The sequence below is a fragment of the Ranitomeya imitator genome, chromosome 2 (genome assembly GCF_032444005.1).
Source record: "Ranitomeya imitator isolate aRanImi1 chromosome 2, aRanImi1.pri, whole genome shotgun sequence".
In the NCBI taxonomy this organism is placed as follows: Eukaryota; Metazoa; Chordata; class Amphibia; order Anura; family Dendrobatidae; genus Ranitomeya; species Ranitomeya imitator.
Genome location: NC_091283.1, coordinates 710,010,156 through 710,154,334, shown reverse-complemented (window position 1 = coordinate 710,154,334; position 144,179 = coordinate 710,010,156).

Here is a 144,179-nt window from a genome sequence, read left to right as displayed (position 1 = left end):
GCCCGTGTACCCCTGGAACCAATTTAAAATTGCCTACAGCCAGCCCAATTTTTTTATTTTAGGCCTTCGATGCCTGTCTGCGGTCCATTCTTTCAACTACTACTACACTGACCAGGGCACTGCTGGCCGTGTACCCCTGGAACCAACATCAGAAAATATAAAAATAAGTATTTTGCTTATAAAAAAGAAAATACTGGTGAGATATCAAATGCAGAAATTTTAACATTAAAAACAAACACACAACTCTAATCTGGTACAGTACTAAAAATGGCCACCAGCTACAATTACTTTCTCCTGCAAGTAGTTAACTGAAAGTTTTTTTAAATTGAAAACACACATATGGCATCCACCGAGTGTTGTCCTGTCGCGTCTTCTTTATATTATTGCCGAGAAGATGCAAAATAATGAAAATAATAAAATCATTAATTACCAAAATAATAGAGAAAGTCAACACCACATTGCAAATAAACATTCATTCCAAATAAAGAAGCAGGGCGCGTCCGAGGGTGAGTATATACCTAATAAGAATATAATCACCCTCGGACGCGCAATGCTTATTTCCAACAGCCTTCCTTCCTAAGAATCAGCCCTTCCGTCGTGTAGAGAGACGTTGTGTTACACTCCAAGGTGTTCCCCAGGTTGCCTTTCCTGAGCTTCGATCTTCCGGCTCTCGTTTAGTAGTTCTTGGAAACTACTCTGCATTAGGCCTTCAAATTGGGTATGGGGTGTAGAGAGATGGTGTGTTCCACTCCAAGGTGTTCCCCAGGTTGCCTTTCCTGAGCTTCGATCTTCCGGCTCTCGTTTAGTAGTTGTTGGAAACTACGCTGCATTAGGCCTTCAAATTGGGTATGGGGTGTAGCGAGAGGGTGTGTTACACTCCAAGGTGTTCCCCAGGTTGCCTTTCCTGAGCTTCGATCTTCCGGCTCTCGTTTAGTAGTTCTTGGAAACTACACTGCATTAGGCCTTCAAATTGGGTATGGGGTGTAGAGAGAGGGTGTGTTACACTCCAAGGTGTTCCCCAGGTTGCCTTTCCTGAGCTTCGATCTTCCGGCTCTCGTTTAGTAGTTGTTGGAAACTACGCTGCATTAGGCCTTCAAATTGGGTATGGGGTGTAGCGAGAGGGTGTGTTACACTCCAAGGTGTTCCCCAGGTTGCCTTTCCTGAGCTTCGATCTTCCGGCTCTCGTTTAGTAGTTCTTGGAAACTACACTGCATTAGGCCTTCAAATTGGGTATGGGGTGTAGAGAGAGGGTGTGTTACACTCTAAGGTGTTCCCCAGGTTTCCTTGCCATTGCTTCGGTCTTCCGACTCTCGTTTAGTAGTTGTAGAAAAGTACACTGCATTAGGCCATACAAAATGGGTATGGGGTGGAGAGAGATGGTGTGTTACACTCCAAGGTGTTCCCCAGGTTGCCTTTCCTGAGCTTCTATCTTCAGTCTCGCATTAAATTGTGGTTAAATGGAACAACTGCATTTGGCGTACTAGTTGGTTTGGGGCCTACTATCGGTGTCTGCCACTCCTTGCTGTTCTCCTCCACTGAACAAAGCTGTGCCGCCTGTTTACTACGGTTGCCAATTTTGAACTGCATTTCGACTACTTACTGATTTGGCCCTACTCTCTGTGTCAGCCTCTCATTCCAGTTGTCCTCCACTGCAATGCCCCCTGGTTATTCCTGTGTTACCAATTTTGAACTGCATTTAGCCCACTTTCTTCTTTGGGCCTATATCTGTGTTTCCACTTCATCGTGCCCATTGCCCAGCCAGTGATAGATGAGTCTGCTGGTACATTGACCCATAACGCAACATTCCCCGTGCACGCTACACAACAACATTGTGACCCTGCTGAAAGTCAGGTTGCTCTTCCCGCATACCATACCACCTTACACGGGGACAAAGAGGAAGGTGCAGATGAAAGTGCAGGTTCCTTCATCAGGTGGGGGGAGGAATACTAGTTGGCGACGTCACTGGCACAGGGCCTCTCATAGTACGCAAAAGTGTTGCTGCCGGTGGGAGGCGCCCCCGCCGTGCAAACACACCGCTGTACTTTGAGGGGCCCTGTGCCAGTGCCAATGCCAACGAGTGGGCCCCCCCTGCTTGCTCAGGTTCACAGCACTTGCAAAGTTGAAATACTTACCTCTCCCTGCTCCACTGCCGTGACGTGGTCCAGATTTCCTGGGCCCACTAATTACTTGAACCAGCCCTACCCCCCACAACTTTAGCCAAATGACCCCCAATTTCAAATGCCTTCCAATTATTATAAGGTAAATTACGCTTGACAAGCTTCATTAAGAAGAATGGATGGTTTTGACATTAAAATGGCCACTCTAGGTGTTTTCCTGGCCCCCACTCACTGCCGACTATGCTGCCCCATTGACTTGCATTGGGTTTCGTGTTTCGGTCGATCCCGACTTTACGTCATAATCGGCCGATTTCACTCGACCCGACTTTGGACATAGTCGGGTTTCGCAAAACCCGGCTCGACTCTAAAAAGGTCAAGGTCGCTCAACTCTACTTACGATTTGTAATGCAGCTTGTTATATACCGGTATTTTATTGTGGGACTGAAACCATGTATTATAGTCTGACTATTCTATTAATAAGTATATAATATGGAGCAGCTTCTTTAATATCGTGCTGATTTAAAATTTGTACCTAGCTTATATTCTGCTGCTTTGTGCATTTGAACTGACCCTCATTTCCATCTGTTATTTATTCCTGTATGGGATGTGGCACTAATGGTGTCGCTCCTGTTTTTAATTGTCTCTTATTATATTTGTTGATTTATGGAATTAATATTGTATTAATAAAATTGGATATATAATTTTACTCAGCTCAGTTGTCCATTTTTGTTTGGTTTGGTATGGTAATGTATGTGGTGGAGCTTATTTGATATATGCCCTTTTTTGGTTTACAATTATATACAGCTGTGGCAATTACACTGAGAATGTTAATAGTTATGTGGACTCTGTATTGCAACCTCTTTTTTTGTCGCTTCACTCTAATACCAAGGACACCAGTGAGTACCTTAAGAAAGCAGATGGGTTACATATTGACTCTGATACCCTACTAGTTACATGTGACGTTGAATCACTGTACATTAATATCCATCATATGGAAGGTGTACAGGCAGCACAACTTTTTCTACAGAATTCCCCATTGTTACCACTGATGGGCAAATTCATCATGCAACTTCTACAGTTCACACTATTACACAATTTCCTCATGTTTAAGGGGTCCTTCTACCTGCAGCTCCAGGGGACAGCGATGGGGGCCTCCTGTATCCCAACATTTGCCAACCTTTGGCTGTGGGAGTGGGACCTCTTATCTGATCATCTGTCATAATGGACCACGTGCTCTTTTAGACGCTCTACATTGATGACATTTTCTTGCTCAGACAGGAGTCTATCAAGTCAATTTACACTTACATGTCTGCTTTAAATCAAAATAAATCTAATATACATATGACATGTCGATACTGTTAGGGCTAGCGGAACGCACCGAGTAAAAATAGATGTTTATTATAAATGGTGCGTTCGCAGCCCGGGGTACACCGTGCAGGAGGAACCTGCTGCTAGTGAATGGTGGCACTGTTTGGCGGTATAGACTAGCTCTGTTACCTCACAGAGCAGCGGTGAGAGGAAAGCACTGTGCCCTGTTAGCCTCAAAGGAGCACAAGCTTACTGCCGAACTGATAGCAGTCAGTGGTTATGCACCCACGCAATCTCCTCACCGGAGGTGCCGGTATTCTAGGGGCTTATTTCAGCCGGGTTCTGGAATACAATCACACAATCTCCTCACTGGAGGTGCCGGTATTCTAGGGGCTTATTTCAGCCGGGTCCCTGAACACATTCATGCATAACCATACTGGCGCAAAGCACATATTTGGATTGATACTAGCGCATGGCTGTGTGGCCATGCGAGCCTTATATAGCTGCAGCAAGTACAAGACCTTCCTTGAAGGACCAATGAGAGGCTGCCACAAAACCAGAGAACCTACAGGACCTTACTGAAAGGACAAATGGACTTAGCTGCAGTATCTGACCATGTAACCTTCGATCTCCACTGAGAGGTCTTACTCTGGGCATGCTCAGAATGAGAAAAGCAGGACTTAGTCCTAGAAGCGCCTGCTCGCCGCTGCCCAGCACTGGCTTCAATGGCAGAAGCAGGAAATGCAGCAGTAACTCTTTGTACAGAGTGGGACTGAGCAAGACGCTGGGACTGACATCTCCTCTGAGCAGGCTCCACTGCGGCAGAAGAGGAATGGGAGACCGCAGCGGAGATGGCCCGAGATTCCCCCTGTGTAGAGGCGGGAACTCGACCCCTAACAAATACCATAAGGACTCAATTGACTTCTGAATGTGAACATTAAAAGGACAATCAGAATTGCCTCCAAAGAGATCTACTGCTGTCAATGGTCTCCTGCATGCATCCACCTCAATTCCTCCGGCCAAGGTCCAATCAATCCCAATAGGCCAATTTCTGTGCCAACATTGCATTTGCTATGATGATTCAGATTTAGAGTGACAGGCGGAGGATCTGCGTTTCAGAATCCTCGATCGTGGTTATAGCCGACGCTCAATAAAAAGGGCCTATAATAAGGCAAAACACACCACAAGACACAATGCATTGTACACCACCATAAAATCCACATCAATCAAGTGTGTCTGTTTCATAACCCAATACCATGGACAAATCGACTTGATGCGACCTTATCTGAATAATAAATCTTGGCCGATTCTCCTTTCAGATTCGATTTTATCCAGCTATCATGGTTCAAGTCCAAATATCATGGTCAAGAGATCACTTAACCTAAAAGCTAGTCTAGTGAAGAGCCATTATCTTGGTGAACCTGCTACTACCACCTTCCTAAATCCAGACCACCTTGCAGGTGTAAACCATTTGGTAGATGTGTGGCGTGTCCCAACATTTCAAACCTTCAACAATTTGGACAACGTAAGAGTCCTTAACATCACACATCCAATCACGTACATGACTAAGGCTGTTATTTACTATGCCACCAGCCCATGCTCTCTTACTTATGTTGGTTTGACTACACACCAACTTGGAGTACGCAAAAATGTCCTAGGTATAACCGCTGCCAGGGAAATTCATGAACTGTCTACTCAAGACCATCCCCTGACATTTCAAAATGTACCATGACTGTGATGCCTCACTTTTGAAGGTCATTGGCATCGATGTGATTAATCCCACCATTAGAGGTTGCAACGTAGAAACACACACATACTGCATCAAACCACAGAACACTACTACATCTCTACTCCAACCACTTAACTTTTGCACACAGCACAGGAAGATGACTATTTCACTGATAGGGACAAGAAGGTTTGATCAGTTTTTATAGGATGAGGTAATGGCCAAATCAGAAGCAGCTGAAAAGGAGCTGCATGTTTGTGACCAGCTTAGTAATGCACCAGAAGAAGCAAAATACATTTAATAGGGGACACAATTCACACTATCTCTAAATAAGGAAACAGGAACACATGGGCTACTTGCACAGTGAACAAGTCTGTATGATCATGTTCACACACCACCAAGAAACCTGAAGACACAAAAGAGAATAGTAAAACCAAAAACACTCAGTTTGAAAAAATGTTGCAGTAATCCGCAAGTGCTAGTAAAAGATGTAAAAAACAGGGTATTTGGTTGATACGTTTTTTGCAAAAAATGTATACTAAGCTGCTCTACCAATCTTCACGGTATACCCTTATCAGAGCAGTCCTAACTAATGTATGCAATCCCTATCTGATGTATTTAAAAACCTGATCATCTGTATATAACCTGTGTGAACAGGGTTCAGAGAGGAAAAATCCATGTGTGCATACAGGGTAGAACAGCTTTTGTGCAGATAGCCCAAGAGGAGTGGTGGAACTCCCCAGTCTTGTAGACACAAGAGAACAATTATGGAAACAGGAACACATGGGCTACTTGCACAGTGAACAAGTCTGTATGATCATGTTCACACACCACCAAGAAACCTGAAGACACAAAAGAGAATAGTAAAACCAAAAACACTCAGTTTGAAAAAATATTGCAGTAATCCGCAAGTGCTAGTAAAAGATGTAAAAAACAGGGTATTTGGTTGATACGTTTTTTGCAAAAAATGTATACTAAGCTGCTCTACCAATCTTCACGGTATACCCTTATCAGAGCAGTCCTAACTAATGTATGCAATCCCTATCTGATGTATTTAAAAACCTGATCATCTGTATATAACCTGTGTGAACAGGGTTCAGAGAGGAAAAATCCATGTGTGCATACAGGGTAGCACAGCTTTTGTGCAGATAGCCCAAGAGGAGTGGTGGAACTCCCCAGTCTTGTAGACACAAGAGAACAATTATGGAAACAGGAACACATGGGCTACTTGCACAGTGAACAAGTCTGTATGATCATGTTCACACACCACCAAGAAACCTGAAGACACAAAAGAGAATAGTAAAACCAAAAACACTCAGTTTGAAAAAATGTTGCAGTAATCCGCAAGTGCTAATAAAAGATGTAAAAAACAGGGTATTTGGTTGATACGTTTTTTGCAAAAAATGTATACTAAGCTGCTCTACCAATCTTCACGGTATACCCTTATCAGAGCAGTCCTAACTAATGTATGCAATCCCTATCTGATGTATTTAAAAACCTGATCATCTGTATATAACCTGTGTGAACAGGGTTCAGAGAGGAAAAATCCATGTGTGCATACAGGGTAGAACAGCTTTTGTGCAGATAGCCCAAGAGGAGTGGTGGAACTCCCCAGTCTTGTAGACACAAGAGAACAATTATGGAAACAGGAACACATGGGCTACTTGCACAGTGAACAAGTCTGTATGATCATGTTCACACACCACCAAGAAACCTGAAGACACAAAAGAGAATAGTAAAACCAAAAACACTCAGTTTGAAAAAATATTGCAGTAATCCGCAAGTGCTAGTAAAAGATGTAAAAAACAGGGTATTTGGTTGATACGTTTTTTGCAAAAAATGTATACTAAGCTGCTCTACCAATCTTCACGGTATACCCTTATCAGAGCAGTCCTAACTAATGTATGCAATCCCTATCTGATGTATTTAAAAACCTGATCATCTGTATATAACCTGTGTGAACAGGGTTCAGAGAGGAAAAATCCATGTGTGCATACAGGGTAGCACAGCTTTTGTGCAGATAGCCCAAGAGGAGTGGTGGAACTCCCCAGTCTTGTAGACACAAGAGAACAATTATGGAAACAGGAACACATGGGCTACTTGCACAGTGAACAAGTCTGTATGATCATGTTCACACACCACCAAGAAACCTGAAGACACAAAAGAGAATAGTAAAACCAAAAACACTCAGTTTGAAAAAATGTTGCAGTAATCCGCAAGTGCTAATAAAAGATGTAAAAAACAGGGTATTTGGTTGATACGTTTTTTGCAAAAAATGTATACTAAGCTGCTCTACCAATCTTCACGGTATACCCTTATCAGAGCAGTCCTAACTAATGTATGCAATCCCTATCTGATGTATTTAAAAACCTGATCATCTGTATATAACCTGTGTGAACAGGGTTCAGAGAGGAAAAATCCATGTGTGCATACAGGGTAGAACAGCTTTTGTGCAGATAGCCCAAGAGGAGTGGTGGAACTCCCCAGTCTTGTAGACACAAGAGAACAATTATGGAAACAGGAACACATGGGCTACTTGCACAGTGAACAAGTCTGTATGATCATGTTCACACACCACCAAGAAACCTGAAGACACAAAAGAGAATAGTAAAACCAAAAACACTCAGTTTGAAAAAATGTTGCAGTAATCCGCAAGTGCTAGTAAAAGATGTAAAAAACAGGGTATTTGGTTGATACGTTTTTTGCAAAAAATGTATACTAAGCTGCTCTACCAATCTTCACGGTATACCCTTATCAGAGCAGTCCTAACTAATGTATGCAATCCCTATCTGATGTATTTAAAAACCTGATCATCTGTATATAACCTGTGTGAACAGGGTTCAGAGAGGAAAAATCCATGTGTGCATACAGGGTAGAACAGCTTTTGTGCAGATAGCCCAAGAGGAGTGGTGGAACTCCCCAGTCTTGTAGACACAAGAGAACAATTATGGAAACAGGAACACATGGGCTACTTGCACAGTGAACAAGTCTGTATGATCATGTTCACACACCACCAAGAAACCTGAAGACACAAAAGAGAATAGTAAAACCAAAAACACTCAGTTTGAAAAAATGTTGCAGTAATCCGCAAGTGCTAGTAAAAGATGTAAAAAACAGGGTATTTGCTTGATACGTTTTTTGCAAAAAATGTATACTAAGCTGCTCTACCAATCTTCACGGTATACCCTTATCAGAGCAGTCCTAACTAATGTATGCAATCCCTATCTGATGTATTTAAAAACCTGATCATCTGTAAATAACCTGTGTGAACAGGGTTCAGAGAGGAAAAATCCACGTGTGCATACAGGGTAGAACAGCTTTTGTGCAGATAGCCCAAGAGGAGTGGTGGAACTCCCCAGTCTTGTAGACACTAGAGAACAATTATGGAAACAGGAACACATGGGCTACTTGCACAGTGAACAAGTCTGTATGATCATGTTCACACACCACCAAGAAACCTGAAGACACAAAAGAGAATAGTAAAACCAAAAACACTCAGTTTGAAAAAATGTTGCAGTAATCCGCAAGTGCTAGTAAAAGATGTAAAAAACAGGGTATTTGGTTGATACGTTTTTTGCAAAAAATGTATACTAAGCTGCTCTACCAATCTTCACGGTATACCCTTATCAGAGCAGTCCTAACTAATGTATGCAATCCCTAGCTGATGTATTTAAAAACCTGATCATCTGTATATAACCTGTGTGAACAGGGTTCAGAGAGGAAAAATCCATGTGTGCATACAGGGTAGAACAGCTTTTGTGCAGATAGCCCAAGAGGAGTGGTGGAACTCCCCAGTCTTGTAGACACAAGAGAACAATTATGGAAACAGGAACACATGGGCTACTTGCACAGTGAACAAGTCTGTATGATCATGTTCACACACCACCAAGAAACCTGAAGACACAAAAGAGAATAGTAAAACCAAAAACACTCAGTTTGAAAAAATGTTGCAGTAATCCGCAAGTGCTAGTAAAAGATGTAAAAAACAGGGTATTTGGTTGATACGTTTTTTGCAAAAAATGTATACTAAGCTGCTCTACCAATCTTCACGGTATACCCTTATCAGAGCAGTCCTAACTAATGTATGCAATCCCTATCTGATGTATTTAAAAACCTGATCATCTGTAAATAACCTGTGTGAACAGGGTTCAGAGAGGAAAAATCCATGTGTGCATACAGGGTAGAACAGCTTTTGTGCAGATAGCCCAAGAGGAGTGGTGGAACTCCCCAGTCTTGTAGACACTAGAGAACAATTATGGAAACAGGAACACATGGGCTACTTGCACAGTGAACAAGTCTGTATGATCATGTTCACACACCACCAAGAAACCTGAAGACACAAAAGAGAATAGTAAAACCAAAAACACTCAGTTTGAAAAAATGTTGCAGTAATCCGCAAGTGCTAGTAAAAGATGTAAAAAACAGGGTATTTGGTTGATACGTTTTTTGCAAAAAATGTATACTAAGCTGCTCTACCAATCTTCACGGTATACCCTTATCAGAGCAGTCCTAACTAATGTATGCAATCCCTATCTGATGTATTTAAAAACCTGATCATCTGTAAATAACCTGTGTGAACAGGGTTCAGAGAGGAAAAATCCATGTGTGCATACAGGGTAGAACAGCTTTTGTGCAGATAGCCCAAGAGGAGTGGTGGAACTCCCCAGTCTTGTAGACACAAGAGAACAATTATGGAAACAGGAACACATGGGCTACTTGCACAGTGAACAAGTCTGTATGATCATGTTCACACACCACCAAGAAACCTGAAGACACAAAAGAGAATAGTAAAACCAAAAACACTCAGTTTGAAAAAATGTTGCAGTAATCCGCAAGTGCTAGTAAAAGATGTAAAAAACAGGGTATTTGGTTGATACGTTTTTTGCAAAAAATGTATACTAAGCTGCTCTACCAATCTTCACGGTATACCCTTATCAGAGCAGTCCTAACTAATGTATGCAATCCCTATCTGATGTATTTAAAAACCTGATCATCTGTATATAACCTGTGTGAACAGGGTTCAGAGAGGAAAAATCCATGTGTGCATACAGGGTAGAACAGCTTTTGTGCAGATAGCCCAAGAGGAGTGGTGGAACTCCCCAGTCTTGTAGACACAAGAGAACAATTATGGAAACAGGAACACATGGGCTACTTGCACAGTGAACAAGTCTGTATGATCATGTTCACACACCACCAAGAAACCTGAAGACACAAAAGAGAATAGTAAAACCAAAAACACTCAGTTTGAAAAAATGTTGCAGTAATCCGCAAGTGCTAGTAAAAGATGTAAAAAACAGGGTATTTGGTTGATACGTATTTTGCAAAAAATGTATACTAAGCTGCTCTACCAATCTTCACGGTATACCCTTATCAGAGCAGTCCTAACTAATGTATGCAATCCCTATCTGATGTATTTAAAAACCTGATCATCTGTATATAACCTGTGTGAACAGGGTTCAGAGAGGAAAAATCCATGTGTGCATACAGGGTAGAACAGCTTTTGTGCAGATAGCCCAAGAGGAGTGGTGGAGCTCCCCAGTCTTGTAGACACAAGAGAACAATTATGGAAACAGGAACACATGGGCTACTTGCACAGTGAACAAGTCTGTATGATCATGTTCACACACCACCAAGAAACCTGAAGACACAAAAGAGAATAGTAAAACCAAAAACACTCAGTTTGAAAAAATGTTGCAGTAATCCGCAAGTGCTAGTAAAAGATGTAAAAAACAGGGTATTTGGTTGATACGTTTTTTGCAAAAAATGTATACTAAGCTGCTCTACCAATCTTCACGGTATACCCTTATCAGAGCAGTCCTAACTAATGTATGCAATCCCTATCTGATGTATTTAAAAACCTGATCATCTGTATATAACCTGTGTGAACAGGGTTCAGAGAGGAAAAATCCATGTGTGCATACAGGGTAGAACAGCTTTTGTGCAGATAGCCCAAGAGGAGTGGTGGAACTCCCCAGTCTTGTAGACACAAGAGAACAATTATGGAAACAGGAACACATGGGCTACTTGCACAGTGAACAAGTCTGTATGATCATGTTCACACACCACCAAGAAACCTGAAGACACAAAAGAGAATAGTAAAACCAAAAACACTCAGTTTGAAAAAATGTTGCAGTAATCCGCAAGTGCTAGTAAAAGATGTAAAAAACAGGGTATTTGGTTGATACGTTTTTTGCAAAAAATGTATACTAAGCTGCTCTACCAATCTTCACGGTATACCCTTATCAGAGCAGTCCTAACTAATGTATGCAATCCCTAGCTGATGTATTTAAAAACCTGATCATCTGTATATAACCTGTGTGAACAGGGTTCAGAGAGGAAAAATCCATGTGTGCATACAGGGTAGAACAGCTTTTGTGCAGATAGCCCAAGAGGAGTGGTGGAGCTCCCCAGTCTTGTAGACACAAGAGAACAATTATGGAAACAGGAACACATGGGCTACTTGCACAGTGAACAAGTCTGTATGATCATGTTCACACACCACCAAGAAACCTGAAGACACAAAAGAGAATAGTAAAACCAAAAACACTCAGTTTGAAAAAATGTTGCAGTAATCCGCAAGTGCTAGTAAAAGATGTAAAAAACAGGGTATTTGGTTGATACGTTTTTTGCAAAAAATGTATACTAAGCTGCTCTACCAATCTTCACGGTATACCCTTATCAGAGCAGTCCTAACTAATGTATGCAATCCCTATCTGATGTATTTAAAAACCTGATCATCTGTATATAACCTGTGTGAACAGGGTTCAGAGAGGAAAAATCCATGTGTGCATACAGGGTAGAACAGCTTTTGTGCAGATAGCCCAAGAGGAGTGGTGGAACTCCCCAGTCTTGTAGACACAAGAGAACAATTATGGAAACAGGAACACATGGGCTACTTGCACAGTGAACAAGTCTGTATGATCATGTTCACACACCACCAAGAAACCTGAAGACACAAAAGAGAATAGTAAAACCAAAAACACTCAGTTTGAAAAAATGTTGCAGTAATCCGCAAGTGCTAGTAAAAGATGTAAAAAACAGGGTATTTGGTTGATACGTTTTTTGCAAAAAATGTATACTAAGCTGCTCTACCAATCTTCACGGTATACCCTTATCAGAGCAGTCCTAACTAATGTATGCAATCCCTATCTGATGTATTTAAAAACCTGATCATCTGTATATAACCTGTGTGAACAGGGTTCAGAGAGGAAAAATCCATGTGTGCATACAGGGTAGAACAGCTTTTGTGCAGATAGCCCAAGAGGAGTGGTGGAACTCCCCAGTCTTGTAGACACAAGAGAACAATTATGGAAACAGGAACACATGGGCTACTTGCACAGTGAACAAGTCTGTATGATCATGTTCACACACCACCAAGAAACCTGAAGACACAAAAGAGAATAGTAAAACCAAAAACACTCAGTTTGAAAAAATATTGCAGTAATCCGCAAGTGCTAGTAAAAGATGTAAAAAACAGGGTATTTGGTTGATACGTTTTTTGCAAAAAATGTATACTAAGCTGCTCTACCAATCTTCACGGTATACCCTTATCAGAGCAGTCCTAACTAATGTATGCAATCCCTATCTGATGTATTTAAAAACCTGATCATCTGTATATAACCTGTGTGAACAGGGTTCAGAGAGGAAAAATCCATGTGTGCATACAGGGTAGAACAGCTTTTGTGCAGATAGCCCAAGAGGAGTGGTGGAACTCCCCAGTCTTGTAGACACAAGAGAACAATTATGGAAACAGGAACACATGGGCTACTTGCACAGTGAACAAGTCTGTATGATCATGTTCACACACCACCAAGAAACCTGAAGACACAAAAGAGAATAGTAAAACCAAAAACACTCAGTTTGAAAAAATGTTGCAGTAATCCGCAAGTGCTAGTAAAAGATGTAAAAAACAGGGTATTTGGTTGATACGTTTTTTGCAAAAAATGTATACTAAGCTGCTCTACCAATCTTCACGGTATACCCTTATCAGAGCAGTCCTAACTAATGTATGCAATCCCTATCTGATGTATTTAAAAACCTGATCATCTGTATATAACCTGTGTGAACAGGGTTCAGAGAGGAAAAATCCATGTGTGCATACAGGGTAGAACAGCTTTTGTGCAGATAGCCCAAGAGGAGTGGTGGAACTCCCCAGTCTTGTAGACACAAGAGAACAATTATGGAAACAGGAACACATGGGCTACTTGCACAGTGAACAAGTCTGTATGATCATGTTCACACACCACCAAGAAACCTGAAGACACAAAAGAGAATAGTAAAACCAAAAACACTCAGTTTGAAAAAATGTTGCAGTAATCCGCAAGTGCTAGTAAAAGATGTAAAAAACAGGGTATTTGCTTGATACGTTTTTTGCAAAAAATGTATACTAAGCTGCTCTACCAATCTTCACGGTATACCCTTATCAGAGCAGTCCTAACTAATGTATGCAATCCCTATCTGATGTATTTAAAAACCTGATCATCTGTAAATAACCTGTGTGAACAGGGTTCAGAGAGGAAAAATCCACGTGTGCATACAGGGTAGAACAGCTTTTGTGCAGATAGCCCAAGAGGAGTGGTGGAACTCCCCAGTCTTGTAGACACTAGAGAACAATTATGGAAACAGGAACACATGGGCTACTTGCACAGTGAACAAGTCTGTATGATCATGTTCACACACCACCAAGAAACCTGAAGACACAAAAGAGAATAGTAAAACCAAAAACACTCAGTTTGAAAAAATGTTGCAGTAATCCGCAAGTGCTAGTAAAAGATGTAAAAAACAGGGTATTTGGTTGATACGTTTTTTGCAAAAAATGTATACTAAGCTGCTCTACCAATCTTCACGGTATACCCTTATCAGAGCAGTCCTAACTAATGTATGCAATCCCTATCTGATGTATTTAAAAACCTGATCATCTGTAAATAACCTGTGTGAACAGGGTTCAGAGAGGAAAAATCCATGTGTGCATACAGGGTAGAACAGCTTTTGTGCAGATAGCCCAAGAGGAGTGGTGGAACTCCCCAGTCTTGTAGACACTAGAGAACAATTATGGAAACAGGAACACATGGGCTACTTGCACAGTGAACAAGTCTGTATGATCATGTTCACACACCACCAAGAAACCTGAAGACACAAAAGAGAATAGTAAAACCAAAAACACTCAGTTTGAAAAAATGTTGCAGTAATCCGCAAGTGCTAGTAAAAGATGTAAAAAACAGGGTATTTGGTTGATACGTTTTTTGCAAAAAATGTATACTAAGCTGCTCTACCAATCTTCACGGTATACCCTTATCAGAGCAGTCCTAACTAATGTATGCAATCCCTATCTGATGTATTTAAAAACCTGATCATCTGTAAATAACCTGTGTGAACAGGGTTCAGAGAGGAAAAATCCATGTGTGCATACAGGGTAGAACAGCTTTTGTGCAGATAGCCCAAGAGGAGTGGTGGAACTCCCCAGTCTTGTAGACACTAGAGAACAATTATGGAAACAGGAACACATGGGCTACTTGCACAGTGAACAAGTCTGTATGATCATGTTCACACACCACCAAGAAACCTGAAGACACAAAAGAGAATAGTAAAACCAAAAACACTCAGTTTGAAAAAATGTTGCAGTAATCCGCAAGTGCTAGTAAAAGATGTAAAAAACAGGGTATTTGGTTGATACGTTTTTTGCAAAAAATGTATACTAAGCTGCTCTACCAATCTTCACGGTATACCCTTATCAGAGCAGTCCTAACTAATGTATGCAATCCCTATCTGATGTATTTAAAAACCTGATCATCTGTAAATAACCTGTGTGAACAGGGTTCAGAGAGGAAAAATCCATGTGTGCATACAGGGTAGAACAGCTTTTGTGCAGATAGCCCAAGAGGAGTGGTGGAACTCCCCAGTCTTGTAGACACAAGAGAACAATTATGGAAACAGGAACACATGGGCTACTTGCACAGTGAACAAGTCTGTATGATCATGTTCACACACCACCAAGAAACCTGAAGACACAAAAGAGAATAGTAAAACCAAAAACACTCAGTTTGAAAAAATGTTGCAGTAATCCGCAAGTGCTAGTAAAAGATGTAAAAAACAGGGTATTTGGTTGATACGTTTTTTGCAAAAAATGTATACTAAGCTGCTCTACCAATCTTCACGGTATACCCTTATCAGAGCAGTCCTAACTAATGTATGCAATCCCTATCTGATGTATTTAAAAACCTGATCATCTGTATATAACCTGTGTGAACAGGGTTCAGAGAGGAAAAATCCATGTGTGCATACAGGGTAGAACAGCTTTTGTGCAGATAGCCCAAGAGGAGTGGTGGAACTCCCCAGTCTTGTAGACACAAGAGAACAATTATGGAAACAGGAACACATGGGCTACTTGCACAGTGAACAAGTCTGTATGATCATGTTCACACACCACCAAGAAACCTGAAGACACAAAAGAGAATAGTAAAACCAAAAACACTCAGTTTGAAAAAATGTTGCAGTAATCCGCAAGTGCTAGTAAAAGATGTAAAAAACAGGGTATTTGGTTGATACGTATTTTGCAAAAAATGTATACTAAGCTGCTCTACCAATCTTCACGGTATACCCTTATCAGAGCAGTCCTAACTAATGTATGCAATCCCTATCTGATGTATTTAAAAACCTGATCATCTGTATATAACCTGTGTGAACAGGGTTCAGAGAGGAAAAATCCATGTGTGCATACAGGGTAGAACAGCTTTTGTGCAGATAGCCCAAGAGGAGTGGTGGAGCTCCCCAGTCTTGTAGACACAAGAGAACAATTATGGAAACAGGAACACATGGGCTACTTGCACAGTGAACAAGTCTGTATGATCATGTTCACACACCACCAAGAAACCTGAAGACACAAAAGAGAATAGTAAAACCAAAAACACTCAGTTTGAAAAAATGTTGCAGTAATCCGCAAGTGCTAGTAAAAGATGTAAAAAACAGGGTATTTGGTTGATACGTTTTTTGCAAAAAATGTATACTAAGCTGCTCTACCAATCTTCACGGTATACCCTTATCAGAGCAGTCCTAACTAATGTATGCAATCCCTATCTGATGTATTTAAAAACCTGATCATCTGTATATAACCTGTGTGAACAGGGTTCAGAGAGGAAAAATCCATGTGTGCATACAGGGTAGAACAGCTTTTGTGCAGATAGCCCAAGAGGAGTGGTGGAACTCCCCAGTCTTGTAGACACAAGAGAACAATTATGGAAACAGGAACACATGGGCTACTTGCACAGTGAACAAGTCTGTATGATCATGTTCACACACCACCAAGAAACCTGAAGACACAAAAGAGAATAGTAAAACCAAAAACACTCAGTTTGAAAAAATGTTGCAGTAATCCGCAAGTGCTAGTAAAAGATGTAAAAAACAGGGTATTTGGTTGATACGTATTTTGCAAAAAATGTATACTAAGCTGCTCTACCAATCTTCACGGTATACCCTTATCAGAGCAGTCCTAACTAATGTATGCAATCCCTAGCTGATGTATTTAAAAACCTGATCATCTGTATATAACCTGTGTGAACAGGGTTCAGAGAGGAAAAATCCATGTGTGCATACAGGGTAGAACAGCTTTTGTGCAGATAGCCCAAGAGGAGTGGTGGAGCTCCCCAGTCTTGTAGACACAAGAGAACAATTATGGAAACAGGAACACATGGGCTACTTGCACAGTGAACAAGTCTGTATGATCATGTTCACACACCACCAAGAAACCTGAAGACACAAAAGAGAATAGTAAAACCAAAAACACTCAGTTTGAAAAAATGTTGCAGTAATCCGCAAGTGCTAGTAAAAGATGTAAAAAACAGGGTATTTGGTTGATACGTTTTTTGCAAAAAATGTATACTAAGCTGCTCTACCAATCTTCACGGTATACCCTTATCAGAGCAGTCCTAACTAATGTATGCAATCCCTATCTGATGTATTTAAAAACCTGATCATCTGTATATAACCTGTGTGAACAGGGTTCAGAGAGGAAAAATCCATGTGTGCATACAGGGTAGAACAGCTTTTGTGCAGATAGCCCAAGAGGAGTGGTGGAACTCCCCAGTCTTGTAGACACAAGAGAACAATTATGGAAACAGGAACACATGGGCTACTTGCACAGTGAACAAGTCTGTATGATCATGTTCACACACCACCAAGAAACCTGAAGACACAAAAGAGAATAGTAAAACCAAAAACACTCAGTTTGAAAAAATGTTGCAGTAATCCGCAGGTGCTAGTAAAAGATGTAAAAAACAGGGTATTTGGTTGATACGTTTTTTGCAAAAAATGTATACTAAGCTGCTCTACCAATCTTCACGGTATACCCTTATCAGAGCAGTCCTAACTAATGTATGCAATCCCTATCTGATGTATTTAAAAACCTGATCATCTGTATATAACCTGTGTGAACAGGGTTCAGAGAGGAAAAATCCATGTGTGCATACAGGGTAGAACAGCTTTTGTGCAGATAGCCCAAGAGGAGTGGTGGAACTCCCCAGTCTTGTAGACACAAGAGAACAATTATGGAAACAGGAACACATGGGCTACTTGCACAGTGAACAAGTCTGTATGATCATGTTCACACACCACCAAGAAACCTGAAGACACAAAAGAGAATAGTAAAACCAAAAACACTCAGTTTGAAAAAATGTTGCAGTAATCCGCAAGTGCTAGTAAAAGATGTAAAAAACAGGGTATTTGGTTGATACGTTTTTTGCAAAAAATGTATACTAAGCTGCTCTACCAATCTTCACGGTATACCCTTATCAGAGCAGTCCTAACTAATGTATGCAATCCCTATCTGATGTATTTAAAAACCTGATCATCTGTATATAACCTGTGTGAACAGGGTTCAGAGAGGAAAAATCCATGTGTGCATACAGGGTAGAACAGCTTTTGTGCAGATAGCCCAAGAGGAGTGGTGGAACTCCCCAGTCTTGTAGACACAAGAGAACAATTATGGAAACAGGAACACATGGGCTACTTGCACAGTGAACAAGTCTGTATGATCATGTTCACACACCACCAAGAAACCTGAAGACACAAAAGAGAATAGTAAAACCAAAAACACTCAGTTTGAAAAAATGTTGCAGTAATCCGCAAGTGCTAGTAAAAGATGTAAAAAACAGGGTATTTGGTTGATACGTTTTTTGCAAAAAATGTATACTAAGCTGCTCTACCAATCTTCACGGTATACCCTTATCAGAGCAGTCCTAACTAATGTATGCAATCCCTATCTGATGTATTTAAAAACCTGATCATCTGTATATAACCTGTGTGAACAGGGTTCAGAGAGGAAAAATCCATGTGTGCATACAGGGTAGAACAGCTTTTGTGCAGATAGCCCAAGAGGAGTGGTGGAACTCCCCAGTCTTGTAGACACAAGAGAACAATTATGGAAACAGGAACACATGGGCTACTTGCACAGTGAACAAGTCTGTATGATCATGTTCACACACCACCAAGAAACCTGAAGACACAAAAGAGAATAGTAAAACCAAAAACACTCAGTTTGAAAAAATGTTGCAGTAATCCGCAAGTGCTAGTAAAAGATGTAAAAAACAGGGTATTTGGTTGATACGTTTTTTGCAAAAAATGTATACTAAGCTGCTCTACCAACCTTCACGGTATACCCTTATCAGAGCAGTCCTAACTAATGTATGCAATCCCTATCTGATGTATTTAAAAACCTGATCATCTGTATATAACCTGTGTGAACAGGGTTCAGAGAGGAAAAATCCATGTGTGCATACAGGGTAGAACAGCTTTTGTGCAGATAGCCCAAGAGGAGTGGTGGAACTCCCCAGTCTTGTAGACACAAGAGAACAATTATGGAAACAGGAACACATGGGCTACTTGCACAGTGAACAAGTCTGTATGATCATGTTCACACACCACCAAGAAACCTGAAGACACAAAAGAGAATAGTAAAACCAAAAACACTCAGTTTGAAAAAATGTTGCAGTAATCCGCAAGTGCTAGTAAAAGATGTAAAAAACAGGGTATTTGGTTGATACGTTTTTTGCAAAAAATGTATACTAAGCTGCTCTACCAATCTTCACGGTATACCCTTATCAGAGCAGTCCTAACTAATGTATGCAATCCCTATCTGATGTATTTAAAAACCTGATCATCTGTATATAACCTGTGTGAACAGGGTTCAGAGAGGAAAAATCCATGTGTGCATACAGGGTAGAACAGCTTTTGTGCAGATAGCCCAAGAGGAGTGGTGGAACTCCCCAGTCTTGTAGACACAAGAGAACAATTATGGAAACAGGAACACATGGGCTACTTGCACAGTGAACAAGTCTGTATGATCATGTTCACACACCACCAAGAAACCTGAAGACACAAAAGAGAATAGTAAAACCAAAAACACTCAGTTTGAAAAAATGTTGCAGTAATCCGCAAGTGCTAGTAAAAGATGTAAAAAACAGGGTATTTGGTTGATACGTTTTTTGCAAAAAATGTATACTAAGCTGCTCTACCAATCTTCACGGTATACCCTTATCAGAGCCAGTGGCGTAGGAAGGGGGGTGCGGGGGGGGCGGTCCGCCCCGGGCGGCACAATGCTGGGGGCGGCCGGCGCTGCAGGAGAAGAAGATGAAAAAAAAAAAAAAAAAGACGCCCCTTTAAATCTTCGGGCGGCGCCGTCCGCCGCCACGACCAGGGCCAGCTCCCCCCACCCCCGGGTCCCGCCCCCGCCCCCGCTCTATACTCACCTCTCCTGGTTCCTGCGGCGCCGGCAGCTGCAGCCTCCTCTGACTCTGCGACGTCTCAGAGCAGAGGGCGCGATGACGTCACTACTGTGCGCGCCGCTCTGCCTCTCTGTCCTGAGCGTCGCAGAGCCGGAGAGACGCTGACTGGCTGCACCGCACCGGACCTGCGCTGGGAACGGGAGAGGTGAGGATTTTACTTTTTTTTTTTTTTCTTTATTTCTGACTGTCTGGGGCTGGGGCAATGCTGGAGACCATGGGGCAGAATGCTGGACACACTGGGGCAATACAGGAGACCATGGGGCAGATTGCTGGACACACTGGGGCAATACAGGAGACCATGGGGCAGATTGCTGGACACACTGGGGCAATATAGGAGACCATGGGGCAGAATGCTGGACACACTGGGGCAATACTGGAGACCATGGGGCAGAATGCTGGACACACTGGGGCAATACTGGAGACCATGGGGCAGAATGCTGGACACACTGGGGCAATACTGGAGACCATGGGGCAGAATGCTGGACACACTGGGGCAATACAGGAGACCATGGAGCAGATTGCTGGACACACTGGGGCAATACAGGAGACCATGGGGCAGATTGCTGGACACACTGGGGCAATATAGGAGACCATGGGGCAGATTGCTGGACACACTGGGGCAATACAGGAGACTATGGGGCAGATTGCTGGACACACTGGGGCAATACTGGAGACCATGGGGCAGAATGCTGGACACACTGGGGCAATACTGGAGACCATGGGGCAGAATGCTGGACACACTGGGGCAATACTGGAGACCATGGGGCAGAATGCTGGACACACTGGGGCAATACTGGAGACCATGGGGCAGAATGCTGGACACACTGGGGCAGTACAGGAGACTATGGGGCAGAATGCTGGACACTCTGAATACTGGAGACCATGGGGCAGATCTCAGGACACATTGAGGCAATGCTGGAGACCCTGGGGCAGACTTCTGGACATACTGGGGCAATACTGGAGACCATGGGGCAGATTGCTGGACACACCGGGGCAATACTGGAGACCATGGGGCAGAATGCTGGACACACTGGGGCAATACAGGAGACCATGGGGCAGATTGCTGGACACACTGGGGCAATACTGGAGACCATGGGGCAGAATGCTGGACACACTGGGGCAGTACAGGAGACTATGGGGCAGAATGCTGGACACACTGGGGCAATACTGGAGACCCTGGGGCAGATTGCTGGACACACTGGGGCAATACTGGAGACCCTGGGGCAGATTTCTGGACACATTGAGGCAATGCTGGAGACCCTGGGGCAGACTTCTGGACACACTGGGGCAATGCTGGACACTGGGGCAGATTGCTGGACACACTGGGGGTAATATACTTGACACACTGGGGCAATGCTGGACACTGGGGGTAATATGCTGGACACACTGGGGCAGACTGCTGGACACACTGGGGAAAGGCTGGACACTGGGGCAGATTGCTGGACACACTGAGGGCAGATTGCTGGACACACTGGGGGTAATATGCTGGACACACTGGGGCAGACTGCTGGACACACTGGGGAAAGGCTGGACACTGGGGCAGATTGCTGGACACACTGAGGGCAGATTGCTGGACACACTGGGGGTAATATGCTGGACATACTGGGGCAGATTGCTGGACACACTGGGGGTAATATGCTGGACACACTGGGGCAGATTGCTGGACAACATGGGGGTAATATGCTGGACACACTGGGGCAGATTGCTGGACAACATGGGGGTAATATGCTGGACACACTGGGGGCAGGACTTGAGGCATGGGCAGAATGTAGATACGGGGCATGATTGGAGACACGGGGCAGGATTGGATCATGGGGCAGGACGGATACGATGGAGGCTGGTGGGGCAGGATGGGGAGATCATATGGGGTAGAATGGATACTCATGAGGGCAGGATACGACAACATATGGCTGGAGCCAGGAATGAGATAAACGGGGCCAGGGTGGGGAATATTATTACCATAGGGGATAATTAAGGGATATTGTTACTGCAGTGATGTATTTATTTTATTTTTTGAGTATACTGTTTTAAATGGGGGGGCGGTCCTGTTACTGTGCAGAGTGACACTATATCACCTTTTTTTCTTCATGTGGTGTAATGTAGAAGTTGTGAAAAATTAAGTAATGTGTTCTGCAAGCGGAGCTCGAGATAACTGTGTTATTTCCTGCAGAAACGAGTCCTGGCTGGAAGGAATGATGGCGGTCTGTGCTGGATGAAAGATGAAGGACTTCACCTAGAGACGTCACTGGTGAGTCAGTGTTACCTATACACTGACACTATACACTGTATACTATATAGAGGTCCTGTGTATAATGTCACCAGTGATCTCTGTATTACCTCTACACAGACACTGCATACTAAGTACAGATCTCCTGTGAATACTGGCACTTATGGTGATAGTATTGTGGTTTTTTTTTTATTACTGATCAGTATTGTAGTATTCAGTCACTATGTGGTGGTAATATGTGGTCTGGAAATGGTGCGGTGGTATTTGTCCCTTGTATGTAGTATTATTCGGTCACTATGTGGCCTGGTCATGGTGTGGTGGTATTAAGTCACAGGTGTGGCATGTGGGGGTGACACCATTAGGCCCAGTTTAAGTTCTACAAAACAGGAAAACCATTTTTGGTAACCTTTGTGTGTATTGAGCTGGGGGGGGGGATGGGGGGGGGGGCGCCAAACTCGGGAACAGCCCCGGGCGGCAAAAGCTCTAGCTACGCCTCTGATCAGAGCAGTCCTAACTAATGTATGCAATCCCTATCTGATGTATTTAAAAACCTGATCATCTGTATATAACCTGTGTGAACAGGGTTCAGAGAGGAAAAATCCATGTGTGCATACAGGGTAGAACAGCTTTTGTGCAGATAGCCCAAGAGGAGTGGTGGAACTCCCCAGTCTTGTAGACACAAGAGAACAATTATGGAAACAGGAACACATGGGCTACTTGCACAGTGAACAAGTCTGTATGATCATGTTCACACACCACCAAGAAACCTGAAGACACAAAAGAGAATAGTAAAACCAAAAACACTCAGTTTGAAAAAATGTTGCAGTAATCCGCAAGTGCTAGTAAAAGATGTAAAAAACAGGGTATTTGGTTGATACGTATTTTGCAAAAAATGTATACTAAGCTGCTCTACCAATCTTCACGGTATACCCTTATCAGAGCAGTCCTAACTAATGTATGCAATCCCTATCTGATGTATTTAAAAACCTGATCATCTGTATATAACCTGTGTGAACAGGGTTCAGATAGGAAAAATCCATGTGTGCATACAGGGTAGAACAGCTTTTGTGCAGATAGCCCAAGAGGAGTGGTGGAGCTCCCCAGTCTTGTAGACACAAGAGAACAATTATGGAAACAGGAACACATGGGCTACTTGCACAGTGAACAAGTCTGTATGATCATGTTCACACACCACCAAGAAACCTGAAGACACAAAAGAGAATAGTAAAACCAAAAACACTCAGCTTGAAAAAATGTTGCAGTAATCCGCAAGTGCTAGTAAAAGATGTAAAAAACAGGGTATTTGGTTGATATGTTTTTTGCAAAAAATGTATACTAAGCTGCTCTACCAATCTTCACGGTATACCCTTATCAGAGCAGTCCTAACTAATGTATGCAATCCCTATCTGATGTATTTAAAAACCTGATCATCTGTATATAACCTGTGTGAACAGGGTTCAGAGAGGAAAAATCCATGTGTGCATACAGGGTAGAACAGCTTTTGTGCAGATAGCCCAAGAGGAGTGGTGGAACTCCCCAGTCTTGTAGACACAAGAGAACAATTATGGAAACAGGAACACATGGGCTACTTGCACAGTGAACAAGTCTGTATGATCATGTTCACACACCACCAAGAAACCTGAAGACACAAAAGAGAATAGAAAAACCAAAAACACTCAGTTTGAAAAAATGTTGCAGTAATCCGCAAGTGCTAGTAAAAGATGTAAAAAACAGGGTATTTGGTTGATACGTTTTTTGCAAAAAATGTATACTAAGCTGCTCTACCAATCTTCACGGTATACCCTTATCAGAGCAGTCCTAACTAATGTATGCAATCCCTATCTGATGTATTTAAAAACCTGATCATCTGTATATAACCTGTGTGAACAGGGTTCAGAGAGGAAAAATCCATGTGTGCATACAGGGTAGAACAGCTTTTGTGCAGATAGCCCAAGAGGAGTGGTGGAACTCCCCAGTCTTGTAGACACAAGAGAACAATTATGGAAACAGGAACACATGGGCTACTTGCACAGTGAACAAGTCTGTATGATCATGTTCACACACCACCAAGAAACCTGAAGACACAAAAGAGAATAGTAAAACCAAAAACACTCAGTTTGAAAAAATGTTGCAGTAATCCGCAAGTGCTAGTAAAAGATGTAAAAAACAGGGTATTTGGTTGATACGTTTTTTGCAAAAAATGTATACTAAGCTGCTCTACCAATCTTCACGGTATACCCTTATCAGAGCAGTCCTAACTAATGTATGCAATCCCTATCTGATGTATTTAAAAACCTGATCATCTGTATATAACCTGTGTGAACAGGGTTCAGAGAGGAAAAATCCATGTGTGCATACAGGGTAGAACAGCTTTTGTGCAGATAGCCCAAGAGGAGTGGTGGAACTCCCCAGTCTTGTAGACACAAGAGAACAATTATGGAAACAGGAACACATGGGCTACTTGCACAGTGAACAAGTCTGTATGATCATGTTCACACACCACCAAGAAACCTGAAGACACAAAAGAGAATAGTAAAACCAAAAACACTCAGTTTGAAAAAATGTTGCAGTAATCCGCAAGTGCTAGTAAAAGATGTAAAAAACAGGGTATTTGGTTGATACGTTTTTTGCAAAAAATGTATACTAAGCTGCTCTACCAATCTTCACGGTATACCCTTATCAGAGCAGTCCTAACTAATGTATGCAATCCCTATCTGATGTATTTAAAAACCTGATCATCTGTATATAACCTGTGTGAACAGGGTTCAGAGAGGAAAAATCCATGTGTGCATACAGGGTAGAACAGCTTTTGTGCAGATAGCCCAAGAGGAGTGGTGGAACTCCCCAGTCTTGTAGACACAAGAGAACAATTATGGAAACAGGAACACATGGGCTACTTGCACAGTGAACAAGTCTGTATGATCATGTTCACACACCACCAAGAAACCTGAAGACACAAAAGAGAATAGTAAAACCAAAAACACTCAGTTTGAAAAAATGTTGCAGTAATCCGCAAGTGCTAGTAAAAGATGTAAAAAACAGGGTATTTGGTTGATACGTTTTTTGCAAAAAATGTATACTAAGCTGCTCTACCAATCTTCACGGTATACCCTTATCAGAGCAGTCCTAACTAATGTATGCAATCCCTATCTGATGTATTTAAAAACCTGATCATCTGTATATAACCTGTGTGAACAGGGTTCAGAGAGGAAAAATCCATGTGTGCATACAGGGTAGAACAGCTTTTGTGCAGATAGCCCAAGAGGAGTGGTGGAACTCCCCAGTCTTGTAGACACAAGAGAACAATTATGGAAACAGGAACACATGGGCTACTTGCACAGTGAACAAGTCTGTATGATCATGTTCACACACCACCAAGAAACCTGAAGACACAAAAGAGAATAGTAAAACCAAAAACACTCAGTTTGAAAAAATGTTGCAGTAATCCGCAGGTGCTAGTAAAAGATGTAAAAAACAGGGTATTTGGTTGATACGTTTTTTGCAAAAAATGTATACTAAGCTGCTCTACCAATCTTCACGGTATACCCTTATCAGAGCAGTCCTAACTAATGTATGCAATCCCTATCTGATGTATTTAGTGTGGTAGAGCAGCTTAGTATACATTTTTTGCAAAAAACGTATCAACCAAATACCCTGTTTTTTACATCTTTTACTAGCACTTGCGGATTACTGCAACATTTTTTCAAACTAAGTGTTTTTGGTTTTACTATTCTCTTTTGTGTCTTCAGGTTTCTTGGTGGTGTGTGAACATGATCATACAGACTTGTTCACTGTGCAAGTAGCCCATGTGTTCCTGTTTCCATAATTGTTCTCTTGTGTCTACAAGACTGGGGAGTTCCACCACTCCTCTTGGGCTATCTGCACAAAAGCTGTTCTACCCTGTATGCACACATGGATTTTTCCTCTCTGAACCCTGTTCACACAGGTTATATACAGATGATCAGGTTTTTAAATACATCAGATAGGGATTGCATACATTAGTTAGGACTGCTCTGATAAGGGTATACCGTGAAGATTGGTAGAGCAGCTTAGTATACATTTTTTGCAAAAAACGTATCAACCAAATACCCTGTTTTTTATATCTTTTACTAGCACTTGCGGATTACTGCAACATTTTTTCAAACTGAGTGTTTTTGGTTTTACTATTCTCTTTTGTGTCTTCAGGTTTCTTGGTGGTGTGTGAACATGATCATACAGACTTGTTCACTGTGCAAGTAGCCCATGTGTTCCTGTTTCCATAATTGTTCTCTTGTGTCTACAAGACTGGGGAGTTCCACCACTCCTCTTGGGCTATCTGCACAAAAGCTGTTCTACCCTGTATGCACACATGGATTTTTCCTCTCTGAACCCTGTTCACACAGGTTATATACAGATGATCAGGTTTTTAAATACATCAGATAGGGATTGCATACATTAGTTAGGACTGCTCTGATAAGGGTATACCGTGAAGATTGGTAGAGCAGCTTAGTATACATTTTTTGCAAAAAACGTATCAACCAAATACCCTGTTTTTTACATCTTTTACTAGCACTTGCGGATTACTGCAACATTTTTTCAAACTGAGTGTTTTTGGTTTTACTATTCTCTTTTGTGTCTTCAGGTTTCTTGGTGGTGTGTGAACATGATCATACAGACTTGTTCACTGTGCAAGTAGCCCATGTGTTCCTGTTTCCATAATTGTTCTCTTGTGTCTACAAGACTGGGGAGTTCCACCACTCCTCTTGGGCTATCTGCACAAAAGCTGTTCTACCCTGTATGCACACATGGATTTTTCCTCTCTGAACCCTGTTCACACAGGTTATATACAGATGATCAGGTTTTTAAATACATCAGATAGGGATTGCATACATTAGTTAGGACTGCTCTGATAAGGGTATACCGTGAAGATTGGTAGAGCAGCTTAGTATACATTTTTTGCAAAAAACGTATCAACCAAATACCCTGTTTTTTACATCTTTTACTAGCACTTGCGGATTACTGCAACATTTTTTCAAACTGAGTGTTTTTGGTTTTACCATTCTCTTTTGTGTCTTCAGGTTTCTTGGTGGTGTGTGAACATGATCATACAGACTTGTTCACTGTGCAAGTAGCCCATGTGTTCCTGTTTCCATAATTGTTCTCTTGTGTCTACAAGACTGGGGAGTTCCACCACTCCTCTTGGGCTATCTGCACAAATGCTGTTCTACCCTGTATGCACACATGGATTTTTCCTCTCTGAACCCTGTTCACACAGGTTATATACAGATGATCAGGTTTTTAAATACATCAGATAGGGATTGCATACATTAGTTAGGACTGCTCTGATAAGGGTATACCGTGAAGATTGGTAGAGCAGCTTAGTATACATTTTTTGCAAAAAACGTATCAACCAAATACCCTGTTTTTTACATCTTTTACTAGCACTTGCGGATTACTGCAACATTTTTTCAAACTGAGTGTTTTTGGTTTTACTATTCTCTTTTGTGTCTTCTATCTCTAAATAAGACCTGCAATTCATTTCTTGATGTGACCATCTAACTCCGATCTTCCAGTGAGCCGTAATACCCTTGCGACAGTAATTTATTGTATTGCAACAAAATTGTAACATTTGCTGCCTATGCGATGGAAGCTGTAGCTGAAAAGGAACCTGCAGATGTGTCAGTTATAGTCACACACACCTCTGCAGTGAAATCAGGAGAGCATAGAGCAGCCATTACATATCACACTGGAATGCCCATTTCATTTACTGGAGGCAGATTATCATGCAGATCTGTGTTTGGCTCATAGATCACAACAGCTCATTTGCATATTAAGAAAAAAACTAAACTTCTCTGGAATAAGTCAGTGAATAGCAGAATTCCCTTTATTCGGCTTTATATCACCTGCATGCCCACATACACTGCTTACAAGGATTGATAATACCGACAAATTCCCTTTAAAAATAAAACTTAGAAATCTTGCAATTTTAATACTGGTTACTGGAGCTGTTTTAGATTATAACTTCCTATAATTTTGGGAAACAACTCATGCACATAGCTGCAATGGCCACCTACTGATACCCTATCTTATGTATTAAAGCATCCAATGAGTCTTTGCATAGGTCATTGTGAAGGTAGAGGAGAGCAGGATTAGGTATGATATCACCTACTGTAACTGGATCCTTTCTTTTCAGCTGTGTGTACCTCTATCATTGTGAAAATAGCAATTATACTAATAAAAATTTTAAATAAAGATTGTGATAAAAAAGCAACACAATCAAAAATGTTGTAAAAGTACTTGTTATACAAAAATTTGAATTAAACAAAATATAATTTTCCGATAATAGCTTCTCTGTAATAATTGTGCTTTGTTTTATAGTTCCCATGTGAATATGACCTTATACAGTATGTCATACTTTATATATCACATACTGCTACGCATTATTATGAAATAACATTTCAACTATTCATTTGGCACATTTTAACAATCTGTTACATTTAAGAGTTTAATTTTTCATTTTACATTCCAAGTCAGTAATTGGACTGTTTACTTATTCAATTAATGTGGATGAACTAGTGTATGACTTTCATTGAGATGCATGTCACATATATACACTGTTTAAAAAAAAATGAACACTAAAATACCTCATCCTAGATATCACTGAATGAAGTATTCCAGTTGCAAATCTTTATTCATTACTTAGTGGAATGTGTTGAAAACAATAAAACATACAAATTATCAATGCAAATCAGAATTAATATCCCATGGAGGTCTGGATTTGGAATGATACTCAAAATCAAAGTGGAAAATCAAATTACAGGCTGATCGAACTTCAGTCGAAATGCCTCAAGAGAAGGAAGTGATGCTCAGCAGTATGTGTGGCCTCCACGTGCCTGTATGACCTTCCTACAATGCTTGGGCATGCTCCAGATGAGGAGGTGGATGTTCTCCAGCAGGATCTTTTCCTATACCTAGATTAAAGCATCTTTCAACTCTTGGACATACTGTGGTACAACGTGGCAGTGGTGGGTGGAATGAGACATGAAGCCCCAGATGTGCTTGATTGGATTCAGGTTTGGGGAACAGGCAAGCCAATTCATAGCCTCAATACCTTCATCATGCAGGAACTGCTGACACAATTCATCCACATGAGGCCTAATATTGCCATTCATTAGAATGAACCCAGGGACTACTGCGCTTGCATATGGTCTCACAATGTATCTGAGGAGCTCATCCTAGTACTTAAATGCAGTCAAGGTACCTATACATAGCATGTGGATGGCTATGTGGCCCTCCAAAGAAATGCCTCCTTACACCATTAATTACACACTGCCAAACAGGTCGTGCTGGAGGAAGTTGCAGGCAGTAAAACATTGTCCACAGCATCTTCAGACTCATGTCTGTCACATGTGCTCAATGTGAACCCTTTCTGATCTGCGAAAAGCACAAGGCACCAATGTTGATTTTGCCAAACTTGGTGTTCTTTGGCAAATGCCATTCGTCCTACATGGTGTTGGGCAGCAAACACAACACCCATTTGTGGCACTCATACCAACCTCATGGTGTCTCATTCTGACAGTATGAGCAGACACATGGATGTTAGTGGACTGTTGGGGGTCATTTTGCAAGACTCTGGCACTGCTGCACGAAGTAGGAGGTAGCAGTACTGCTGCTGGGTTATTGCCCTCCTACGGCCCCCTCCACATCTGATGGTGTACTGGCCTGTCTCCGGGTATCTGCTCTATGCTCTTGACATTGTGCTGATAGACACAACTACATTTCTTGCCACAGCTCACATTGATGTGCCAGCTGGGATGAGCTGCACTACCTTAGCAACTTCCATGGGTTCTAGACCCGAGCTCATGCTGCTGTAGTGATGAAACCAATGACAGAATTCAAAAGTGGCCATTACAGCAGCCAAAATGGATGAGAACAGAGAAGTAATCTGTGGTCACCACCTGCAGAACCACTTCTTTATTGGGGTTGTCTTGCTTATTAAGTAGTAAGAATAAGAATGGGTTGGTGCAAAGTGTTCCAATGCACAGGTATCTGCAGCAACACAGAGGACAATACCACCAGATTGTCAAGTTGAAATAGATAAGTACAAGGACGTAGTGTGCACAAAAATACCTAGTGAACAATTTTAATATAAATATCGCAGCTACAAACCACTAATAAATTAAACAAAATGATAAATCACATAAAATAAAATACGAAGTGGGTCCCAGGAAGGAGCTAAATGGCTCTGCAGTATATAAAATTAGAGCAACTAGTGTACTCTAAACAATCTTACGATAAAAGATCACATAAATAAATATAAAACAAGTCCCAAGAGTGGGCTGAGTGGCTCCACAGCGTATGCAATATAGAACGATTGATGTATTAAGTACCTCACAGGGGGTTACCTCTTAAGGCGTTGAAGTCAATATTTGCAAGTTCTTCTTTGTAGCAGCCAAAAAAAAGAGGAGGGAAAAAAATACCTTATAGGAGCGCGGTCGGTGACACACGCTTCCTGATCCTGCTAACCGCCAGCGTAGGAGCGTGGGTATGCTTGTACTTGTAGTCCGTAGGAGTAGGACCTTGCGTGACGTAGGCAGTCATGTGACTGGCGAAGTCCTCATCGCGCCTCGTACTTCGCCAGTACTTCATACTTCGCCATTCCAAAATGGTGTCACTTGTGGGGGATTTCTACTGTTTAGGCACATCAGGAGCTCTCCAAACGTGACATGGCGTCCGATCTCAATTCCAGCCAATTCTACATTGAAAAAGTAAAACAGCGCTCCTTCTCTTCCAAGCTCTGCGGTGCGCCCAAACAGAGGTTTACCCCCATATATGGGGTATGGTCGTACTCAGGAGAAATTGCACAACAACTTTTGTGGTCTAATTTCTCCTGTTACACTTGTGAAAATAAGAATTTGTGGGCGAAAAGTTCATTTTTGTGTAAACAAATGCGATTTTTTATTTTCACGGCTCTATGTTATAAATTTCTGTGAAGCACTTCGGGGCTCAAAGTGATCACCACACATCTAAATAGGTTGCTTAAGGGGTCTAGTTTCCAAAAGTATGTGGCCGGTGACACACGCTTCCTGATCCTGCTAACCGCCAGCGTAGGAGCGTGGGTATGCTTGTACTTGTAGTCTGTAGGAGTAGGACCTTGCGTTACGTAGGCAGTCATGTGACTGGCAAAGTCCTCATCACGCCTCGTACTTCGGCAGTACTTCATACTTCGCCATTCCAAAATGGGGTCACTTGTGGAGCGCTTCCACTGTTTAGGCACATCAGGGGCTCTCCAAACGCGACATGGCGTCCGATCTCAATTCCAGCCAATTCTGCATTGAAAAAGTCAAACGGCGCTCCTTCTTTTCCAAGCTCTGCTGTGCGCCCAAACAGTGGTTTACCCCCACATATGGGGTATCGACGTATTCAGGAGAAATTGCACAACAAAAATTATGGTTAAATTTCTGTTTTTACACTTGTGAAAATTAAAAAAAATGGTTCTGAAATAAAATGTTTGCAAACAATAGTTAAATGTTCATTTTTTCCTTCCACATTGTTTCAGTTACTGTGAAGCACATAAAGGGTTAATAAACATCTTGAATGTGGTTTTTAGCACCTTGAGGGGTGCAGTTTTAAGAATGGTGTCACATTTGGTTATTTTCTATCATATAAACCCCTCAAAATGACTTCAAATGTGATGTGGTCCCTAAAAAAAATGGTGTTGTAAAAATGAGAAATTGCTGGTCAACTTTTAACCCTTATAACTCCCTAACAAAAAAATTTTGTTTCCAAGATTGTGCTGATGTAAAGTAGACATGTGGTAAATGTTATTTATTAACTATTTTTTGTGACATATTTCTCTGATTTAAGGGCATAAAAATACAAAATTTGAAAATTGCAACATTTTAAATTTTTTTGCCATATTTCCGCTTTTTTCATAAATAATCGCAGGTAATATCGAAGAAATGTTACCACTAACATGAAGTACAATATGTCACAAAAAACTTTCTTAGAATCAGTGGGATTCGTAAAGTGTTCCAGAGTTATAACCTTATAAAGTGACAGTGGTCAGAATTGTAAAAATTGGCTCGGTCATTAAGTACCAAATTGGCTCTGTCACTAAGGGGTTAAAGAGATGTAAATCCCATTTTAGGTATGTAATTGTATTGATGTTTTTAGTTTTTTGAATTAAATAAAATAAAGCACTTATTAGACCTTTTTGACTCCAGCGAGGTTCCTTAGCCTTGTGACATCACACGTTGCAAGCGGCCGCTCCTCCTCGCTGTCTTTTTTCTCCGAGCATCCAGCGGCGCCGCCGGCCGGGGCATCTCTGGCAATGCACGGCTCTGTGCACTCATCGTACAGACTATGGAGTGAGGAATACGACCATCTGCGCACTACCTGCGCTTTATGAAGGTAACACAAGGACCGAATGCCTGACTGTACTTGCTGCCAAGTAGATAAAATAGTGGCTCTGCTGCAGACATTTTGCCTAGAAGTTTATGTGGCATTGGCAGTGAGATCAAGGGCACAGTCACTATACGCAGGCATTTGGGATAACCACGGTACTATCTAGTGCTAACACCTATGTACCTTTATATTTAGGGGCTATCTAAACATAGTCCATAGGTCATTTAGTGTTACTTATACGCAGCATAACAGTGGTGCTTTACAGCTGCATCCTTTATTAGATTGTCTATGAAGTTATGACCTAGCAGTCTTGATTGTGATATATTACCACGAGGGCCAGTTGTGAACAATATTGGTGTGGGTCATAATTTTAGCGCGGTACCTATTTTCCTTTTAAGACTTAGCAGCTACTGTGTGTCATCATCATCTTCCTCCAAATTAGTTACTTCCCACCATCATGTTCTTATGGCTGTGGCTGCTCTAAGGTCTGTGCATCACTAAACATCTTATCTTCCTGTCCCTCTTGGAGCATGCAGGTTGAGAATCCACATCCATGAAATTAGGTTGTAAAGAGTAGTGTTGAGCGATACCGTCCGATACTTGAAAGTATCGGTATCGGATAGTATCGGCCGATACCCGAAAAATATCGGATATCGCCGATACCGATATCCGATACCAATACAAGTCAATGGGACATCAAGTATCGGAAGGTATTCTCATGGTTCCCAGGGTCTGAAGGAGAGGAAACTCTCCTTCAGGCCCTGGGATCCATAGGGATGTGTAAAATAAAGAATTAAAATAAAAAATATTGATATATTTACCTCTCCGGCGGCCCCTGAACTCAGCGCGGGTAACCGGCAGGCTTCGTTGTTCAAAATCAGCGCTTTTAGGACCTGAGAATCACGTCCCGGCTTCTGATTGGTCGCGGGCCGCCCATGTGACCGCCACGCGACCAATCACAAGCCGCGACGTCACCGCAAGCTATTAATGCGCTCATTTTTAAAAATGACCGCGTTAATGGCTTTCAAAGACGTAGCGGCTTGTGATTGGTCGCGGCCACGCGACCAATCACAAGCCGCGACGTCACCGCAAGCTATTAACGCGCTCATTTTTAAAAATGAGCGCGTTAATGGCTTTCAAAGACGTAGCAGCTTGTGATTGGTCGCGGCCATAATAGCTTGCGGTGACGTCGCGGCTTGTGATTGGTCGCGTGGCCGCGACCAATCACAAGCCGCTACGTCTTTGAAAGTCATTACCGCGCTCATTTTTAAAAATGAGCGCGTTAATAGCTTGCGGTGACGTCGCGGCTTGTGATTGGTCGCGTGGCCGCGACCAATCACAAGCCGCTACGTCTTTGAAAGCCATTAACGCGCTCATTTTTAAAAATGAGCGCGTTAATAGCTTGCGGTGACGTCACGGCTTGTGATTGGTCGCGTGGCGGTCACATGGGCGGCCCGCGACCAATCAGAAGCCGGGACGTGATTCTCAGGTCCTAAAAGCGCTGAGTTTGAACAACGAAGCCTGCCGGTTACCTGCGCTGAGTCCAGGGGCCGCCGGAGAGGTAAATATATCAATATTTTTTATTTTAATTCTTTATTTTACACATCTCTATGTATCCGATACCGATACCCGATACCACAAAAGTATCGGATCTCGGTATCGGAATTCCGATACCCCAAGTATCGGCCGATACCCGATACTTGCGGTATCGGAATGCTCAACACTAGTAAAGAGGCCTTCAGCTTGTCCTAGTGTGAGATCACAAGTCTCCTGGGTCTCAATATGGTTGGAGGAAAGAGGATCAAGGTGAGGATTAAGTAATCCTGACTTTAGGCTGGTGAGACTGGACAGTGTGTAAGACTGTGTGGTGCTGCCATTTCTGCTGGAAGCATTATCTCTATCCAAATGATCACCTATTGACAGTGCTCTGGCATCAGAAGTGGTCTTCTCTGTCTCCCTTCAAAGCGGGACAGGAACCTATAAGTCATGGATGGGTGTATTTCCTGTGCTCCAGCAGCTGCAGCAGGCCAATTTTTGTTTTTATTTCAAACCAACAAAATTTTCACACAAACCAAGTTCTTTATATAACAATAGTCAAATTTGGAGCAAAATATTTTGTATACTGCACCAGACCAAGTGGTTTTTAACATTTTTAAAGCACTGTAATTTTACAAAAAATATGCTAAAGTGTATCGATGACGAATTGAATCCAGGAAAAAAAAAATAGGGAGTTTTATATACCACCATAATGTTACAATAACCACTTTAAACTGTATGGATGAGTAATTGAATCCAGAAAAAATATTACCCCTCCATTGTGAGAAGCGTGATCCAGCTGTCAGCTCTTGAAACCTTTGTAGGAAGTATTCCATTTCTACTGCCCGATGGTTGAACGAGATGTGATGAGGGGTCCCAAACTCTTTGATGGACACCTATCTCTGCTGCCGATCTTACCTAATGACTTCCCATCCATTGGTGAAGGTTGCGGTCTGGGTTCGGGCCTTGTTGGTTTTGGTAAACCTCAGGAATGTCGCAGTATTTGCCATTTTTATCACCCACTAAGCACATATTACTCTATGGATGACTTATTGAATGCAGAAAACACATTTCAATGCCTTTCTTGAGTGTTATACACCTCCAAAATGTAACAGAAAGCACATAATATTCTATCGTTGAGCAATTGAGTCAAGAAATATTTTTCAAAGCATTTCGGAGTGTTATATAAAACCGAAAAGTATCACAGAGCACGTAATACTCTAATTAATTGAATTCCAAAACATTTTTAATGCTTTTCTGTAGTGTTATATACCACTGAAATGTAATAGAAAGCACATAATGTTGTACAGATGAGTAACTAAATTCAGAAATATTTTTCAACACTTTTTTGGAGTGTTGTATTCACCTAATACTTTATGGGTAACTAATTGAATCCAGAAATATTTGTCAAAGCTTTTTTGGAGTGTTGTATACCACCACAATTTAACAGAAAGCACAAACTTCTTTATGAGTGAGTAAATGAATCTATAAACATTTTCAATGTTTTTTGTAGTGTTATATATTACCAAAATGTAACAAAAGAATGTAATACTCCATGAAAGTAAGTGAATTCTGAAATATTTTTCAATGCTTTTTTGGAATGTTATATACCACTGAAATGTAACAGAAAGCACCTAATAATCTACGGATTACTAATTGAGTCTAGAAATATTTTTCAATGCTTTTGTAGAGTGTTGCATACCACTAAAATGTAACAGAAAGCACGTAATGCTCTTTGGATAACTAATTAAATACAGAATTATTTTTAACGCTTTTTTGGAGTGTTATATATCATCGAAATGTAACAGAAAGCATATAACAGTTTATGGATGGACTAATTGAATCCAGAAATATTTTTCAATGCTTTTTTGAAGTGATATATAACACCAAAATGTAACGGAAAGCATTTGAAAGCAAGTAATACTCTATGGGTGAATTATTGAATCCAAAAATATTTTTCAACTTGTTTGTAGTGTTATATACCACCAAAACGTTTGGCAAAGGATGTCATAGTCTAGTAATTGAATCCAGAAAGATTTTTCAATGCTTCTTTGGAATATTATATAACACCGAATTGTACTGTGAAGTACTCTATGGGTGAGTAATTAAATCCAGAAAAAAATGTGAATGCTTTTTTTGAGTATTAAATAGCACAGAAAAACGTCACAGAGCACGTATGTTAGGGCTGGTGGAATGCACCAAATAAATGTAAAGATAGTAGTATGGTGCTTTCGCAGCCTGGGGTCCACCCTGCAGAGATGGAAACTGCTGCTCAGTAATGGCGGACACTAAGTGGCGGTACCGCACTGGACACACATGGGTTAACCATCACCCGGTGTGCATTTGTGACGAGCTCTGTTAAATCACAGAACCACAGTACACAGGGCACAGGAGTATTAGCGCAAGTGTACGGTCACAAGACTCAGCCCCAAGCACACAGGGTATGAGTCCTTCTAGACCCACTATGCACACAGCATCACACCAGCGATGCCTTAGCAAAACTAACGCAGGCAAACGCCACTAACCAACCCTGACTATGGGATTTAGCCCACTGAGTGCACACGGTTCCGCTTTGGTGTACGCCACTAATAGATGCTAAACTTGTAGTATGTGCAGACTGAATGCACAGTGGCATACAGGCAATGCCACTACTGGGCACTGTCTCTGACTCCAATCACCCAATTCACATACACAACCAAAGGGTAGGGGATCATTAGGAGCTTTCACTTGAGACATACACGCTTGCACACACACCACGATTATAGGATATACTAGGGCATGGCCGTGCAGCTGTATGATCCTTTCATAGCCGCAGCCTTCCGAGACCTTGCTAATGGCCCAATCCAAGCTGCTTGAGGACCTGATCATGTGACTTCCGACCACCAATGAGCAATCGTCTCACAGGTATACTCAGATTGAGAAAAGTAGGACTTTGTCCCAGGAGTGTCTGCTTCAGCTGACTAATGCTGGTTGCTATAGCTGACATGGGACAGCAGCAGCAACCAGAAGTACAACATTATCCCAAGAATGATGCTGGGACTGATGTCTTCACAGAGCAGGATTCTCTGCAGCTGAGGAAGAATGGGAGACCGCCGAGGACTTTTTAAAAGTGTTATATAACACCAAAATGTAATGCAAATCATGTAATAGTCTATGGATAACTAATTGAATAAAAAAAAATCAGGGCTTTGTTGGAATGTTATATATCAGTGCAATGCAATAGAAAGCACCTAATACTCTATGGGTGAGTAATTGAATCCAGAAACATTTTTCAACTTATTTTAGTGTCATATTTTGCCAAAATGTACCACAAAGCAGATAATGCTTTATGAGTGACAATATAGTAATTTTTCCCCATTAAAAAAAGAATGTAGTCAACTGCCGCAGCTTTGTGTTTTGCAATGGACTGCTAAGCCCTGCCTAGAGATTGTACACACTCAGCCACTGTCCCTATCCCTGCAACTGTCCCTCCCTAGGCTAAATGCAGAATGTGATATCCACTAAGAGATCTTACCCTGGGCATGCTCAGTGTGTGCAAAGCAGGACTTAGTCCCAGAAAAGCCTGCTTGCCGCAGACCAGTGCAGGGTACAATAGTAGAGCCTGGAGAGGCAGCAGTAACCCTTTGCACAGTATCAGATTCAGTGAGACGCTGGGACCGATTTCTCCGATGAGCAGGCTCCACTGCGGCCGATGCAGAATGGGAGACCGCAGCAGACATGGTTTGAGATTCCCCCTGTGCAGCGGCCGGAACTCGACTCCTAACACACTCATCCATAAAAGATATCACTCTAATTAGCTTTTGGAAAGAAATACAGGATTGTCCAGTAATTTATATTGATGATTTATCCTCAGTGTAGGTCATCAATATTACATCGGTGGGAGTTCGCACCTGGCTCAGTTAGGCTGGTTTCACATTTGCGTTTTTTTGGGTGCGTTTTTGCTGTAAAAAACGCAAAAAAACGCATGGTGAAAAAACGCATGTAAACGCGTGCAACCGCTGCGTTTTTTTGACGCATGGGTTTTTGCATGTGGTAAAAAAATGCGGCGTTTTGATGCGTTTACATGCGTTTTTTCATGCGTTTGCGTTTTTTAAACGCATGCTGAGAAATGTGTGACAGCTGCCAATCATCAAAATAAAGTAAAAAACCCACTATAAACAGAAATAGTTAGGGTTAGGGTTAGGGGTAGGGTTAGGGGTAGGGATCATAACCCTAACCCTAACCCTAAAGGGATCCTAACCCTACTGCTAACCCTAACCCTAAGGGATCCTAACCCTAACCCTACCCCTAACCCTAACCCTACCTCTAACCCTAAGGGATCCTAACCCTAACCCTACCCCTAACCCTACCCCTAACCCTAACCCTAATGGATCCTAACCCTAACCCTACCCCTACCCCTAACCCTAACCCTAAGGGATCCTAACCCTAACCCTACCCCTACCCCTAACCCTAACCCTAACCCTAAAGGGGTTAGGGTTAGGGTTAGGGGTAGGGGTAGGGTTAGGGTTAGGATCCCTTAGGGTTAGGGGTAGGGTTAGGGGTAGGGTTAGGGTTAGGGGTAGGGTTAGGGTTAGGGGTAGGGTTAGGGGTAGAGTTAGGGGTAATTTTTAGGGTTAGGATCCCTTAGGGTTAGAGGTAGGGTTAGGGTTAGGGTTAGGGGTAGGGTTAGGGTTAGGGGTAGTGTTAGGGTTAGGATCCCTTAGGGTTAGGGTTAGGGGTATGGTTAGGGTAGGGTTAGGGGTAGGGTTAGGGTTAGGGGTAGGGTTAGGTGTAGTGTTAGGATCCCTTAGGGTTAGGGTTAGGGGTAGGGTTAGGGGTAGGGTTAGGGTTAGGGGTAGGGTTAGGGGTAGGGTTAGGGGTAATTTTTAGGGTTAGGATCCCTTAGGGTTAGGGGTAGGGTTAGGGGTAGGGTTAGGGTTAGGTGTAGTGTTAGGATCCCTTAGGGTTAGGGTTAGGGGTAGGGTTAGGGGTAGGGTTAGGGTTAGGGGTAGGGTTAGGGGTAGGGTTAGGGGTAATTTTTAGGGTTAGGATTCCTTAGGGTTAGAGGTAGGGTTAGGGTTAGGGTTAGGGGTAGGGTTAGGGTTAGGGGTAGTGTTAGGGTTAGGATCCCTTAGGGTTAGGGTTAGGGGTATGGTTAGGGTAGGGTTAGGGGTAGGGTTAGGGTTAGGGGTAGGGTTATGGTTAGGATCTCTTAGGGTTAGGGGTAGAGTTAGGGGTAGGGTTAGGGGTAGGGTTATGGTTAGGATCCCTTAGGGTTAGGGTTAGGGGTAGGGTTAGGGGTAGGGTTAGGGTTAGGATCCCTTTATCACCTTTATGTTGGGGGGTGGCATATCAGTGTGTTTTCTGGTTTTTTAATAGAAAAACGCATGCGTTTTTAACGCAAAAAACGCATGCACAAAAAAACGCATGCGTCCCCATTGACTTCAATGTATTTTTTGACCCCCCAAGAAACGCATGAAAACGCATGCGGTTTTTTTTGGTCCAAAAATCGCCTCTCAAAAATACTACAAGTTGCATTTCTGAAAATGAACGCATGCAGTAAAAAAACGCGACCAAACGCGTACACACAAAAACGCATGTGTTTTCAATGTTAAATATAGGAAAAAAAACGCATGCCTTTTTTTGAAAAAAAAAAAACGCTGCAGACAAAAACGCAAGTGTGAAACCACCCTTACAGAGTGGAATTACATAGCTCTGCATAACTGCTAGGTGACCGCAGTGGGGTACTACAGATCCACAGTTATCCACATGAGGAGGCATGGAACTGTCGGACCTTGCTGCTGTTACTTTACAGTTGTCCAAGTTGTGTACTTCAGCTTTACAACTAAACACATTCCACTGCTGATGGCACAAAGAACAGGTGTACAAAAAGGTCATGGGGATCTTAGTCCAAGTATAGCAGAGTTCTCAGAAAAAAATAACAATATATAAGTAGACTAATCCGAGGACTCAAAAAGTAGTGAAAAACAAAGTTGATTTATTAAAGTCACAACCAGTCATACAGGATGCCAACGTTTTGGCCCCAAAAGCCTGTATCAAGGCACTTATCTACAAAATAATAAACCAAAATAAGTACAGAGTGACATCTTCCCCTGACGAAGCCGTCCTTGCAACGGCGACAAGCGTTGGGCTCCTCCCCACGCTGCTCTCTGCCTGACCTTACCTTCCCCCGGCTGCAGCACCTCTATTTCAGCTGTTATATGTTTGTTCCGCTGATTCTTATTTATTCAAGGCTGCGGTAGTGGATTTAGGCACAATTTTTCATCCAGAATCTCCTGTTTCTTGTGCCTTGTGGCCTCTGTTGCAATACTTACCTCTCTTTGCTGTCCTCTATGCTGCTGTCTTGTGACCACTGACAGTGTAATCTTGCATCTGCATACAGGTATTTCTAGTATATTTGCCTTAGGGAGTGTTGCTTTATGGTTGGTTTTATCGGTGGTTATTGTCCATCGGTTCTATACCTTTCCAGGATGTGTGTTTCTGGTATTTTCTATATTCTAGGTCGTTTTTTCATTATGACTATGCAGATTATCTTTGTCTCTTTACTATATATATCATGACCTTTTGTATTTTGGCAGTAGCACTGGGGATGTTGTTGTATATATGTATTTTTTAAGTGTTTTTATATTTTTGTATCAATAAAAGTTTTGCCTCTTTATATATAATTATATAGCGGTATGCTCTCTTTTGGAGTGGTTCTCTCTATCCATTTTTGTGCTAGCTACGCTACCACTCTTGTTGCACCCCTCCAACCGACAGTATACTATTAGTAGTGCGCCAGTGTTTCTTCTCTTATATCACCTTTACAACTAAACACATTCCACTGCTGATGGCACGAAGAACAGGTGTACAAAAAGGTCAGGGGGATCTTAGTCCAAGTATAGCAGAGTTCTCAGAAAAAAATCACAGTATATAAGTAGACTAATCCGAGGACTCAAAAAGTAGTGAAAAACAAAGTTGATTTATTAAAGTCACAACCAGTCATACAGGATGCCAACGTTTCGGCCCCAAAAGCCTTTATCAAGGCACTTATCTACAAAATAATAAACCAAAATAAGTACAGATCTTTACATATATATCAACATAAAGACAGGTTGGGTGTATAACAGAAAAAGAATCTATAGCCAAATGGACATATTGAATCACATAAGTCCTTTACAGCAGTGGAATAAGAACATGTCCTAAATAAAAAAGACAAAAACAAGATACAAACAACGCATAGAGCATACAACATATGTGGACATATCAGATAAAGTCACCCTACTGTAATATCGTAAATAAATGCTATGTAGATAGCTCAAAATATAATATACTATAATATAATGGTCCCAGGAGAAAAAAGAGAGCGGAAAAGCCAAGAAAGGTCCAACACCACTAATCATCACAATAGTGTCCTACATATATGGGGTCACATCCATCTGTGGAGGTGAAAGAGATAAATTACCTGTATGGTGGTAGAAGACAAAGCTAAAAGGGATACAATAAACAAGAAAAAACAATAAATATCACACCAGGAATACTGCAGGGGAGATAGGGACCCAAGGACTGTATATACATACCTAGTGAGGAGAGGCAAAAGGGATATAGGCGCTGCCGCTGAAGGGATAAGGTGAAAGGGAAGGAGGAAGACGCTCTATTTAAGTGAAAGCTGACCTATGGCCCAGAAATAGACAAGCCGTGCGGCAACTCTAAAATGATGAGAGCAGCATGCGTAATTGTATACAGCCGACGGAAGTGGGGCAGAGGCAGGTCCAGGAGACAGGAAGAAGATGGCGCCGTTGTGAGAAAAGTGCGGCCGCAGGCGCAGTGGTAATGTGCCAACGGAAGTGGGGCAAGGGGTAAGAGAGAGTGTGTGCGCAGGCGCCGATCGCACAAAAAGGGGAGGGAAGTGTTATGATCTGGTGACCTTGGAGCAGCATGAAAACTTTCACTGGAGTAGGTGGTAACTATACTGACCGCAAACCCTGATCTTAACACCGCAACTAGAAGTAGCCGTGGGGTGTGCCTAACAAATCCTAGACACCTCGACACAGCCGGAGGACTAAATACCCCTATAGATGGAAATAGGAATTCTACCTTGCCTCAGAGCAGAACCCCAAAGGATAGGCAGCCCCCCACAAATAATGACTGTGAGTAGTAGAGGAAAAGACACATGCAGGCAGGAAACAGGATTTAGCAAAAGAGGCCACACTAGTTAAAATAGGAAAGGATAGGACAGGATACTAAGCGGTCAGTATTAAAATCCTTCCAAAAATATCCACAGCAGAAAATACAAAAACTCCACCATCTAACTAAAGATGTGGAGCGTATATCTGAAACTCCAGAGAATCCAACAAGACTGAGAAAACACTGACACAGTCTAAGCTGGACAAGAGAAAACAATTGAATAGCACAGAATATAAGCACACAGCAAGTGTGCCACAGAAAAAGAAACAGACACTTATCTTTGCTGAATTGGCAGCTAAGCAGGAGAAGCCAGACCAAGATCCAACACTTCCCAAGAAACATTGACAACTGGCAAGGACTAATGAGTCCTGCAAACCTAAATACCCCAGTCAGAATTGTAATCAGCAGATACACCTGTCCAAGACTGCAGCCCAGGGACAACTGCATTACCACCTACAACCACCGGAGGGAGCCCAAAAGCAGAATTCACAACAGTACCCCCTCTTGAGGAGGGGTCACCAAACCCTCACCAGAGCCCCAAGGCCGATCAGGATGAGCCAGATGAAAGGTACGAACTAAATCAGCGGCATGGACATCAGAGGCTAAAACCCAAGAATTATCCTCCTGGCCATAACCCTTCCATTTGACAAGGTACTGAAGCTTCCGCCTCAAAAAACGGGAATCCAAAATCTTCTCAACAACATATTCCAACTCCCCATCAACCAACACAGGGGCCGGAGGATCAACAGAGGGAACAACGGGCTCCACATATTTCCGCAAAAAAGATCTATGGAAGACATTATGGATAGCAAAAGAGGCCGGAAGCGCCAGTCGAAAGGACACCGGATTAATAATCTCAGAAATCCTATAAGGACCAATAAACCGAGGCTTAAACTTAGGAGAAGAACCCTTCATAGGAACATGACGGGAAGACAACCAGACCAGATCCCCAACCCGAAGCCGGGAACCAACACACCGACGACGGTTAGCAAAACGTTGAGCCTCCTCCTGAGACAACACCAAATTGTCCACCACATGAGCCCAAATCTGCTGCAACCTGTCAACCACATAATCCACACCAGGACAGTCAGAAGGCTCAACCTGCCCAGAAGAAAAATGAGGATGAAAACCAAAATTACAAAAGAAAGGCAAAACCAGAGTAGCCGAACTAGCCCGATTATTAAGGGCAAACTCGGCCAATGGCAAGAAAGCCACCCAATCATCCTGATCAGCAGATACAAAGCATCTCAAATAAGTCTCCAAAGTCTGATTAGTTTGCTCGGTCTGGCCATTTGTCTGAGGATGAAATGCAGAAGAAAAAGACAAATCAATGCCCAGCCTAGCACAAAAGGCCCGCCAAAACCTAGAAACAAACTGGGAACCTCTGTCGGACACAATATTCTCCGGAATACCATGCAAATGGACCACATGCTGAAAAAACAATGGAACCAAATCCGAAGAGGAAGGCAATTTAGGCAAAGGCACCAAATGAACCATCTTAGAGAATCGGTCACAATCAACCCAGATAACCGACATCCTCTGGGAAACCGGAAGATCAGAAATAAAATCCATAGAAATATGCGTCCAGGGCCTCTCAGGGACCGGCAATGGCAAAAGCAACCCACTAGCACGGGAGCAACAAGGCTTGGCCCGCGCACAAGTCCCACAGGACTGCACAAAAGAATGAACATCACGCGACAAAGAAGGCCAGCAAAAGGACCTACCAACCAAGTCTCTGGTACCAAAAATAACAGGATGACCAGCCAACACAGAACAGTGAACCTCAGAAATCACTCTACTAGTCCATCTGTCAGGAACAAACATTTTCCCCACAGGACAGCGGTCAGGTTTGTCAGCCTGAAATTCCTGAAGAACCCATCGTAAATCAGGGAAAATGGCAGAAAGGACCACCCCTTCTTTCAGAATACCGACAGGTTCTAAGACCTCAGGAGAATCAGGCTAAAAACTCCTAGAGAGGGCATCAGCCTTAATATTCTTAGAACCCGGAAGGTACGAGACCACAAAATCAAAACGGAAAAAAAACAAGGACCATCAAGCCTGTCTAGGATTCAGCCGTTTGGCAGACTTGAGGTAAATCAATTTCTTATAATCGGTCAAGACTACAATACGGTGCTTAGCTCCCTCAAGCCAATGTCGCCACTCCTCAAACGCCCACTTCATAGCCAACAACTCCCGATTGCCGACATCATAATTGCGTTCAGCAGGCGAAAACTTACGGGAAAAGAAGGCACACGGTTTCATTAAGGAACCAACAGGATCCCTCTGAGACAAAACGGCCCCTGCCCCAATCTCAGAAGCGTCAACCTCAACCTGAAACGAAAGAGAAACATCCGGATGGCGCAACACCGGAGCAGAAGTAAATCGACGTTTAAGCTCCTGAAAGGCAGAGACAGCCGCAGAGGACCAATTCGCCACATCAGCGCCTTTCTTCGTCAAATCGGTCAAGGGTTTAACCACGCTGGATAAATTAGCAATGAAACGGCGATAAAAATTTGAAAAACCCAAAAATTTCTGAAGGCTCTTCACGGATGTGGGCTGAATCCAATCATGAATGGCCTGAACCTTAACCGGATCCATCTCTATAGACGAGGGAGAAAACATAAAGCCCAAAAAAGAAACCTTCTGCTCCCCAAAGAGACACTTAGACCCTTTCACAAACAAAGCATTGTCACGAAGGATCTGAAATACCATCCTGACCTGTTGCACATGAGACTCCCAATCATCGGAAAAAATCAAAATATCGTCCAAATATACAATCAAGAATTTATCAAGATAAGTCCGGAAGATATCATGCATGAAGGACTGAAAAACAGATGGAGCATTAGTGAGCCCGAATGGCATCACAAGGTATTCAAAATGGCCTTCGGATGTGTTAAACGCAGTTTTCCATTCATCACCCTGCTTAATACGGACAAGATAATATGCCCCCCGAAGGTCAATCTTCGTAATCTTCGTAAACCAACTAGCTCCCTTAATCCTAGCAAACAAATCGGAAAGCAAAGGTAAAGGGTATTGAAACTTGACCGTGATCTTATTCAAGAGGCGATAATCAATACAGGGTCTCAAGGAACCATCTTTTTTAGCAACAAAAAAGAACCCCGCTCCCAACGGTGAAGAAGATGGTCGAATATGCCCTTTCTCCAAAGACTCCTTAATATAGCTCCGCATGGCGGTATGTTCAGGCACAGACAGGTTGAAAAGTCGACCCTTAGGAAACTTACAGCCTGGAATCAAGTCAATAGCACAATCGCAGCCCCTGTGCGGTGGAAGGAAACTGGACTTGGGCTCATCGAATACATCCTGAAAATCAGACAAAAACTCTGGAATTTCAGAAGAGGAAGAAGAGGAGATTGACATCAAAGGAACATCATTATGAACCCCCTGACAACCCCAACTAGTCACAGACATGGACTTCCAATCCAACACAGGATTATGTACTGGCAACCACGGAAAACCCAGCACGATAGCATCATGCAAATTATGCAACACCAGAAATCGACAATCTTCCTGATGGGCTGGCGCCATGCGCATGGTCACCAGTGTCCAAAACTGGGGCTTATTCTTAGCCAAGGGTGTAGCATCAATGCCCCTTAAAGGAATAGGGTTCTGCAAAGGCTGCAAGGGAAAACCACAACGCCTGGCAAACTCAAAGGCCATTAAGTTCAAGGCGGCGCCTGAATCCACAAACGCCATGACAGAAAATGATGACAATGAGCAGATCAAGGACACAGATAACAGAAATTTAGGTTGTACAGTACTGATGGTAAATGAACTGGCGATCCTCTTTGTCCGCTTAGGGCAGACAGAAATGACATGAGAAGCGTCGCCACAATAATAACACAACCTATTATAACGTCTGAAACCTTGTCGTTCCGTTCTCGACAGAATCCTATCACACAGCATTGGCTCAGGAATTTGCTCTGAGGATAACGCCACAGCGCGCACAGTTCTGCGCTCCCGCAAGCGCCGGTCAATCTGAATGGCCAGAGACATAGAATCACTCAGACTGGAAGGCGTGGGAAACCCCACCATAACATCTTTAACGGATTCAGAAAGACCCTTTCTGAAAATTGCCGCCAAAGCATCATTATTCCTTTTAGTCAACACAGACCATTTTCTGAATTTCTGACAATACAATTCTGCCGCCTCTTGACCCTGAGACAGGGCCAACAAGGTCTTCTCAGCTTGATCCACAGAATTAGGTTCATCATATAATAATCCTAAAGCCTGAAAAAAGGAGTCTACATTAAGCAAAGCCGGATTCCCAGATTCCAGGGAAAATGCCCAATCCTGCGGGTCGCCACGCAGCAGGGAGATGACGATTTTAACCTGCTGAATGGAATCACCAGAGGATTGAGGTCTCAAAGCAAAAAACAGTTTACAGTTGTTTTTAAAACTCAAAAATTTGGACCTGTCACCAAAAAACAAATCAGGAGTAGGAATCTTCGGTTCTAAAACAGGAGTCTGAACAATATAATCAGAAATACCCTGTACCCTAGCAGCAAGCTGGTCTACACGAGAAGCTAATTCTTGAACATTCATGTTAGCACAAGGCTCCTCAGCCACTCAGAGATAAAGAGGGAGGAGAAGACAAAGCAGACTGAAGAAAAAAAATGGCTCAAGACCACTCTTCCCTTCTTCTGAGATGCATTTAACTCATTATTGGCCAGTTGTACTGTTATGATCTGGTGACCTTGGAGCAGCATGAAAACTTTCACTGGAGTAGGTGGTAACTATACTGACCGCAAACCCTGATCTTAACACCGCAACTAGAAGTAGCCGTGGGGTGTGCCTAACAAATCCTAGACACCTCGACACAGCCGGAGGACTAAATACCCCTATAGATGGAAATAGGAATTCTACCTTGCCTCAGAGCAGAACCCCAAAGGATAGGCAGCCCCCCACAAATAATGACTGTGAGTAGTAGAGGAAAAGACACATGCAGGCAGGAAACAGGATTTAGTAAAAGAGGCCACACTAGTTAAAATAGGAAAGGATAGGACAGGATACTAAGCGGTCAGTATTAAAATCCTTCCAAAAATATCCACAGCAGAAAATACAAAAACTCCACCATCTAACTAAAGATGTGGAGCGTATATCTGCAACTCCAGAGAATCCTATAAGACTGAGAAAACACTGACACAGTCTAAGCTGGACAAGAGAAAACAATTGAATAGCACAGAATATAAGCACACAGCAAGTGTGCCACAGAAAAAGAAACAGACACTTATCTTTGCTGAATTGGCAGCTAAGCAGGAGAAGCCAGACCAAGATCCAACACTTCCCAAGAAACATTGACAACTGGCAAGGACTAATGAGTCCTGCAAACCTAAATACCCCAGTCAGAATTGCAATCAGCAGATACACCTGTCCAAGACTGCAGCCCAGGGACAACTGCATCACCACCTACAACCACCGGAGGGAGCCCAAAAGCAGAATTCACAACAGGGAAGCTTGCGCAGCGTGCCCTGATGGGAGTACAAGGGTGCCAAGAATTAAAGGGCCAGGCACAACGAGAGACAGCGCTGCTAGAACGCTAATAAGAAAAAAGATACGCTAACAGGAGTGCAAAAGCCGTGGCTTCTACTGGTTCTTTGCATTCTCCTCTTGCTATGGTATTAAAAAGATCTTATCTCCGTTATTATGCCATATTCCCTCCTTTTTACGAGATACTTCACATTTTTTGTCCGCTATTCATGTTCTGAATATAGTACCTGTGGATTGTTATTTAGTAACGCTAGATGTTAATAGCCTGTACACTAACATTAACAATAGCAGTGGTATCCAGGCTGTTGAGGCTTTTTTCAATGACACTACTGAGTTTCATCCAGATTTGAAAGAATTTTTCGTTATTGACACTTATTTTGACAAAAAAACTTCTTCTTATTTGAAGATGAATTTTTTATTCAACTTAACGGCACTGCAATGGGCAGTATCATTGTGCCCCCATATGCCAATATCTTTATGGCTGATTTTGAATCTAAATTTGTCTATACACATGTACTCTTCCAGCAGTTCTGCCCACTCTGGAAGAGATACATTGACGACATTTTTTTGATATGGTGTGGGGACCTGGACTCACTTTTGTCCTTTTATCAGTCCATCAATACGTCTGTTGACAAATTGACCTTTTCGATACAACATGATCAAAAATACATTTCTTTTTTAGATACTCTGGTCACTATTAATGAAGATAGGACTTTATCCTCTGACCTTTTTGTCAAATCTACGGATAAAAACAGCTTGCTTTTTTCACTAGCTGCCATCCTCGCCACATTAAGCAATCTCTTCCGAGATCACAATACAGTAGGATTAATAGGATCGTGTCAGACCCTTCTCTACATGCTGTGAGACTGAACGAGATGGCGTCTAAGTTTCGGAACTGGGGGTATCCCGATTCATTTTTAGATTTTATATTGGGTAGTCCATATTCAACTATATCACATCCACGAGTCAATAGGATGGCCTTTGTCAATACCTACCACCCGTTCATGCCTATTTTTCATGGTCTGATACGTAAACACTGGCCCTTTTTAGGCTTATCTTATCCAAGCATTCCAGAGTTCCAGGTAGCCCCACTTATGTGTCATAAGAAACCACCCAATCTCCATAATCTTTTGGTTTCAGCCGATATTGGTAGTTCTAAGTTGGTCACAAGACAAACCTTTCTGGCTACAGCACGTAAGGGCACATTTCCATGCCTGCATTGCCTTCAATGTTCTAATATCACTAGGGGCGACATGTTCACCCATCCTAGATCAGGTAAGAGGTTTTCAATTCGCGGTTTCTTTAGCTGCGATTCCACATATGTTATCTATCTCATCAAGTGTTCATGCGGTTTCAGATATGTTGGTGAGACTACCCAACATATCCGAAACCGCATCTCACAACACAAGTCCACTATCCGGTGCAAAAAACTGCTTTTACCAATACCAGCTCACTTCATTTCGCATAATCATAGTATCGCACAGCTCCGATACCAAATTATTGACAGTATCCCCGTAGCCAGAAGAGGCGGTAATAGGATTCTAAAATTAAAACAGAGCAAGGCATATTGGATTCATGTGCTTCAAACCTTGGAACCACATGGTCTCAATAGAGAGTATGAGACGTTTTACTAAGATCACACCATTCTGTGTTACACTGTAGGTTTGCGAGATAAAACACGGGATTCCTTATTTCATCATTTGACTCTATTTCTTCTTTTTTTACTGTGGTTGTGCACTGTGGTTTATTACATGTCCTTGATATACTTGTTATTGTATTATATCAGATAAATGTATTATATCATATAATTTGTTTTCTTGTTTTTTTCTCTCTTTTTTTTTCTCTTTAGACTTAATCCAGTGGTCCATCACCCTTTGGTGTTATATCATTTTCTACAGGTTTGTGGTGTTATTACTTTCCTTTCTTTTTTCTTTTATTGCCCTTACTCCTGTCTTAATTGGCTCTGCCTCTGTAGAGTTACGAAGTAGCATTCCTATAATATACAGCGCATGCATATTTTAGTTTCCCATTTGCAGCGCTGCTCACTTACGTCCGGGTTGTCTACAACAGGCTTTTGCGCTCCTGTTAGCGTATCTTTTTTCTTATTAGCGTTTTAGCAGCGCTGTCTCTCGTTGTGCCTGGTCCTTTAATTCTTGGCACCCTTGTACTCCCCTCAGGGCACGCTGCGCAAACGCATACCACTTTCTTTTTCTTTTTCAGCAACAGCGCCGTTACCTGGTGCGCTTGCTTCCCTCCCCTTTTTGTACGATCGGCGCCTGCGCACACACTCTCTCCTACCCCTTGTCCCACTTCCGTTGGCACGTTACTACTGCGCCTACGGCCGCACTTTTCTCACAACGGCGCCATATTCTTCCTGTCTCTTGGACCTGCCTCTGCCCCACTTCCGTTGGCTGTATAGGAATCATATATTTACTCAAAAAAACAAAATTTTATTAGATATTAATCTTAAAAAGCCACCAACCTGTGGCTACACCAACAGACACCACTGAAACACTGTGAAAAAACTAGTGAGGGGAACTGGACATACCCTGCTCAGTTTCTATGTTACGGTCTGCCTATCAGCGGGGGTTGGCACCCTATGGGGTCAAGTATTGGCGCCCCTGCTAGCCCTAGGGTAACTGAAATGCCCTAACCATATGTTTGGGCCCCTCTGCCCACACAATCGTGTACTAAAGGTCCCCTAAAAGCTAAACATAGACCACACCTGAGTCTAGGGATTCCTTTACCCCACACCATGAATTTAAAAACAAAATGGAGAACATGACGGAATATGACGTATGACGTATGACGGAATATACCAGATTACTGAGCTCTTTTGCTCTAAATAATGATTACTTGAGCAGCACATTACACATATCTGTAATATGTATACACCGATAAAGGTATTTGTGAAATATAGCTGGCCAGCCTGTGGCTAATAACACAAAAGCACCTATACATAATTCAAAAGATCAATGGTTTCAACAGTCGCTCTCTGATAGCAGTATATACATTCAGGCTGTACCCCATACACCTTTATCGCATTCCATCAGAGATATACAACATTGATGGTAACAAACACTAGTGCTCATCATGAGATGACATGTCATCTATATTATAACTGTATAGCCTCTGCGTAGGTCTGCAACATTTTTCCTGAGGCATATATCCCATTGATAAAGACAAGATCAGTACTTATCATAGAATTTTGGTGCCGTCCGCCTCATAGCTATATAGCCTTAACGCGTTTCGCCCCTCTGGCTCATCAGCAGGCTCGATGCCGTATCATGTGTCTCGATGATTAATGATTTTTTCTCTTCCGTCGGCTGTATACAATTACGCATGCGGCTCTCATCATGTTAGAGTTGCCGCGCGGCTCGTCTATTTCTGGGCCATAGGTCAGCTTTAACTTAAATAGAGCGTCTTCCTCCTTCCCTTTCACCTTATCCCTTCAGCGGCAGCGCCCATATCCCTTTTGCCTCTCCTCACTAGGTATGTATATACAGTCCTTGGGTCCCTATCTCCCCTGCAGTACTCCTGGTGTGATATTTATTGTTTTTTCTTGTTTATTGTATCCCTTTTAGCTTTGTCTTCTACCACCATACAGGTAATGTTAGGGCTAGCGGAACGCACCAAATACAAAGACAGATAGAGTATGGTGCGTTCGCAGCCCGGGGTCCACCGTGCAGAGATGGAACCTGCTGCCAAGTAATGACGGACTATATGGCGGTACTCATAAGTATACACACGTGGGTTAAACTTCACCCAGCGTGAAGGAAGCGATCCTGTTGCGTCACAGGATCGCGGTACCGCACATAGAGCGCGAGCAAGTAGTCAGCGAACTCAACCCCAACTAGGATTGAAGTCCGATTAGACCCTTGCTGGCACAACACCGCAACTGGGTGTGTAAGGAAGCTGAATAACAATATTAGGGCACAAGAGTGCATGCGGTGCCGCACTGACGAACGCGACTAACCACCCAGGCTTGGGTAAGGAAAGCACAGAGGAAGTGCACGGCGCCGTACTGGCGGTCACAGCAACTGGACGCTGTAATGTGTGATTCGTGCTGTAGGATAAGTCGGGCGCTACATAGCAACCATACACCTTCCGCAAAAAGACATTCAATAGGGAAGGGGTATCCAAGGACGACTTGCACTCACAACAAACACACATATGCAAATGTACACTAGCGCATGGCCGTGCGGTCATGCGCAGTTTATATAGTTGCAGCACAGGAAGTGGCCACAGAAACTTTGCCCTTCCAAGACCTGCCAAGAGGACCAATGGAATGTGCTGCAGGGCCTGAGCACATGACCCTCGATCTCCAACGGGAGATCTTGCCCTGGGCATGCTCAGTGTGTGCAGACAAGGACTTAGTCCCAGAGAAGTCCGCTCGCTGCTGACCAGCACTGGCTTTAATGGCAGAAGCTGAAGAAGCAGCAGTAACTCTCTGTACAGAGTGAGACTGAGCAAGACGCTGGGACCGACGTCCCTGCTGAGCAGACTCCACTGCGGCTGGATAAGAATGGGAGACCGCAGCGGAGATGGTTCGAGATTCCCCCTGTGCAGAAGCGGGAACTCGAGACCTAACATTACCCCCCCTCCTAGGGCCCCCCCTTCCTTGGGCCTCGCTACGCTCGAAGGCAGCAATGAGCTGTGGGGCCCGAATGTTTTCAGCAGGCTCCCATGACCTGTCCTCTGGGCCATAACCCTTCCAATCCACCAGATAGAACTTTTTGCCGCGTACCACCTTGCACCCCAAAATAGCGTTCACCTCGTAATCGTCCGTAGACGAACCCGATGTCCCGGCAGATGACTCGGAAAACCGGGACATGTATACGGGTTTCAAGAGGGACACATGAAAGGTGTCGGTGATACCCAAGCGTGGAGGAAGAGCCAAACGGTAGACCCCAGGATTAACCTGTTCGAGAACCTTGAAGGGACCCAAGTAGCGAGGAGCAAACTTAGTGGACTCAACTCGCAGCCTGATGTTACGGGCGGAGACCACACCAAGTCGCCAGGAGCAAAGGTCGGAGCGGGGCTCCGATGAACATCGGCGGAGGACCTCATTCTCTCCTTGGAGGCCCGAATGGCATCCTGTGTGCGGTCCCAAATGTCCCGTGCCTCCACAGCCCAGTCTGCCACCCTGGAGTCAGCAGAAGACACAGGCATGGGCACAGGAACACGCGGATGCTGGCCGTAATTTAGGAGGAATGGAGTCTGACCGGTGGAGTCGGCTACGGCATTGTTAAGTGCAAACTCTGCCCACGGTAGCAAGGATGCCCAGTCATCCTGCCTGGCAGAAACAAAATGTCGTAAATATGTGACCAAGGTCTGGTTGGCCCTTTCTACCAACCCATTTGTCTCGGGATGATATGCCGAAGAGAGATTCAACTCAATACTGAGTAGACGACAAAGCTCTCTCCATAATCGAGACGCAAACTGGGGACCCCGGTCACTAACAATTTTGTCTGGCATACCGTGTAGGCGAAAGATATGCTTGATAAACAAGACAGCCAACGCCCGTGCAGATGGTAGCCGTGGAAGAGGCACCAAATGCACCATTTTGGAAAAATGGTCGGTGATCACCCAGATAATGGTGCAGTTACGAGACTTGGGCAAGCCCACCACACAGTCCATCCCGACCATCTCCCAGGGCCTGTCCGCCACCGGCAGAGGATAAAGCAAACCAGCTGGCCGTTGCCGAGGAGTCTTGTTCTTGGCGCAAGAGACACACGCCCGAACATACTCTGCAACATCACGAGCCATATGCGGCCACCAGTATGTCCTCGCCAGTAACTCAGATGTCCTTTTGGTACCAAAATGTCCACCCACCCTGGACGAGTGTGCCCAAGAGAGAACCTCCAGTCGCAAACTGGATGGTACAAAAGTCTTGCCCGAAGGCACAGACTCTAGCGAAACTGGGGCTACAGTTCTCAAGCTCTCGGTGGGGACAATAAGCCGAGGCTCCTCCTCCTCCTCCTCCGCAGATGACACAACGGAGCGAGAGAGAGCATCGGCCCGAATGTTCTTCTCCCCAGAAAGAAAATGGAGGGTGAAATGAAACCGGGAGAAGAATAAGGACCATCTGGCCTGGCGAGAATTCAACCGCTGGGCTGTCTGCAGGTACACCAAATTTTTATGGTCTGTGAAGACTTGGAAGGGAAAACGTGCTCCCTCCAAGAGATGTCTCCACTCCGAGAAAGCCAACTTCATGGCTAGCAACTCCCTGTCCCCGATGGAATAATTCCTCTCTGCTGGTGAGAAGGTCTTGGAGAAAAAGAAGCAAGGATGCTTCCGACCTTGAGCATCCTTTTGGAAGAGGACTGCTCCAGCACCAACAGAAGAGGCATCCACCTCCATGATAAATGGCTTATCAACATCGGGGCGATGTAGGATGGGAGCGCTAGTGAAGTGTGACTTTATAGAGTTAAAGGCCTTGGAGACCTCCTCAGACCACACTTTGGGATTCGCCCCCTTCTTGGTGAGGGCAACCAAGGGAGCTACCAAAGTTGAGAAGTGCTGAATGAACTGGCGATAATAATTAATGAACCCCATAAAGCGCTGCACCGCTTTAAGAGGATGGGGTTCCTGCCAGTCCATCACAGCCCGTAGTTTGGCAGGATTCATAGCCAATCCCTGGGCAGAGATGATGTAGCCTAGGAAAGGTAAGGACTCCTGCTCAAACATACACTTCTCCAACTTGGCATAGAGGGAGTTTGCCCGTAGGAGGTCGAAGACTTTGCAAACATCTCTCCGGTGGGAGTCAATATCTGGAGAGTAGATGAGAATATCATCCAGATAGACTACGACCGAGGTGGAAAGCATATCCCGGAAGATATCGTTCACAAAGTCTTGGAAAATGGCTGGGGCATTACAGAGCCCGAAGGGCATCACCAGATATTCATAGTGCCCATCCCTGGTGTTAAAAGCCGTCTTCCATTCGTCCCCCTCACGGATGCAAATCAGGTTGTAAGCACCCCGCAGATCTAGTTTAGTAAATACCCTTGCTCCCCGAAGCCTATCGAAGAGATCAGATATCAAGGGCAAAGGATACTTATTTTTAACGGTGATGGCATTAAGACCCCTGTAGTCTATGCATGGACGCAATTCCCCATTCTTCTTCTGCACGAAGAAGAACCCTGCCCCAGCAGGTGACACTGACTTCCTAATGAATCCTCTTGCCAGATTTTCCTGGATGTACTGTGACATTGCCTCCGTCTCCGGGAGAGATAACGGATAGACTCGACCCCGGGGAGGCTCAGCACCAGGCAAGAGATCAATAGGACAGTCATAGGGGCGATGGGGCGGAAGGATCTCCGCCGCCTTTTTGGAGAACACGTTTGCATAAGACCAATACTGCTTGGGGAGAGAGGAAAGATCTGTGGGTACCTCTGTAGTAGCAACCTGAACGCACTCCCTCTGACACCTACCCCCTCAATATGAGGAGAGTGGTACCGTAGCCAAGGTATTCCCAACAGGACCTCATCAATTCCCTCAGGAATGACGAGCAGAGATATAATCTCCTGATGAGATGGCGACATGGACAGAGTAAAAGGGATGGTCTGGTGTGTAATCTGTGAGGGCAGTGTCGACCCATTCACCACTCGTACTGTTACTGGTTGAGCTAGCATAACCAGGGGTATTGCGTGACGTTGGGCGAAGGCAGAAGACATAAAATTGCCCTCCGCCCCAGAATCCACGCAGAGCTCTACCGAGTGGGAGAATGAGCCTATAGTAATTGTCCCCTTAAAGGACAATTTAGAGGCAAACGTCGCCGTGTCTAGTGTACCTCCACCTACTACCACTAGACGCTGACGTTTCCTCGACCGCTGAGGACATCTGGTGGCTAGATGTCCTGACTGCTGGCAAACATGACAGACCTTAAGTGCACAAGCGGTCCGGGACTTAGATCCCGCTTGTGACACTTCCCTGGCCTCATATGACTCAGGACCCAGGACAGGAGATTCCAGAGGTTTGGCGAAGGTAGGAGCCAGCCGAAACCTCTGCCTACACTGGGCTCGCTCTAACCTCCGCTCGTTAAAACGGAGGTCAATTCGAGTGGAGACATTTATTAACTCCTCCAGTGTGGCAGGAATCTCCCTAGTGGCCAGAGCGTCCTTAACGTGGTCAGCCAGGCCCCTCCAAAATATGGGGATAAGAGCTTTATCCGACCAATCCAGCTCAGAAGCTAAAGTGCGGAATTGGACGGCAAACTGACTGACCAAGGACTCACCCTGAGTTAATGCCAGCAGTTGGAGCGCAGTATCATGGGTGACTTGAGGTCCTAAAAAGACCTGTTTCAGAGTGCTCAGGAACAGCGGAGCACTCTGCACCACATGATCGCCATGCTCCCACAGCGGCGTAGCCCATTCCAACGCCCTGTCCGACAAGAGAGACACTATAAATCCCACCTTAGCCCGCTCTGTGGGAAAACGTGCAGCCAGGAGCTCGAGGTGAATAGAGCACTGATTCACAAATCCCCTACAAAATTTGCTATCACCAGAATATTTTTCTGGCAGCGGGAGGCGAGAAAATGTCGGAGCAGGGGTGGCAATGGACAGGGTTGCTGCAGCCACGCTAGCAGCCTGTACAGCAACTGCGGTAACATCCACAGCTGAGGTTGCGCTCTCAAGAGCCGCCAACCTACCCTCCAGCTGCTGGATATACCGCAAGGATTCCTGTTTGTCCATCATTACTAGCCAGACCATGGCGCTAGTGTAATGTTAGGGCTAGCGGAACGCACCAAATACAAGGACAGATAGAGTATGGTGCGTTCGCAGCCCGGGGTCCACCGTGCAGAGATGGAACCTGCTGCCAAGTAATGACGGACTATATGGCGGTACTCATAAGTATACACACGTGGGTTAAACTTCACCCAGCGTGAAGGAAGCGATCCTGTAGCGTCACAGGATCGCGGTACCGCACATAGAGCGCGAGCAAGTAGTCAGCGAACTCAACCCCAACTAGGATTGAAGTCCGATTAGACCCTTGCTGGCACAACACCGCAACTGGGTGTGTAAGGAAGCTGAATAACAATATTAGGGCACAAGAGTGCATGCGGTGCCGCACTGACGAACGCGACTAACCACCCAGGCTTGGGTAAGGAAAGCACAGAGGAAGTGCACGGCGCCGTACTGGCGGTCACAGCAACTGGACGCTGTAATGTGTGATTCGTGCTGTAGGATAAGTCGGGCGCTAGATAGCAACCATACACCTTCCGCGAACAGACATTCAATAGGGAAGGGGTATCCAAGGACGACTTGCACTCACAACAAACACACATATGCAAATGTACACTAGCGCATGGCCGTGCGGTCATGCGCAGTTTATATAGTTGCAGCACAGGAAGTGGCCACAGAAACTTTGCCCTTCCAAGACCTGCCAAGAGGACCAATGGAATGTGCTGCAGGGCCTGAGCACATGACCCTCGATCTCCAACGGGAGATCTTGCCCTGGGCATGCTCAGTGTGTGCAGACAAGGACTTAGTCCCAGAGAAGTCCGCTCGCTGCTGACCAGCACTGGCTTTAATGGCAGAAGCTGAAGAAGCAGCAGTAACTCTCTGTACAGAGTGAGACTGAGCAAGACGCTGGGACCGACGTCCCTGCTGAGCAGACTCCACTGCGGCTGGATAAGAATGGGAGACTGCAGCGGAGATGGCTCGAGATTCCCCCTGTGCAGAAGCGGGAACTCGAGACCTAACAGGTAATCTATCTCTTTCACCTCCACAGATGGATGTGACCCCATATATGTAGGACACTATTGTGATGATTAGTGGTGTTGGACCTTTCTTGGCTTTTCCGCTCTCTTTTTTCTCCTGGGACCATTATATTATAGTATATTATATTTTGAGCTATCTACATAGCATTTATTTACGATATTACAGTAGGGTGACTTTATCTGATATGTCCACATATGCTCTATGCGTTGTTTGTATCTTGTTTTTGTCTTTTTTATTTAGGACATGTTCTTATTCCACTGCTCTAAAGGACTTATGTGATTCAATATGTCCATTTGGCTATAGATTCCTTTTCTGTTATGCACCCAACCTGTCTTTATGTTGATATATTTGTAAGGATCTGTACTTATTTTGGTTTATTATTTTGTAGATAAGTGCCTTGATAAAGGCTTTTGGGGCCGAAACGTTGGCATCCTGTATGACTGGTTGTGACTTTAATAAATCAACTTTGTTTTTCACTACTTTTTGAGTCCTCGGATTAGTCTACTTATATACGAAGAACAGGTGATCAGCAGGATATATAATTTTTTGCAACTCCAATGACATGATATTGATTACCTATCTAAAGGCCTCATTCAGACAAAGATACTTTTCACTTGCGCAAAAAAAAAGTATACAAATGTGTATAACAAATGTGTCATTGGTCTTTTGCATCAGTGTGTCACCAGAGTTTCATCACTGGTTTCCCTGATTGGATAAATTATAAAGCTTCCTCTACCCTTAGCAATGATAAGCATTGACAGCACGAGGACACCACGCTGATGCTGTTCTTCATGGACCCTTAGACTTTGATATGCTCTTTTCATCTGTGCTGCTGGAAAAAAGGGACATGTCTTTGTGAAGTCAAAGAGCCCCATTGATTATAATGGATATGTGTTTTAACTCTGAAAAACCTAGATAGAGCATGTGTGTGAAAAATCGACATCTAAATAAGGCCTAGAATAAAGTACTTGACACCTCCTTTAATATTGCAATTATAGAAGATTTACCAAGTAAAAAGTTTATGAAATTGCACACAAAACTCTGCTCATATCAGTGCAGAAGACCCTTTAAATATTACGGCCCATGAATATATCCAGTGCTCATTCAGATCTACTTAGCCCACATGGAACACATTTGACGAATGTACCATTCAATAAGATAAATAGGGTTATACTGCATGACATTACTATGAGACAGCAGAATATTAAACTCATGTTTGTTAAAAAAAAGGCATAAATCTTTATGTAAAACTAGCTGAAGAGCCCGGCGTTGCCTGGGCATAGTAAATATCTGTGGTTAGTTATAGCACCTCACTTCTCTTATTTTCCCATCGCACCTCTCATTTTCCCCCTCACATCTCTCATTTTCCCCCTCACATCTCTCATTTTCCCCCTCACTCCTCTTATTTCCCCCTCACTCCTCTTATTCTCCCCTAAAACTTGTCATTTCGACCTCACATCTGTCATTTTCCGATCACTCCACTATTTTCCCTCACTCCTCTCATTTTGCACTCACACCTTTTCATTTTCAGCTAACACCTCTCATTTTCCCCTCAGTATATACATGTTTGTCATCCCCCTTATATATAGTATACACCTGTATGTCATCTCCTGTATATAGTATATACCTGTATGTCATCTCCCCTGTAAATAGTATATACACCTGCTGTATATCATCTCCTCCAGTATATTGTATATACCTATATGTCATCTCCTCCTGTATATAGTATATACCTGTATTTCATCTCTTCTGTATATACTATATACCTGTATGTCATTTCCTCCTATATATAGTATATACCTGTATGTCATCTCCTGTATATAGTATATACCTGTATGTCATCTCCCCTGTATATAGTATATACCTGCTGTATGCCATCTCCTCCTCTATATAACTATGTGTCATCTCCTCTTTTATATAGTATATACCTGTATGTCATCTCCTCCTGTATATAGTATACACCTGTAAGTCATCTCCTCCTGTATATAATATATACCTGTGTGTCATCTGCTCCTGTATAAAGTATATACCTGTGTGTTATCTCCTCCTCTATATAGTATATACCTGTGTGTGTTCTCCCCTGTATATAGTATATACCTGTGTGTCATCTCCCCTTTATATAGTATATACCTGTGTGTCATCTCCCTTGTGTTTAGTATGTACCTGTATGTCATCTCCCCTGTATATAGTATATACCAGTGTGTCATCTCCTCTTGTATATAGTATATACCTGTGTGTCATCTCCCCTGTATATAGTATATACCTGTGTCATCTCCCCTGTATATATTATGTACCTGTATGTCATCTCCCCTGTATATAGTATATACCAGTGTGTCATATCCTGTATATAGTATATACCTGTGTGTCATATCCCCTGTATATAGTATATATGTGTGTGTCATCTCCCCTGTATATGGTATACACCTGTGTGTCATCTCCTCCTGTATATAGTATATATCTGTGTGTCATCTCCTCCTGTATTAGACCTCATTCACACATTTGCTCAGTATTTTTACCTCAGTATTTGTAAGCTAAATTGGCAGCCTGATAAATCTCCAGCCAACAGGAAGCCCTCCCCCCTGGCAGTATATATTAGCTCACACATACACATAACAGACAGGTCATGTGACTGACAGCTGCCGTATTTCCTATATGGTACAGTTGTTGCTCTTGTAGTTTGTCTGCCTATTAATCAGGTTTTTATTTTTGAAGGATAATACCAGACTTGTGTGTGTTTTAGGGTGAGTTTCATACGTCAAGTTTTGCGCATGGCGAGTTTTGCGCATGGCGATTTTTATGTGCGGTGCGTTTTGAGTATGTGCAAGTTTTGTGAGAGGCAACTTTTGCATGTGTTGCAACTTTTGTGCATGTGGCAAATTTTCCGCGTGTGGCGAGTTTTCCATGAGGTGAGTTTTGCACGTGTGGCGAGTTTTGCATGAGCCTAGTTTTGCACGTGGCGTGTTTTGCGCGTGGAAAGTTTTGAGCGGTGACTTTTGTTTTTCGACTTTTATGTGGTGTGGTTGGTGTATGTGTGGTGAAATGTGTGCTGAGGGTGGTATATGTGTTCAAGCACGTGCTAGTGTGTGGCGCATTTTGTGTGTGTGTGTTCATATCCCCATGTGTGGTGAGTATCCCATGTTGGGGCCCCACCGTAGCAACTGTACTATGTATACTGTATATACTCTTTGGCGGCATCACTCTCACTCTTTAAGTCCCTTTTGTTCACATTTGGTAGCTGTCAATTTGCCTCCAACACTTTTCCTTTCACTTTTTCCCCATTATGTAGATAGGGGCAAATTGTTTGGTGAATTGGAATGCGCGGGGTTAAAATTTTGCCTCACAACATAGCCTATGACGCTCTCGGGGTCCAGACGTGTGACTGTGCAACATTTTGTGGCTGTAGCTGCAGCCGTGCCGATGCCAATCCCGGACATACACACACACACATTGAGCTTTATATATTAGATATACCTGTATGTCATCTCCCCTGTATATATATATATATATATATATATATATATATATATATATACCTGTATGTCATCTCCCCTCTATATACAGTGGGGCAAAAAAGTATTTAGTCAGTCAGCAATAGTGCAAGTTCCACCACTTAAAAAGATGAGAGGCGTCTGTAATTTACATCATAGGTAGACCTCAACTATGGGAGACAAACTGAGAAAAAAAATCCAGAAAATCACATTGTCTGTTTTTTTAACATTTTATTTGCATATTATGGTGGAAAATAAGTATTTGGTCAGAAACAAAATTTCATCTCAATACTTTGTAATATATCCTTTGTTGGCAATGACAGAGGTCAAACGTTTTCTGTAAGTCTTCACAAGGTTGCCACACACTGTTGTTGGTATGTTGGCCCATTCCTCCATGCAGATCTCCTCTAGAGCAGTGATGTTTTTGGCTTTTCGCTTGGCAACACGGACTTTCAACTCCCTCCAAAGGTTTTCTATAGGGTTGAGATCTGGAGACTGGCTAGGCCACTCCAGGACCTTGAAATGCTTCTTACGAAGCCACTCCTTCGTTGCCCTGGCGGTGTGCTTTGGATCATTGTCATGTTGAAAGACCCAGCCACGTTTCATCTTCAATGCCCTTGCTGATGGAAGGAGGTTTGCACTCAAAATCTCACGATACATGGCCCCATTCATTCTTTCATGTACCCGGATCAGTTGTCCTGGCCCCTTTGCAGAGAAACAGCCCCAAAGCATGATGTTTCCACCACCATGCTTTACAGTAGGTATGGTGTTTGATGGATGCAACTCAGTATTCTTTTTCCTCCAAACACGACAAGTTGTGTTTCTACCAAACAGTTCCAGTTTGGTCTCATCAGACCATAGGACATTCTCCCAAAACTCCTCTGGATCATCCAAATGCTCTCTAGCAAACTTCAGACGGGCCCGGACATGTACTGGCTTAAGCAGTGGGACACGTCTGGCACTGCAGGATCTGAGTCCATGGTGGCGTAGTGTGTTACTTATGGTAGGCCTTGTTACATTGGTCCCAGCTCTCTGCAGTTCATTCACTAGGTCCCCCCGCGTGGTTCTGGGATTTTTGCTCACCGTTCTTGTGATCATTCTGACCCCACGGGGTGGGATTTTGCGTGGAGCCCCAGATCGAGGGAGATTATCAGTGGTCTTGTATGTCTTCCATTTTCTAATTATTGCTCCCACTGTTGATTTCTTCACTCCAAGCTGGTTGGCTATTGCAGATTCAGTCTTCCCAGCCTGGTGCAGGGCTACAATTTTGTTTCTGGTGTCCTTTGACAGCTCTTTGGTCTTCACCATAGTGGAGTTTGGAGTCAGACTGTTTGAGGGTGTGCACAGGTGTCTTTGTATACTGATAACAAGTTTAAACAGGTGCCATTACTACAGGTAATGAGTGGAGGAAAGAGGAGACTCTTAAAGAAGAAGTTACAGGTCTGTGAGAGCCAGAAATCTTGATTGTTTGTTTCTGACCAAATACTTATTTTCCACCATAATATGCAAAAAAAATGATAAAAAAACAGACAATGTGATTTTCTGGATTTTTTTTTCTCAGTTTGTCTCCCATAGTTGAGGTCTACCTATGATGTAAATTACAGACGCCTGTCATCTTTTTAAGTGGTGGAACTTGCACTATTGCTAACTGACTAAATACTTTTTTGCCCCACTGTATATATATATATATATATATATACCTGCATGTCATCTCTCCTGTATATAGTATATAACTGTATGTCATCTCCTCCTGTATATAATATGTAGCTGTATATCATCTCCTCCCGTATATAATATATACCTGTATGCCATCCCCTCCTGGCTGTCAATTTGCATCCAACACTTTTCCTTTCACTTTTTCCCCATTATGTAGATAGGGGCAAAATTGTTTGGTGAATTGGAACGCACGGGGTTAAAATTTCGCCTCACAACATAGCTTATGACGCTCTCGGGGTCCAGACGTGTGACTGTGCAAAATTTTGTGGCTGTAGCTGCGACGGTGCAGATGCCAATCAAGGACATACACACACACACACACATTCAGCTTTATATATTAGATAAAGAAAATGCAAAATGTATTTTGCTACACCTGTACATGATATTCTTATATGGGAGCCCCTTCATCTTTGTATATCATATCCATTTTTAAAAATGGTAATAATATGACATTTTATCTCTTCTATCTTCTGTATAGTGGAGACTAAAAAATTAGTCAAGCAGTGAAGGTAATAGAAAGCACAAGCATTTTAAGGGGAAATGTCCCTGAGAAGGCGTTTGAAAAATTACAACTATTAGTTACAGACATCTCCAAAATACCTCATGAAAAGACTGTCAAAGTGCCATAAATCATCAGCAAAGGATACAACAATGTTATCTTTAAAATACCATTGCATGGAAATGCAAGATGATCCAAATCCCAAAAGTCAATGTAATGATAAAAAATGACCAGCTATTCTTATGACTCTGCAATGACTCACGTGTAAGTGAGAAATAAATTCACAAGTCAATGGTATATATTTCACATTATTCTACACCAAAAATGTCACATGATTAGCATTGGTCAATTTACTAAAGTTATTGGGCCAGGATTCTGGTGAGCATTGCACCTTTATTAGGCACAAATCAAATTAGGCAAATTTATTACTGATTTTTGCCAAAAAAAAGTGCCGATGCATGCACCTCACTATAAACAGTTCACAATTAGATAGGCACCACAAGATAACGCGTCAAACCACCCAGAGCAAATGTACTAAGCAAAAATCTTATAAAAACAAGAAACAAATACTAATTATATGCATGCACTCGAGGAATTTTAACAAAGATAATGTTTATATTATTAAATGCAAATATAAGCCATAGATTAAAAAAAACTATTTAAACAGAAAAAAACAAATCGCCTTTTTCAGAATAAAAGTTGCCTCGTTTCAAGTTACCTGAGTCTGATATATGTAGTAAGAAGATACAGCAATTAAGAAAAATATAAACAAATGCAAGAACTTAACCCATTAATGTTCAATGACTGACATAGTCCGTCATTGGACACCTCCCACATTTGGTGCAGGATCCGACGATGAGCCCGCACCTTTTTCGGCACATGAGAACTGATCTGATCAGCTGACATGTGCCCATAACAGCCGTGGCTAAAATTGCAATTCAACCTTGCTGTTAACATATTAAATGACGCTGTCAAACTCTGACAGCGGCATTTCACTTGTACGCACAGGAAGCGTGTCATTACCTCCTCCCATCGGCACCTGTGTCACATGACCGGGGGTCGCCAATGGGTCGGCATGACAACCAGGTCTCCTGGAGATCTCTATGGTTGTCACTGCCGGACTGCTGTGAGCATTGCCTGGTGGTTGGTGCTCATAGCAAGTGTGTAATTCTACTGCATACAGGTGATCTGATCATCTCCTGTATGTAGCAGTGCTGATCGACTTATGGCAGCTTCTAGTCTCCTATGGAGACTATTGAAGCATGCCAAGTGTAAAAAAAATGTTTTTTAAAAAAATTGCATCTCCAATCCTTTATTTTAATAGACTCAATCGGAGAAGGCAATTTCCCATGCAGTGGATATAAAAAGCTTACACACCTCTGTTTAAAGGGAACCTGTCACCTGAATTTGGCGGGACCGGTTTTGGGTCATATGGGCGGAGTTTTCGGGTGTTTGATTCACCCTTTCCTTACCCGCTGGCTGCATGCTGGCCGAAATATTGGATTGAAGTTCATTCTCTGTCCTCCGTAGTGCACGCCTGCGCAAGGCAAGATTGCCTTGCGCAGGCGTGTACTACGGAGGACAGAGAATGAACTTCAATCCAATATTGTGGCCAGCATGCAGCCAGCGGGTAAGGAAAGGGTGAATCAAACACCCGAAAACTCCACCCATATGACCCAAAACCAGTCCCGCCAAATTCAGGTGACAGGTTCCCTTTAAAATGGTAGTTTTTTTAATGTTAAACAATCATACCAAGAAGAATCATTTCAGAACTTTCTCCACCTTTAAAAAAAAATGGTCAGTAGGATCAACCCTCCTAAGCCATCTATATGTGCATATAGGTCATATGAAGCTGAGTAAATTATACCTTGACTTCTGATCAGTCTTGAAAGCTTATTTTAACCCCTTTCTACCATTGGATGAAATATTCCGTCCATGTGACCTGGGCCCTAATTCCCATGGAGGGAATAGTGCGTCCAACGCGATCAGCCGCGCTCAAGGGGGGAGTGCAGCCAATCGCGGCCAGGTGTCAGCTGATTATTACAGCTGACATCCGGAACTATGTGATAGGAGTGGTCATGAACCATTCCCGGCACTTTAACTCCTGGAACACTGCAATCAAACAAGATCGCAGAGTTCCGGTGGCATAGGGAAGCATCGCGCAGGGAGGGAGCTCCCTGCGTGCTTCCCTAAGACCCTCTGAACAGAGCGAAGTGATTGCATTGTTCCAAGGGTCTCCTCCGTTCTCCTCCCTGCAGGTCCCCGGATCCAAGATGGCCACGGGGTCCTTCCGGGTCCTGCAGGGAGGTGGCTTTCTCAGTGCCTGCTTAGAGCAGGCGCCGGCAAGCCTCCTGCACTGCCTGTCAGATCGCTGATCTGACACAGTGCTCTGCAAAGTGTCTGATCAGCGATCTGACTTTTTACAGTGATGTCCCACCCTGGGACAAAGTAAAAAAGTTAAAAAAAGTAATATACTGTGTAAAAATATTTAAAAAACAAGACAAAAAAAATAAAAGTGCACATATTTAGTATCGCCGCGTCCGTAACGACTCGAGCTATAAAACTGTCCTACTAGTTAACCCCTTCAGTGAATACCATTAAAAAAATTAAAAAATGAGACAAAAAACAATTCTTTATCATCATACCGCCGAACAAAAAGTGAAATAACACACAAACAAAAAGATGGATATAAATAAACATGGTACCACTGAAAACGTCATCTTGTCCTGCAAAAAATGAGCTGCCATACACCATCATTAGTGAAAAAATAAAAAAGTTATAGCCCTCAGAATAAAGCGATGCAGAAATAATTTTAATATAAAATAGTTTTGATTGCATAAAAGTGCCAAAACATAAAAAAAAAAGATATAAATGAGGTATCGTTGTAATCGTACTGACCCGAAGAATAAAGCTGCCTCATCAGTTTCACCACACGCGGAACGGTATAAACGCGTCCCCTAAAATAAATTCAGGAATTGTTGGTTTTTGTTCATTTTGCCTCCCAAAAATCCTAATAAAAAGCGATCAAAAAATGTCATGTGCCCAAAAATGGTACCACTAAAAACTTCAACTCGTCCCACATAAAACAAGACCTGACATGACTCTGTGGACCAAAATATGGAAACATTTTAGCTTTCAAAATGTGGTGATGCAAAAACTATTTTTTGCAATAAAAAGCATCTTCTAGCGTGTGACAGCTGCCAAACATAAAAACCTGCTATAAATAGTCAATTAAACCCCCCTTTATCACCCCCTTAGGTAGGAAAAAATAATAAAATTAAAAAATGTATTTATTTTTATTTTCCCAATAGGGTTAGGGTTAGGGCCAAAGTTAGGGTTAGGGTTGGGGCTAATGTTAGGGTTAGGGTTGGAGCTAAAGTTAGGGTTATGGTTGGGGCTAGAGTTGGGGTTAGAGTTTGAAATACGTTTACGGTTGGGTTTAGGATTGGGATTAGGGTTGAAATTAGGGTTAGGGGTGTGTCAATGTTAGGGGTGTGATTAGAGTTATGGTTAGGGTTGGGATTAGGGTTAACACTTGGGAGTTCAAAGTTCTCACAGCACAACTAGATAAGTTCCTTGGGGGTCTAGTTTCCAATATGGGGTCACTTGTTGGGGGTTTCTACTGTTTAGGTACATCAGGGGCTCTGCAAATGCAACGTGACGCACGTAGACCATTCCATCAAAGTCTGCATTCCAAAATGGCACTCCTTCCCTTCCGAGCTCTGCCATCCGCCCAAACGGTGGTACCCCCCATATATGGGGTATCAGCGTACTCAGAACAAATTGCACAACAAATTTTGTGGTCCACTTTCTTTTGCTACCCTTGAGAAAATAAGAAATTGGGGGTGGAAAAATCATTTTTGTGAAAAAAACTATGATTTTTTTTATTTTTACGGCTCTACATTATAAACTTCTGTGAAGTACTTAGGGGTTCAAAGTGCTCACCATACATCTAGATAAGTTCCTTAGGAGGTCTACTTTCCAAAACGGTGTCAATTGTGGAACGTTTCCACTGTTTAGGCACATCAAGGGCTCTCCAAACGCAACATGGCGTCCTATCTCAATTCCAGCCAATTTTGCATTGAAAAGTCAAATGACGCTCCTTCCCTTTTGACCTTTGCCATGCGCCCAAACAGTGGCTTACCCCCACATATGGAATATCAGCGTATTCATAACAAATTGCCCAGCAACCTTTGGGGTCCAATTTCTCCTGTTACCCTTGGGAAAATAAAAAAAATTGGGGGCGAAAAAATGATTTTTGTGAAAAAAATGATTTTTTATTTTTACAGCTCTACATTATAAACTTCTGTGAAGCACTTGGGGGTTCAAAGTGCTCAACACACATCTAGAAAAGTTCCTAAAGGGGTCTACTTTCCAAAATGGTGTCAATTGTGGGGGGTTTCCATCGTTTAGGTACATCAGGGGCTCTGCAAACGTGACATGGCGTCCTATCTGAATTCCAGCAAATTTTGCATTGAAAAGTCAAATGGTTCTCCTTCCCTTCCGAACTCTGCCATGCTCCCAAACAGTGGTTTACCCCCACATATGGGGTATTAGCATACTCAGGACAAATTGTACAACAACTTTTGGGGTCCAATTTCTCCTGTTACCCTTGGTAAAATAAAACAAATTGGATCTGAAGCTATTTTTTTTCTGAAAAAAAGTTAAATGCTCATTTTTTTATCATTCCAAAAAATCCTGTGAAGCACCTGAAGGGTTAATAAACTTCGTAACCCCTTACTAACGGAGCCAAATTTTTGGAATCTGACCAGTGTCACTTTATGTAGTAATAACTCTGGAACGCTTCAACAAATCCCAGTGATTTTCAGCTTGTTTTATAGTGACACATTATACTTTATGCTAATAGTAAATATAGGTCGATATGTTTTGTGTTTGTTTATAAGAAAAAAAATGAAATTTGATAAAAATGTAAAAAAATTAGCAATTTTCAAACTGTGAATGATTATCTCTTTAATTCAGATAGTGATGCCATAGCAAAACGTTAATAAATAACATTTCCCACATGCCTGCTTTACATCAGCACCATTTATAAAATGTTATTTTATTTTGTTAGCATTTTAGGAGGTTTAAAAGTGTAGCAGTAATTTTTCATTTTTTCATTTAAATTTTCAAAATTATTTTTTTTAGGGATCTATCTGTTAGGTGTCGAGTTCCTGCCTCTGCACAGGGGGAATCTCAAGCCACCTCCGCTGTGGTCTCCCATTCTTCTCCAGCCACAGTGGAGCCTGCTCAGCGGAGACGTCAGTCCCAGCATCTAGCTCAGGCTGATACTGAGCAACTGGTTACTACTGTTCTTCCAGGCTCTGCCTTTGTAGCCAATACTGGTCAGCGGCGAGCAGACTTCTGGGACTAAGTCCTGCTTTTCCCCTTCTGAGCATGCCCAGGGTAAGACCTCTCATTGGAGGTCAGGGGTCACATGCTCAGATACTGCAGCAGCTCCCATTGGTCCTCTAGGAAGGTCCTGAAGTTGCTCAGGTACTGTAGCAGTTCCCATTGGTCCTCTAGGAAGGTCCTGAAGTTGTTGTAGCTATAAAAGGTTTGCATGGCCGCACGGCCATGCGCTAGTATCAAACCAATGTCTATGAGCTCAGCGCCAGTGCGGTCATGTCTGGATGCGGTTAGGGTTTGGCTGAAATAAGCCCCTAGAATACCGGCACCTCTGGTGGAGTTTGTATGAGTGTATTCAGGGCCTTTGCTGAAATAAACTGCTAGGATACCGGCACCTCCGGTGAGGAGTTGTTTGTCTGTTTTCTCTTACTGCATGACCACAGTTTGCTCTGTTTGGTAGCTGTGTACCTCTGTGAGGTTAACAGGGCACAGCATCTTGTTCCTAGTGACTCTGTGGAGTTAACAGAGTTTGCTTACACCGCCATATAGCGCCACCATTTGCCAGCAGCAGGTTTCTCTCCTGCACGGTGGACCCCGTGTTGCGAACCCACCTAATAATACATATATATATATACTTGTGAGTTCCGCCAACCCTAACACTATCCATGTTTGAAGTGACTTTAGGGGTCCCATATATTGGGAAACCCCCAAAAGTGATACCAATTTAAAAACAGCACCCCTCGACATATTAAAATTTGCCATCATATAGTTTATTAACCCTTCAGGTGATTTTCAGGAATTAATGCAAAGTGGCATGATAGGAATGAAAAAGTATATTTTTACCACCTAAATGTCGCTAACTTCTGAACAGGCCGCTATAGCCGTCAGACTCTAAGGCCGCTATTTGTTTGTGAATTGCCATGGCAAACATCAGGATCACACAATCATGATCTCAGGGTGCCAATGGGGATAAAGAGGGAGAAGGGCCACTGTTTTAAACATTTATGCTATATAGTCACTATTGATAGCAGCATCTAAGGGGTTTAACAGATATGGCCAGTGCCAACACTGATCATGGCTGATGCAGCAAGTTGTCAGGTATAGTGTACAACTGGTATCTGCTGGTTTGTCACTTGTATGGGGAGGCTATTCTCTTATATCTCAGGTCAATTAAAAGATGTATTGACGGTCATTAAGGGGTTAAATGTGTTTCTGAGCACCTTGCGGGGTGCAGTTTTTAGAATGGTGTCACATTTGAGTATTTTCTATCATATAGACCCCTCAAAGTGACTTCAATTGTGATGTGGTCCCTAAAAACAAATGGTATTGCAAAAATGAGAAATTGCTGGTCAACTTTTAACTTCCTCACCAAAAAAAGTTGGTTCCAAAATTGTGCTGATGTAAAATAGACATGTGGGAAATGTTACTTATTAAAAATTTTGTGTAACATATCACTGTGATTTAAGGGCATGAAAATTCAAAGTTGGAAAATTTTCACCAAATTTCCGTTTTTTTCACAAATAAATTAAAGTAATATCAAAGAAATGTTATCACTATCATGAAGTACAATATGTCATGAGAAAACATCAGAATCACCATGATCTGTTGAAGCGTTCCAGAGTTATAACCTCATTGAAATGCCAGTAGGTTTATACTTTGTTTCTTCGGCGTTACTCTGCATGTCTCTGCTTTAACCCTTGGCTACTTTCCCCCTAATTTGCAGGGTTACTGTAGTCTGTTACCTGTATGGATGCCGCTGCCTAGCTGTACATGTGCTTGGATGTCTTTGCCCTGCTGCATTACCACCCGCTTGTGCTGTCCCTGGCTGCCGCTGTGGAAGCTATCCGTGGGTTACAAGGTCCTTGTGCTTAGGGTGCGCACGGCCACGCCTACCCTGCTTTTATTTGGGTTTGTGTGTGCACTGTGTGTTACATTCCTCAGCCTTTTGCTGAGGGGCACCTCATATATAAACTCTCTCTTTCCTGTTGGGCGTGGCCAGAGCATTGCATTGTGTTTCTGAGTCTTGCCTTGTGTGTGAGGTATCCAGCTCCCGCTCTGTCTGCAGTATGTTCTGGGAGTGTCGATACCTGTTTTCCATCTGTTCTGGGGCAGAGTACCCATATCCATTAGTGTCTTGTTTTTCCTCCTGTTCTGGGGTAGAGTACCCAGATCCCACCTGCTCTGGGGCAGAGTACCCAGATCCATTTGTGTCAGTTTTTTCCACCTTTTCTAGGGGCAGAGTACCCAGATCCGCCTATCCTGGAGGCTGCATATCCAGTACCTGACCCTGTCTGAACTATGTCCTCTGTGTTATGTTTCTGAAGTCCTTTTGTGTCTGGCAACCCGTACCCAGGTGGGGACCCTAATGAAGAAAGAGGAGGCGGTGCCCGGCACGCAGAGGCCACAATGGACGGCTATGGTGCGTCTGGATTCGGGGGGGGAAAGACCTGCCCCTGTGGCGATTACATGATATGAGAAACAAATTTAAAAAACAATTCTTTCAGCAGTGCCAGGGACGCGAATTAAAAGAGCCACCTTGTCAGAATGCAGCATTACTGCTGCACAAGGTGGCTCTTTTAGTTACAAATGCCTGGGGGGGTGACAGGTTCTCTTTAACGGGCAAACCACCCTTGGGGGTAAAGGGATTACATAAAACAGGGTGTTGCCAGTGTGAGACAGGTAATGACTGACAATTTGCTCTTATAATAATGAATAGCAATATGGCTTCTGGATACTAGGAAAAATTTAGACGCTTACCACCTAATCTGGCCAATTCATGCATGCCCATCAAACAACGACAAGGTGATCTCAAAACTGATGGATCCCAATGTGTCTAATGTGAATACCCCTCTAAGACTGAAGTCTGAATTCCTGTGTAGCTGTGAACACCTCTCTTCCAAATCTGATTTTATGGATAGGTAGGACCTTGCTGCAATTAAAATCCACCACATGCTGATGGGCGGAGTGGTTGGTGAGAAAGCTATTATACAATTGCAAAAATCCTTACTGGCACTTCCAAGCTAATTTGAATCGCTTTTTGACTGAGGTATTCACATTAGACTTATCAGTTTTGAAACCACCTTATCGTTGGTTGATGGGCATGCACGTATTGGCCAAATTATGTGCTAAGTGTCTAATTTTTTCCTAGTATCCAGAAGCTGTATTGCTATTCATATTTCATATATTTCACATTGACATGCTTTAGCATTACAGAGTGCAACTTTTTTTTGTTTATTGTATATGGAGGTAGCTGCTCCTACTTGGCACCTGTTCACATTAGCTTGGAAGTGCCAGTCAGTATTTATATCATTGAACCTGCTCTTATAATCACACAAAATTTTGCAGTGAGATCAGAAATAACATAGTACAGCACAGCAAGCATTGCAGTACAGCAGAAGTGAACATTGTCTCATTACAAACAGTTACAGCAGCTCTTGTCTTCTCATAGTGGTGACAGTTCTACTGCACATCTGTACCTGATTATACCAACACAGTACAGCAGAGTTTAATTTTGTCTCTGTACAAACACAAGCACATCTGCAATCGTATTGATGCATCCAGGAGCTGTGCGCATGCGATTGCTGACGATTGTTCAGCAGGCATGACTGCTGACACTCTGTACTCACAGCCAATATATGTTTTTTCATCATATCATCGAACAAAAAACAGAATAAGAGGTGCTAAAAAAATGAATGTAAATAAAAATGGTATAGCTGAATAAGTAATCTTGTGCTAGAAAAAACAAGCTACCGTACAAATCTAAAAATAAAAAACATATAGCTCTTAGAATAAAGTGATGCAAAAATAATTATTTTTTTCTTTAAAATAGTTTTTATTGTTTAAAAGCACCAAAACGTGAAAAAATACAGCTCTGGCTAAAATTAAGAGACTACTGCAAAATGTCCAGTTTGTCTTATTTTTCTCTTTGTAGGTATATTTTTGAGTTAAATGTAAATTGTTCTTTTATTCTGTAAACTTCTGACAACATGTCTCAGGATTTCCAAGAATTAAATTTTGCATTTTTTTTCTGACAAAGAAAAATGGTCAAAATTAAAAACAAACAAACAGTGCTTTCAGACCTCAAGTAATGCACAGAAAACAAGTTCAATAATCATTTAGAAACAACATTATTCGGAAATCAATATTTTGTGGAATAACCATGATTTTTAATCACAGCTTTCATGCGTCTTGGTGTACTTTCCACCAGTATTTCACACTGCTTCTGGCACAAAAATGTAAGCAGTTGTTCTTTGTTTGATGGCTTGTGACTATCCAACATCCTCCTGATTACATTCCAGAGGTTTTCAATGGGGTTCAGGTCTGGAGATAGGGCTGCCCATGACAGGGTTTTGATGTGGTGGTCTCTTAATATGTGCCAGAGCTGTATATAATATGGTATCACTCTAATCATACTAACCTGAAGAATAAAGCTGCCTTATCAATTTTACCACATGTGGAATGGCATAAAAAGAAACCTCCAAAAACGATTCCTAAATTGCTGCTTTTTGATTATTTTGCCTCCCAAAAATCAGAATAGAAAGAGATAAAAAAAAATCATGTGCATGAAAATGATACCAATAAAAATGTCAAGTCATCTTGGAAAAAAACAAAACCTCACATGACTTTTTAGGCAGAAATATGGAAAAAATTAGCTCTCAAAATACGTTGATGCAAAAACTTGTTTTTGAAAAAAAAAGTGTCTTAGTGTGTGACAGCAGCCATCATAAGAAAATCTATATAAATTTGGCATCCCTGTAATCACTCCGACCTGAAGAATAAAGTTATCACCTGCAGTCCTATGTAACACCAAAGATAGCAGTGATAACTCTCTGAGCACAGATAATGTAGTAGATGTCACCTGCAGTCCCATGTAACACCACAGATAGCCATAGCATTTCAGAGTAAGACTATGTTCACATGCAGCATTTTTTTCAGTAGCCAAAACCTTTTCTATTGGCAGTAAAAATGTTGCGTTCAAACCCCCTGTTTTTCAGCTTGTTTTGTGGTGTTCTTCACACTTTTTTCAGCTTTTTTTGGAGTGAGGATGTTTGCTTTGTCTACAGTGTTTAAGGCCACTTTCACACGTTGAGTATTGGGTCAGTATTTCACATCAGTATGTGTAAGCCAAAACCAGGAGGATGAGAAATACAGAAGTGGTGACGTGTTTCTCATTGTTCCACTGCTGTTTCTGCATTACAAATACAGACCAAGTACTGAACATGTGAACGAAACCTAATAGTTTAATTCACCAAAACCTAAAAAATGACAGCGAAAAATGCTGTTGCAAAATCTACAGCTTTTTTATTCTTTCATTGCTTTCTACGGGTGAAAACACACTGAAAGAAGTGACACGCTGCAGATTTAAAAAGTGCTACAGTTCTGAAATTCAGTCAGAAAAAAACAAGCACGTGCAGGAGATTTCTGAATTCTCATGTTTTGCCGGCAGTTTAAAAAGCAGCTTTTCGCCATGTTCATAGGCAGAATTTTTGCCGCGTTTTCTTCTGCAAATAAGAAGTTTACAGCATTTTACAGCACAAGCAAAACCTGAGATTTTCAGAAATCTCCTGCACGCCCTTTTATTTTCTCCTTACTGAATTTCACAACTGCAGCGTTTTTTATATCAGCAGCGTGTCACTTATTTCAGCAATTTTTTTCACCCATAGAAAGCAATGAAAAATGGATGGATCTCTAAGTTAGGCTCTCGTCATCCTGGAGGGTTGAATATAGATTACAATTTACTGTTATGTGTGTCTTAAAAGAACCTGACATGATTCATGTGACGTGCTCTTTGTGTAGGTTTGTTTTTAATGGGTGTTTGGTTTTTAATATTTCACTTTGTTTATTTAAGGATCTTAATATGGTTAAGCCAATTTAATGCTCAGATTGGATCCCTTTTTTTTTTTGGAAAATCCTTTTGGATTTGTAGATGTTTTGCCAATTGACAATAAGATCCTTGTGAACATGACTTTTCCCATGGCTAAATGACTATTATATACAGTTTACATATGTATATATTAGAGTTTGAGTGATTATGAATATGTAATTTTATTAATAGGTTGCCAGGGATATGACACTATATGAGTCGCTGGAAATATACACTCCCTCCTTTGCTGAAAGTACTTGAACAGCCGGGTATATGACGATGGCGCATCTTGAGTACTGAGCGCCGCCCCTCTTGAGTGTGGGACAGTTTTGTGCGGTGAGTGGGCGTGTCCCCTGGGTCTCCATGACGGCACCGCGTGACTAGTCATGTGACGCTTGATGGAGGGGCAGGGGGGCAGGCGCATTGCGTGCTGGAGCTGTTTACATGCCGGTGTGTGGGCTTGTGCTCCACGCTATGGATGTGTCATCTGATATCCGATCATATGGTGGGGCTCGCGTGAGTGCGTGTCATGTTGTAAGTAATGAGAACCAGGATTGGTTCTTGAACATGAGGCAATATTCATGTGAGTACACCTGATTGGCTCTATAATATGATCTCCTATTGGCTCGTTAGGATGTGAGCCGACATATGATACGGGCTGTAACATTGGCTGATGACCCATATGGGTGCTATTACGGACCTAGCTATCGGTCCTGATATAACAGGAAGCGTTGGTTTGTTTACATTTTGAATCTGTCCATGTGCTATTTGCTATGTATATGGGTGGAATTATCTGGCATGTGAAATTTCTATGACAATGGGAATCATCTTCAGCTTTGTATGTTATGTAGGATGTATGTTTTGCATTATAAATTATTTGATTACCAAACACATATGTAAATTGTAGGGGCAGTTCCTGATTAGGTGATTGGTGGGTGATCAACCCTTTTCCTATTTAAGGCTGCCATTTTGATTGTTTTGTATGCTTGAAAAAGACAGTGCTCCTTCTCTTCCGAACCCTGCTATGCGCCCAAACAGTTGTTTTCCCCACTTATGGAGTATCAGCATACTCAGGAGAAATTGCACAATAAATTTTGGGGTCTATTTGCTCTTGTTACTCTTGTGAAAAAAATTGGGATCAAAATTTAAATTTTAACTTATTCCTGTGAAGCACCAGAATGGTTAATAAACGTCTTGTATGTGGCTTTGTGGATTTTGAGTTGTGCAGTTTTGGGTATTTTCTGTCAAACAGGCGACTCAAAAGCACTTCAAATATGATGTGGTGCCTAAAAAATGGTTTAGCAAATTTTGTTGAAAAAATGAGAACTCACTGGTCAACTTTTAACTCTTCTAACATCCTAACAAAAAAAAATTATGCCTAAAAAATTGTGCTGATGTAAAGTAGATATGTGGGGAATGTTATTTATTGACTATTTAGTGTGAAATAACTCTTTGTTAACAGGCATGGAAATGAAAAGTTTGAAAATTGCAAAATTTTCCAAATTTTTGCCAAATTTCTGATTTTTTTTTTTTTTTTACAAATAAACGCAAGTTATATTGAACAAATTTTACTACTATCATGACTTACAATATTTCCCTAAAAAAACAATATCAGAATCAGTTTAGCCCTTTAAATCTTTTTTCAGAGTTGTTACCACATACTCTGACACTGGTCAGAATTTTTAAAATTTGGCCTGGTCATGATGTTAAAAACAGGCTTGGGGGAGTAGTGAGGGGGACAATGTTGCTGTAGGTTTTTTTGCAACCTCTTTACCACTTTTTTTTACTTTTCATACATTTTTTAGGTACATTGAATTCTAGGTAATGTCATTGTTTTGACAACTTTAAGCCACTTCTTCTTGATGGCTGTCTTCACAGTGTTCCATTATATTTCTAATGCTTTGGTAACATTTTTAAAGCCTTTTCATGAACTATAACTTTTAACAATGAGATATCTTTCCTGTGCTGTAAGATATTGAGGATTCTACTGTAAAATGAAACTAAGAACATAACAGGAAAATTGTACTAAAGTAGTTAAACTTTATATGGATTTAATTCAGAATCACTGCAAATGAAGGCAGCAGTGTACTGACAGCTATTTAACATTAGTTCACATGTGATTTGCTAATACTGAACACAACCACATCCCCAATAACAGGGTGTTAACACTTACACAACCACATTTAGTTTTGGTATTTTGATTGATTAAAAATTATTTAAATTTGTTTCTCAATGGATTTGTACAGATTATAGGTGGAAAAAGTTTTGAAACTATTCTTCTATGATTTTGTTACATAACAAACCTTGCATTTTAGCAGGGATGTGTAGATTCTATATATCTATTGTACACCTGGTTCTAGCATACAGGATCTGTATGTGATAGTCTGCAGGTTTGTTGCCTCCTATTTAATTTAGTCAAAAGCAGAGACGCAAAACTTCTTTGGTCCGAGGGCCTCGTTTGTCCAATTGAACCATCCTCATGTGCACAATAAAACATAAACAAAACAAAGCAATATAAATATCTAATAGATGCTAATTGCCTTTATTGGATTACTCCCACATATTAAAAGTACAGAGGTCTTCTTTTATTCTATTCACAATCCAGAAAGGGAAAGACTATGGATTTGGCTTTCTCCATTTTAATTTATGCAAGATTTTGGCACAAGCAAATGCTTCCCTTTTGTCTTATTCTAAAATGATTAAGGCAGCACTCATACATGACCAGTTCTCTACTCCATATATTTCTTACCTAGGAGAGCGAGAGGGGGGAGTATCAATGCAGGAGTTCATATTGAAAGAGCTAGCATACATTGCGCTGGAGGGTGCCGATCCTGCTGGTGAACACAGCACTGATCTACAGGATGAAGAGTTTATAGATAGCACTACATCCAGGTAAAATTTAAACACGTTTTTTAGTCAACGATTTAAAAAAAGCATAAAACACTAAAGCTTTTCTGGTGCAGCGTGCACACTTAGTCATAGGATGTTAGAAACTGAATGAGTGAAAAAGTATATAGGGAGGGTAATTCAATCACAAAATTAGCACTGATAACATACAACAGGTGATTATATCATGACGGACAAAACAACACAGATGGCATACCATCAATAAATATAAAACAGATCGTTTTTAAAGTTCATCCCATTGAGGAACTTAGTGTCCAGCCACAAGATCCATAGGCGTAGCTAGGGTTTCAACTTAGGGGGGGGGGCGAAACATCTGAGTGGGCCCATAACCAGCTAACCCTGATTACAACTATGGTTGCGCACTCTAATTGTGAATATAGTGGAACCTCAGAATATGACTGCTCTGTTATTGAACATAAATCTATATGCAAAAACGAATATTGATTATACTGCCATATAGTGACCATATAATGGTAGATACCAGTTCTGCAGACCATATAAGAGATTACAGTACAATTATAGATGGTGACTTACAGCTGATGTTCTTTCTGATGGAGTCATTCACTTTCCCGTCTTTTCCATCTGGCCCAGACCGACATGATGACTTCTCCAGCAACGACTTGTCTGCAGAAATTACTACGACATATCTGACTCCTCACGTTTCCTGCAGTGTCCCCATCTTTCCCCAATCTGCACAAACGCCTCATCCTGCTGATACCCCAATACTGAGCCGCTGCTGTCATATGTGTCCCTATTACTGCACCTGCTGTGTGGTACAATAATGGCTCCTCTTACCGCCCCACATAATAATGCAATCACTGTTCACCTTAAATAGTACTAATGACTCCTTTGTACTCTCTAGATAGCAAAATTGTCCCCCTAGAAAATATTAATGCCCTTTGCTAGTGCCCTCCACATTTTCACTCTAGAAAGTAATAATACCCCATATGCAACCTTGATGGTCAAAATGCTTTGAGTGCCCTATAACAATAATGCTTAAGTGCTCACTTAACATTTAATAAGGTCCCCTAAATAGCCTCCATGTACTGCTCCATTATACACAGTATGGTGAGCTCAAAGCTTCCATATACACAGTATAAGGCCCCCACAACTCCCCTATAAACAGTATGGTGATCCTACTACTCCCCTATACATGTATGATGTTACCACTGCTCCCCTATAGACAGAATGAGCCCAATGCTCCACTTTACACAGTATAATGCTGACAGAGCTTCACTATTGAAAGTATAATGCCCCCCAGAGCCCCCTATATACAGTGAAATGGGCCAAAAGCTCCCAGATGCACAATTTAATGCCTTCACAGTTCCCTATACACAGTACGGTGGGTCCACAGCTCCCTTATACACAGTATGATTGGCCGGCAGCTCCCATCAAACAGTATGATGTCCCTCACAATTCCCCTGTACACAGCATGATGGGCACACAGCTTCCTTATACACAGTATGATGGACCCACAGCTCCCTTATACACAATATGATGGGCCAACAGCTCCCTTATACACAGTATGATGGACCTGCAGATCCCATATACACAGTATGATGGGCTTGCAGCTCCCTTATACACAGTATGATGGGCCCATAGCTTCCTTATACACAGTATGATGGGCCCACAGCTCCGCTCCCTTATGCACAGTATGATTGGCCCACAGCTCCCTTATACACTGTATGATGGGCCCATAGCTCTACTCCCTTATACACAGTATGATTGGCTTGCAGCTCCATTATACACAGTATGATGAGCCCACAGCTCCGTTCTCTTATACACAGTATGATTGGCCCTCAGGTCCCTTATACACAGTATGATGGGCCCACAACTCCGCTCCCTTATACACAGTATGATTGGCCCACAGCTCCCTTATACACAGTATAATAGGCCCACAGCTCCCTTATAGACAATATGATGGGCCCAGAACTCCCTGGCATGAATTAGCAGTCTACAGTCACATAAAGTGACTGTAGACGTTTATTCCAAGCCTTCATCAACTTTATAGTAATACATTGCTTATTATTAAATTATTAAAGCACCACTCTAGCAAGGTTTTCTTTCCCACCGATGGAGTGATGCTTTAAGAGCAAGTCCACTGCCCTGGTCATTTACTCATCCTCCGGCATATTCACTATTTTGGGGCACTGCTGCAGTGCCGCGGCTCAAACCTGTGAGTGCAGCTTCTGACTGGCCTGAAGTTAGAATCTATGTCACAAGCGCACGTTGTAAGACTATGAGAATGAGAAAAAGGCCAGAACGACGCTCTCATAGACTTACATTGATTAGTGACCTCTGCGCCGCTCCATGAAATACTGGAGCCGTGGACAGGTCACAAACTGCAGGAGCCGAGCGGAGACAAAAACATATGAAAACGCCAGAAGGTGTCAGACAAGGGGCAGGGAACTTAGATTTTCAGCACTGCTCCAGCAGTGAAATAAAAAAAAAGAAATACTGGAGTGGTGCTGTAAATGTGATGCAGCTCTTGGTTACTGCATGGGGGCTTCTTATACTAATACTCATAGAAGACCCAGGTGGTACATATCAAAAGCTCCCTACCACCCCCATCTCCAACCTCCCCAGACAGCAAATATTACATGTGATGTAGTACATATAATATCAGAACAAAACCCTGTCCCCCCCTCACCCAATTTCAGCCCCCACCATACCCCAGTGGTCTCACATTCACCTCACAGTGACATACCTGAATTTAGTAAACCTAATAAGTTCCATCCCCATTTACTGATGAAGTTTGCAGGCAGGACCAGGAAGTGTCTAAGTGAAATTCAAGGTGGGCACTAGGACCAAGCGTGCTTCAGCCAATCCCAGCGTGCACAGAATGAAGAAAAACTGCGGCCGGAAAAAAGCTTCATCATCAGGTCAGACAGGCAACACCATTCATTGCAGGAATGAGACTCTGCAGCCAGCTACTGTGCTAGCCAGCTTGCAGAGTCTCCGTCAGACGGGAGCAGACATTATACTGCTCTGCTCCTATGCTGTGTTCTGCATCATCACAGAAGTGGCCCTGCCCTGACTCCCGGTGGACCCCATCATGTGACAGGGCCCGGGGCAACGGCCCCCTCTGCCCCTTAGTAGCTACGCTACTGACAAGATCCAATATGCCTCTCATCATTAGAGTTCTTTTCCAATCCCCACCACTGGCCAGGGGATCAAGTTTTTCAAGTTCAAAATTGCAAAGTATGAAAGGTCACCTTTGTTGGTACAAACAAAGTGCTGCGTTGCTCTAGAGTAGGAGCTACTATTGCTAATAATGTTAGCTAAAAGTTCCAAAATTCTTTTTTTGAGTTTGCTGGTAGTACAGCCGATACAACACATTTGGCACTGCAAACATCTAATACAATATACCACATGATTGGTGTCACAATTAATAAAAGACGTGATAGTATGATTACTTATAGGTGAAATGGGAAAACATATATTTCTATTTAGGGCATAATGGCACACACTGTACCTGTTTGCTCCACATTTATGAAAATCCTTTTAAAGAAAGCCAGGAGGAAGAAGAACTATAGTTTTTTAATATGCTCGGAGATAACATATTGGCAAGGGTGAGTCCCTTCTTGGCAACGCATCTGCAGCCTTGTTTAATAATTGTATACAGTGCGTCATCCTGGCTAGTAACATGTAAACATTGCGGATGATGATACTGATTTGGTAAAACTGGGGACTGAAAGGGGTAGAAAATGTTAAATTGGATTGGGCATGGTTCAGACAAGATGAAGGTGTAATGGCACTTGAAAAGGATCTAGGTTTATTGGCAACAGTATTTTAAGCTAGTTTAATTTCTTGTGTATTGTAGCCTCTATCGATGAGGTGTTTGCGTATTATCGCACTTTCATTGTTGAAAGATGTAGGGGTAGAACAAATGCATTTGGCCCGGTTAAATTCACAGACAGGTATGGCTCGAATAGTATGGGAAGGGTGGGAGCTAGAATGATGCAAAACCATATTGCCAGAGAACTGTTTGCGAAACAGGATTGTGTCCACCTCATGTGTATCTGTATTGCCAGAGAGTTTACTATCCAGCAAATAAATTTCCTTATAAGGGCCATTAACAGTGAATTTTAGGTTGTGGTCATTGAAGTTAATATAGGCAGAATATTTACCAATACGGGACAGGTCACCTTGCCATACCACTAGCAGATTGTCCACATACTTCCGAAACCATAATATGTCTTTGAAGCAAGGAGTTTTGGTGGATAGAATGAATTCTTCCTCCCACCATGACATATAGGATTTCGAGAGATGGTGAGTGTCATGGTATAAGACATGGTTCATGTCCTGCTCTCTCAGGGTTAATATTGCTGGCCTCTCTTTGGATCTGGGAGGGGTATATATACACACTCCAGACTAGGATTCCCTGTCAGCTATACTTTTGCTTAATCTGTGTATCTGACCCCTTGAGTGTGGGCTCGGTTTGCATTGGGTTATTTTTGCTCTCCATGCCTTACTATGCTTGTTTGTTCTGTTGGCTTTCTGACCTTTGGCTTCCTTTCTGACTGCCCCTCCATCTCTCCCCTCGGTTACCGTGCTATCTCCTCGTTCTGATTTTGGCATGTTTAACTACTTTCCAGTGTATATCATCTCCCCTGTACCCTGGCGTCTGGCGCCGCCCTCGACCACTTTTTATCTTCTCATGTGGTGCAGGTCCTGTTTGCTACCAGTGAGTTCCCCACCGCTCTGCTCTCAACTCCCTTGCTGCGGTATGCAGCTCTCCCCGTAGCATCTAAGGATGTTAAAGTGAGAACAGCATTGTGTTCTGTCAGAGACAGAAGTGTCCTCCTCAAGAGGAAAAACACAAATATTTTCACTGTTGCTGGATGAATCATCTGTGAAAAAATGTCTTTTCACAATCAGGAGTCTAATGAACCTATTGAAATCTTTAAGTGTCTGGAATAAATCAAACCTTTTTTTGTAGGGACAAAGTTGAGACCTCTCTCCAGAACTTTGGTTTGAGCGGAAGATAAAATGGTGGGAGTCAGCAGTTTGATAGTGGACAAATTATCCTTTAATAGAAATGTATCTGTTTAATGTTCCTGTGTGGATACCATCTCCAGTCTTCTTCCGTTGGATCTCCTGCCACTAGTGATGAGCGAATAAATTCATTGCTCGGGTTTTCCCGAGCACACTCGGGTGATCTCCGAGTATTTGTTAGTGTTCAGAGATTTCATTTTTGTTGATTCAGCTGGATGATTTATAGCTGTTAGCCAGCCTGATTACATGTGGGGGTTGCCTGGTTGCTACGTAATCCCCACATGTAATCAAGCTGTCTAGTAGTCGCAAATCATCTAGCTGCGGCAAGGAAAGCAAAATCTCTGAACATTAACAAATACTCGGAGACCACCCGGGAAAACTCGAGCAACGAGTATATTGGCTCATCACTACCTGCCACCCCTCCTTCCCATCCTGTATTTTTTTACTGTGACTAAGTGCGACCATATCTAGCATCAGAACTGTGGTACGAAGTGTCGGTGTCATAATCAATACCATTCCAATTCGAGGAAGAAAAGGAGACAGACTTCATATCGTACCTGTATTTGTCCAATGCGTTTCCTTGGATTATTAGGATTGAGGATTAGTCTAGTAGAAGAATTATCATGAATTCTAGTGTTCCAGGAATATAGTAGAAATAAATGTTTTCCCATTTCACCTATAAGTAATCATACTATCACGTCTTTTATGAATTGTGACGCCAATCATGTGGTATATTGTAGTAGGTGTTTGCAGTAATAAATGTGCTATATCAGCAGTACTGCCCACAAACAAAAAAAATTGCTCAACGTTTATGTAAGCCTGGTTTCACACTTGCGTTTTCGAACGCATGCGTTTTTAAAAAAAAACGCATGGTACAAAAACGCGTGTAAACGCTGCGTTTTTTTGACGCACGCGTTAAATGCGTGCGTCAAAAAAACGCAGCGTTTACACGCATTTACATGCGTTTTTGTATGTGTTTGCATTTTTTTGAGCAATTTTCAGAAAAAAAAAAAAAAAAAAGGACACCAGTAACACAACCAATGGGAATAGAGAGGGCGTATATGATTTTCTCTCAATATATTGACCCTAGGGGTACCGAAATGTTCACAGCTTGCTACTGTTTCCGGTGTCATGATGGATCTTTCAAGGGAGAGCTTTTATTTCAAACTGGAGTTCAGCTTCAAAATTTTCCTTGCCTGTGTTTTTGCTTGGGAGCAAGACCGAAACCGCCAAAGATGGAGAAGGAGACAGCGTCGGCGGTTTTGGAGGCACCCCATCATTGAAGTGCGTGAAACCCGTGGAGCATATCACACGCTCTATGCGGAGCTGAATGCCAACCCGGAGAAATTCCAGGATTATACCAGAATGTCTCAAGATTCTTTCCGGGATTTACTGGCTCGTGTCGAAGTATCCATAAGGCGACAGGACACACGGCTCCGTAGAGCAATTCCACCTGAGGAACGTCTGTTAGTGACATTACGGTACGTTCCAAAACTAAACCAATGACCGTGCAATTTTTTGGTTATGACATGTTTTCTATGTGTTTTTTTTTTTTTTTTTTAAACACACCATTAAGAGCCGATTTTAAATTTTTTTTTTGTTTCTTTTTCTTCTAGATTTCTTGCCACAGGAGAGAGTTTATCTTCCCTGCATTTCCAATACCGCCTTGGAATCTCAACCCTCTCCGGAATTGTTGTGGACACCTGTCGTGCGTTATGGAATGTACTCCGTGAGGAGTTTATACCCGTACCCACCGTGGACATGTGGCGGGAAATATCAAAAACATTTTTGAACGTGTGTGATTTTCCAAACTGTTTAGGGGCGGTGGATGGGAAGCACATCCGCATTGTCAAACCTGCCAGAACCGGATCTGAGTTTTTTAATTATAAAAAATATTTTTTGGTAGTGCTCATGGCAATAGCGGATGCGGAGTGTCGCTTCATCACCGTGGACATTGGAGCTTTTGGCCGTGGCAATGATTCACAGACCTTCAAGAGCTCGGATATGGGCCGTCGGGTATATGGCAACAATTTTAATTTCCCCCCTCCACAGCCTCTCCCCAACACTCAAGGCCCACCGCTGCCATTTGTTATGGTTGGGGATGAGGCCTTCCAGATGTGTGAAAATCTCCTGAAGCCCTATTCTAGTAGGGACTTGGACCACACTTGAAGAATATTCAACTACAGACTGACCATGGCCAGAAGACCCGCAGAGTGCAGCTTTGGCATTCTGGTTGCTAAATGGCGCATTCTTGCAACAGCCATCAATCTAAAAGTGGAAACAGTGGACGAGGTGGTCAAAGCCTGTGTGGTTCTACACAATTATATAATGGCTAAGGAGCGACCCCACATTGAACTTGATGAACCAGTTTAACACCCATTGCCAGATTTTCAGCATCACCCGATGCGGTCAACTGCAGCCGTTGGTCTTATGCGGGACTAATTTGCGGCCTATTTTGTGTCCGATATTGGACGGGTTTCATGGCAGGACAATGTTGTTTAAATGTCCTGTTGTATGTTAATGTTTACCAATTATTAAATACTGATACAAATTTTTCTAATTAATAAAATTTTTTGTGTTCACCATGTCTCCTGTCTTTTTCCTCTCTAAATAAAGGTTGACCAAAGATGGGCAGTAGATATGTATATCATAATTTGTAATCCAAAACCAGGAGTGGGTGATAGTTGATGAGGTAATAATTTTTATTTTTCCATCATAATTGACCTCAGTTGCACTCCCTATTTTGGTTTACAAAGAATGATATAAACACGGGCCGCATACTTATAATAATGTAACCATATTTTAATTTATTTATTGGTAATCTTCTTGACGTCATTGCGTCAAGACTGGCACGCTCTCTATACCCGTCAAGTCAAGTGTAATAAATAATGAATTCATGATGAACATATACATGATCATGAATTCAAAATTTCTTACACCTGCCCAGGTGAGGATAGATAGTTAGCGTGTGCCAACCATTGTCCTATCAGTTTGACAAAAATTGTCACATAATGTGCTATATAGAATATGGTGAATATACAAGTCAGTAATCAACTAAATCGGTCAGGTGTCTATTTTGACATCTGACCGGTTCAGTTGAGTTCTGAACTTGATTTCCACCATTTTCTGTTTGTACAGTGAGACTACACTAGTTAAAAATAAGAGTATGGAAATAACTACTATTATTTTGGCCAAATCCTATCTGTATACTAAAGAAACACATATAGATGTTGTCTGGTATTTTATACTACTGGAGATATGTTTTGGCCAAAAGAATAAGCGTGTGACGAAGTTTATTGGTGTGTATTGAGAGCGGTGAAAGACACAATAAACCAAACATAATTGTTGCAAATAAACTTTTTTTTTATTGAGAAAACACAACCAAATTTATTTTTTTGTACCGCGGCGGGTTGTACCACGCCGGCTTGGGGTTGAGTGACGTAACTGGGGGGTATTCAGAACTGAAGCCTGGCTCACCGTGGAGGAGGCAGAGGTGGCAGGAGAATGGGCAAGAAAACTTGAAGGGTCTGGAAGTTCGGGGATGGGGCTTAAAACATGAGGGGCTTGAGACACACTGGAAGGTTGAGACACATCGGTAGGTGATGGGGGAGGAATAATCAAAGTTTTTTGTTTTTTATGCGTTTTGCCAGTTTTCCGCTGGGTTTTCCTGGTTGGGGGAAGTCTTCTTGGGCTAGGTTGTAAAGTGTTGGCGGGAGACACGTCAGGACCCGGCTCCACAATTACACAGTCCGTCTCCATTGTGCAGCGCTCGGCAATGTCTGCGTCCAATACCATTGTAGTTGGGGGGAAAGATAAAGTCCCGCCTGGGTCCTGGTGCCTTGTTTGGGGGGGGAAACAAAAACCCTCCCAGGATCCTGGTGCCTCGTTGGGGGGGGACATAAAACCCTCCCAGGGTCCTGGTGCATCGTTGGGGGGGGGAACAAAGCCCATACCAGTGTCCTGCTGCATTGCTGGTGGGGGGAACATAAAGCCATGGATGGGTCCTGCTGCATCGGGGTGGGTCCTGCCCGGAAAGGTATGGCTTGGTCGTGCTGCATCATGGGGGGCCCGGTGCGATACGCCATGCCTGGGTCCTGCTGCATGGGGGGGTGGGCCATCCTATATGCCTGGCCTGGGTCCTGCTGCATGGGGGGGTGTCCTGCCCGGAAAGCAACGCCTCGGTCCTGCTGCATCGGGGGTGGGCCGGTCCGATATGGCATGGATGGGTCCTGCTGCATCGGGAGGGGGCCGGGCCGATAAGCCACGCCAGGGTCCTGCGTCATCGTGGTGTCAGCGGAGGAGGTCCAAGCCGGAGCAGCGGTTGTCACGGTGGTGGCGGTGGGATGTCCAACAGCACTCATCATCGTCTTGGCGCTGTAGTGGAGTACACCTGTAGAGGGAATAGAGGTGGCCGTGCAGTGGTATGCAGCAGAGGTAGGAATGGTGTTTACTTGTGACAGTGATGGCACAGTTGGATATGCCGCCACATTACGACTCTGACTCTGCTGCATAGCCTGCACAAAAGCAACATTGCAGGCCTGCATCACACTCAGCTGGAGATCAGGGCTAAGGTGTTCCGACATGCTCTGTTGGATTTGATTAAAAAAATGATGAGCTGGCTTCTGGAGGTCGGCTTTCACTTGATCAACGCTTTTGGCGACATCCTGGATGCGGCACTCTAAGAGATTATGGGACACATGCATTCTGTCACCTAAAGCCTTGATAGCTTTGTGTAAAACCGAGCTCAAGTGCAAAAACTCGGGCATGAGGGACCTGTCCGAAGCCCTCTGTCACTGCCGGGATGAGCCAGCAAAAATGGGTGCAGCGAGAGAGGACTGCGAAAGGGGAAGACCTGATGGGCCAGCCCCCTGGTCTCCAGTGAGTGTGGAAGACCCACCTGGTGCTGCGCTGCTGGATGGCTGGGACGGGTCCGTGGCTGCCGGCTGAAGGACCGCTCCAGAACCTGTGGCGACAGTCGTGCAGTGTGTGCTGTGAAAAAAGAAAACAGAAAATTAATACCAAACTATAACAAGACGGTACATCATGTGGAAAAATGACAGATTATCTCAATGCAATACAACCGGAGGCATGTGAGAAATACTTACGTTCTCATGAGAAGGACCAGTCTCAGGAAGGCCAGAACACGGTGATATTTGTACAGCCGGTGCCTTGCTCTGGAACCACTAGCTGCACTCTTCTCTGCACGCAGGTCCTTGTTGAAGCGGTCCTTCATGGAATGCCAACGTGTTCTTACTTTGTCCACTGTGAAATAACAATAAAATATAATGGTCAGAAAAAGGACTTTTGGCCGTGCTCTCTTGACTGTGTGTGATGACAGAAACTACGAAAAGTTTCTTTCATCACACACAGTCAAGAGAGCATGGCCAAGGTCTGTTGCTTCACACTGCCGTGCAATACTTACCAAATGCATTACGGACCCGTGGCGGGAAATTCTCCCAGCCATCCCACAACGCTTGGGTCACCTCACTCCACAAACGATGGAGAACACTATTGACGGCGTGCTGTGGATCCCAGCTGTCCCACAACGGGACTCGCTCCTGGACGAGAGTGATCAGCAGGTCATTATCAATCCTGTCGTCGTCCCGTTGTGAAACCTAAAATTAAAAGAAAATCATTTAAGTTTGCTCAACCACATTGGGGAAAAAAAAAAAAGATGAGAAAGGGCAGGAATATGACAGACAACTTTCAGAAAAGGATGATACAAGAAAAATTAAAAGAAAAAAAGGGTACAGAAAGGAAGATTCAAGAATATTACAATAAGGACAGTCTGCCTGGTATACATACCCGCTGCCGTCTTCCCACCGGACCTTGACTCCGCTGCTCAGTACCTCTCTGTCCCTCAGTTGAAGTGCTCTATAAAATAAAAAAAATTAAATTGCCTCATGTGTCGATGTGACAGTCAATACTTACCAAGCTGACGGACAAAAAACTTACCTCGCTCACGTGATCCACTTTGGATTGACGTGGCTGGAACTCCTCATCAGACAAAGACTCCGGAGAAGACATTCTGATGCGTGTTGAAAAAAAAAATTGAAGAAATTAGGACATGTAGATCCAAAAAATTGAAAATGAATGCATTGGCTAGGATATACTCACATTGCTCTGTGTCTTGTCCAACAGTGCGTCCGGGCAGGGTCTTGTCTTCTTTGCAGTCTGATGAGAAGTGACCAGAAACTTCCCCCAACCTTCCTTTTATAACCCTGCTGCTATGGGGGAGGCTTATCAGTGTCTAGACAACCTTATCTACAGTTAATTCAATCTTTTTAAAAAAAACGCATGCGTCAAAAAAACGCATGCAAACGCATGTCCAAAAAAACACATGCGTCCCCATTGACTCCAATGCATTTTTTGTCCCCAAAAAACGCATGTAAACGCATGCGTTTTTTTGGGGGGAAAAAACGCCCCTCAAAAATACTACAAGTTGCATTTTAGAAAATGAACGCATGCAGTAAAAAAACGCATGCGTTCACAAACGCGTGCAAACGCGTAAGCCAAAAAAACGCATGCGTTTTCAATGTTAAATATAGGGGAAAAAAACGCATGCGTTTTTTTGGTAAAAAACGCTGCAGACAAAAACGCAAGTGTGAAACCAGCCTTACATTATTGAAAATAATAGCTTCAACTCCGGAGCAAGTAAGCACATTGTTTGCACCCATAAAGGTGACCTTTCACACTTTGCAGTTTTCAGACTTGAAAAAGTGGATCCCTCGGCAAGAGATGAAGATTGGAAAAGAACTCTGATGATGATGAGAGAGGCAAATTAAATCTTACAGCTGGACACTAAGTTCCCCAAAGGGATGAATTTTAAAAACAATGTTTAATATCTATTTATGGTATGCCATTTGTGTTGTTTTTTCTGTCATGTTATGATCACCTGTGCAATCTATATGTAATCAGTGCTAATTTTGTGATTGATTACCCTCCTTTTGAATGTTTTCACTAATTCACTTTCTGACATCCTATGACTAAGTGTGCACACTGCACGAGAAAAGCGTCAGGTTGCTTTTATGCGTTTTTTTAAAATCATGGACTAAACAAACTTGTTTGAATTTTACCTGGATGGAGTGCTATCTTCGAATCCTTCTTCCTGTTATTTCTTACTTAGATAATCAAATTGACACACACGGAATATTATTAGTTATCCATGCCTAAGGTACTACCTGAAACATCTCTACTCCGTAATATGGAAAATATATACAACACGATTAGCCACCAGACACTGTCGGGTATGTCTGTGACCAAATAGTTGAGAGTCACACAGAAAGGCAACAAGGGCCAATATTAAGGCATCAAGGGCCCATATTAATAAGACATATATGTCCCGGGGGGGGGGACAGATTCCGTTTAACCCAACATAACCCAAATAACCTAACACTGTCACATCTCCCGCTGGGAATAACAGCACCAACTTAAAAAGAATTGCCCACTGCTGCGCAAGGTGAGTATGGATTGTTTATATTTTTGAATAGGGCCCTGAAAGTGATTAATCAGGAATTGTCTGGTAGTGAACAACCTCTTTAATAGAACTATGCATATACTATATGTTCCATGCTAGAACATACATTTTTAACTGATCAGTATCAATTCCATTAAACTCACAGTATGTCCTATTTTAATTTATTTTTGTGGATCTGAATTGACCATTCTAGTCTGCAGCTGAAAAATGGTAATTGTTCATTCTCCATTTTTTCCATCTGTTTTAACTAATCACTTGCTAAGAGACAAATGTAAAAGTAAACTTTAGACAATTTTACTCTTTCAGATGGAAGAAGAAAGCAAATGCCACATAGGTGAAAAGTGGTTAGCTTATGACATTCTTGAAGAGGAAACAGAAGTAGGAATGAGACTTTACCCTTAATATGTCTCAGTTCATCCCTGAAAATATGTTCCTCAAAATCTAGAATTAACTGAAAAAAATACATCTTTTTTCAATAGACTCATAAAAGTCTGAAATATATTTCTTTTCAAAAATTCGATACCTTTAAAGCAATGATGTGGCCTAAAACTCTTATACTATACAGAGCAAAGAATAGCCCTTATTAACCTCACCTTTCCTGAGCTGCTGCTCTGCTCTGATAATACACCTTCCAAGATTTGCTTTACAGCAACCATATGGTGTCTGGGGAAACATGAGTAATTTCTATGGGGTATGCTCCAGGCATATGTGCAGAGGTCATTGTGTAATGAGGGGAATGAGGTGAGCTGTACTCCATTTTACCTCTAATTGTAAGACTGCCTGTGATAATAATGAGATGAATACAGTGAATTGATCTCTACAAAATAGAAAGCACCAGTGAATTGTGAGGCCCAGTTAACGGGAATAAAAATTACAGAATTATTTAAGAAGCAGATGATGAAATTAAAAGATAAAAAACACCATTTGTTTTAACTCTTCATTTTTTTGACCTGCCACTGTTTAAAAGATTTATAAAAATGGTACAATAAGAAGTTCAATAACACCCTTGCTGAGCCACCACAGCTCAGATTAAAATGCATATTATGCCTCTGCTTTCTGGTCTTGTCTTGAAATGACATGAAATGCCCTGCTCCTCGAGCAACAATACAGTGTGATCAGCCTTAGTAAATAATTAGCTAAAAGGGCATTTCCTGACTAGATGAGTGAATATTTCAATGTTCGGTTCGGATTACCATTGCCACATTTGCAATATTCGCCAATTAATTTGCGAAATATTCACCAAACATAACTGAACGCCATTCTGGTCAAAGGGAGGCAAAAACTAGCGCATGCACAACACCTTATAATGGCCCCAAATGCTGCCAAAACACATTAAATGTGGGACAGACATCAGGAAAGATGCTTCAATTCACCCACAGTACAAATTTTGTTGTAACACCCCAGAGTCCTGGTTGTTACAGTGGTGTTGTTTTCCTCATGGGGAGAATGATGCCATGCTTGGAAGTGAGGGAAGATCTTCTTTATCAGGTAAATATAAACATACAACATGTTCTCACTCCAAACCAGAAGGGGGAGATCTGATCCAGCTTATAGGTGGCTCCCCTATATATATATATATATGTATATATATATATATATATGTAGGGGAGCCACCTTTATATATATATATATATTCTGGTCAGGAGGGAAAGTCAGTCAGTGAGAGGATGGAGCGAATGCCAGACAGCAGACTGGAGCAGTCTGTGGCAGAGGGGAAAGCAGAAGGGCCGTGCAGTCAAGAGGGTGCTGCAGCTCCTGGACAGAGATAACACAGAAAGAAGAAAAGCTTATAATGAGCATGCAGGAGAGCGGAGCACAGGAGAGTGAGACTTTGGGAGAATAGCTGCAACTGAGCTACCCCCTGGCAGAGCAAAGACACCAGTAGCCGGAAGACCGGGGTTGTGTCAAACTCCAAGTGGCACGGAAGAAGCTGGCAGGACAGCTGGACTACACGTCACCTGTCCGCCTGGACACCTGGAGACACAGGGGCGCATAGAGCCTGGATCGTGATAGAGACCCTGTAAAAAGGCTCAAGCCACCTGTCATAAGGTTTAGTGTCCTACCCTTTAAGGAGGACAAAGGGAACAATGAGGACCTTGACAGAAGCCACAGGCAGCAAGGGACTACACCACTGCACTAGTAGGAAGGCTTCTAACTCCACTTGGTAAAGGGGACTCTGAACTTGCTTCCAAGCTGGCTGTACCCTGCCTGTACCTGTGATCTGGTGCCCTTGACTGTGGTTGCCTGAAGTCTTCAGTAAACCAGGTAAAGAGACTGCAATCCTGTGTTCTCCATTTCTTACCACACCACCCACCATCTTCATCTACACACCTGGAGCCCTGAGGACACAACTTCACCTGTGGGAAGTTATACTATCTTAGCTGCAATAACATGATGCCAGCAGACCCTTTTACGCAGCGTCAGTCATCCCAGACCGAATACCACAGGTGGCGTCACAAACACAAATCTTATTCAAAACCCCTATAAGGACTTTACCTTTTACTTGGGTGCCCAGAGCCACAGACCGGGTTGCTGCCACCATGACATCCTGTTTAACTACCGGACCCAGTACCGAGTACCCCTAGGCCCTAGTGGGTGTTCCAGTAGCATGGAACTGCAGCAATCAGCCACAATCAGTAGCAATCAAGGTCTGGGACAGCATTTACAGCTTTCAATTGAATGTAAGACGAAGTGGGTGAGGGATCAGTGTAGGCCTCCTTTGCCATTGCATGCCAATCCTAGCAGTGTGTAATATACTCACTGTAAGGCCGGCGTTGCACTAGAGAGTTTTACGGATGTATGAGAGGCGCAAAAACAACGCATTGCACACGGACCAATGATTTTCTATGGGGCATCTCCTATCTGGCGTATATTTCGCAGCCGTATTTTACGGGCGTAGAAAATCATAGCATGCTGCGTTTGTCAGCGTATTGCGCAAAAAAACTGCCAATGAAAGTCTATGGGGGTGAGAAAACTATGGATTACGCACAGACCATCAGTGTGACTTGCGAGAAATACGCAGCGGTGTTCTATAGTAAAGCCAGTAATTCAGTGCGGTGTACAGTAAAATCACACTGACAGGTTAGAAAAGAATAGATAGAATAAATGTCTACACATAGTATAGGTATATACTAGTTGTTGCAGTTTGCAGCTTGCACGTGTTTATATTGGGAGTGCTGATTTGGTTTTTTTTCTTCTATTTGTATAGATGTGGCAACATCCAGACTTGTCTTGCACTCCCCCCATTGACCTAGCAGGTGGCAGTGATTAACTCTACCTGCCCATAAATTGTAGGCTTAGCCCAGAGTGACATGTTTGTCCAGAGTCGCAGGCTGGTGGCCCAAGAGTGGCATATACAGTAGAGTAGGACCCATCAGGGGGAGATCACCTTGCCGCGGTTGATGGGCACACATGAATTGGCCAATTTATGCGCTAAGAATCTCCATTTTAACTGTAAGTTTTATGAAAAAAAATTTTTTGAGAAAATTTTTATGAAAAAAATATTTTGGAGAAATGTATATTTGTCTGTGTTTTCACATGGCTGATTCATGTACATGTGCTGCTGTGATATTTTTGTATCTATTTGTTGCAGTTTGCAGCTTGCACGTGTTTATATTGGGAGTGCTGATTTGGTTTTTTTTCTTCTATTTGTATGGATGTGGCAACATCCAGACTTGTCTTGCACTCCCCCCATTGACCTAGCAGGTGGCAGTGATTAACTCTACCTGCCCATAAATTGTAGGCTTAGCCCAGAGTGACATGTTTGTCCAGAGTCGTAGGCTGGTGGCCCAAGAGTGGCATATACAGTAGAGTAGGACCCATCAGGGGGAGATCACCTTGCCGCGGTTGATGGGCACACATGAATTGGCCAATTTATGCGCTAAGAATCTCCATTTTAACTGTAAGTTTTATGAAAAAAAAATTTTTTGAGAAAATTTTTATGAAAAAAATATTTTGGAGAAATGTATATTTGTCTGTGTTTTCACATGGCTGATTCATGTACATGTGCTGCTGTGATATTTTTGTATCTATATATATATATATATATATATACTGTATATATATATGTCAGTGAGACACACATATATATATATATATATACAGTATATATATATATATATATATATTTATATTTAATACAGAGCTAGATAGCATAAAAGTCGGTAATTCAATTGCCGGCTTTTGCTATCTCCTTATCAAACCCGACAGGATATGAGACATGGTTTACCATGTCTCATATAAACCATTTCATATCCCTTATTTTTTACATATTCCTCACTAATAATGTTAGAAATATCTGTGTGCAAAATTTTGTGGCTCTAGCTGTTAAAATAAAGGGTTAAATCACGGAAAAATCTGGAGTGGCCTCCCGTGCAATTTTCTCCACCAGAGTGGGAAAGGCTGTGACTGAGGGCAGATATTAATAGCCTAGAGAGGGACCATGGATATTGCCCCCCCCCCTGGCTAAAAACATCTGCCCACAGCCACCCCACAAAATCCACTCTGTAATATGCGACTATTCTGGCACTTAGCACCTCTCTTCCCACTCCCCTGTAGCAGTGGGTATGTAAGGTGACATTGAGCCAGGTTAATTATGGAGAGATGTCAATAAGACACCTACCCATTATTAATTTAATAGTAGTAAAGGGTTAATAATACACACAAACATTATGAATAAAGTATTTTAATGAAATAAATACACACATAGGGTTTTAAAATCTTTATTGTATGCTTGATCCACCTGAAGACCCTTGTTCTGTGAAAAAAATAAAATAAAAAAGCAACAATATCCCATACCTTTTCGGCGACCAGTCATGTCCCACACTGTAAATCCATCTGAAGGGGTTAAATAAATTTACAACCAGGAGCCTGCTAATGAAGCTGTTGCTCATGATTGTAAAAACTGGGGAATGAATGGAATGCAGGGGAATGTAGCATTGTAGACTTGCAGTGATGCGCCCCCTGCTGGCAAAAACTCATATGAACTCTAGTGTGGGAAAATATTCAGAAAAATATTCAGACACACCTTCTCATTAAAAGATTTTTCTGTATTTTCATGACTATGAAAATTGTGTGTTCACACTGAAGGCATCAAAACTATGAACTAACACATGTGGAATTATTTACTTAACAAAAAAGTGTGAAACAACTGAAATTATGTCTTATATTCTAGGTTCTTCAAAGTAGCCATCTTTTGCTTTGATGACTGATTTGCACACTCTTGGAATTCTCTTAATGAGCTTCAAGAGGTAGTCACTGGTTTTCACTTCACAGGTTCCTGTCAGGTTCAATAAGTGGGATTTCTTGCCTTATAAATGGGGTTGGGACTATCAGTTGTGTTGTGCAGAAGTCTGGTGGATACACAGCTGGAATTTGGTTTCCACCGTGGGTACCAGCACAAGTGCTTGATCCCCTGGGTTGAACTGTCTTACCCTGGCAGACCTGTTATACACACTGGACTGGGATTCCTAAGCCTTGAGGAGGTGCTCCTTCACAATGCGCAACACATTGGCAATCCTCTCTTGCATCTGGGTGACATGCTCTACCATGCATCTATAAGGGGTGGTTTCAGCCTCCCAGGATTCCTTTGCCACATCCAGAAGCAATTTAAAGTGTCATCCATAGAGCAATTTATATGGGGATAAGCTAGTGGAAGCTTTGGGAACTTCCCAGATACAGAACATCAGCTAAGGAAGCAGACAGTCCCAGAATCAACCGTCCATCTCCACTGCTTTCTTCAACATGGCCTTCAAGGTTTTATTGAAACTTTCTACCAAGTCAACTGTCTGGGGATGGTAGACTGAGGTCCGGAGTTGAATATTTGCAGGGTTTTGCACAACTCCTTTATCACCTTTGACATAAACGGTGTCCCTTGGTCAGTCACGATATGTTTAGGTAACCCTGTTCTAGAGAAGATCTGGACCAACTCTCAGGCGATACACTTGGCGGAGGAGTTACATTGTGGGATGGCCTCTGGATATCATGTAACATAGTCCAGTATCACCAAGATATACTAATGTCCTCTGGCAAACTTGACCAGAGGCCCTACTAGATCCATGGCTGTGCGATCAAACGGTACCTCAATTATGAGCAACGGCACCAAGGGCTGTGAAAATGGGCCACTGCGGATGTCAGCTGACAGGTGGGACAAGACCTACAGAAATTTACAATATCGTGGTGATAACTGGGCCAGTAAAACCTCTGATAGATCCGTTCCTGTGTTTTTTCTATGCCCAGGTGACCACCTAACATAAAGTACAGACCAAAAGTTTGGACACACCTTCTCATTTAAAGATTTATCTGTATTTTCATGACTATAAAAATTGTAAATTCACACTGAAGGCATCAAAACTATGAATTAACACATGTGGAATTATATACTTAACAAAAAAGTGTGAAACAACTGAAAATATGTCTTATATATATGGTGAGCTGGTGAGCTGGACCGCAGAGTGAAGGCAAAAGGGCCAACAAGTGCTAAGCATCTCTGGGAACTCCTTCAAGATTGTTGGAAGACCATTTCCGGTGACTACCTTTTGAAACTCATCAAGAGAATACCAAGAGTGTGCAAAGCAGTCATCAAAGCAAAAGATGGCTACTTTGAAGAACCTAGAATATAAGACATATTTTCAGTTGTTTCACACTTTTTTGTTAAGTATATAATTCCACATGTGTTAATTCATAGTTTTGATGCCTTCAGTGTGAATTTACAATTTTCATAGTCATGAAAATACAGAAAAATCTTTAAATGAGAAGGTGTGTCCAAACTTTTGGTCTGTACTGTATGTGTATGGGTCATGTCTAATACTGTTCGTCGATATGGCCATGGCACCAGTAATTGCTCAATTACCTCCCCCTTCATGGTAAAATGTGGTTATCGAGTGTCAGCCCCCGGCTCTTGAGCAACATCATTAAGTACTGTTACATTTTCAAAAGCCCCTTTGAGTTAAGTTCCTGAGTTGGGTGGTCCCAAAGTTTCCCCGAACTCCTCCTGCTCAGGAACGTTGGCCTCAGTGGAAACTGCTTCAACCTCTTCGCCAACAAGCACAAACAATGGAGACCTGTCATCTGCCACTTGAAACAAGGTTTCTTTAGGAGCAATCTGGTTGTTGTCCGGACAACCCAGCATCCTCCCTTTTCCCCACAAGTCCCAAAACAACACAAGTCCCGCTCTATTATAATAGAGTGCAATAGGTTCTTCACCACGCCAACCTCATGGGACTCAATGCCAAAGCTTGTGTTTATGACCACCTGGGCCATAGGATAGTCATTTGCGTCACCATGGATACGGTGGACGCCCATCCTCCTTCCAGGAATCAACTGATGTGGAATTGTGGCTCTCAGTAGGGTTACCAAACTTCCCAAGTCCAGCACACCAGTACCTTGTACCCTGTTTACTGTCACGGACATGACTGCAGCCCCTCTCCTGTTTGGGGAACAGCACTGCAGACCGGATTGGCAAAATATGAGTAGCGCCATCCTGTGTTGCAGTCCATTGGCTCAGTGGTCATGGGACAATGGGCAAATATTTGTCCTTGCCCTTGGCACCTCCAGCAAATAACATCACCTGTAGGGACCTTGGGCACTACCTCCCCAGTCCCTTTTGATCTTGGATGCCCCACCCCTTTTTGGGACTCCACAACCTGCTGGAACCTTCAGTATGGAGTGCACTGCTTTCCCAAAGAGACTTCCATCCCCTGGTATCTCTAGACTAGTCAGACCAGTTCATCGGCATTCCGGGGATTACCCTGGGCAAACCAAGTCTGTATGGGCCTTGGTAGAGAGTGCATAAACCGGTCCATCACCACCCGCTCTACCATCTGCAAAGCCATAGAGGACTCTGGCTGTGGCCACTTTAGGACCAGAAGTAGCAGGTCAAATATATGGGAGCTAGGCGGTTTGTCCCAGTGATACACCCAGCGGTGAACCTGCTGCACCTTGATAGCCCATGTCACCCTCGTGTGTGCGAGAATCTCAGCTTTAATCTTGTGATACTCTTTGGAGCCCTGCAAATTCAAGTTATATCTCACACAAAACTCAAAAAAGCTAAAATATGTGTGTGGCCAGGAGTACACTTGTGCACCTCCCCCAATATCAAACTCCCAATCCTTAGGGTAGTTCGGGAAGCTCCAAAACATATACAAACCAAGACAGCGGAGCAACAAAATCCCACAAAACATGGTCATAAAAATGTACAAATTTTATTAAACAAATATCAACACATTTTATCAACACATACACATGTATATTTAGGCATATAGCCAGAGGAGCATGAAAAAATAGAGGAAACTGATAGGAAGCCTGGGGAACAAGAGGGAGTAAGATCAATTACACCCAGGGCATAGCCAAAAAATCGATCACCAAATCAAATCACTATACATTATATGTAAGATTGGAGGACCACAGTGCAACCATCCGTAGCACCATCTACTGTTGTGTACCGCCTCCCTATCCATAAGCACAGTCATAGGTGTAAATCAAACAGGCTTACCCATTGCATCAGGATGCCTCCCTCCGGTTCCTCAGGCAGACCCCCCTGACGCGCGTTTCGCCGTCTGCTTTCTCAAAAGGGGCGTACTAATCAGTGGTTCTTCAGGGTTTAAATGGGGAAAGACTGGAAATATCACCGGCATATCGGCGCATGCGCGCCCGGGACACAATCCTCCCAACCCAGCAGGCCGTCATTACTACGAGCGCATAAAGCAGAAATCCGCTGTGACGTCACAAAGGTATGCGCGCGCAGCTCTCCAAGACGGCCTGGCATGGGAAGGGGGAACAGGGTCCAGGGTGCACGCGCGCTCCGCCGGCGACCATGATGCCGAAGACCAAGGAGATGGCCATTTTAAAGAAAAATGCCAGGAATATCGCATGTAAAAATAAGGTGCTACAATACGTGCAGACTGAGTGAACAGTGCAATGGCAGCATACCTAATAGATGCCGCTATAATAGTGACTATACTAATGAAAGGAATATCCCACAATATAGCTGACCCGCGGCCATATTATTAGGGACAACATAAGTTGTCATTATTAAGGGGGTAAAAAGCCTAGTGTGCATGAAAGTGTACACATTGCATAATGTAAAAATATAACAAACAACCAAAACATAGAGAATATACAATTAACCCTGCTGTTCTGTTCGGTCTGGGGAGACCTATTTTGAACTTTGGTATTTTTTGGGGTGTTCAAGATGCGGTTCTGAAACTTGTGGTTGATTGACTTAAATGAGGATGGGTCGGTCGGCCACGGGTTTCAGAGCCGCATCTTGAATATTTTAAAGAATATTGAAGTTCAAAGTCGGTCATTTTTGACCAACAGAACAGCAGGGTTTTAAAGAAACAGATACACTACAGACACAATATGAAGTGATGCAAATATTATAGACCACCAAATAAATAAATAAATAAAAACACACAAACAAAAATCAAAAATCAATAATCAAGGCATCTTCATCCAAGGAAAATCGGCAAGATGTGAAGTGTAGATTCCGGCATACGAAGACACAGTTAGTGGGCGAACCAGCGCGTAATACCCATTATATGAATAACTAAAACAAAGAACAACACAAATTAATAAAACAAAAAAAAGTCAAGTTATAGTGCGGCTTCTGGGATTCCCCCGTCAAGTATGGCGCCAGGACCTCTGCTCTAAAAACAGTCTTTCCGAAAGGGAATTGGAAAATAGGAAGGGAACGAAATTCATCAGGGACACAGAAGACTACCAACAAAACAGGGTGTACCAATGGAAAGACTCAAATCGCTATTCCAGAAGACGAGCCTCCCAAAGCTCCTCCAATTCTGCAAACAGCAGGCGAGGCCCTGCAAACACCTCAACTACTGCTTTTTTTAGGACCAAAATTAGGTCGACAAACAGGAAGATGCGGTGGGGTGCCCAATGTCACCAGGAACACAAGAACCAATGTAACGACTAAATCACAGGTAGGCAGCTCCCTTTGGTGATTAATATCTCATCCAAGAACATGGATCCAAATCAAATGGCCCTTCTACAAAAAACCCTATTATTTTGCCCCTCATATAAATTAAACACATTTAAGCTAAACATGGACCTCCAGAGATTCTTTCGTAACTTACGCCTTCGGGCCCAATTCCCAAAACATTTGCCGAATCCAGAACCCTCAGTAATGGCTGATTCTACGCTACTCACTTTGAACCAACTTGGTGTTAGGTCTCGAGTTCCCGCTTCTGCACAGGGGGAATCTCGAGCCATCTCCGCTGCGGTCTCCCATTCTAATCCAGCCGCAGTGGAGTCTGCTCAGCAGGGACGTCGGTCCCAGCGTCTTGCTCAGTCTCACGCTGTACAGAGAGTTACTGCTGCTTCTTCATCTTCTGCCATTAAACCCAGTGCTGGTCAGCAGCGAGCGGACTTCTCTGGGACTAAGTCCTTGTCTGCACACACTGAGCATGCCCAGGGCAAGATCTCCCGTTGGAGATCGAGGGTCATGTGCTCAGGCTCTGCAGCGCATTCCATTGGTCCTCTTGGCAGGTCTTGGAAGGGCAAAGTTTCTGTGGCCACTTCCTGTCCTGCAACTATATAAACTGCGCATGACCGCACGGCCATGCGCTAGTGTACATATATTGTGTGTGTGTGTAGATGGATGTATGTCGATGGATGAAAGCTCCTAAGTATCCCTCCCTAGAGTTGTTGATTGCTAGCGGATGATGGTAGCTCTCTAGCGCCCGACTATCCATCTGTATGTTACACACATCACAGCGTCCTATAGCTGTGCCTGCCAGTACGGCGCCGTGCGCTTGCATTGCGCTTTCCATACCCAAGCCTGGGTGGTTAGTGGCGTCCGTCAGTGCGGCATCGCACGCACTCTTGTGCTCATTTATTACTAATAAGGTTCATTACACACCCAGTTGCGGTGTTGTGCCAGCAAGGGTCTAATCGGACTTCAATCCCTTTCGGGGTTAAGTTCGCTGACTACTTGCTCGCGCTCTATGTGCGGTACCGCGGTCCTGTGACTTAACAGGATCGCTTTCTTCACGTTGGGTGAGGTTTAACCCACGTGTTTATACTTTTAGTACCGCCATATAGTCTGTCGTTCACTAGCAGCGGGTTTCGCCTGCACGGTGGACCCCGGACTGCGAAGGCATCTATATCATCTTACTTGGTGCGTTCCGCCTGTCCTAACATTACACTAGCGCCAGGGTCTGGCTAGTGATGACAGACAAACAGCAATCCTTCCGGTATATCCAGCAGCTGGAGGGTAGGTTGGCGGCTCTCGAGAGCGCAACCTCAGCTGTGGATGTGACCGCAGTTGCTGTACAGGCTGCCAGCATGGCTGCAGCAACTTTGTCCGTTGCCACCCCTATTCCGACATTTTCTCGCCCCCCGCTGCCAGAGAAATTTTCTGGTGATAGCAAATTTTGTAGGGGATTTGTGAGTCAGTGCTCTATTCATCTTGAGCTCCTGGCTGCACGCTTCCCCACAGAGCGGGCTAAGGTGGGATTTATTGTATCTCTATTGTCGGAGAGGGCGTTGGAATGGGCTACGCCGCTGTGGGAGCGTGGCGATCATGTGGTGCAGAGTGCTCCGCTGTTTTTTAGGACCTCAAGTCACCCATGATACTGCGCTCCAACTGCTGGCATTAACTCAGGGTGAGTCCTTGGTCAGTCATTTTGCCGTCCAATTCCGCACTTTAGCATCTGAGCTGGAATGGTCGGATAAAGCTCTTATCCCCATATTTTGGAGGGGCTTGGCTGACCACGTAAAGGACGCTCTGGCCACTAGGGAGATTCCTACCACACTGGAGGAGTTAATAACAGTCTCCACTCGAATTGATCTCCGTTTAAACGAGCGGAGGTTAGAGCGAGCCCAGTGTAGGCAGAGGTTTTGGCTGGCTCCTACTTTCGCCAAACCTCTGGAATCTCCGGTCCTGGTTCCTGAGTCACATGAGGCCAGAGAAGTGTCACAAGCGGGATCTAAGTCCCGGACCGCTTGTGCACTCAGGGTCTGTCATGTTTGCCAGCAGTCAGGACATCTAGCCACCAGATGTCCTCAGCGGTCCAGGAAACGTCAGTGTCTAGTGGTCGTAGGTGGAGGTACACTAGACACGGCGACGTTTGCCTCTAAATTGTCCTTTAAGGGGACAATTACTATAGGCTCATTCTCCCACTCAGTAGAGTTCTGCGTGGATTCTGGGGCGGAGGGCAATTTTATGTCTTCTGCCTTCGCCCAACGTCACGCAATACCCCTGGTTATGCTAGCTCAACCTGTAACGGTACGAGTGGTGAATGGGTCGACACTGCCCTCACAGATAACACACCAGACCATCCCTTTTACTCTGTCCATGTCGCCATCTCATCAGGAGATTATTTCTCTGCTCGTCATTCCAGAGGGAATTGATGAGATCCTGTTGGGAATACCTTGGCTACGGTACCACTCTCCTCATATCGAGTGGTCCTCAGGCAGAATTCTGGGATGGGGTGAATCTTGTGGGGGTAGGTGTCAGAGGGAGTACGTTCAGGTTGCCACTACAGAGGTACCCACAGATCTTTCCTCTCTCCCCAAGCAGTATTGGTCTTATGCAGACGTGTTCTCCAAAAAGGCGGCGGAGACCCTTTCGCCCGATCACCCCTATGACTGTCCTATTGACCTCTTGCCTGGTGCTGAGCCTCCCCGGGGTAGAGTCTATCCGCTATCTCTCCCGGAGACGGAGGCAATGTCACAGTACATCCAGGAAAATCTGGCAAGAGGGTTCATCAGGAAGTCAGTGTCACCTGCTGGGGCAGGATTCTTCTTCGTGCAGAAGAAGAATGGGGAATTGCGTCCATGCATAGACTACAGGGGTCTTAACGCCATCACCGTTAAGAATAAGTACCCTTTGCCTCTGATATCCGAGCTATTCGATAGGCTTCGGGGAGCAAGGGTATTTACTAAATTAGATCTGCAGGGTGCTTACAACCTGATTCGCATCCGTGAGGGAGACGAATGGAAGACGGCGTTTAACACCAGGGATGGTCACTATGAATATCTGGTGATGCCCTTCGGGCTCTGTAATGCCCCAGCTGTTTTCCAAGACTTTGTGAATGATATCTTCCGGGATATGCTTTCCAACTCGGTCGTAGTCTATCTGGATGATATTCTCATCTACTCTCCAGATATTGACTCCCACCGGAGAGATGTTAACAAAGTCTTCGACCTCCTACGGGCAAACTCTCTCTATGCCAAGTTGGAGAAGTGTATGTTTGAGCAGGAATCCTTACCTTTCCTAGGCTACATCATCTCAGCCCAGGGATTGGCTATGGATCCTGCCAAACTACAGGCTGTGATGGACTGGCAGGAACCCCATTCTCTTAAAGCGGTGCAGCGCTTTATGGGATTCATCAATTATTATCGCCAGTTCATCCCGCACTTCTCAACTTTGGTAGCTCCCTTGGTTGCCCTCACCAAAAAGGGGGCGAATCCCAAATTGTGGTCTGAGGAGGTCTCCTCCAAGGCCTTTATCTCTATAAAGTCACACTTCGCTAGCGCTCCCATTCTACATCGCCCCGATGTTGATAAGCCATTTATCATGGAGGTGGATGCCTCTTCTGTTGGTGCTGGAGCAGTCCTCTTCCAAAAGGATGCTCAAGGTCGGAAGCATCCATGCTTCTTTTTCTCCAAGACCTTCGCACCAGCAGAGAGGAATTATTCCATCGGGGACAGGGAGTTGCTAGCCATGAAGTTGGCTTTCTCGGAGTGGAGACATCTCTTGGAGGGAGCACGTTTTCCCTTCCAAGTCTTCACAGACCATAAAAATTTGATGCACCTGCAGACAGCTCAGCGGTTGAATTCTCGCCAGGCCAGATGGTCCTTGTTCTTCTCCCGGTTTCATTTCACCCTCCATTTCCTTTCTGGGGAGAAGAACATTCGGGCCGACGCTCTCTCTCGCTCCGTTGTGTCATTTGCGGAGGAGGAGGAGGAGCCTCGGCTTATTGTCCCCTCCGAGAGCTTGAGAACTGTGGCTCCGGTTTCGCTGGAGTCTGTGCCCCCGGGCACGACTTTTGTTCCATCCAGTTTGCGACCGGAGGTTCTTTCTTGGGCGCACTCGTCCAGGGTGGGTGGACATTTTGGTACTAAAAGGACATCTGAGCTACTGGCGAGGACATACTGGTGGCCGCATATGGCCCGTGATGTCGCGGAGTATGTTCGGGCGTGTGTCTCTTGCGCCAGGAACAAGACTCCTTGGCAACGGCCAGCTGGTTTGCTTTATCCTCTGCCCGTGGCAGACAGGCCCTGGGAGATGGTCGGGATGGACTTTGTGGTGGGCTTGCCCAAGTCTCGTAACTGCACCATTATCTGGGTGATCACCGACCATTTTTCCAAAATGGTGCATTTGGTGCCTCTTCCACGGCTACCATCTGCACGGGCGTTGGCTGTCTTGTTTATCAAGCATATCTTTCGCCTACACGGTATGCCAGACAAAATTGTTAGTGACCGGGGTCCCCAGTTTGCGTCTCGATTCTGGAGAGAGCTTTGTCGTCTACTCAGTATTGAGTTAAATCTCTCTTCGGCATATCATCCAGAGACGAATGGGTTGGTTGAAAGAGCCAACCAGACCTTGGTCACATATCTGCGACATTTTGTTTCTGCCAGGCAGGATGACTGGGCATCCTTGCTACCGTGGGCAGAGTTTGCACTTAACAATGCCGTAGCCGACTCCACCGGTCAGACTCCATTCCTCTTAAATTACGGCCAGCATCCGCGTGTTCCTGTGCCCATGCCTGTGTCTTCCGCTGACTCCAGGGTGGCAGACTGGGCTGTGGAGGCACGGGACATTTGGGATCGCACGCAGGATGCCATTCGGGCCTCCAAGGAGAGAATGAGGTCCTCCGCCGATATTCATCGGCGCCCCGCTCCGACCTTTGCCCCTGGCGACTTGGTGTGGCTCTCCGCCCGTAACATCAGGCTGCGAGTTGAGTCCACTAAGTTTGCTCCTTGCTACTTGGGTCCCTTCAAGGTTCTCGAACAGGTTAATCCCGTGGTCTACCGTCTGGCTCTTCCTCCACGCTTGGGTATCACCGACACCTTTCACGTATCCCTCTTGAAACCCGTATACATGTCCCGGTTTTCCGAGTCATCTGCCGGGACATCGGGTTCGTCTACGGACGATTATGAGGTGAACGCTATTTTGGGGTGCAAGGTGGTACGCGGCAAAAAGTTCTATTTGGTGGATTGGAAGGGTTATAACCCAGAGGACAGATCATGGGAACCTGCTGAAAACATTCGGGCCCCACAGCTCATTGCTGCCTTCGAGCGTAGCGAGGCCCAAGGAGGGGGGGGGCCCTAGGAGGGGGGGTAATGTTAGGTCTCGAGTTCCCGCTTCTGCACAGGGGGAATCTCGAGCCATCTCCGCTGTGGTCTCCCATTCTTATCCAGCCGCAGTGGAGTCTGCTCAGCAGGGACGTCGGTCCCAGCGTCTTGCTCAGTCTCACGCCTGTACAGAGAGTTACTGCTGCTTCTTCAGCTTCTGCCATTAAACCCAGTGCTGGTCAGCAGCGAGCGGACTTCTCTGGGACTAAGTCCTTGTCTGCACACACTGAGCATGCCCAGGGCAAGATCTCCCGTTGGAGATCGAGGGCCATGTGCTCAGGCTCTGCAGCGCATTCCATTGGTCCTCTTGGCAGGTCTTGGAAGGGCAAAGTTTCTGTGGCCACTTCCTGTCCTGCAACTATATAAACTGCGCATGACCGCACGGCCATGCGCTAGTGTACAATTATTGTGTGTGTGTGTGTAGATGGATGTATGTCGATGGATGAAAGCTCCCAAGTATCCCTCCCTAGAGTTGTTGATTGCTCGCGGATGATGGTAGCTCTCTAGCGCCCGACTATCCATCTGTATGTTACACACATCACAGCGTCCTATAGCTGTGCCTGCCAGTACGGCGCTGTGCGCTTGCATTGCGCTTTCCATACCCAAGCCTGGGTGGTTAGTGGCGTCCGTCAGTGCGGCATCGCACGCACTCTTGTGCTCATTTATTACTAATAAGGTTCATTACACACCCAGTTGCGGTGTTGTGCCAGCAAGGGTCTAATCGGACTTCAATCCCTTTCGGGGTTAAGTTCGCTGACTACTTGCTCGCGCTCTATGTGCGGTACCGCGGTCCTGTGACTTAACAGGATCGCTTTCTTCACGTTGGGTGAGGTTTAACCCACGTGTTTATACTTTAAGTACCGCCATATAGTCTGTCGTTCACTAGCAGCGGGTTTCGCCTGCACGGTGGACCCCGGACTGCGAAGGCATCTATATCATCTTACTTGGTGCGTTCCGCCAGTCCTAACACTTGGACTACGTAACCCAAGCTCGTTTATGCCCCCAAAGGACAACCCCCTAATGAAACCATTGTCTCCTTAGTAGAAAAGGATTTCAGTATCTTGAATAGGAAGATATATCAGTTCAAATTACACTTTCTTTTTTCTTTTCAATGTTCTTTTTATTAAATTTAACCAGTTTGAATATACAATAACAAATCGCAACAAGTTATAACACAGGAAAGATGTTGAGTCATAACATGCAGATAGAAACCAGTCATAGAACAAACATTTAGAGTTCTGAGAATGGATATATATTAATAACGCTGGGGCTCTGCCCTTTGATCAGTAACTCCATGGTGTCTAGCAATAGAGTAGTGCAAAAGTCTCAACAGAGAACTGTTAAACTTTAGATTAAGACACAGATCACAACTTGTCTTAGTTACAAACTAAAAGTAATTCTAAAAGAACACTTAACAATATAAGAGTAGGGAAGGATAGAAAAGAGGAGGTAAGTGGGTGAGAGAGAAGAGAGGGTGAAATAGGTTGGGGAGTAAGGGGAGCAACCTCGGACGACCATCAAATTAAGTCTTCGGATTCTATAGAACAGTGAGCTGTATAAAGGGCCCATGGGCACCACATCTCTGTAAATTTTGCTTGTGAGTGGTGTAATGAAGCAACTAATTCAGCCATACGATATAGTTGATCTATTTTCGCTAATAGCTGAGAGTGTGAGGGCATGTTTGTAGACTTCTAGTATTGCGGGATCAGAAGTTTAGCTGCTGCTATGATATTGCCGATAAGAGTAGATGAACAAGCATGCTTGGGGCCAATAGGGAAATTTAAGAGTGTAATTTTGGGTGTCAGTTTCAGTGTTCTCCTCGTGATTTCTTGTATGGTCTTCTCCACTGATGACCAGAAGATTTTTATAATCGGGCATGACCACCATAGATGCATGTAGTCTCCAATCCCTTTCTCACATCTCCAGCACGTGGTTGGGGTATTTGTCTTCCAGGCCCGAATTTGCGTATGTGATATATACCACCTTGATACTATTTTGTAAGAGTTTTCTTGAGTTTTCACACATCTTGTAGAACCGTGTGAATGTTTATAGATATGTTGCACTTGCGCCTTGGAAAACAAATAGCCCAGATCTTTTCCCATTTTGTTATGTAGGCTATTTTCAAACAAAGGTTTTCGGTTAAGAGTGAATGGTATATTGTTGAGAGTATTTTTGAAGGTCTAGATGTTTTAGCGCATAGTGTTTCAAAGGGAGTAAGATTTTGGATAGTGTCTGGGTTATAATGCAGTTGTTTCAGCGAGTTTTTGCGAGAGGAGGATTGTATAAAATTGAGATTTGCGAGGCCCGGAAGTTTTACAGCTTCTGCTAAAGGGAGGAGTACACCGTCCACCATCAGCCGATCTATAGGTATACCGAACCCTTGTCGTCTATTTGTTGCTGTTGTGAGCGTGTGTGGCAAGATATCCGCAAGTGTAAATAGTGGAGACGAGGGAGGAAGAAGGATGTTGTAAGTTTTGGCCCAGATTCTAAAAAGCGAACGGGTAAGCGGATTGCGGGACTTAGGGGGCGGCTGCGCCTTAGCATAAGTCAATAGAAGTGGTCTGATGGGTAGGGGAGAGAGTCCCTCCTTCACCGCCTGCCACTGCTTGTTCCGAGTGCCTCGGATTAAGTCAACTGCTCGTGACAATACTGCGGCATAATAATATTTCTTTATGTCAGGAGCACCCATGCCACCATACGGTCTAGATAGTGTTAACATTCGGTAACCAATTCGCGGCTTAATATTTTTCCACATACATACTTCCCCTTGATAAAGCGAGGCGAAACGCGTGTCGGGGCCTGTATAGAGGTCTACCTGCATTGAGGTGAGGCATGCTCCCCTTTACCCTCTTTCACCTTTATGGTGCCTGACGTGAGGCACTTCTTGTGGGTGAGATTTCCCGTTCATTTATACCATACTGATGGTGTATCCCTTATGGGACCTAGACTGCCGGGATACCCTATTGGGGATACTTTCTTGCTTGCACCTTCCAATTCAATATTGTGTGTTGTTGTTATGTACATTATTTATATGCGATAGACCCATGTTTCTGGTGTCTTACACAAGTTGTATCTGTATTTGCACTGTCAGCATATGACGGTTGCGTGTATTTTATGTGTGGTATTGTTGGTAATAAAGTTCATGTTTATACCTTTTTAACAAACTTCCATTTGTCCTCTTGATTCACATCCGATTGCTATATGGAGATATCTGTGATTGTTTGTGACTGATGTCGGTCACTAAAATGAAGCTGGAAATTTTGATACATATATTGAAGAAACCGGGAATTTATTTTTGCGAGATAGGAGTCTGGGATGTGTATAGGGAGCATTTGAAATAAATAAATAAATTTGGGTTGTATTAAACTTTTGAGGAGGTTTTTCCTCCCCGTCCATGATAGGTATTGGTCCCTCCAAGATTTAATAGTAGATTTCAATTTATCGAGCATAGGGTAGAAGTTAAGAGCAAATAATTTTTTATGGTTCCTGCATATTTTAATTCCAAGGTACATAATGGATTCTTTAGGCCATGAGGAGGGGTAAAGTTTCTTTAGTTTAGTAAGAGTATGTGGGGGGATATTGAGGTCTAGTGCCTCCGATTTTGATAGGTTTACTTTGAAATTAGTAAGGGAACTATATTCCTCTAAGACCCTCGTCAGGGCAGGGAGGCTCTTGAGCGGTCTTGTAATCAGTATAAGAAGGTCATCGGCAAAGGCCGCTGTTTTGTAATGGCTTTTGTCTATTTTGATACCTCCAATTTCTGTGTTCTGTTGTATAGCTCTTAACAGAGGTTCCATCAAAAGCAAAAAAAGGATCGGCGACAGGGGACAACCCTGGCGTGTGCCATTTTTAATTGTAAATGCGTCGGTTAACGAACCATTAATTCTAATTCGGGCCCTGGGGTTTCTATACATACCCATTATTGAGGTACTTAGTTGCTGTGGAAAACCAAAACTGACCAGGGTCTCTTATAAATAGGTCCAGTCCATCCTGTCGAAGGCCTTCTCCGCATCAGTCCCGAGTAAAACTAGAGGCAATTTTCTTTCTTTTGCATGATGCATCAGATGTAGTATTTTATAAGCATTGTCCTTTCCCTCTCTGCTGGCAACAAAGCCTGTCTGATTCGTCGTAATCAGTTCTGGCAAGAGCACTGCTACTCTTCGTGCTATCATACTAGCAAATAATTTTAAATCTACATTCAACAACGAGATTGGTCTGTAGCTGCTGCATTGTTCCTGGTCTTTGCCCTCTTTGTATATTAATGATATTTTAGCTTCTAGTGTTTGAATTGGGAAATGATTGCCGTTTAATACTGAATTGCACATATTTAAGAGGCGTGGGAGGAGCACAAGAGGAAAGGACTAATATATATAATAATAATAATATATAATATATTGTTGGCAGTCCATCAGGACGAGGGGCTTTCCCTGATGGGGTCCACGAGAGGGTGGACTGGAGCTCCTCCATTTGGAATGGTTTGATTAAAAGGTGTTTTTGAGGGGCTGTTAGTTGAGGTAAATTCAGACGCGTTAAGAAGGTTTTAATAGTACATTTCCGTTTGGATTTATCGGGGCTAGACTCATTTGGGCGTAGGTTATAGAGTTGTTTATAATAGTTTAGGAATTCTGTCTCTATTTGCTTATAATTTTGAGTACTTTGGCCATTTGAGGACTTGATGGAATGTATATAAGTACGTGCTTGCCGTTGTCTAATCCTTGATAGCATGAATTTTGTTGCTTTGTCACCGTGCACGAACATTTGGGTTTGCCACGCAGTGAACCATTTCCTCGCTTTTAAGTTTAAGATTTCTTTTAGGTGTTGCCTTTTTTTGGTTAATTCATCTAATAATTGTTGGTCTAGCTGTTTTTTATGTCGGGTTTCTAGATCATATATCTCTTCATATAGGGTGTTTAGTTCTTGTTGTCTCTGTTTATTGAGATGCGAGGAAATTGAAATGAGCTCTCCTCTAATTACAGATTTATTGGCTTCCCATAGAATCGGAGCAGAGATCTCTCCAGTATCATTTTGTTAAAAATATTGATTAAGTTTTTTTTCAATGCGGGTTATGCTTTCCGGAGAGTTCAAATTGGATTCATTGAGTTGCCATGATCTATTGATAGAAAAGGGTTTGGTTAATGTTGTTTGAAACAGCACTATGGAGTGGTCTGAATGGATATTAGGGATTATGTTGGCTTTTAATGCGTTGGGTAGTAGCTGTCTGTGTGTGAAGATATAATCAAGCCGATGGTATGATTTGTGGGGGTGAGAATAGTAGGTGAAATCAAGGTCTGATGGGTGCAAATACCTCCAGGCATCTATTATCTGCATTGACCCAAGTTTAGCTTTAATTCTGATTAAATCTTTTGTGGAAAGAGTGCTCTTTCTTGTTGTTGTATCTATTGGAGGTTCTAATGCAATATTCAGATCTCCGCCTATGATAAGAGATCCTTCTCGGAAATCCTCAATCTTCCTTAACAGTGACAGGAACCATTTTAGGTTTTTTTTATTGGGACCGTATAAGCTACAGATAGTGACTAAGTTCCCAGCCAGGAGACCTTTGAGCAACACATCTGCCATTGGGGTCTGTTATCAAATTACGGGGTTGAAAAAGTATTCCTTTTGCTATCGCTATCGATGTACCTCTTGAAACGGTTTGTGTCGTAGTAGCATGGAACCATGTATCATACTGAGAGTGTTCAAAGTTGGGGAGTTTGTCGGGTTTAAAGTGTGTTTCTTGGATTAGCAAGACGTCTGCTTTTTGCTTTTTAAGTTGATTTAGTGTGTGTCGCCTGGTGTTCAGTGAGTTTAAGCTATTTGCATTTAGGGAAGCGAAGGTAAATACCTTATCCTGAGTTGCCAGGCCCATGAAGTTCGAGGAAGTCGGGTATTTGTAGGTTAGTCGTCATCCGATGATGTGGGTGCCCAGGGGTGCTAGGATAGTGGTTGGGAAGGACAGAGGGGAAGAAGAATCAAAGGAGGAAGAAGGGAGAAATAGAAGAAAACCAGAACCTGAAAGAATTTATAAACAACACATTAGTTATAAACGCAAACACAAGAAAAATCTTGATTAACATATTTGGACAGTTGACATGACTGTCTCACAGGCTTCTTTTGAGGGAGAGTAAAAACTTTATTCCGAAGCCTAGTAACTGAGAGTCTAACATCCGTACCAGGGTATAGGGGTAGGTTAGGGTGGGGGTAGGGTTGGAGTGGGGAGGGTAGGATGAAAAGTTGCGGAGGGGGGGGTGCATTAAGGTAAGGACAAAGATGGAGAGTGAGGAAAAAAGAAGAGGGGGGGTTGGTGGGGGAGGGTGGGAAGAGAAGATCCAAGGTCTCTAGTTAAATCTACTATACGTTACTATCCATTCCAGGGTGTAGGGGTAGGTTAGGGTGGAAGTGGGTATGGAAGGGGGAAGGTAGGATGGAAAGCTTGGGGGGTTGGGGAAAAAAATGGGACTGTGATGGGAGGGATAAAGGGAAGACAGGTTGGGTAGGTTCAGGGACAATGGTTAAGCATCAAAGTACGGTGGAGAGATTAACTCAAATTAGAGTGAATGACATCTTATTACAAATTAGAACTGTCTTTAGCAGATCAGGTTACTTCAGGGTCTCCTTTTGGAAGTGGTGTTTTAGTTGATTTCCTTTTCAACCTTTGGGATTTAGGAGTCCCTGCGAGGTGCCATGGGGCAGGAGTTGGGAACGGTTGATACTGTGAAGCTGAGTGGAATGACTCCAGGTCTGGGTATGCATCTAGAGTGATATTTAGAACCTTGCAAAGTTCCTTGATCTCCGTAGATGTTTTGGCTTAAAGTTTTTTATCTCCTGCTGGGATGAAGATTCCAAAGGGAAATAACCAGCGGAAGCGAAGTCCTTTTAATGTCAGGGCCTCCGTGAATGGTTTCAGGATCCTTCGTTTTTTCAACGTTATAGCCGAAAGGTCTTGGAATAGTCTTATTTGTGAGCCTTCATATGTGATATCCTCTGATTCACACGCTCGGCGAAGAATGAGATCTTTAATTCGATATTCGAGAAAACGGGTTATTACGTCCCGGGGGGGTTCTCCCTGTTTGGGTTTTGGGTGGAGTAACCTATGAACCCTGACAAGTTCAATTTCTTTGGGGTCTTCAGTCGTTAGGAGTTTACTATAAATCTCTGTTGCAACCTTGGATAAAGCTTCAAATGCTACTGATTCTGGGAGCCCCTTAATGTGGATATTATTTCTACGTTCACGATTTTCGTCATCTTCTAACGTAGTTTGAATCGTTTGGATCTGTGATTCGTGATCTTTGAGGCAGTTTAGTAGGATATTGGTATGTTGTGACATAGATGTCTGAGTGTTCTCAACTATTTCAAACCTTTGACCTTGTTGTGATAGTTGCTGTTTTATTTCGGCAAGTTCTTTTCCTATTGATTCTAATCCCTTGGAAAGTATTCTCTTTATAAATGAGTGAGTCACCAGATTGTCTTTAGTATTTCCTCCTAAGTCAGAATCACTCTCAATATCTGAGTCTGAATCTTCTTCTATCTGAGAGTCTTTATGCCTTGGGAATTTAGTAGACTCAGAAATATCAGATTGCTTTTTTAGGAATTTGTCCACGTCAGCTTGTGTTATAGATTTAGAGGGTTTAGCAGTTCCCCGTGAGGATTTAACCCCTGATTTCCCCATGGTTAATTGAGTAGGCTTCGGAATGTCTCTTATGTAGTAGGTACAACAGTCTCCCCCAGCCCGCGAGTTAAGAGGGGGTTAGTTATTCATGTCGGATTTTTAGATTGTCTGATATTATTAGAAAAGAAAATATTGTGTTGTTGTGGCAATAGGGGGTTAGTGGTCACAGACCGAATGCTAGTTGGCAGCCCAGTATATACATAGAATCTGGGAGCGATCCCGCCAGTCTATCAGAAAGGATTGTTTTATGCCTGCTTTGTGGTTATGTGGCAGCCTGACCTGTCCTGATAGTGTGGTGAGCACATGGTTAATGATGCCTATGTAGTGTTGAGTTGTAAGTTTATGGTCACTTAGGCATTCTCACACGGATCGTCTTCTTATTTAGAGGGTATTGGGATGACTCCCTGCGCAAGGGGATACCAGATTGGCGTCATAATTGGAGGGGAGACCTACCAGGATTATCGCTCGGCCCCCAGAGATGTGCAAGGGCAATCACCAGGTTAATAGGGGCACAGAGCGCCGTTACAGACGATGTGCCCACCTAGAGTTTTGCTGGCAGGTGTGCCCTCTCCTCCTTCTGTCACCGCAATCAGGGGGCAGTAGTCTTAATAATGTGGCAGCTGCACAGCGTGAGTACCACAGGGAGTACCTGGTTCCAGGGATGTTAGGGCGCCGAAAACCAGGCCTCTCTCAGCTACTGCAGCGCCGGTGCAGAACTATTGCCGAGTGCTGCTCCCGGGTCAGCTTACCTCCGGACGCCGCCGCAGGAAATCACCGGATGGTCCCTCAGCTCTGCTCGGGCCCTGGATTCCACGTCGGCTTGAGCGTCCTCTGGCGGGCCCTCTGGTCCTCTTGCCCTCAGCCACCAGAGGGAGCCTCCAGAGGGAGCATCTTCACCACCGACCGCGGGCAGCCAGCCTCCCAGCAGACTCCCGGTCTCCTGCAGACAGTGACGTCCCGCAGCAGGCCCCCAGACTCGCAGGTCAGTGGGTCCGGCAGAGCAATTACAGGCTGCACCAGCATCACTCAGCTCGCGATGCTCCGGGGCACAGCCTCAGTGCGGGCGGATCTAGGTACAGGATCACCGGGTCGCCCCCAGACCAGCTGCCTCTATGATGGTGTCTCCAGGACCTCGCTGGTGCAAACACCAGGTGAAGGGAAAATCAGAGGCGCGGGGCCTAGGAAAGGGCGGGCTGGGGATCCCTCAGGCTCAGTTCAGCTGTTAGGCCCCAGGTGAGCGCCGGGCACAGGGTTCAAATAATCGCCCAATATACCCCGAAAATGTCTCTTGGGATGTAGAGCAGGCGGATGCTGCTAGTTTAGGGTCTAAATGGGGCTTTGGAGTGAGTAGATTACCTAGGTTTTATCTGGTGCTTGTGGAGCACAAGGAGAGTGCGTCCTGTTCCTCCAATTGCTAGACACGCCCCCCAAAATTAAACTTTCAACCAAATCTCTCTGTATTTGAGAGAGCAGCTCTTGACCAGCTGTCATCTGATAATTCACTGGTTATTAAGCCAGCAGACAAGGGGGTGCCATGGTCATCATGGATAAAAAAGAATATATGGAGGAGATTCTTATGCAACTCAGTGACACCCAAATCTATTAGACTGTTTACCGTAACCCTATGAATCCCACAGTTTCCAAAATCAGTGCTGTTCTTGAGGATCATATACAAAAAGGTACCATTGATAAGAAACTTAAGGAATTTCTCTCCAAATCAGATCCTGTCATCTCGGTTTTTTTATATCCTACCTAAAATTCATAAAAGGTTACACAAACTCCCACAGTTTCATCTTCAGATTCTATCCTCTCTCCATTAGGTATGGTTCTAGAGAAAATCATGACACCACTGGTCAAGAAATGCAAGTTCTTTCTTCTGGATGCAGCTGAATTCATAGGGCTGATTAAGTCAATGGACCCCCTGTCTCCTTCATCCTTTTTGGCCATTTTTGATGTCACCAGCCTTTATACATCAGTCATTTCCAACAAAGGTCTTGGAGCCACAGACAGGTTACTGACCGAGGCTAACATAGACCCCCAAATTAGGTCCTTCTGCTCAGTTCTGTTAAATCTGGTTCTTAAACTAAATTACTTCATCTTTCAGGACACTTTTTACATCCAGTCACAGGGCACACCAATGGGGTCACATGTAGCAACCCCTTATGCAGTTGCCTATATGGCGGCATTCAAAGATGATTATGCCTATACATGTCCCTTATTTCAACATCACACCATTTTATGGCAGAGATATATAGATGATATTTTCTGTATTTAGGATGAACCTGTGGAAACATTTCTTTTCTTTGCTGAGCATATTAACAACGTTTGGCCGGAACTTAAATTTACATTGACATACAGTACAGACATCATCAATTTTTTGGACACCCTGGTCAGTAAGAATGGGGAAGGTCACCCCTCCATCGACCTTTACTCCAAGGAAACATTCAGAAACAATCTACTGCATTACACCAGTTTCCATCCCCCCGCGATAAAAAAATCTATTCCAAAATCACAATTTCAAAGAGTAGAAAGGATAATGACCAACGAACAACTAAAACAACAGAGACTGGGTCAAATGGAACACAAATTTATCGTTTGGGGTTACCCAACTAATGTACTGCAGTCGGCCAGAAAGGGCGCATCTACCACAACTAGAAGGAAATTGAATAAACGCATTCCCTTCATTCATACGTACCATCCTTATTCCAATAGGGTCCACGCCATCATCAGGAGACATTGGGATATCTTTAGCTGAAGCTATACAAACATATTTGAATTACAACAACCTTTTATGCCATGCTAGTGAAGGCAGATATAGGATCCAATATACTTCTACCTAAACAGACTTTCCTACAGACCCAGAAACGGGGTACTTTCCCCTGCTTAAATTGCCTACAGTTACAATATACAGAAAGGCTATCTCATCTTTCACGCCCAAATGGGCCAGGGCATTTTTACTTGTGAATCCACATATGAAATGCCCCTGTGGCCTTATGTAGGTGGAGGAAACAACGCAAACCATTAGGGATAGGATATCACAGCACAAATCGAAAATTAGGTGCAACAGAAATCATCTTCCCCTGCCCTTTCATCTCCATAAAATGGGGCACAACATTGCACAATTGAAGCTTCAAGTGATTGAGCAGATAGCCCCTTGTAGAAGGGGCCAGATCAGAGTCAAAATCCTAAAGAGAAGGGAAGCCTATTGGAGCTATACGCTACAAACTTTCGAATCCAGAAGACTTAATAGGGAATATGACACTCAAGCTTTGTGTGATGAATCTTCAAGGAATGTGTCATCATGATGATTTGACCTTGGAACTAGTATAACATTGAAATTTTCCTTGCAGCAGGAATGTGACATGTTACAACTGGATGTGCATTGATTTGGACATTTAAGATACCACAATGTAAAAAGAACTTATGACTTCCTTTTTCCAGTTATTGCCAATATAATAATTTTGTCTTTGTCTTTTTCTCACTTCTAGAATCTTTGACTCCTTCCTTTATCTACCACAGAGCACGCTTCTATTGTTTATGGTATAGTATAAATGCAGCACCCCTTTGAATAAACTATAGCATGGTTTTGTATTATGTCATGTACTGTAGAATGCGAACACCTGTAATGACAATTTTATACCAGGGACACTCATTCCCATAGGCACAACTTTAATATATGCTGCAGCACTCTTGGTTGCCATACAAGACTAGCAAAGGGTTAATCTCTCCCCTTTACCTAATGAGCATGCTCTGTACACCTGATCTCCAATGCATCAGCGTTTCTTCCTCACACAGGGAGACGCGATTCTAACATGTGACCATGATCGCATGGTAGTAAATATGGTTGAGCGACTTTTACTTTTTTAGGGTCGAGTCGGGTTTCGCAAAACCCGACTATCTCTAAAGTCGAGTCGAGTGAAATCGGCCGATTATGGCGAAAAGTCGGGGATCGACCGAAACACGAAACCCAATGCAAAGTCAATGGGAATTTTTTTTTTTTTTAAATTTTGATTTATTTTTTTATATTTTTTCTCTCTCTCTCTCCCCCTCCCCCTCCCTCTCCCTCTCCCTCTCTCTCTCTCTCTCCCCTCCATCCCTGAACAGAAAAGCTGGTGTTACACAATGCAAATCGCTACTGCGCACAATCGACAAGATGACGATAGGCGTCCACGCCCCTAAGACCTATGTCATCACTCTGCCCACACTCCTTCATTGGCTGAAAAAATGGCGCCAAGCGCGTCATACGAAACGCGACTTTGGCGCGAAAGTCTCGTACCGCATGGCCGACCCCACACAGGGATCGGGTCGGGTTTCATGAAACCCGACCTTACCAAAAGTCGGCGACTTTTGAAAATGAACGATCTGTTTCGCTCAACCCTAGTAGTAAATCTTCCGACGTCTAGCTCTTCATAAACCGGAAGAGCACGCCAGATCCACAGCGCTTTCCTCCAGTGACCTCGGTCGCATACCGTTCTGCGCTGGCACACACAGGACATTCCTGAGCCTCCAGGTAACTTGCCTGAGACCTGTCTCTAGCATTCCTTTTACACCCTCATGCTATTTAACTCCTTCATCCCCATGTCCCCACACGGTAGCATGGTAGCATGGAACAGTATCCCTAATAATGTTTAATGAGGCCCTAAGCCACACTGCAGCATTTACTACAAGTAATACTATGCATTCTGGGACCTTAGTACTTTCTAATGAACCTTGTTATTGACCATGTTTAACTCTGGGGAATTCATACTTTGTGGTTGTTGCTGCTATTTCAGATCTTTTTTGCCAAGTTAATTAGCAATTTATTCCGTCTTTCCAGGCAACCTAAAAACCATTGGATCTGTAAACGGCAGGACATTGATAAATTATGACTATACCAGGTCTTTTTGAACTCTTTTTCTGTGGCACTTGTATATTGAAGTACCTGTATCCTTTTACCATAGTATGTCTCTTACATAGTCACCCCCTTTTTTCCCATTTTTTCCATTTTTCCTTTCAATCGTTTATTTTCCTTTTTAAATTGTTTTCTTATCTGCTATTTGCCATTAGCATTGGATATACTCCGCTTGACAAGTTTTGCCTCATCTCTGAAACACAATCGGCACGGTTAGCCCAGTTTACTTTGGTCCTCTCTTCACTGACACGTTATGTTTTTCGTTTCTTTGTTATATCTATGCAGATTTTAACTGAGATGTGCAACATATGTATATCTGTTTCAATTCTAACATATATACAGTACAGACCAAAGTTTGGACACACCTTCTCATTTAAAGATTTTTCTGTATTTTCATGACTATGAAAATTGTACATTCACACTGAAGGCATCAAAACTATGAATTAACACATGTGGAATGATACAGTGGGGCAAAAAAGTATTTAGTCAGTCAGCAATAGTGCAAGTTACACCATTTAAAAAGATGAGAGGTGTCTGTAATTTACATCATAGGTAGACCTCAACTATGGGAGACAAACTGAGAAAAAAATCCAGAAAATCACATTGTCTGTTTTTTTAACATTTTTTTTGCATATTATGGTGGAAAATAAGTATTTGGTCAGAAACAAACAATCAAGATTTCTGGCTCTCACAGACCTGTAACTTCTTCTTTAAGAGTCTCCTCTTTCCTCCACTCATTACCTGTAGTAATGGCACCTGTTTAAACTTGTTATCAGTATAAAAAGACACCTGTGCACACCCTCAAACAGTCTGACTCCAAACTCAACTATGGTGAAGACCAAAGAGCTGTCAAAGGACACCAGAAACAAAATTGTAGCCCTGCACCAGGCTGGGAAGACTGAATCTGCAATAGCCAACCAGCTTGGAGTGAAGAAATCAACAGTGGGAGCAATAATTAGAAAATGGAAGACATACAAGACCACTGATAATCTCCCTCGATCTGGGGCTCCACGCTAAATCCCACCCCGTGGGGTCAGAATGATCACAAGAACGGTGAGCAAAAATCCCAGAACCACGCGATGGGACCTAGTGAATGAACTGCAGAGAGCTGGGACCAATGTAACAAGGCCTACCATAAGTAACACACTACGCCACCATGGACTCAGATCCTGCAGTGCCAGACGTGTCCCACTGCTTAAGCCAGTACATGTCCGGGCCCGTCTGAAGTTTGCTAGAGAGCATTTGGATGATCCAGAGGAGTTTTGGGAGAATGTCCTATGGTCTGATGAAACCAAACTGGAACTGTTTGGTAGAAACACAACTTGTCGTGTTTGGAGGACAAAGAATACTGAGTTGCATCCATCAAACACCATACCTACTGTAAAGCATGGTGGTGGAAACATCAGGCTTTGGGGCTGTTTCTCTGCAAAGGGGCCAGGACGACTGATCTGGGTACATGAAAGAATGAATGGGGCCATGTATTGTGAGATTTTGAGTGCAAACCTCCTTCCATCAGCAAGGGCATTGAAGATGAAACGTGGCAGGGTCTTTCAACATGACAATGATCCAAAGCACACCGCCAGGGCATCGAAGGAGTGGCTTCGTAAGAAGCATTTCAAGGTCCTGGAGTGGCCTAGCCAGTCTCCAGATCTCAACCCTATAGAAAACCTTTGGAGGGAGTTGAAAGTCCGTGTTGCCAAGCGAAAAGCCAAAACATCACTGCTCTAGAGGAGATCTGCATGGAGGAATGGGCCAACATAACAACAACAGTGTGTGGCAACCTTGTGAAGACTTACAGAAAACGTTTGACCTCTGTCATTGCCAACAAAGGATATATTACAAAGTATTGAGATGAAATTTTGTTTCTGACCAAATACTTATTTTCCACCATATTATGCAAATAAATTGTTAAAAAAACAGACAATGTGATTTTCTGGATTTTTTTTTCTCAGTTTGTCTCCCATAGTTGAGGTCTACCTATGATGTAAATTACAGACGCCTCTCATTTTTTTAAGTGGTGGAACTTGCACTATTGCTGACTGACTAAATACTTTTTTGCCCCACTGTATACTTAACAAAAAAGTGTGAAACAACTGAAATTATGTCTTACATTCTAGGTTCTTCAAAGTAGCCACCTTTTGCTTTGATGACTGCTTTGCACACTCTTGGCATTGCCTTGATAAGCTTCAAAAGGTAGTCACCGGGAATGGTCTTTCAACAATCTTGAAGGAGTTCCCAGAGATGCTTAGCACTTGTTGGCCCTTTTGCCTTCACTCTGCGGTCCAGCTCACCCCAAACCATCTCGATTGGGTTCAGGTCTGGTGACCGTGGAGGCCAGGCCACCTGGGGTAGCACCCCATCACTCTCCATCTTGGTCAAATAGCCCTTACACAGCCTGGATGGGTGTTTAGGGTCATTGTCCTGTTGAAGAATATTTATGGTCCAACTAAATGCAAACCAGATGGAATAGCATGCTGCTGCAAGATGCTGTGGTAGCCATGCTGGTTCAGTATGCCTTCAATTTTGAATAAATCCCCAACAGTGTCACCAGCAAAGCACCCTCACACCATCACAACTCCTCCATGCTTCACGGTGGGAATCAGGCATGTAGAGTCCATCCATTCACCCTTTCTGCGTCGCACAAAGACACGGTGGTTGGAACCAAAGATCTCAAATTTGGACTCATCAGACCAAAGCACAGATTTCCACTGGTCTAATGTCCATTCCTTGTGTTTTTTAGCCGACACAAATCTCTTCTGCTTGTTGCCTGTCCTTAGCAGTAGTTTCCTAGCAGCTATATTACCATAAAGGCCTGCTGCACAAAGTCTCCTCTTAACAGTTGGTGTAGAGATGTGTCTGCTTCTAGAACTCTGTGTGGCATTGACCTGGTCTCTAATCTGAGCTGCTGTTAGCCTGCGATTTCTGAGGCTGGTGACTCGGATAAACTCCTCAGAAGCAGAGGTGACTCTAGGTCTTCCTTTCCTGGGGCGGTCCTCATGTGAGTCAGTTTCTTTGTATCGCTTGATGGTTTTTGCCACTGCACTTGGGGACACTTTCAAAGTTTTCCCAATTTTTCGGACTGACTGACCTTCACTGCTGAAAGTAATAATGGCCACTCGTTTTTCTTTACTTAGCTGCTTTTTCCTTGCCATAACACAAACTCTAACAGTCTATTCAGTAGGACTGTCAGCTGTGTATCCACCAGACTTCTGCAATAAACAACTGATGGTCCCAACCCCATTTATAAGGCAAGAAATCCCACTTATTAAACCTGACAGGGCACACCTGTGAATTGAAAGCCATTCCCGGTGACTACCTCTTGAAGCTCATTAAGAGAATGCCAAGAGTGTGCAAAGCTGTCATCAAAGCAAAATGTGGCTACTTTGAAGAACCTAGAATATAAGACATAATTTCAGTTGTTTTACACTTTTTTGTTAAGTATATAATTCCACATGTGTTAATTCATAGTTTTGATGCCTTCAGTGTAAATGTACAATTTTCATTGTCATGAAAATACAGAAAAATCTTTAAATGAGAAGGTGTGTCCAAACTTTTGGTCTGTACTGTATGCGTTTTCTGTATTTTTTTGTCTTATTAGTAAAATTGTTCTGATGAAGGTCCGGATGTGGTCCGAAAATGTTCAACATTTTTGTTTTATGGATGCACAATAAACATATTGTCTTTTCAAGCCACAATACCATTTCAGTGCCAAGTTCTTTTCTATATTTGGACTTTTTCGGGCTGAACGCCCTACTTGAGCATCTCCCATCCTTTTTTGTAAGAGTGTCATGTTTTTACTACCTCATGTAGTACCTCTCTCTTTCTGCGATCCTCTCAAACACGGTCAAGAAGGCCTCAACGTCATCCCCGAAGGTCATTTTCTGCAATGCACGTCTTACCGCCTTCTGAACATGGGCGACATCAGCTGGACTTAAAGTTGGTGCGCTCGTCCTGCCCTGGATGGTGATTGCCAGAAGCTGCATCTGCTGCCGTTGCTCCTGCTGGCTCTGCTGGATCTGCTGTAACAACATTCTGTTGGTCTCTCGCTGCTGCTGCTGTGACTGGTCCAAGTGTTTCAGCAGGTCCTCCATTTTGCCTGGCACTGCTTGCTGGCTTGCAACAGATTTAACCCAGGACATGCGATATCAGAAGTCACACTGTCTCTTGGGATTCATGCCCATGCTTCTAGCACCAATTGTAGGGATCTGTACTCACTCAGGTGTTGTTGAGGTACAGTGGGTATGGAAAATTTTCAGACCCCTTTAAATTTTTCACTCTTTGCTTCACTGCAGCCATTTGGTAAATTCAAAAAAGGTCATTTTTTTCTCATTAATGTATTCTCAGCACCCCATCTTGACTGAAAAAAACAGAAATGTAAAAATTTTGCACATTTATTAAAAAAGAAAAACTGAAATATCACATGATCATAAGTATTCAGACCCTTTGCTCAGACGCTCATATTTAAGTCACATGCTGTTCATTTCCCTGTGATCCTCCTTGAGATGGTTCTACTCCTTCATTGGAGTCCAGCTGTGTTTAATTAAACTGATAGGACTTGATTTGGAAAGGCCACAACTGTCTATATAAGACCTCACAGCTCATAGTGCATGTCAGACCAAATGAGGTCAAAGTAACTGGCCAATGAGCTTAGAGACAGAATTGTGGCACAGCACAGATCTGGCCTAGGTTATAAAAGAATTTCTGCAGCACTCGAGGTTCTTAAGAGCACAGTGGCCTCCATAATCCTTAAATGGAAATAGTTTGGGACACGAGAAGTCTTCCTACACCTATCTGTCCAGCCAAACTGAGCAATCGTTGGAGAAAAGCCATGGTGAGAGAGGTAAATAAAAACCCCAAGATCACTCTGGCTGAGCTCCAGAGATGCAGTAGGGAGATGAAAGAAAGTTCTACAAAGTGAACTATCACTGCAGCCCTCCACCAGTCGAGCATTTATGGCAGAGTGGCCCGACGGAAGCCTCTCCTCAAGAAAAAGGAAAGACCACATAGAGTTTGCTAAAAAAAAAACACATGAAGGACTCCCAGACTATGAGAAATAAGATTCTCTGGTCTGATGAGATGAAAATAGACCTTTTTGGTGATAATTCTAAGCAGTATGTGTGGAGAAAACCAGGCACTGCTCATCACCTGCCCAATGCAATCCCAACAGTGAAAAATAGTGATGGAAGCATCATGCTATGGGGGTGTTTTTCAGCTGCAGGACAGGATGACTGTTTGCCATTGAAGGAAACATGAATGCGGCCAAGTACAGAGATATCAAGGATGAAACCTCTTCCAGAGTGCTCTCGACCTCAGACTTGGCCGAAGGTTCACCTTCCAACAAAACAATGACCCTAAGCACACAGCTAAAATAACAAAGTAGTGGCTTCAGAGTAAGTCTGTGACCATTCCTGACTTGCCCTGACATAAACCCAATTGAGCATCTCTGAAGAGACCTGAACATGGCTGTCCACCAAAGTTCACCATCCAACCTGATGGAACTGGAGAGGATATGCAAGGAAGAAGGCAGAATATCCCCAAATCTAAGTGTTTAAAACTTGTAGCATCATTCCCAATTAGACTCATGGCTGTACTAGCTCAAAAGAGTGTTTCTACTCAATACTGAGCAAAGGGTCTGAATACTTATGACCATGTGATACTTCAGTTTTTCTTTTTTAATAAATTTGCAAAAAATTTTACTTTTCTTTTTTTTTCAGTCAAGATGGGGTGCAGAGTGTACATTAATGAGAAAAAAAATAACTTTTTTGAATTTATCAAATGGGTGCAATGAAACAAAGAGAGAAAAATTCAAAGGGGTCTGAATACTTTCCATACACACTGTATCTATTCTTTTCCAGCCTGTCACTCCATGATTTTACTGCATGCGGCAGATGCAGTGCTGGCTTTTTAAAGGACAACAGTGTGTAAAAATCGGACAGCATTCAAACGGTCTGAGTGCTGTGCAATTTTTTTCTCGCACCCATAGGCGAGTCTTGGCCGAGTCTTGGTGACAATCGCAGCATGCTGTAATTTTACACGCACACCGAATATGGCTGAGAAAAAAAAATGCTGATGTGAGCTGCTTGATATATTAACATTGAGCCTAGTGCTATGGGATGTTTTCTCGCATAGCACTCAGCCGTATTCTACGGTATTATGATACCGGCCTCAAGATTCAACTCTGCTTGCAGGTTCCAGCATCCATCACATCCAACTTCACTCATATGTGATTTTCATACATATGTTCACATGACAATGAGCTTTTCTTCCTGCTTATTTCAGTTTTTCACTGAACATTGAATTAGGGCAAACAGCTCATCGGCACGTGACTAAGTGTGCAAATTGCATATGTGCTTGGTGGGTGCCCCAAAGTGAACTGAATCTGTCCCAGGTGCCAGAAAACCTAGATTCACCTCTGGGTAAAGGAGATAAGGAAGGACTGATGACATACAGTATAGATTACGTACATCTAAGTCATTAATGTTCATTTACTTCTATTTATCTGGCCTTGTGTGTAGGATTCTATCAACTGTCAGATACTTTTTTTTATGTTATTCCATAAGCTGTTTTGATACTACATTATTATTATTATTATTATTATTATTATTATTATTATCACAGCACATAATCTATAGGTAAATCCAAAAAATATATTCAATCAGGACATTGCATCGTGTCTATGTGTATATAGATGATAGACAGACTATAATATATTTGTATATAAAAAAGTGTTTGAAGGAAAAAAGCTACAGAAAATGAAATGCAAAATATTACCGATTCTGACGTTCGGCCTGAACAGTTACATGCAGTGCACAGAGACAACAGACAGCCGAGTAGAGCTGGATTTTAGCCTTGAACTGCTGTGAAGGAGAAAACCAAAGTGTTTTTGACTGAATATCTTGAATACTGTAAGCTGAGGAAGCTGTTTTTACTTGCCATTAGTGATCAATTTGCTGCATGTCCTATTACCATGGAAATGATAGCGTAGTATTCTGAGTAGCTTTAAGTAGCAGCTACATTTCCCACATAAATTCTGTGTATGTGATATCATATGTATTTAATTATAATTGAAATGAGGAGAAAAAATCCATGTCTAAATTCCTGGTACTTATTGTAATTACTGTACATGCTGGGCTATTTACAACCAGACTGTACAGAATATTCAGCACAATCATATTTCTATTTTTGCTTCATTGTAAATTGGATTGATTCTAATTTATGGAAAATCATGTTCTACTCTTTTGCTCTCCAATTGTTGTCATCAGAGCTTTTACACTAATACTCAGCGTGAAGGTTGCATGGACAAACATTCCCGTGTTCTCCAGGGAGAGCAGAGGAAACGTCTGCCATAGTCCCCTGGTGTTGGCTTATATTCAGGGAGAGTATTGGTTGTCTGACCTTAAGCTTATTCCCCAACGTCATGTGACAGGATAGAGTCTAGGTTCCATCATACATTTTAGGTGGTCTGCTGAAATACTGCAACCATTAGGTTGGCCGCATCTTAAAGAAGTGTTCTCAGGTTCTTTAATAGCTTTAGATAGATAGCATGAAAATAAGCAATTAGAAAAAGAAAGTCATTTGTAAATCTGCTGTCAATTTTTGAGAGCTTTTATAGCGTACAGCTGGTTTCCATGGAGCTTGGCCTCCAGACCCATGCCAAGAATTCACAGCAGTTACATTCCAGGTGAGTGGTCAACTCCTACCATACCAGTCACCTCTCCGCTCCCTTAATATAATAAGTCTTACGAAATCAAGGCTATTGTATGATGAAGAAACCCATGCCTTTACAAATTCCATATATATAAATATATATATATATATATATATATATATCATCACATGCATGAACAACATTCAGATTTGCATTTACTTCCTCATAGAAACCCAACATGTTCAGTGGATAAGATCAGTAACTTGGTCTGATGTAGGTTACATGATTTTTCCCATACCAAATATTGGAAAAAAGAGAGGAAGGGGCAGAAAATGCAAAAATGGAGCGCTTCCGAAGAGAGGGATAAGGGAATAAAGGGAAAACAATGGAGGAGCAACATTTACACCAGATAGATATTGTGAATAACAATAATATGTAAAGTCAACTAAAATCTCAGCCAGCCTGCTGCTACCAGATCCGGATGTCCTATAGCAAGGTGATATAGAAGGGTTAATAGTTTGCCTTTAAGTGCCTTTTGCCTTTAATTGTTAGAATTACTAGAATCTGTTGACGCAGTAGTCTGATGGCCTCCTTTCAAGGAGACCATACTTCTTATCAATGTATGTTCTCAATAGTCAGTCACAACATGCTCCGGGTACGTGAGAGAATAAAGGTCAGTATGACCCTGGGTGATGGTGGGGGCTACATGAATTGCATTAATGTTGTAAATGGTATAAAATATTGCCTCTTGCTCTATTACTTCAGATAAAAGTGACTTGCTCACAGGATATGTGTGAGGTGTCTTTTTGTCTCCAAGCGCGCTTGTAAAATGACGGGCGTAACTCCACAATTTGGTCTCACTGGTGATCTGACAGCTGACATTTGGGTCAGAACGAATACAGCTACAACAGTTTTGGTGCCCGACCGGGGCTGTGTATCCAGCCTATTCGGAATCCGTATGTGGGAGCTTTCTGAGAAATTGGACATGCAAAACACCAGCTGCAACAAGGTGAGAAATATTATTCTTACAATCTGTTTTGCACTTGCAATCTCTCATCTGGATCTCTCCATACCTCTGGGTAAAAGGCTGCGAACATGGTTCAAAGAATCCACATCACCAGTGAGTTTTGTGTTTTGTCTATTTATGTCCGTATGAGAGTTGAATAATAGAGTTATAAGATGATAATTGTTATCTGTATTACTTGTCAATATTCTAAATGGTTGTGTATTTGTTTAGTGTGTCTGTAATACAGAGCTGGGATAGACTCTGTGCAGTGTTGCAGTGTTGTTATTTTGGTCATTTTGGATTGGCAGTACATTATATGAAGCTGTATTTTGTATAAGGCCGTGGTTTTTGTTGTTTGGCTTTAAAGTGCTTTCAGAGTGTCAGTGGACACTGCTGCAGTTTTTGTTATATAGAGTTGTGTTAATTCCAAAGTGCAAAATAGGCAGACTGTGTGAACCTTGTATGCAACCTTGTATGTATGTATGTGTATGAGAACTCTGAATGAGATGAGAGGTGAGTAAATGAGTATAAGGAATAAACATAAATCCCTGATTGATTAGGGGTTCCGTTAGGTGTGGTCCTCTGTATGTGACAGAAGACATTATTCAATGCAGTTTGAGCTGAATTAGGTGGAGTGATTGAGATAAGGGATTTTCTTCTTGTAAAAATCAACTGAAAAGTGAAAGGAAAAGAAACAACAATCCCTGAATGAGCATGTATGTATGAGTGATCACATAAGTATCATTACTTATCCAACTGTTGTTGATTGTCCAGGATGAATGAGTTGTGGATATTGTTAATGTACATTTAATTTACATCTGGGATTCAGTGAAACCCGTGTTCTATATATGGTTTGACATTGGATAGGTTTCTATATGTGTTTTGGCCGGACGCGGTCAGAATCAGCTTATTCAAGTTGTGCAGTGATCTGCCTGTATAGAGAAACTGTTTTTAATTCCGAGAGGATGAATTGTTTGTAGAGATTAAGTCTGAAAACTGCTGCATTCTGTTTCTGTGTGTGAGACAAGCTCTTATCTGTGTTTATACCTGATGGGAGGGGCGAACCCCTGTGCGAATTGTTTTTGATTTCTCCTCTTTGTGCTGCGGGCCAGAGAAAGGGGGGCCATGCAGCTGCGCTGAAGAATATGGAGCTGTGCATATTCTGTCCTTGATTCAGTACGCGCTGAGAGATTTGTGTTTAAAGCAATAGTACTGTATGTATTGAAGTAGAAAGAAATATCGTAAGTTCAAGTTGGAATTTGAAAGTGAAAGAATTGTGCCTATTTTAGAGGAAACTTGTAAGTGATTGAAAGATTGGTAAAAGATTCACCTGCTTCAAGTTGAGTGATTGATATGTAGCAAATTGAGGATCAACTGAGGAGGTAGCCAACTGCACGGCTAATGTAATAGGTGGTGTAACCTGCTACAGTCAGCCTACGGCACATAGGTGGTGTAACCTTGCCGTTCCATGGAGCTGTGCTAGCCAGCTGATCTACCGGGTGGTAGGTGGTGTAACCTGCCCGCTAGAATCCTTTAGGTCTACCGGGTGGTAGGTGGTGTAACCTGCCCGCTAAACCTTGACACTCACTCTGACTTGTCACGTGTTGCAACCCTGGTTTAAGGCAAGGCACACTAAAAAGGGCATTTTTAGAGGTGAGTGTCTGAGCGGATAAGTTGAAGCCATGGGCAACTTATTCTGTGTGCAGTCAGGGCCCCCAATGGGATCCAAAAACCGCTGTACAGATTGGAAAAAGGAAGCAGTGAAAGATGTGAGACCAATATTGAAACAGGCAAAAATGCCAGTGAGTGGATGGATGTTTGGATGTTCAAAAAGGCACAGACAAAGGAGGAAAATAGCATGTGAATAAATGGCATCTGAGAGAGTGCAGCAGGACGGAAGTAAGGTGTATTATGAATGTTTTGATGCTCAAAAGTCCGACTATGACCGACACATTACTGCTACGGTCATACCTTTGTATAACCAGAGACCAAGACAAGACAGATGGACTTGTAAACATTGCGGTCAGACAAACCCAGACTGGAGAAATACTTGTATGATCTGTGCTGAAACCCAACCTAAGTTAACTACACTGAATCCTGTCCAGACAAGATCACATGTAGTGACATAAGAAGCTGACACAGGATTGTGGTTAGTGGGTAGTGGGGACATTAACTTTTGGGAGTAAGCTGAGAGTAATCCTTTTGGGAAGGAGTTGTAGACCAGCATGTCATGTCACCCCCAACCGGTCATCTAGTCACCCCCACCACCAGAGAACCAACCACATCAGGTAGTGTAAGACAGATACAGGAGTATTATCCCTGGAAGTCCTCTGACTAGCTAGCTACGCTAAAATAATTGGCTGACCCTGAGAACAAACCTTTCCCATTTTACAGACAAAGACAATATGATGGACGTATAACTGCACCTGAGCAGACCTAGAGAGTTGGTGAGCACAAAAGCAGGTGACGTACTAGGATGCAAATTAAGACTTTTACAGATGTGGCAAAAGGAGAGAGTGTAGAGATGTACTCTGGAGGGTTACAGCTGAAATGGGCAGACATGGGGTACAGTCCAGTAAACCCACTCGATGTTAAAATATTTGTAAATACATTCATTGACGGTATGACAAAAGGCTTACGAGACGCAGTACAGACAGCCAGACCTAAATGGAGAAATGTAGATCCAAAGACCTCCTGAAGATTGCTCAGGAGTTGAAGAAACTAGGACAATAAGACGACGTGTCATGTATGCTGGAGCACAAGGAAAACAGTAGAGACGTAGTAAGGGATCTAAGGACTTAGAAACAGTGAATTGCTGGAATTGTGGAGAAAATGGACACTCAGACCAATCTTCCACCTCCTTCACCTTCAGACTAGGAAACTGACAACCCAGTGACAAATGTGTGCCCTGTTCTTGTCCCCTCCGGACCTGGTCCTGCCTTGATGACCACCATACCAATGCTGGGAGGGAAATAGACAGAATTCTTGACCGACACTGGGGCAGCTGGGACTAGTACACAAAGACTTGATACTGCCAGACATGATTACTGACGAGACTGTGGAATACGTGAGGGTAGGGGGACAAGCGACTGAAGCCCCTATGACTAAACAAGAAAAGACTAGAGTCACGAGACAGCCAAGAGGTGCTTACAAACTTATTTTTAGTGACAATACCCCTATGAATTTGCTGGGAGCATAGTTGAGTGCTGTCTAGGCACTATACAGTACTCTCCTGAGGGTATTACAGTCACAAGTCCCCTTTTCATATAAACACTTGTGGCAGAGGGACGCCAGGGTCTTCCACATGCACATTATACCACAGGTAAATCATGCCCTATTATAGTTACACTTAATTCCATTAATTTACCAGTTTAGTAGTTTCCTTACACAAGATGGTATAGTTACAGTGTATTTCTAGGTTGTCTTCATATGATATATAGTTTTTTAGCCATTCATTATATTGGCTCAAACCATAGTCACTGTTTATTCGTCTTTTCCACTTCTTATACCTTATCACAGGCAACTGGCATTGATATTTGGTATTTTTCAAATCCCTTCTTTTTGTATTTGGAACTGTTAGTTATGGATTTATATAGGGCTGTTACTTTCTTAGAATAAGCTTGTGCTTTGCTGTGGCCTATGGCATTGTGCTCCCCCGTTTTTTTGACTCAGTATCTTTCATAATCATATATATAATTTTCTTTTGGTAACATTTTGTGAATCAAATTTAGTTTTTTTAAGGGATACTCTACCCAATCAAATACGGGTATAAATATTTGGACATTAATGTGTGACTTATATAAACACTTGTGTAATATTGCAGAAATGGTGTATATGGCAAGAGTAGTGAAAGTAACACCTGACACCAGAATGTCTGAGGACAGGGAAAACAGGTACCAGACACCATTTGGGCAAGGGGAAAATCTGATATGGGTCGGCTGCCCATTCCCCCTGTCATGATAAATCAAGAGAAGTAATCACTCCTCTTTGGTTAAGGCAATACCCCTTAAGTCTAGTCAAATCAATGGCCCTGAGCAGGGATATTAAAGAGTATGTTAAGGCAGGGGTTCTAGTGCAGAGATATTCCCCCTGCAACACCCCTTTGTATCCCATTAAAAAAAAAAGGATCCAAGGGTTCCCCTGACACTTACGGAATAGTTCATGACTAACGAGCTATTAATGATGTTACAGTGAGTGTGACCTCAACTGTCCCTAATACACACACCGTACGGTCACAGATCCCAGCGACATCAAAATGTTTCACAGTTATTGATTTGGCAAATGCATTCTTCTCTGTACCACTGCACTCTGACTGTCAGTATCTTTTTTTCTTTGACTCACGAAGGTAAACAATACTGTTGGACAGTCCTCCCACAAAGGGGGAAAGAACTCCCCAACCATCTATTCAAGAGCGATGGCAGGGATTCTTGAGCAGTGGCAACCACCTCATCCACATATTGTACTACTACAGTACGTGGATGACCTCTTGCTCTGCTGCCCGGACCAGACGTCCTGCAAGGAAGCTACAGTTTCCTTGCTGTGTTTTTTGGCAGAAAAGGGTTGCAGAGTCTCACGTGATTGCAAACAAAAGGTTACATTTTTAGGACATTGTATTGCTGAAGGTACAAGACACCTGACTGAAGACAGAAAACAGGCAATACAAATCTCCCTTTACCCAGGTCACACCAGCATCTACACACTTTTCTAGGTTTGGTGACCTACTGTAGGCCTTGGATAAGGTTTGCTTCACAAATGATGCAACCACTCTATGACTGTTTGCCATCAGACCCCTACAATCTCACTCAAGAAGCAATTGAATCCTTCCAATCTCTCAAGCTGCTCATTGTGTCAGACATTCCAAACTATCAGCCATTTTTCTTATTTTTCACAGAGCAGGGTGGGAATGCTACCGCAGTACTGACACTACAACATGGAAAGAAACAGAGACCGATAGCTTACTACTTAGCACAATTAGACCCAGTGATTAGAGGGTCTCCTACATGAGTCTGTGCTGTAGGAGCTGCTGTATTACTGAAAGGCATGTGAGATCACACTGACTTTTTCTTTTTGACAATTTGTTCCCCACGTGACATTAATGCCATACTCGTACAAGTTCAACCAAAACACCTGACTAAGGAGAGACAGATCAGACTTGAATGTGTTCTAATACTAATTCCTGAATATGTCACCCTCAAAAGACATAATGTTCTGAATCCAGCCACTCATTTGCCTGTCGATTCAGAAAAGGGGGAATTGGTGACAGCATTGGCAGGTGGGAAAGAGAACATGACATGACGTTGACATGACGCACAAACATGACTGCATAGGAACTGATGAGTCAGGAGACAGTGGGTTTTACATATGTTCGTGGGAAGAAAAAAAAACCTGCTCCTAATGCATATTTTGAGGTTTTTTATTTTTGTAGATGGCTCCAGATACCACCAGAATGGGCGACTCTACATTGGATATGCAGTAGTATCCTCACATGAGGTAATCCTAGCTGAACCACTTCCTCCTCACATGTCGGTGCAGGAGGCAGAGTTGAAGGCACTCACTGAGGCGTGTTGAGCTGCTGCAGGTAAAGTCGCTAACAGTTACACAGATTCAAATTGTGCATGGTGGATATCCCATGATTATTGCCCTATCTGGAGAAGCAGAGCGTTTCTTACATCATCCGGTAAGCCCATTAAAAATGCAGAGCTGGTGAAACAATTAGTGGAGGCATTGACGTTATCAGTCCAGGTTGGCAAGGTAAAAGCACACACGGACGGTGACTCTGTGGAGGTAGAGGGCAACAAAAGGGCGGACAAGGCTGCTAAAGTAGCAGCAAGGCGGCCTAGGGAGCAGTGGACAGTGGTGGGGAGTCAGAGTATTCCAGCCACACTGAGCCTAGATGTCCTGAAATCCCTCCAGCTGCCCAAACAGAGAAGGAACACTGGGAGAATGGGAGCTGAGCTGAACTCAGAAAGAGTATGGGAGAATAAGGATAAATCGTATATACCAAGATCCCTGCTCCCAATCATGGCGCAAGCAACACAAGATGCCTTCTGGATCGCTCCTGGTTTCAGTTACGCAGCCGCAAAGCTCGTACAGTCATGCCTCATCTGTGCACAGCACAACCCAGGTAAAACAGTAAAAATCCCTAAGAAAGCGACACCCAGGCCTCTCTACCCGTTTCAGAGACTGCAAACTGGCTACATACAGCTACCCAAGGTAGGAGAGTGTGAAAAATATCCTAGTATGTGTAGATCTCTTCTCTGGTTGGCTGAAAGCCTATTTGGTAAAATGTGCAAATACTAAAGCGACTGCAGACAAACTGATGAAAGAACTGATCTGCAGGTATGGTGTCCTAGAAACCATAGAGAGCAATAGGGGTATACACTTCACGGGAGAAATAATGAGGGAAGTCATGCAGGTCCTGGGAGCACAGCAAGCATATCATGCACCATATAGACCACAAAGTAGTGTGAAAGTGGAGAGACTAAACGGGACACTTAAACTGGAAAATCAAAGGCCACGGCAGACACAGGAAAGAGCGGGGTAGAGTGCTTGCCTCTTGCACTCTTGTCAGTCAGACACACTCCAAATAGAAAGACAGGCTTGTGTCCTTTTGAAGTCCTGTTTAGTAGTTTGCCAGAGGCTGGTCTGTACTTCCCACAGGTGCTACAAAAGTAACACGGTGCTATGACAGCCCATGTCCAGGCCTTACAGAAAAGACTTAATGTGGTGCATAAACATGTGTTTTCATCCATTCCAGATCCTAATGCCAGTGCAGACGTACATCAGCTGAATCCAGGTGATTGGGTGGTCATACACAGACGTACATCAGCTGAATCCAGGTGATTGGTGGTCATACACAGACACGTGAGAAGGAGCCTAGATCCACGGTTTGACGGCCCATTCTAAAGTCCAGCTGACCACATTCACCTCAGGAAAACTTGAGGGAAAGCCCACCTGGATCCATGCCAGTCACTGCAAAAAGATCTTTTCACCAGCAGAATGACTGTTGTCCTAATCACCTTGCTGGCAGTGGTAGAATGTTTGCACCTTACTGGATAAACAAACTTATTCAACATCTTGCTTTTCTTATAAAAGATGCGGAAGGACAAAAACTGCTGGACTGTTGGATCTGCATACACAGCCCAGTATCTGCAAGGACTATGCTGTACTTAGACTTACCCCTGGAGCCAAGGAAGGTATTAACACCACACCACATATACAATGAGACTTGGACTCAGATTTTCCTGGTTCCTTAAGGCTCTTAATGAGACTAATACAATATAGAGACTCCTTTTTAAATCCAGCCAATTGGCTTAGCGGCCTAGCGGGATGGATTATTTTTGGTATTTTACAGACTTGTATGCAAATTTTGTTGCTTTGCTTACTGTTTTATGTAGCCGTAAAAGCGCTAATATATATATTACCTAAGCTATGGAATAATGTAGGTGTAGAAAAAAAATCTAAGGCTGAACCTTCTGTAGTGTATCATAGGCCCCGTGTAGCCACTGCTGACGGGGGAGGTGAGTGTCCACACTGAGGGTGGATGGGCGAAGCAGGTAGGAAGTCCCCTTGTGGGTACTAGACCCATGAGACAGTAGCTCCTTTGTGGACATCAGCTGACCCCGTAGCAGAGGTTATACCATTTACAAAAGGGGGAAATTGATATAGAAGGGTTAATAGTTTGCCTTTAAGTGCCTTTTGCCTTTAATTGTTAGAATTACTAGAATCTGTTGACGCAGTAGTCTGATGGCCTCCTTTCAAGGAGACCATACTTCTTATCAATGTATGTTCTCAATAGTCAGTCACAACATGCTCCGGGCACGTGAGAGAATAAAGGTCAGTATGACCCTGGGTGATGGTGGGGGCTACATGAATTGCATTAATGTTGTAAATGGTATAAAATATTGCCTCTTGCTCTATTACTTCTGATAAAAGTGACTTGCTCACAGGATATGTGTGAGGTGTCTTTATGTCTCCAAGCGCGCTTGTAAAATGACGGGCGTAACTCCACAATTTGGTCTCACTGGTGATCTGACAGCTGACATTTGGGTCAGAACGAAAACAGCTACGACAAGGTGCTATATAGTGAAAGAACTAAAAAGCAAAAAGAACAGAACACAGGCCATAGAGTAATGATAAATCCACAGTGAAAGGTAGAAAGTTAGTGCAACACTTTCTCCATAGGAGGGAGGAAGGTCCCTACCCACCCTTCAATCAAGGTCAGCCTTGTCTTCTCTGTGGTCAGTGGTCGATGCAGTGAATGTTAGGCAATGGATGGGGTTAAATCCACAACCCACACAAGACAAGCAAGGGTTATTAAACAAAAAGTACTTTACAATTACAATTAAAGGCTACTAAAATAGAGCCAAATCTGCGTGTCCTAGATTTCCCCTTCATCAGGAGAGACAAGTACCTTGCAATCTACTTTTTATAACACAATATGTAGCTTCCTGAATTGTAATTTATAAGAAATGACATATCGTCATTCTATCTACATTACACTCTCCTCATAAAAAAAACATATATATATTTTTTTTTCCAAATAAGAATGCAAATAAAAAAGTAAAACAATAAAAGTAAATACAAATAATAAAATGGAACACTATACACTTTCTCTGCTAAGATATTTAACACTTTAGGTTTCAAACAATCCGTGCAAAAAAACAGAACATCTCCTTAATGCAAAAATTTTAAGAGTAGGGGGGATGCATGGGAGAAATCTTGTATGCGATTGTGTGAAGAAGAGATAAGAGGGGAGTCGAGAAGGAGATGTTGTGAGGATCGGAGGTTGCATGCTGGTAGGTAAGTACCGGGAGACGAGGTCACAGATGTATGGAGGAGACAGGTTGCAGATGGCTTTGTATGCCCTGGTTAGGGTTTTGAACTGGAGTCTCTGCCAATCCCTTCACTGACTCCCCATGGCCCAGAGTGGAGAGGCTAGGGAATAGTGGGGGGACAGGTGGATTACTCAGGCAGCGGATTTTAGAATAGATTGGAGGGGCGCGAGAGAGTTAGAGGGGAGTGTACATTACTTTTCCTTCCCACATTTGTATACCCCTTTCATATTTAACCAATTGCATTTAGTACCATTATTTTAGCTTTCCTGTGGTGCAAATTACTTAACAACATGATTCACCAGGTCAGAACAACAACAGCATTACCAGTTTTGTGGCACCTTGTTTTTGTACCCTAAGCTGACATTTTTATTGATAGCATTTTAGGATGTCTGTTATGAGCTGGTGGTTTGGAGCACCCGACCTGATAGTTAAACTCATACAGGACGAGCTCTGGGATGTGGGAGCTCTGCTGACCACAAGCCCTAATCCTATCACACACACTAAAAATAGCCGTGGAGCGCTCCTGACGCTCCCTAGGCGCCTCGTCACAGCCTCAGCGCTAGCTAGCCCTAGAGATAGAAAATAAAGCCTACCTTGCCTCAGAGAAATTCCCCAAAGGAATAGGCAGCCCCCCACATATAATGACTGTGAGAAAAGATGAAAGTCACAAACGCAGAAATGAAATAGGTTTCAGCAAAGGGAGGCCAGACTTACTAAATAGACAGAGGATAGGAAAGGAATCTTTGCGGTCAGCACAAAAACCTACAAAAGACCACGCAGAGTGTCCAAAAAAGACCTCCGCACCGACTCACGGTGCGGGGGGGGGAGGGGCACTCTGCATCCCAGAGCTTCCAGCTAGCAAGACAAAATCAGGATAACCAGCTGGAGAAAGAAACAATGAGCAAAAATAACAATAAAGAACTTAGCTTCTGCAGGAGAAGACAGGTCACCAGGCAGATCCAGGAGCGAACTGAACCAATGCTAAACATTGACAGCTGGCATGGAGTAACGATCTGAGTGGAGTTAAATAGAGAAGTCAACCAAAGGATAAACCACGTCATCTGTGTAAGGAACCTCAGAAGCAGCAGCTTCACTCATAGCCACCAGAAGGAGCCCATAGACAGAACTCGCCGAAGTACCATTCACGACCACAGGAGGGAGTTCGACAACAGAATTCACAACAGTACACCCCCTTGAGGAGGGGTCACCGAACCCTCACCAGAGCCTCCAGGCCGATCAGGATGAGCCAAATGAAAGGCACGAACAAGATCGGCAGCATGAACATCAGAGGCAAAAACCCAGGAATTATCTTCTTGACCATAACCCTTCCACTTGACCAGGTACTGGAGTTTCCGTCTCGAAACACGAGAATCAAAAATCTTCTCCACCACATACTCCAACTTCCCCTCGACCAACACCGGGGCAGGAGGATCAACGGAGGGAACCATAGGCGCCACGTATCTCCACAACAACGACCTATGGAACACATTATGGATGGCAAAAGAAGCTGGAAGGTCCAAATGAAATGACACAGGATTTAGAACCTCAGAAATCTTATATGGTCCAATGAAACGAGGCTTAAACTTAGGAGAGGAAACCTTCATAGGAACGTGACGAGATGACAACCAAACCAAATCCCCAAAACGAAGTCGGGAACCAACACAACGCCGGCGGTTAGCGAAAAGTTGAGCCTTCTCCTGGGACAATGTCAAATTGTCCACCACATGAGTCCAAATCTGCTGCAACCTGTCCACCACCGCATCCACACCAGGACAGTCCGAAGGCTCAACCTGCCCTGAAGAGAAACGAGGATGGAAACCAGAATTGCAGAAAAAAGGAGAAACTAAAGTAGCCGAGCTGGCCCGATTATTAAGGGCGAACTCAGCCAAAGGCAAGAAGGACACCCAATCATCCTGATCAGCAGAAACAAAGCATCTCAGATATGTCTCCAAAGTCTGATTAGTTCGTTCGGTTTGGCCATTAGTCTGGGGATGGAAAGCCGAAGAAAAAGACAAATCAATGCCCATCTTAGCGCAAAAGGACCGCCAAAACCTCGAAACAAACTGGGAACCTCTGTCCGAGACGATGTTCTCCGAAATGCCATGCAAACGAACCACATGCTGGAAAAACAATGGCACCAAATCAGAGGAGGAAGGCAGTTTAGATAAGGGTACCAAATGGACCATCTTAGAGAAGCGATCACAAACCACCCAAATGACCGACATCCTTTGAGAAACAGGGAGATCAGAAATAAAATCCATGGATATATGCGTCCAGGGCCTCTTCGGAATCGGCAAGGGCAAAAGCAACCCACTGGCACGAGAACAGCAGGGCTTAGCCCGAGCACAAATCCCACAGCACTGCACAAAAGAACGCACATCCCGTGACAAAGAAGGCCACCAAAAAGATCTAGCCACCAAATCTCTGGTACCAAAGATTCCAGGATGACCAGCCAATACTGAACAATGAATCTCCGAGATAACTCTACCAGTCCATCTATCAGGGACAAACAGTTTCTCCGTAGGAAGAAACTGAAACTTTTGCAGCACACGCCGCAAATCAGGGGAAATGGCAGACAAAATTACCCATTCTTTAAAAATACCCGCCGGCTCCGGAACACCCGGAGAGTCAGGCACAAAACTCCTTGACAGGGCATCAGCCTACACATTCTTAGATCCCGGAAGGTATGAAACCACAAAATCAAAACGGGAGAAAAAGAGCGACCATCGAGCCTGTCTAGGATTCAACCGTTTGGCAGACTCAAGAGAAGTCAAATTCTTGTGATCCGTCAAGACCACCACGCGATGTTTAGCTCCTTCAAGCCAATGTCGCCACTCCTTGAATGCCCACTTCATGGCCAACAACTCCCGATTGCCCACATCATAATTGCGCTCAGCAGGCGAGAATTTTCTAGAAAAGAAGGCACAGGGTTTCATCACCGAGCCATCAGAACTTCTTTGCGACAAAACAGCCCCTGCTCCAATTTCAGAAGCATCAACCTCCACCTGAAAAGGGAGCGAAACATCTGGCTGGCACAACACAGGGGCAGAAGCAAAACGACGCTTCAACTCCTGAAAAGCCTCTACAGCCGCAGAGGACCAATTGACCACATCAGCACCTTTCTTGGTCAAATCAGTCAACGGTTTAGCAATACTGGAAAAATTAGCGATGAAGCGACGATAAAAATTAGCAAAGCCCAGGAATTTCTGCAAGCTCTTCACAGATGTCGGCTGAGTCCAATCGTAAATGGCCTGAAATTTAACAGGGTCCATCTCGATAGTAGAAGGGGAAAAAATGAAACCCAAAAATGAAACCTTCTGAACTCCAAAGAGACACTTTGACCCCTTCACAAACAAGGAATTTGCATGAAGGACCAGGAACACCATTCTGACCTGCTTCACATGAGACTCCCAATCATCCGAAAAGACCAAAATGTCATCCAAATATACAATCATGAATCTATCCAGGTACTCTCGGAAGATGTCATGCATAAAGGACTGAAACACAGATGGAGCATTAGAAAGCCTGAATGGCATAACCAGGTACTCAAAATGGCCCTCGGGCGTATTAAATGCCGTTTTCCATTCATCACCCTGTTTAATTCGCACAAGATTATACGCACCACGAAGATCTATCTTGGTGAACCAACTAGCCCCCTTAATCCGAGCAAATAAATCAGACAGCAGCGGCAAAGGATACTGAAATTTGACTGTGATTTTATTAAGAAGGCGGTAATCAATACAAGGTCTCAAAGAACCATCCTTCTTGGCCACAAAAAAGAACCCTGCTCCCAATGGTGACGACGACGGACGAATATGACCCTTCTCCAAGGATTCCTTTATATAACTCCGCATAGCGGCGTGCTCTGGCACAGATAAATTAAACAGACGGCCCTTAGGAAACTTACTACCAGGAATCAAATTATTAGCACAGTCGCAATCCCTATGAGGAGGTAGGGCACCAGATTTGGGCTCTTCAAATACATCCCAGTAATCTGATAAAAACTCAGGGACTTCAGAAGGAGTGGAAAGCGAAATTGACAGCAATGGAACATCACCATGTACCCCCTGACAACCCCAACTGGACACAGACATAGATTTCCAATCCAATACTGGATTATGGACCTGTAGCCATGGCAACCCCAAAACAACCACATCATGCAGATTATGCAACACCAAAAAGCGAATATCCTCCTGATGTGCAGGAGCCATGCACATGGTCAATTGAGTCCAGTACTGAGGCTTATTCTTGGCCAAAGGCGTAGCATCAATTCCTCTCAATGGAATAGGATACTGCAAGGGCTCCAAGAAAAAACCACAGTGCCTGGCAAACTCCAAGTCCATCAAATTCAGGGCAGCGCCTGAATCCACAAATGCCATTACAGAATAGGACGACAGAGAGCAAATCAGAGTAACGGACAAAAGAAATTTAGACTGTACCGTACCAATGGTGGCAGACCTAGCGAACCGCTTAGTGCGCTTAGGACAATCGGAGATAGCATGAGTGGATTCACCACAGTAAAAACACAGCCCATTCCGACGTCTGTGTTCTTGCCGTTCAGCTCTAGTCAAAGTCCTATCACATTGCATAGGCTCAGGCCTATGCTCAGAGAATACCGCCAGATGGTGCACAGCTTTGCGCTCACGCATGCGCCGATCGATCTGAATGGCCAAGGACATAGACTCATTCAGACTAGCAGGCGTGGGAAATCCCACCATGACATCCTTAAGGGCTTCAGAAAGACCCTTTCTGAAAATTGCCGCCAGGGCACATTCATTCCACTTAGTAAGCACAGACCACTTTCTAAACTTCTGACAGTACACCTCCGCTTCATCTTGACCCTAACACAAAGCCAGCAAGATTTTCTCTGCCTGATCCACTGAATTTGGTTCATCATAAAGCAATCCAAGCGCCAGAAAAAACGCATCTACATCTCGCAATGCAGGATCTCCTGGCGCAAGGGAAAATGCCCAGTCTTGAGGGTCACCACGCAACAAAGAAATTATGATTTTTACTTGTTGAACGGGGTCACCAGAGGAGCGGGGTTTCAAAGCTAGAAACAGTTTACAATTATTTTTGAAATTCAAGAATCTAGATCTATCCCCAGAAAATAAATCAGGAATAGGAATTATAGGCTCTAACATAGGATTCTGAACCACAAAATCTTGAATGTTTTGTACCCTTGCAGTGAGATGATCCACACAAGAGGATAGACCCTGAATGTCCATCTCTACACCTGTGTCCTGAACCACCCAAAGGTCTAGGGGAAAAGAAAGACAAAACACAGTGCAAAGAAAAAAAATGGTCTCAGAAGTCCTCTTATCCCTCTATTGAGATGCATTAATACTTTTGGCCAGCTGTACTGTTGTGACCTGGTGGTTAGGAGCACCCGACCTGATAGTTAAACTCATACAGGACGAGCTCTGGGATGTGGGAGCTCTGCTGACCGCAAGCCCTAATCCTATCACACACACTAAAAATAGCCGTGGAGCGCTCCTGACGCTCCCTAGGCGCCTCGTCACAGCCTCAGCGCTAGCTAGCCCTAGAGATAGAAAATAAAGCCTAACTTGCCTCAGAGAAATTCCCCAAAGGAATAGGCAGCCCCCCACATATAATGACTGTGAGAAAAGATGAAAGTCACAAACGCAGAAATGAAATAGGTTTCAGCAAAGGGAGGCCAGACTTACTAAATAGACAGAGGATAAGAAAGGAATCTTTGCGGTCAGCACAAAAACCTACAAAAGACCACGCAGAGTGTGCAAAAAAGACCTCCACACCGACTCACGGTGCGGGGGGGCCACTCTGCATTTTAGAGCTTCCAGCTAGCAAGACAAAATCAGGATAACCAGCTGGACAAAGAAACAATGTGCAAAAATAACAATAAAGAACTTAGCTTCTGCAGGAGAAGACAAGTCAACAGGCATATCCAGGGGCGAACTGAACCAATGCTAAACATTGACAGCTGGCATGGAGTAACGATCTGAGTGGAGTTAAATAGAGAAGCCAACCAAAGGATAAACCACGTCACCTGTGTAAGGAACCTCAGAAGCAGCAGCTTCACTCATAGCCACCAGAGGGAGCCCATAGACAGAACTCGCCGAAGTACCATTCACGACCACAGAAGGGAGTTCGACAACAGAATTCACAACAGATGTCACATCGTTGTATATTTAGGGGAGAAGTGCAATATCTGTCAACTAGTAGCTGATGTTCAGATTTAATTTTAGAAAGAAGTTATTATCATTCATTTGTTTACAGTATATTACAGATGGCAGCATATAGTAAAATTGTGGTCAGCCATTGAAGGTCTTGAAGTATATCGTGGCACAGCTGTGTTGGTGCACAAGATAGGTTCCCCAAACCAGTGAGTATATAATATATTAAATTGGCACTCAACTTGTATGCGTATATTGCTAAGAAAGTGATATTTTTACTGCAGTCCAAAATAAATAAGCGTTTCGGTCTTAACACGACCTTCTTCAGTAAACCGACTGCTCTTGTGTGATAACTAAATGGGTGTCACTGTACCCCAATCAAGATAAAGGAACAAACGGGGGCTCACTCTGTAGAGATTTATGGGAGAAAAAATCTCCCAGATAAATTCTATGTCCCAGTAAGAACAAAAGGTGTGGATCTTCAGATAGAGGAAAGAACTAATATGGATAACTTGGCATAGATGTTTAACGAAGAGGTAAAATGGGAATATACCTTGGGGCGTATCAAAAAAGGGGTAACTTGCTAATGAGATAACAAGTGGTTAATGGAGCCCACCCAGAAGCGGTAACTTGATGGGGAGGTACAGAGTAGTTCAGTGGAGCTCACCCGAGTGTAGTTTAAGAAGTAGCGTATCTTACGCGGTGACCGCCGCTGGTTAGATACGTTAGATATGCTACTTCTTAAAAAGTGGTAGAAAAAGGTGCATAAGCAATCGGTATAACCGCAGCCTTGAAAGGATTGTTAAGGCCATTCAAAAATTTGGGGGAGATTCACAAGGAGTGGATTATTGCTGGAGTCATTGCTTCAAGAGCCACCACACACCGATATATCCAGGACATGGGCTACAAGTGTCACATTCCTTGTGTCAAACCACTCTTGATCAATAGAGAATACCAAAAGTGTATTACCTGGGCCAAGGAGAAAACTAACTGGATCACTTTCTCTGTGGTCCAAGGTTTTGTTTCCAGATAAAAGTACATTTTGCATTTCATTTGGAAATCAAGGTCCCAGAGTCTGGAGGAAGAGTGGGTAGGCACACAATCCAAGCTGCTTGAGGTCTAGAGTGAAATTTCCACAATCAGTAATGGTTTGGGGAGCCATGTCATCTGCTGGTGTAGGTCCACTGTGTTTTATCAAGACCAAAGTCAGTGCAGTTGTCTACCAGAAAAATTGTAGAGCACTTCATGATACCCTTTGCCTACAGGCTTTTTGGAGATGGAAATTTCATTCTCCAGCAGGACTTGGCACCTGTCCACACTGCCAAAAGTACCAATACCTGGTTTAAAAACAACAGTATCACTGTGCTTGATTGGGTAGGAAACTCGCCTTCCATGCAGTATTGTCAAGATGAAATGAGAGACACCAGACCCAACAATGCAGACAAGCTGAAGGATGCTATCAAAGCAACCTGGGCTTCCATATCACCTCAGCAGTGCCACAGGCTGATCGCCTCTATTCCACGCCATATTGATGCAGTATTTGATGCAAAAGGAGCCCTGACCAAATATTGAGTGCATTCACTGAACATACATTTCAGTAGGCCAACATTTCGGATTGTAAAATCATTTTTCAAGCTGGTGTTATAAAGTATTCTATTATACTGAGATAATGACTTTTTGTTTTACATTGGCTGTTAATTTGTTACATAGTGTACTTAAAATAAATCACTCTATTTAATGACTCTACACAATATATGAGATTCATTTTTTGCATTGAAGAACTGAAATAAACTAAATTTTGATGATATTCTAATTTTCTGAGGAGCACCTGTAATTGATAAAGTCATGTGCAGATTATATGCATTTTTGTTGCGATTCTGCTGCAAAAAAAAAATGCTAAAAATCACATGCATTTTTTTACCTGCTGATTATCCTTGACTATTATCCTGAGTTATATTGTAGTATTCGGGCACTATGTGTTGGTAATTTGTGGTCTGGTCACGGCGTGGCAGTATTTCTCCTTGTATGTGGTATCATGTGGTCCCTATATGCTGGTAATATTTATTTTTATTTATTTTTATTTATTTTTACTCATTTATATAGCGTTATTAATTTCACAGCGCTTTACAGACATTATTGCCACTGTCCATGATGGGGCTCACAATCTAGATTCCCTAGCAGTATATCTTTGTAAATGTGGGAGGAAACCAGAGACTCCAGAGGAAACTCACGTAAACACGGGAGAACATACAAACTTATTGCAGATGTTGTCCTTGGTGGGATTTGAAACCAGGACTCCAGCGCTGCAAGGCTGCAGTGCTAACCTCTGAACTGTGCTGCCCTAATATGTCATAATATTCGGTCACTGTGTGGTGGTAATATGTGATCGGTTCACGGTGTGGTGGTATTTGTCTCTTGTATGTAGTATTATTCGGTCACTATGTGATTTGGTCATGGTGTGGTGGTATTTCTTACTGTATGTGGTAATATTGGTCTTGGTATAGTGGATTGTGTTGTGTATGGTGGTCATTTGTTCTCTCTGATATTAATTGGGAGAAGATTCCTTATTTCCATTAGAGTTTTAATGCTTTGTACACAGCAGCAGAGATGCACTTACAGGGGGTTTCCTGTGGAAAAAAGTAATCACCTCTCCACAGGATAAGTGATAAGGTATTGATTGGTGGGGGTCTGACTGCTTGGACCCATTCAGAAAAATTTGGAACTTTTTATCCCCATTAGACTGGAGTGGCATGTCCGACTAGATCACTGATCCATTCATTCACTCTGTGGCTGCACTTGTTTTTTTCTGGAAGCCCCAAAGAGAATGAATGGAGCTGCGGTCAGATATCCCACCTACCGCTGCATTTTAAAATAGTGATAAAAGTGTCCTG